Source organism: Lissotriton vulgaris, chromosome 11 (assembly GCF_964263255.1).
Source record: "Lissotriton vulgaris chromosome 11, aLisVul1.2, whole genome shotgun sequence".
Taxonomy (NCBI): domain Eukaryota; kingdom Metazoa; phylum Chordata; class Amphibia; order Caudata; family Salamandridae; genus Lissotriton; species Lissotriton vulgaris.
Genome location: NC_141699.1, coordinates 489,875,975 through 490,020,153, shown reverse-complemented (window position 1 = coordinate 490,020,153; position 144,179 = coordinate 489,875,975).

Sequence of the window (144,179 nt, the reverse complement as noted above, 5' to 3'; positions counted from 1 at the left end):
TAAGTCTAGCTCTGTTAATCCTAAAACCTTTATTTCTTCACTTGGGTCCAAACCAACATTTGAGGCGTCTGCTCACCCATAAAGATGATCTCAGGCGAGAGGCGAATGACTTATCTCGTACTCTCCTCCTTATCTTATCAAATACTCTCTTCCTCTCCCATGAGCCATCTTAACCACCACCACTCCAGCATCATACTCAAACATGGGCTGACAATGAAGGTACTAGAACCGACTCACGAGGCTGGACATACCCTCGACTGCATTGGTTCCAATATGGACACAATGACGGTCGAACCCCCCGTACGGCAATCCTGGACAGATCATTATTTCATTGAATTCAACCTCAAGATTGAGGGAAATGAGATAAAGACAAAGGAGACATTAAATAAGGGCACACCCTCACCTTGCTGGGGAAAAATCATAGAGCATCCTGATCTTGGTCAATGGGTAAAGGAGAGCAAACCCATTCTCACAGGGAACACAACGATAGACTACCAGAGATTTGAGAGTTGGATGACTACGATTGGAAATCAGATTAAAAACCCAGGCAGAAGTTCTGCTCAAGTAAAAGGAGGACATCTGCACCTTGGTTCTTAGATGAACAAAAAGAAATGCTGGGTAAAATCAGAATTCTAGAGCGAAGATGGCGACGTAATTATGGGATTGAAGAAAAGGAGACATACAAGAGAGCAAAGAGGCTTTATCACGCCTCTATAAAAGGCGCAAAAGCCAAGTACTTTACTTCACTGATTGAAGCCTCTAGTAATAAACAGTAAGAAATATTTAAAATTGTTATCAGCTTTAGAAAGCCCAAAGCGTCATCACAAGAGATCCCTCCCTCCCAGACTCTCTGTGATGAGAAAGCTAACTATTTCGCACAGAAAATAGATACCCTTACGATAGATTTCCCTTAGTCAGAGAAAGAGGAGTTAGAGGATAAAACTCGCATAGATATAGGCAAATCATGCTGGGATACCTTCAATCAAATCAGTCAGGAAGACACATATCAGGGGATATCTGAGATTAAGTCAGGATCTCCCTTCGATCCCTGTCCCTCTATGTTGCTTAAAGCAATTTTAGAAGAAGTTAATCCAGGAATTAACTCTATTATAAACTCATCCCTCCAATCAGGTGAGATTCCCCCCCATTAGAAAGTGGCAGCAGTCATACCACTGCAGAAGAAGGTTTTGCAGGATCCCGCAACCCTTTCTAACCTGGGCCCCATTTCACTCCTCCCAGCTGTTTGTAAATTAACGGAATCCTATGTCAATAAGCAACTTATGGCTTTTTTGGAGGAAAATGAAATTCTCCACCCATGTCAAGCAGGTTTTAGAGCTTATCACTCAACTGAATCTGCCCTGTTGTCCTCAACTAAAACCATTCGAGCTGCATTGGATCAGGGCAAGATCGCAGTCCTGATCCTATTAGATCTCTCTGCAGCATTCGACACGGTGTCCCACGCTATCCTTTTACATCGCCTAGCAAATGCGGGCATAGCGGGAACCGTTCTCGAATGGTTCAAAAATTATTTGGCACACAGACGCCAGATTGTTATGCTGGGAAATTTCCGCTCTGAGGAGAAAGTGTTGAAAACAAGGGTTCCGCAGGGCTCGAGTTTGAGCCCCACATTGTTCAACCTGTATATGGTTCCCCTGATTAAACTGATTTCCTCTTTTGGTATCAGTACGATTGCGTATGCCGATGATACCCAGTTGGTATTGGTTTTCGATAAGAACCAAACCAATGCGGAAATGACCCTGAGGGACTGCCTATCGGCAACTTTTACGTGGATGACGAACAATCACCTTAAGTGTAACTCTGCGAAAACAGAAATCTTGCCCTGAACTGCTTCTCTCCTCATGATTGGTGGCCTCAGGAGACAGAGGCTCCACAAAAGACTATCAATGCAGCACGAAACCTGAGCATCAAATTTGATTACACCCTGTCCTTTACTCAACAAGCAAAAGAAGTAGTAGGTGCTTGTTTTAACATCATTAGGGGTCTCAGAAATGTTTTCGACTTGCTCCCCCTGAGTGCCCGGCGGACGGTTGCAGTGGCGTTGATAACATCTAGACTAGATTACTGTAATAGTCTGTATGCAGGGTTTGCCCTGCACAGACTTCAGATGGTCCAACATGCAGCCGCCAGACTGGTCCTCAGACGGCACAGAAAATCTTCGGCCTCTGCTGCATTAGATGCCCTTCACTGGCTCCCAGAACAAAGGTGTATCCTGTTCAAGGTCCTTATTATTACCTACAGAGCCTTTCATCATCAGGGCCCATTGTACCTGCATAGGCTCTTTGCACAATACCATCCGACGCGGGAACTTAGATCTTCTACAGCGAATCTCCTCTCTGTTCCTAGATTTAGGCTGACAACCAAAGTGAAGGACTGGGTTTTTCTAAGACCCAGCGGTGCCAGGGGACAACACCTGAAACCTTCGTGGGTAACCTGTTCCGGCGTACAAATGACAGAGACACGGGACACTTCCTTCGGCAACAAAGATTCGAGGTTTATTTACTGCAGGGAACACAGAAGTCACAAGAAGTACAGCGTGTGTAGGTTCGAGGAGACTGCTTCGAATTGCTACTGTAGGTCGCTCCTTTTATACACATTTCTCTCATACGTTAACATGGTACACAAAGGTTTACAACTTGGTTCCCAACATTATCCCCGAGAGGGGTCGCTTTGATGTATTCAGGGTCCGGAACATAAGTACGGAGACATTTGGTAGTTCCCAACTAGAAAAAACCATCTTCCCACCATTAGTACATTCCAATCAGCAATAAACAGATCGAAGAAGGAACAAGGACAGGTGCAGAGGAAGACAGGACAGTGGGGAGATCGAAAGGGTGTAAAAGGGATGGTCTCGGGAAACACGAGCTACAGGCATCAAAGGGACGCGCCTAATGAGATGCACGGCTAAGACAATAGACCGGCACGGCAAGGTGAGCCTCGAGCGGGGCCATCTGCCTTGCGGTATCATCCCCCTCATCATAAAGACACTTTCAAAGGAACATGTGTCTTCCGCAAGAGTCTTGGGAATCCCAGGGTTGCGAAGCGAACAGCGTCCGTTCGCTGGCTACTTGAGGGCAAGAGACAAAATGGATGCCGTATCTAAGATGGAACCCGTGGGCTCGGATGAAGAAACCCACGAAACAAACGAATGGTTTAGGTTAGCACAGCGGAACTGCGCACACCTACTAAACTCGTCATTTGCGGTTCATAGATACCAGACTCGACCATATTCGTGCGAGTCGAAAACACCATTTACAATTGTCACGGAACCTCAGACGCTCCTTTTGCCCTCATGTAGGCAAGCACTAGTCGGAATCATATTCGATATTCATCAGACCGTCTAGATGTCGCTGCAACATAATTCTATCCAACTGAGCAGCTTTGGTAACAGGTGGCTGTCTTATACACGTCATAGCACAAAGGCCACATAAGGCAGGACCACACTGCACACAAAGGCAACACGTGAACAGAAACGCTGCAACAACTCCGATGATCATCAGAATCTTCCAACCCCAAGTCGACATCAGGCCCCAAAACCATCCAAGTAGCGTCCAATCCCCTACGTCCACGTGTATGGACTCAGAGATCTTATGCAACTTTGAGATGGCTTGATAGACAGTCGGAGCGTTATCTGGAATGAAAATACAGCAGCTCGAATGGATCACCTTACATACTCCACCTCGATCTGCTAAAACAACGTCTAAAACCATACGGTTTTGTAACGTCATGAGCCTATCCGCCTGAAGTTCTGTGGTGATATTACCAAGGGCACTGGCAGTGATATTAGCTGTCGATTCCACCACTCGAGTCAACTGTCTCAGGTTCCTACTATTAACCATAGGTCCCCAAAACGGAAAGAAACCCTTGAAAAAGTCTCCTGCCTCTTGACCGGCAGTGTCTTCTTCGCTAATCACGCCTCTCACAACTCTAGTCTTGTGATAATCTGCATCAACAGTGAACGTCGGAGGCAAAAGATTTGCGATATAACATGAGCCCACAAAGTCAGAAGGCAACCATGTATATGCACGATCATGGCAGACAAAGTATGTACCCTTGGCAGCCAGAAACACAGGGGAAGAGAGCATCGGCAGAATATAAAACTCGGAGCAAGCACTCTCTCCAAGACGAGCTCTCGTTCTTCGGCCACGACCAATTAAGCAAAAATTACCAAGGTGGGGTACGACCCATATCGGGGGCGAGCTTCTAAGCTGTTTTTCACTCACGAGCGCACTATACTCAACCTTACTCAGGACCCTATAGGCTTGTACCTCTTCCTCTGGGATGAACGACGGGTCATAGATATCCCTATCTAAATCCTCTATCGCTATAGCCAAAGGCTTGTGGTACGAGCCAGGACCGGAATAGGAAGAACGTGGCTCTCGATTGGGGTAGGAATCTAGTGGACTTCGAAACATTGTTTGAAATGCTCGAGCTGAACCCTGGGAACTATAAGGAAGGACCAGATACGGAATTCCCTTATCCGTTGTATGTGGCATTAACCCACACACCCAACAATTAGTAGTGTTAACCACTAACTGGTGCTGATGAAGGAGCTGAATAAAGGAATTATTTCGGAATTCTGCACGTCTAGCCTGTTCGTGTTCGGGTAAGATATGGAAGGAATGAGGGGATATAGTGGAGGTAGGTTTAGGTTCAGAAGTAGGAGTAGGTATGGCAGAAGGTAAGAAGTACGACATCATGTAATACACCCCTCCCGCCAATAACAAGGAAACAATTAGAAACAGGAGGAACACCTGAAACAGAAAGCATTTGGTACGGGTAATTTGTTGCAGTTTGAATCTTTGCGCCTGAGCTTTTTCCAAATCCACAATTTTTGAGAACGCCATCCCCTAAAACCGTCCGCAACGTTTCTTGACGCACTTTGTTCTGTGTAGCAGTAGTCAATCCCTAGGAGTTCCTAGGAACCGACGGCCTTTGACCTAGTGTCAAGACCTACTAACCAGAAGGAAGTACACGCGCGGCCCTACGGTTCACCTAGATGTAAGGTATTTTATATACAAGTATGTACAAAAAGTCTCTCAGCTGTGGAAGCAAAAACATATGTGGAAAAAACTCAATATTTACACAAATCACAATAGCACGTGTGTTTAGACTGATCGTGGCAAAGGGGTAACGTAGGTATCAAAAGGATAGAAACGAAACTTTTATTAGTCTTTAGGATTGGATCGCAAAAAGTATCGCCTCTTTCCAGGACGTGTCTGTTCATCAAACAAGGGATCCGATGAGGGAACAGAGTTCTGTCGATCAGTCGATTGTTCCGATCTTGAGTCGTGCGATGATGAACGTTCAACAATGTCTTTCTGCTGCACTGGGGATTCTCCAACAGGCTGTGCGTCGCTAAAAGGTACAAAGGTCTGCAGTCCTTCGGTTTCAGATGAAGCAATGCCCTTCCTCACCCACGAGTCCGCCGGTAAAGGTATAGGTACCTTTTTGGTGTGGGTGGCATGCACCCAGTTCTTGCGTCCCTCCAAGCGGACAGCAGTTCTCGTGGCAAGGAGGACCTGGAAAGGTCCAGTGAACCGAGGTTCCAGATTCTTCTTGCGAGCGAAGTTTCTGGTAACCACCCAGTCTCCCGGTTGGAGCTGGTGGCCTGGGCCCTCCGTCTGCGTCGGCAATGCTTGAAAGACCTGTTGATGAATTAACCTCAGTTTAGCAGTCAGATCATGCAGATAATCAATCAACATTGGATACTCAAGATTGGAAAACACACTTGGTCTAGGGACCCCCCAAACATTCGCAGGACGACCGAACACTATTTCATAGGGACTAAGCCCTACTCGGGAGTGTACAGTCGCCCTTGTTGACAACAAAGCTAGAGGCAAAGCGTCAGGCCAAGAAAGACCAGTCGTGGCCTGAATCTTCGCTAGTTTGAGTTTAAGGGTGCCATTATACCCTTCAACCAAACCTGCTGACTGGGGATGATTGGCACTATGGAACTTCTGAGTAATTCCAAGGCCCTTACACACACTCTTCATTACACTTCCTACAAACTCACTTCCATTATCTGACCATACAATTTGCGGCATTCCATACCGAGGAAAGTATTCCTTCAGTAGGATTTTCGCAGTGGACATAGCAGTGTTGTCTTTAAGAGGGTAGGCTTCAATCCATCGGGAGAATGCGCAAACCACAACTAAAACGTACTTCAAGTTATTGCATCGCTCCATATGGATGAAGTCTAGCTGGATCACTTCAAAGGGACATGAAGGGGGTGCAAAATGACCAGCAGGTGTAGGGGTTCCCTTACCAGGATTGTACATCATACATATCATGCAATTCTTCACCAATCTTTCAGCACATTTCGTGATACCATCATTCTTCCACACAGGGGACAACAACTTACAAATACCTTTCGCACTAATATCTGCTAACCCATGTGCCATTGTCACAACAGCTAGCACATATGCGTCTGACAACATCCACTTCTTGTGCTTCGACAAATCAATCCAACAACCATTCGCATCCAACTTTCCTGTACTTTCTTTCCACTTCGCCTTTTCAGTCTCGGTGGCCTCATTCTGTATCGCTTTCACACTCTCGATGGTATCCTCGCACATACTCGTTTCTGTAGGCCACCTAACCGAACTCGTCACATACATTCTAGTGCTAAGGTTCCGGGCAGTCTCCTTAGCAGTCTCATCCGCAAACGCATTACCACGACCTACGTCATCCGTCACCTTACGATGCGCACTACATTTAACAATCGCTACCTGCTTAGGCAATGTAAGTGCATCCAAAAGATCATTCACAAGTTGTCCATGCTGAATCTTCGTACCATGCGACGTCATAAAACCTCTCTCTCGCCACAATTGTCCAAAGCTATGCGCAACGCCAAATGCGTATTGACTATCAGTAAACACATTCACCCGTTTCCCTTTCGACAACACACACGCTCTAGTCAGAGCTATCAACTCCGCAGCCTGAGCAGAATTCTGATTCAATCTCGCAACTTCCACAACAGTGTTCAAAGTTACCACAGCATACGCAGTCGTGACATCACCATTCGGCAATTTAAAACATGAACCATCCACATACAAAGTCCCATCGGGATCATCAAAAGGAGTGTTTTTAAGGTCCACGCGACCTTTTGTTTCTTCCTCAGTCCTTAAATAACAGTCATGAGCTGTTACTTCGTCTAACTCTGTACTAATTGGCAATAAAGTCGCCGGGTTTAGGACATTACAACGTTTTATCTGAATGTGACTTGCCAAGAGCGTCAACTCGTACCCAGACAACCTTGCACTCGTCAAGTGCTGAGTTTTCGTACGATTTAAGAGAGTGTCAACTGCATGTGGAACCATCACCGTAAGCATATTATCCATGACCAATCCTGCTGATTGTCGGATGGACACCGCAGCTGCCGCTGTTGCTCTCAAACAACTCGGCAATGCTCTAGCTACCGGGTCCAAGGTCGAGGAAAAATATGCACATGGACGTTGCTTGCCACCAAAAGGTTGCGTCAAAACACTCAATGCACAACCTTCTCTCTCGTGCACGTATAATGTGAACGGTTTACTGTAGTCAGGGGTACCTAACACAGGGGCCGAACACAACGCGTCACGTAATTCAGAAAAACTTTTCTGACATTTTTCCGTCCATGGTAAAGGAGTTGGAACGTCCTTACACGTAAGAGCCACCAATGGTTTCGCTAACAGTGAAAAATTCGGGATCCACCGTCTGCAGTATGACGTGATGCCCAAAAAGGCACGCACATCTCTCTGAGTTGTTGGCACAGTCATCCGGGCAATCGCAGCAATTCTCTCTGGGGTCAACCTTCTTCCCTCCTTTGACAATAAGTGACCTAGATAGGTTACTTCTTGACAACAATATTTAAGCTTAGAAGGAGACACCTTGTGATGTAAGTCACAGAGATGTTGCAATAACGATACCGTAGCAATTTTACAAATGTCCTGAGTGTCTGCAGCGACCAATAAGTCGTCAACATATTGGATCAAGGCTGCACCAGCCGGTAACATGAACGCATCTAGCTGGCCCTTCAAGGCTTGACTGTATATCGATGGACTTTCACAGTAGCCCTGAGAGGCACGCTTGAACCGGAAGCTGCGTCCACCGAGAGAGAAACCGAAAAGGTCTCTGCTTTCCTCAGCAATCGGAATGCTGAAGAACGCATTCTTCAGATCGATCACCGAAAACCAAGATGCCGATGCTGGAATTAGAGTCAGTAGCAACGTGATATCGGGCACAACGGGGAACTGAGGAATCACAATTTTATTTACCTCCCGTAAATCGATAACAAAACGATAGACAGGTGGTTTCGAAGGATCAGTACGTTTCAGAATAGGCAACACAGGACTGTTGCACACGTTTCCCCGAGTCTCCTCAATAACATCTTTCTCGATCAAATCATAGAAGATCGCCAATAATGCTCGTTCACCATCAAGAGAGATACGATACTGAGGAATACGTGGCAAGCGCACATTAGATTTCAAATGGACAACATAAGGGGAGATGTCAAGCAGGCCCACGTCATTGGGACCTGTTGCCCACAAAGATGCAGGAAGAGAACTCAATTCCGGTGGAAGCTTATCGAGAGACAAGTACATTGGAGAGATAACTCTCTCACCCAAAGTAAGCTTCACTCCCGCAGGAGAACAATACAAAGTCGCATATAAACGCTTTAGCAAATCCAGGCCCAAAAGATTTTCACCACAACCAGTGGTTAGAATCAACGGAGCTTCAAGCTCACGTGGCCCAATTGTAAGAGGCAAAGGGCGTGAAACTGGATTGCTAACAGGGGCGCCAGAGAATCCAACGGAAACATTTGTTAAGCCAGACAAAGGTGCGCCAGGGAGTTTCGAATGCATTATGGAACTTTTCGCTGCACCAGTGTCCAACAGAAAAGGCTCAACGACGCCCGAAGTGGCAACTGCGACGTAAGGCCCTCTCTGATCAACCGGAACTGATACCACTCCCTCTCCTTGTCTAAGGCTGTCCTAGTAATTACCGTCGTCAGTTCCCTGATCGACGTAATAATCATCCACATTGTACTGAGCAGATCGCCCTTGCGACGATCCACGCTGATCAAAACAATTATTGGAGTCAGAAGTGTTAGTGGAACGATCGTTCTGAGCACCGCGACCCCTACCACGTGATGTCTGTTGAGAACCACCACGACCTCCTCTAGATGTGTTACCACCATAACGCTCATTCAAAACGGGACAGTTGAATTTTATATGACCCTCCTGTCTACAGTAGGCACACTGATTGTACCCTAACGACGATCTTTGTGAGGAGGAATCATTTCGTGGTTGTGACCTATTTGATTGAGACTGCGATCTATTACGTTGCTGTGAATCATTCTGATTCGAACGCGGAGGATACGCCTGTTGCAACAACACTTTAGTTTTGAGTTCTTTCGTCTTTTTGTCAGCACGATCGTTCTCCTCTTTCTCCCTATTCTCATAATATTGAGCCGTAGCCAATATCTGAGCAGAAGTAGAAACGGCCCACGCACTTTCGGAATTTTTTAATTTGTTGCTCAAGTCAGGCAATAAATTGGAAACAAATTTGTCCACAAACAACCTCTGACCACCTTCGGTACCCATATCTTGACCACTGTGGTTGATGAAAGCCTCCTCAAATCTCGTAAAGAAATCAGAGACGCTCTCATCCTTCTTTTGCTTGCAAGCGGACAGTTTGTCCCAATTTACCCTCATAGCTGGCATAAGCGTTTTCATTAGGGTAATGATTCTCTGAGGAAGAGCAGCAATAATCTGTTCAGGTTTAGCCCCACCAATTTGTCGTGCATCTGCCGCAATGAGAGCAGCCCAATCACCACCTAATTCGTTTACATGATTTTCCTGACGAATCTTTGTCCATACCGGTTGCGGCACGCCATTGCCAAACAGCATATCGATATCGGCAAGATTCATTATCGTAGCGTCTACAAGCTGCGATAATTCTTTGTAGTACCCTGCAGGATTTTTGCGAGGGTCAGGCAAAGATTGTTTCACCTGTAAAACTTCAGATCGTTTCCATGGAAGATGGATCCACACTCGCTGAAAATGTGCCAAGACCGGGGGCTGAGCCTGAGGATTAGCTGGCATCCATACTGGAGGAACTTCACGCATGGGAAACTGACCAGGTACATCTAACGGTCCCTCAATGTCTTCGACAAACAATGCTCGAGGCATCATAGAAGGACGAAGGGACAGTAATTGCTCGACTGCACGTCAAACATTGGTACCTATGATCATTCCGCTTGAGAACTGAAGCTGTAGATTAGTCAAGGCAGTCATCACATCATCGGATGCGTCAGCCGATATGAGGTCACGCAAAGCTTTGCACATTTCTTCAAAAACAAATCTTTGTGTCGGTATATTGAATTGCTCAAACGTTTTCAATACCGCACATGGAGCATTCCTAGCAGGACATCTCACCCAACCCATAGCCATATAACACAATGAGTCACGCTCCCTACCACCAGGAAGCTGACTACGTCTTTGAGGACCGTCCGAACCAGCGGACTCAAGAATAGGTCCAAGAGAAGTAAAGAAGTTAGCAGCTACAGAAGGAGTACGACGCCGAACAGACGGAGACAAAGAATAGCCCAGAGGGGTAACAAGAGAAGTACCAGGAACAGAAGGAACGGCAGGAGAAACCAGAACAGTAAAGGCAGCGGGAGCAGGATTATGAGGAAGTACAAGTGGAGGAGCAGTAGGGACAGGAGCAGGTAGAGGAGCAGGAACAGCGGGAAGTGCAGGGACAGGAGCTGGTTGAGGAACAGGTACAGGAGGAACCACAGGAACTGCGGTATCCTGTGCGTACGGAGGTGGTGATTTCATAAGATAAGACATTAAGGGGTCCTCGATACCTTCCTCCTTTTTGTCCGTATCCGCCGGTAAAGCAGGATAGCACTTATCGACAGACATACGTTGTAATCTATCAAAGACTTCCTTTTCCTTTTCCTCCTTATCTCGCTGAAACTGCTCTGCTTTCTTTACAATGGTAGCAACACCATCTCTCTGACTACGTTTTAACAGTCTGATTTCTCTCTGTTTGGCTTCTTTACGCCACAACCGAAAGGCATCAAACATGGCCGGCCTTGATTTTTTTCTTTAACAATTTAGTCTCGAGATTATCTAAGATCGGGGTCTCGAAACTACCATGAGGTGGCCAACTAAGGACACCATCTTTTTTGGTATAACGGATCCAATATTCATTAAAAGTAATCGGACCTAGTCCGTGCTTGCTGTAGAGCTCGTATGTTGGAGTTCCAACCGGAGGTATCGGGCATGAGTCCTCCAGTCGGGAATCCGTACCACAACGACGAAAACAACTGAACAAAGTACTACGGCTAGGCATCTCGCACACTAGCTGAGTTTCACAAACTTCAAGGGTTACGGGATTTACCAAGTCCCAGCAATGAACAAAACCCTCAGTTTTTGGCGTCTGCAGGCGTCAAATATTACAACAAAGAACCGAGTACTAAGAACCACAAATGCAATGGAACCATGCAACCACTAAGCAACCACAACTAAGGACTCTGGGAGCGACCCACAAATACTTAACTCAAAGATCGATGGCGTCACCAGGAAGGCCCGTCAATCGTCTCGCTGTACCAAGGTCTACGCCAGGCGCCAAAACAGGTCTACAGTCAGGGCAGCAGTCCGTCGCAGCCGTCAGGAGGCGGGAATCTTCGCGGGAAAAGTCGTCGGGCCACTTATTTCGACAACAGGATCGATGAAGCGGGGTGCACCTTCCCTTGGAGATTTCACACGAAGTTCCTCACGATCGTTGGGCTTGGACCGGTACCACTGATGCAGCCCCACGTTGGGCGCCAACTGAAGGACTGGGTTTTTCTAAGACCCAGCGGTGCCAGGGGACAACACCTGAAACCTTCGTGGGTAACCTGTTCCGGCGTACAAATGACAGAGACACGGGACACTTCCTTCGGCGTCAAAGATCCGAGGTTTAGTTACTGCATGGAACACAGAAGTCACAAGAAGTACAGCGTGTGTAGGTTCGAGGAGACTGCTTCGAATTGCTACTGTAGGTCGCTCCTTTTATACACATTTCTCTCATACGTTAACATGGTACACAAAGGTTTACAACTTGGTTCCCAACATTATCCCCGAGAGGGGTCGCTTTGATGTATTCAGGGTCCGGAACATAAGTACGGAGACATTTGGTAGTTCCCAACTAGAAAAACCCATCTTCCCACCATTAGTACATTTCAATCAGCAATAAACAGATCGAAGAAGGAACAAGGACAGGTGCAGAGGAAGACAGGACAGTGGGGAGATCGAAAGGGTGTAAAAGGGATGGTCTCGGGAAACACGAGCTACAGGCATCAAAGGGACGCGCCTAATGAGATGCACGGCTAAGACAATAGACCGGCACGGCAAGGTGAGCCTCGAGCGGGGCCATCTGCCTTGCGGTATCATCCCCCTCATCATAAAGACACTTTCAAAGGAACATGTGTCTTCTGCAAGAGTCTTGGGAATCCCAGGGTTGCGAAGCGAACAGCGTCCGTTCGCTGGCTACTTGAGGGCAAGAGACAAAATGGATGCCGTATCTAAGATGGAACCCGTGGGCTCGGATGAAGAAACCCACGAAACAAACAAACGGTTTAGGTTAGCACAGCGAAACTGCGCACACCTACTAAACTCGTCATTTGCGGTTCATAGATACCAGACTCGACCATATTCGTGCGAGTCGAAAACACCATTTACAATTGTCACGGAACCTCAAAAGGAGGAAAATCTCTAGCAGTTATCGGCTCTAAGGCATGGAACAAATTACCTCACTGCCTTCGGGAAGCTACCCCAGAGCATAGGTTCAGGAAAATACTGAAAACATGGATTTACACACTGTCAGACACAGGCTGTAAAGCCTTATTATGATCCCTCTTTTACTACATGGGCTGTCCAGCTGTGGCTATCTGCTGGTATTTAGGAGTTTCAGCCCCAAGATGCTCCCTGGAGTGGTAGTGCGCTATAAAAATGCCATATCACATCACATCACACATCACACATCACATCACATCGCTGCTAGTTCACAAAGCATACTGGACATCAAGATTGAGCCAGTAGGACACAGTAGTTTCATAACTAAATACCTGCCTAACCTATCAAAAATGATTAAAAATTCCCTCAAACACAAACTACTTAAATTATATCCAGTAACCCTTATCTCAGATCCATACTTCTGCTTGAAAAATGAACGAAAATACGCAATACGATCTTCTACACTAAAAGAAGAGCGCAGTGGAGGAAAGCACTCTACTCACTACTCTGGATCACTTCCTCTGAGAAATACCCACATGGCCTAAGACTCTCGATACCCCTTCACCCACATACAGAGCGACTGCTACCATCCTCATATATAACAACAGGGCTATCCTCATCCAAGCCACAGACTATAACCTAGGGATTTTTTATAACATTTTCACCTTTATCAAGAATTCCATTACTAATAATGTCCACGACAAATCAGCTAGGTGTTCTATCCTGGCCCCGCGCCAGGATACTCACCAGTAACAGAGCGCGTTACAAAACGGTTTATACATACATACATACATACATACATCTCTTTATCCATTCCACAGGATCCACAAGCAGTCTCCTTATATAGCCCCAACCACTTAAGCAATGCACCCTTTCCCCTCGATTACTCATCCATCATTAGTAGCACACATATTTCCATCACGTCACCACTTCCAGGAGGTTCTGATTCTCCCACTATGACCAGACAATCCAGACAGCACTATCACCTCTCCTCAAAAGCAGGGGGCACAGACATACAGAGCAATGTATCTTTCTCAGCCACTTTGATCCTACCCATATCCTTTGAAAGTACAAGCTTACATGCAACTAACTAGCCTATGACACTTCTTCAGGATCACTCATAGACTGCCTTGAAGCCTGAACCCTCTATCCCGAACAACATCAGTACTCCTCGGCTCCTATTACCTCAACAGATTCAGATATTGACTGCTCAGCCACTCAAACTTAACAACCCCTCCAACTCATCCTTTACCCTCTGGTCCTATCAGGCCAGCAATTCTCTAACACCAACACTGTATCCCTAGATCCATTCCAAGGCTACTTATCACCACCCCTGTCCCACATGCAGAATTGAGAAGATCACTCGGGACCTTCAAAAACGTAAGGTTGACTTACAAAAGCTCATAAACATCACCACAGAGTTGGCTAACGACTTGTCATCTAACAGGTCAACAGGGATTATCAGACTTACTCAATCACTAGCTCCTAAATACCACTCTAAGCTGTCTTCCCTTCCTGCAGCTAAGAGGAGCGACCGTAACTAGACATCTCCCTTCTAGAGTTGGAGAACCCCACCCTATCCGAACGCCGCCTCTATACCCCTTAGATTTAAGAATTATCTAACGGACACTGACATTCACTCTCTCCTCCTACCATACAATTCCACACACACAGGCAAGCCAGAGAAGCAGGGCCTTATACAAACTATTCTGCAGAGCCCTCATAGAGTACCCATACATAACTCTAATGCTATAAGTACATCCAACCTTAAGCAAGTTTACATTACACAGACTATTTCCACTATGTCCAAAGCACACGTTAAAATGCATTCTGCTCAACTGTAGATCAGCTGTGAAACATGTACGGACATCGCTGATCTCATCCTAGTTCAAGAAAGTAACCTCCTAATCCTTACAGAAACTTGCCTAAATTATTTCTAAAGTCCTGGCCTGGACATCCTAGTCCCTCCTAGCCACAACATTATTAAACTAGGAAGAGATAAGAGATCTGGTGGAGGCATCGCCTGTATATACCACAATAGTCTTATAGCTAAACAGTCACCCACTGCAGTTCTCCCCTCCTGTGAATATCTTTGCATAGACATCACCAGAATAAGCAGACCATCAACATTTACAGGGCGGCTTTCACCCTGTGCAATGGAAAAAAGGATGAAGTCAGGCTTCACATTAGCAAGCTGCAATTCAGCATCCGCCAGGCAGGCAGTAGACAGGGTGTCTTCTGGTCATCCAACAATGATCTACGGAGCATTAGATGGAACGGAGGAGTACCGCAAATAAGAGGAATGGCTGGATGCATGCAACTTCCCAAATTCAACAGGACAAGTACAACAACATACAGTAACAGTATCCATTCATTTCTACTTATCTTTTAAGTAATGTTATTGCTGTGAACTTCTATGAGTGTGACTCTGCATTTCTTTGCTCTCTGCTTCTAAATTTGCTATGTTTTTGCTATGATTAACAGTAATTTAATGTTCTAAGTGTTTCTTCTCTCTGAGGGCAGAGAGGCAAGTGAAATTACGTAATGACTGCAGCCCTGTACTGTCAACTTGTTTCTTCGTAGGTAGTTACTAGTAAGTTGCAGTAAGTAGTAGTGCTACTTTGCAGTAACCTAACCATCCATTTAGTAAACAACTTCTGGCATGCAGTAGTGCACTTCCTTTATGTCCCTTTAAAGATTAAAGGCTGGGACTCAGCTGTAGTCTTCTTCTGTTCTTCTGGGTCGTAAAATCATTGGTCAGACACACTAGATAGTCGGTCAGGGGATTGGGGGTTTAACTTCTGTTCGGACTGAGCTATGTCGAAAGTCGAATTGCACCTATCATCAACAATGTCCTATTTCTCTTGTCCATACTTCTTTGTGTGCAGAATAGTCCCTGAAACACTAGCTTATGGGATGTGCTCCCCTCAAATCAAAAAGGCAACTGCTACCTTTTACTTGGTGTAAACAATGACATTTTGTTGTTGGAAATTGTCAAAGCACTTACATTAAGAAGACTGCAATAGACAGCAAGGGCAATCCAGAGGACTGCACTCAGTGCCTAGAGCTATTGCTGGATCGGAGTTTTGTTTCACACCGTTTGCCGACTGGGAAAGCTTAGCTACCTACACAGACCGACTCATAATCGTAAATAGTAGTAGCACAGAGAATGATGGTAGAGGCAGGATAAGAATGTGGAAAGTAGTCTACATTAGAAGAAGATCAAAGACTATTTTGTAAAACATAGAATTATTAGGAAACAGTTTGTAATGAATAGGAGCTGTAAAAGTTAGGGAAGTATAAGTATTAATATAACAACAGAACAACTTACTGGGGCCAGCAGAAGAGCCTGCAAGGGACTGATCCTGCCCACCTTCGTCCATCGGAGTCTCAGTCGCCGCCGGCGCCTTGCCCCTGGGAGTTGCTGGTGAACATGAAATAAAGAAACACAACATGGATGATTGTTTTTTTGTAAATATTTGATTTCTTTGAACACAATCTAACATTATGTTGGGGAAACAAATTAACAACAATTGCATCTGATCTGGTCAACTAGGAGGATAGTAGTACAGTATTGCAGGATTCGCAGACCCTCTAGTAGGACAGTTATGTAATTCACTAACTACACCAACAACAAAAAGGTTCTACTACGACTGCCATCAGTCAGCAGCACGAGACCTCGCCTGACAGACACAGTCCGTCATCATGATTGGAGACCACTAACAAATGTCCTATAAAAAGTAATAAATAATATACTCGACCTATCAATCCACCAATATCTCTTCAAAGTGGCAGCAGCAGGAGTACAAAGAAGGAGTAGACGAGTCTACTGTCTCTAGCATTACGCAGTAATGCTCTCAAATGAGTAAAAATTTGCAAACAAGTAAGCATAGTAGCGACGCCAATAACCAGGCGAGCACCTGCAATGACAGAAGCTATTTAAAGATTAATTTATCTGCAAAGTAATCGAATCAGCAGCATTCGTACTCTTCAGGAAAAAAACTGATTAGCAATATAACAGAGCAGAAGAAAAAAAAGTAGTTATTAAATAGCTACTTACCAAGGCCAGGGATCTCCAATCCTAGCAGGTCGAGCATGTCATGCTCCCAGTCCAGGATGTCAGTCCACCGGTGCGTCGCTTGCTGGTAGGTGCGCCGGACCCCAGACTCCTTACGGATGCGCCGGCATACCTTCTCCCACTGCTGGCGACGCTCCAGGAGGCCATAACCGGAAGCAATCCGCCCACCTGCTGCCACGGTCTTGGGGAGGTGGACTTGAACAAAAACCATCAAGGTGGCCACCTCCACCGCAGAGAAGATCTCCCTGACCTGGACTTCCTCCCCCCTGAAACGCCCGCAAGGGAGCCGGGTACGGGGTGCTGGGCCCTTCCCCTTGCCCTTGTCAGCTCCCTTAGCCATGATCCTGGGCACAAGAAGAAGGAAAGAAGAATAGGTGTGAAAAAAATAAGAGAGAGCGAAAGAAATAAAGTAGGTAATAAAGTAACAAAAAGTTAAAAAAAACACAAAATATAGATGTAGGAAATTGTAGAGATAGATAATAAGCAAAAAAAAGCAAACAAAAGTTCAGAAAAACATAGGATTACAAAAATGTAAGATGGATAGAAAGGTAGCATGCCCAAAAAACATAGCAATGAATGAAAAACAAGATGGTCGCGCCCACAGAGGACCGCGTGGGTAGGTTTGCGCGATATTATCCCTGCGAGCACGCAAAAACACAGGCGAACTCGTAATAGCGCGCCGCACACAATGCGAGATTGCCAATAGCGCCCAGAACCGGAAATACGCAACGCGCACAAGATGGTGGCAGTGATGAACCAGAGGGTGGCAGGGATGAACCAGAGGGTGGCACTGGTGAACCAGAGGGTGCTGTGATGAACCAGAGGGTGGCAGTGATGAACCAGAGGTGGGCAGTGATGATCCAGAGGGTGGCAGCAGCAAACCAGAGGGTGGCAGTGATGAACCAGAGAGTGGCAGTGATGATCCTGAGGGTGGCAGTGGCAAACCAGAGGGTGGCAGTAATGAACCAGAGGGTGGCAGTGATGAACCAGAGGGTGGCAGTGATGAACCAAAGGGTGGCAGTGGTGAACCAGAGGGTGGCAGTGATGAACCAGAGGGTGGCACTGGTGAACCAGAGGGTGCTTTGATGAACCAGGGGGTGGCAGTGAATAACCAGAGGGGGACAGTGATGATCCAGAGGGTGGCAGTGGCAAACCAGAGGGTGGCAGTGATGAACCAGAGGGTGGCAGTGGTGATCCTGAGGGTGGCAGTGGCGAACCAGAGGGTGGCAGTAATGAACCAGAGGGTGGCAGTGATGAACCAGAGGGTGGCGGTGGTGAACCAGAGGGTGGCAGTGATGAACCAGAGGGTGGCACTGGTGAACCAGAGGGTGCTGTGATGAACTAGAGGGTGGCAGTGATGAACCAGAGGGGGACAGTGATGATCCAGAGGGTGGCAGTGGCAAACCAGAGGGTGGCAGTGATGAACCAGAGGGTGTCAGTGATGATCCTGAGGGTGGCAATGGTGAACCAGAGGGTGGCAGTAATGAACCAGAGGGTGGCAGTGATGAACCAGAGGGTGGCAGTGATGAACCAGAGGGTGGCAGTTGTGAACCAGAGGGTGGCAGTGATGAACCAGAGGGTGGCACTGGTGAACCAGAGGGTGCTGTGATGAACCAGAGGGTGGCACTGATGAACCAGAAGGGGACAGTGATGATCCAGAGGGTGGGAGTGGCAAACCAGAGGGTGGCAGTGATGAACCAGAGGGTGGCAGTGATGATCCTGAGGGTGGCAGTGGCGAACCAGAGGGTGGCAGTAATGAACCAGAGGGTGGCAGTGATGAACCAGAGGGTGGCAGTGATGAACCAGAGGGTGGCAGTGGTGAACCAGAGGGTGGCAGTGATGAACCAGAGGGTGGCACTGGTGAACCAGAGGGTGCTGTGATGAACCAGAGGGGGACAGTGATGATCCAGAGGGTGGCAGTGGCAAACCAGAGGGTGGCAGTGATGAACCAGAGGGTGGCAGTGATGATCCAGAGTGTGGCAGTGTGAACCAGAGGGTGGAAGTAATGAACCAGAGGGTGGCAGTGATGAACCAGAGGGTGGCAGTGGTGAACCAGAGGGTGATGAACCAGAGGATAGCAGTGATGAACAAAAGGGTGGCAGTCTTGAACCAGAGGGTGGCAGTGAAGAACCAGAGGCCGTGGCAGTGATGAACCAGAGGGTGGCAGTGGTGAACCAGAGGGTGGCAGTGATGATCCAGAGGGTGGCAGTGGCAAACCAGAGGGTGGCATTGATGAACCAGAGGGTGGCAGTGATGATCCAGAGGTTGTCAGTGGCGAACCAAAGGGTGGCAGTAATGAACCAGAAGGTGGCAGTGATGAACCAGAGGGTGGCAGTGGTGAACCAGAGGGTGATGAACCAGAGGATATCAGTGAAGAACCAGAGGGGGCAGTCTTGAATCAGAGGGTGGCAGTGGTGAACCAGAGGGTGCTGTGATGAACCAGAGGGTGGCAGTGGTGAACCAGAGGGTGGTAGTGGTGAACCAGAGTATTGTGTTTTTATCTAGGAACCTGAATCGATATTCCTATTTTATGCCTTTATCCGGTCATAATCAATAATGTCCCTATAATGGTGTAGTGTAGTTCCTAGTTTCCCACTAGGCCCTGCGCATTGGAATAACATAAACAGTAGTATCGACGTGGAACTGCGGATATTCCAGGCCTCCACTGACTATGCTAAACTTAATTGGGTTGTGTTACCAACTAGCTCAGAGGTCACTGGAAACTTTCTTCTCTGCATAGGAAGTGATCAGCTTCCTTGGCACAGACAAGAAGGGATTCAGTTTTCCAACAACCGTGCAACATGACAACTTTGCTCCTCAGATCAAGAGTCGATCTCTAGGGTCGTGTGAAACAATAGACATAGATTTCACTCAGTCAGTCTAGTGCAGTTTACTTTCACAATATGTAGAGAATAGAGAGACGGGCGTGTATCAATAAAGGTTAACATTTATTGAACAGTCTTTCTTCTCGTACAAGAGAAATGTATTGCCACAATTGCAATAACTGTTATTATAAAAAGTACGTACAGTAAGATAAGAATTGCGAAATAGAACTGTAAAAGCATTGATATGGTTTCTTAGCCATACAATGGTTTAAAAGTAATAAAACATATATACAGTCATATATACATTAGGCTAACATACTCAACTGGTGCTTCTAACTAAGCCTACCCCGGTGTGCCTGACCTAAGCCTAACACGTGAGAAGGGGGAGTAAGTAAGTAGCTTAAGTTAAGTTGGTTTTGCCAAGGTTTGTTTCAAGAATTCTCTTCTAAGGGTTTAGTCAACACCATACCTCTGAATAGAATGATGGAGGATTGGTATCTCCTTCAGGGGTCTCTCTCGATATCCCAGTCACCCGCGAGGGTAAACCGGAAGCGCCGGGACTGGATTTCTCTGCACGAGAAATGCAGCGGCTTCTCTCAGCGCGTCGGGAGGAAGGAGGGGTGACAGCGTCCGCGGGCAGCTGGGCTGGATGTCTTCGCAGAGGACGGCTGCACGGCTCCTCAAGCGTACTGAACCACAATTCGCGCTGTAGCGGCGATAATGGTAATCAGCAGCTTCACCACCACAGGATAGCAGGCTGCAGCGACAGAGTGCTAGTTTTTACCAACACTGGTCATGCAGGCAGCTGGCATCAGCAACAGGCAACGCTCATTGCTTAAGGCAACGTTGGTAATATTTATACCTGACAGGTGCCGGGTTTGACGCAAGTTTGCTGGACATAAGACGTCAATTAAAGATGTCACTAGGAAGTGATAGTTATCAGTTGCTCATTAGAGTTCCATTACTAATCAAAACATAGCAAGCGGGGATTTCCAGGTTTGCTAAGTTTTTATCTTGTTGAAGAACTCGGAGTGTTATCTAGGAATATCAGATAGTGACTGCTGCTCTGTCATTGCACTAATTGGTCGCAAAGGAAGTAGCAGAGAGTCATGCTGGAATGTGGCTCTGTGGCTCTGCTCGTGTGAGGCCAGAGATGACTTTTCAGAAAATCGCACTTGAACGGTTATGCCAATATAGGGAATAAAGGGCTTTATAGCCGAATAGGGGCATAAGGTCACAGTATCGATCAGGAACCTAGATAAGCACATGACACCCACTCCACGAATTCATGTCCATCAAAATTACTAAAACTAAGCAATTAGATGCATGTGTAACATTGTGTAACATAGCCCACCCCAAAATACATAAATGCATTCGAAATAGGCGTACTTGTAATACATGGAATTTAGGTACTGTACGTAGTTTTAAAGCATAGTAATCATTCAAAAGGTATTGCATATAAAATCAATGAACGATTATGCAAAAAGAATTACACATGAAGTATCTCTGACAGAAGAAATGCGAGATAAATCATCACATAAAAATGCAATGTAATAACATGTGTGCTAGAGGCTGGTGTAATGTTGTTATGTCTCTAGAAGTGTTTAGAAATAGAAGTGTGAAGCTTCTGTTCTCTAAGAATAGTTTTTACGTTAAGCAAAGAATTGTTCGTGCCAAAAAGAAAAAAGGTCAATATTTTAAAAATTGTCCAATTCAAAGAAAAAAATCAGTTTACCAAAGCTCCTGGCAGTTTTTTGTTGATCAAAACTGAAGGCCGAATCCAGAGTTCATGGGAACGCTGTGTGTCGGAAAGCTTTTCAAAAGTTATTGTTTCTCTATGGGTGAGAACATCGTATCAGACAGGCTCGCAAAGAATTGGTCTACAAAATCAGGTGATAGTTCAACCAAATTAGATAGCGCTGTAACTTGGCAGGTGTGAGAATGATTGCTGTCATCGAAGTCGGGACCAGCAATGCTCACAGCTCGCTGTACCTGGGTGATGTTGCTTTTGTCACTCGCTCCACTGTTACCACTTGGCTGTAGTACAGGAGTCTCCACGAATGCCGTCATCAGGATTGGTAGCCGCTGGGGACAACACAATGCGTGAGCCGTTATTGGACTTAGCAAAGTATCGACGTCCATTGGTACTGCTGATGGAAGTGAAAGACAGATGTCCAACACGCATTCATCGCCGCAAAGCATACACCGTAGCACAGGTAAAATGCAATTTTGCCATATCGGTCTGAATGAAAGGAACCAGGTCATGTTTAGATCTCTCAGCCTGGCCAATCCAAGGACGTTAGTTATCCTGTCCCTGTAGCGCATTGCTAGGATTGTCTCTTCCATTCCCATGGGAGCTATGTCTGAGCCGAGGCTTGCCATAACGAAGCAGGAGGGTCAAAAATAGAATCCCTGCGATGAGTCCCAAAAATAGTGGAATACCACCAAAGATGGAGTGAACAAAATTAGGAAAGATTCCCAAAATTGCCTGGAAGGGTGTTAGCAGTCCCGTAAAGACTGTCTTAAATATGCCTGGGATGCTTGTAGCACTAGACATGTTAAGGAGTTGGTCGAGCATTTGTACGAAATGCACGGGGCAATTTGTTGATAAATGGTCATGGACCTCAGTAGCCGTCCTTGCGACTAGAAGATCATACGTCTCTTTAGATGACGTTATAGGCACTGTTGTCTGTAAAAGTACAGATTTCATTTTGCTTAATGTATCAATTCGTATAGAATAGAGATTCAGACGAGGCCAGATGGGAGTCACTATGTCTGGAGGCCCGCTCGGGAACAATGCTTGCATACAGCATTTGACCATGGACGTTACTTCTACTAGATAACTTAGTCCGGGCGCGAGGCCACAGCACCTGTGATCCGTTCTTAGAATGTAACTCCCGTTTGCGAGTTGCATAAAGAAGGGCTCTATCTGAGTTGCAGGTGTGACTAGCTGGTGGCATGAAAGGTTGTTTGAATTTCCATCACATGCTCCGTGTAAATTAATACCCTGACACAAAAGTATACCGCTTAGTGAATGTTTACAGTTCTCACCACTAAGAAATACATTTTTGTCGCTGTCACTATAGCAAGAATGAGTGTATGGTAATTTCCATTCGGATTTTACATATCCCTTACCCAATTGTTCATATTGGCCAGCAGGTATGTACTCAAGGCATTTATGAAATCGGAAAGTTGTTATCGGAATTGTGATAATCCCGTGTATTATCCATTCAATGACAGGACTCTCTGACATTGTCAATGGTAATCTCTCGAGTTTCTCGATGCTCAAGATTGTATAGTCTGCTCCTTTCTGTGCCAAACTGATCTGTTTATCAGTAAGGTTAAAAATGGAAAACAATGACGTTGTGTTAATTAAACGCCAAGGCACATAGCCTGAACGAAGATTTTGCAACGTCCAGCCTAGTTCTATAATAGAGCGTAATTGAGACTGGCCATGTTGTAACATTAGCAAATCTCTGTCTATCACATCAAAGGCAGATGATACAATATTGTCCAAAGAATATATTCTGGAAGACAGAGTCGTTAACCCATTGTCTACCACAGAAAGTGATTTCTCCAAATTAATACGATCAATTTCTCGTATCTTTTCAGCAGTTTCAATTTGCTTTACTTTCCAAGCCTCGTTGTATGAAGCATAGATGCTGGTCGCTATGAAACGCTTTTGACGCTGTTTGCGTGGTCCACGAATGAAATCGCGCAAATCAGCACCATCTTTTAATAAAGACAAGTGTTGCTTAATTTCAGCCAGTGTGGATGTAGTTAGCCATTCTAGGCAGAGTTTCCCTACACTGTATGTTGTTATAATCCCTGGATGTTGTCTCTGGGAGTATCTAGGGTCTAATCTGGTCATTTTTAAACCCTGTGTTTTATTCAGGAATCTATCTTGACAGCTATTTGTGTCAGTAGGCCAGATTAACCATTTTTTCCAATCAGGATGTGTTCTGTTGAAATGTAACATTTTTGTCACGTCTAATTCAATATCTGTGGTTGTATTCTCAGCTATTGGCTTTGGTATAGACGGTGTTTTCATCTCTTTGATCTTAGCTAGGCCAAGACAAGATGTTTGGTGTACAGTGTCATTTAAAAATAACATTTGTTCTGGTATCATGCAGGTTCTAAATAGTGCTTCAATGCCTTGCACCTGCCAATCTTTTGTACCCCAAATCGTTTTCGTTTCAATATTATTTTTCCAATAATCAAAACCAAATGTCATCATTTTATCATAAAATGCTTCTGAATATATCAATTTAGAATTTGTCAGCATTGTTTTCATTCCTGTTTTATCTAACAGTTTGTAATAAAACGTTTCTGCATCACTGGTGTTAAACCCTGAAAAATATTTGAATTTCTCAAAAAATGCTTTAGAACTGCTTTTAGGTGGTGTAGAACAATGTTCCCATTGATTATACATAAAAACATTTCTAGGCTGTGCAGATTTATGCAAGTAATGATCCCCATAGTGGGTGTAACAGAATAACTGCTTATAACTAGATGAACCTTGTAAATAATCATGATCTGTGAATCTAGCTGACATTACTAAATCAGACATCATGTCATTAATACTGTTAAAGTCCCAATCATCAGAGAATGTACTAGGTGTAACAAAGTCACTTAAGGAAACCTTTAGTTGATGAGGATACTTCAGGATTTCGACCGGACCATAGATCTCATAGTCTGTTTTTTCCCATACTACCCCACCAGGTATTGGAATTGCTGTGACATTTACTGTTGACAGTTCTCTTTTCTTCACGTGGGATGATCTGTGTGGTTTCAGGACTAGGTTGATGTTCTGACTTGCTGTGTCCATTGTAATATACTTTCCTTCAATGAATTTTCCCAAACACAGTACCATGATGAGCCAAAGCAGGAGGAAAAATACACCTAGACCGAACCAGAACTCTAGCCAAGGGGAAACAAGGTAGATTTTCTTCAGTTGATGAAAGAGTTCTGTTGCTTTTTCTTTAAAAGACTTTTTTGTTTCTGGCATCACTTCGGGGTCGTTTAAATCTTCAGAGAAGTTGTCGAAGTTGATGAAATAACCAGAGGCAGTTCTGTCAATTCTTTCAATCTGTCTTTCGGTAGCACTTTCTGATGCCACATCATTGTAGACTGGTGTTGTTTCTTGACGAACTGTTTCAATTTGTGTTTCAAGAGGCATGAGTTCCATGGCTGTATTGCATAGTCCTTCATTGTGCACTGCAGGCTGATCGAATGTGATGAGTCTTTCAGTTTGAACCTCTTGGATTGTTGCAAGTTTGGGTATTCTGTTGTTTCTTGGGAGTCCACTGGGCCTACTGTTGATTATAGGCCACATGCTTGTGGTTTTACCAGATCGATAGACACGACTCTGTTCTCCTTTTTACCAGCAAGGGGCGGTAGCACAACTGATCTTGTTCCGGTGACTGCTAAGACAGGTACTGCTTTTCTGTAAGAAGGCCCAAATTCCTTCTTCACCGCGATCTTTTCTCTGACTAGATCCCCAATCTTTGGAATCCAGACAGGCCTTGCTGGGGCTGTTGCGGGTGGTGCCTCGTCAGTGGTATTTGGCTGTTGCTTTAACTTTATGTTGCTTAATGATTTTCTTGTTTCATTCAGTTCCTGTAAAACAGCCAAACGGTCTTTTACTTCAAACTGCTTTGTTTCTTTTTGTACCACTGACATCTGACTATCGAGGTCCTGAACGTTCATTCTTATTCCGAACAATAGTTCGTATGGGCTGAAACCTTTTAGAGAATTTCTTGGCATGTTGTTAAGACTAGTCTGGACACTTATTAAATGTTTGACCCACCCAGCGCCTGAACCTAATACCTTCGCTGTTATAGATTGCTTTATGTCCCGGTTTTTTCTTTCTATCACACTATTCCCTTCCGGGGTATGACTGACAAGAATACCACAACCCAATTCCCATGCTATCCATGGCCTCCTTATAGGCTCGAGAGCTGAAAGCAGGACCCTGGTCAGAATGGAACGTGGTAATTGCGTATGTGCCGATATGGACTCGCTAATCTTTTATAACTGTTCTAGCGTCAGCCGAGCGCTGGTGGCCTCATTATTTAAGTATATTTCGTCTTAAACGTTGTACACTGGGACGCGCTTCTCTTCTTTGATTGCGCAGATAGACCGCCTTATGCTGTCTAGAAGGGATCCTGAAACTACCCTGGCCTGTTCATTACTGCGATCTCTGTTGCAGTCTTCACAATTTTGAGCAAAACATTGAATATCTATACTCATTCCTGGCCACCAGTACTCTGATTGCAATTCTTTCAGAGAGGCTTTGATTGTTTGGTGTTTCAGACCCAACCCCATGTGTGCTTCCAGTAATAGGAAGCCTCTCCTGCTCCTGTTTGGAATTACTCTATCCCCCACTCCAGGGATTCGAGCAAAAGGAACGGAGTTTGCATCGATTATGTATGCATAATTGAGTGGATAGTTTACGGGTAGCGCTGCACAGTCGCCTTTTACGGTCGTTCTTACTGCCAGCATGGTTTCCCCGTCTATATACTTATCTGTACGCTTTTTTGTGGCTACGGAAGCCGGGTTAGTTGCTTCCGCGGTGGCTGTATTAGCCAATGAATTCCCTGCAACGTGAACGCCATCACGTCGAAGACTCTGTGCGTGAATCACGTGAGTCTTTTGTAGTTCTTTGTGTAAAAGAGCTACCTCGTTCCAGAGCTTTTTATGCTTTATTGTGGCACCTGTGTCATCTTTGTAGTCGTTTTCGATCCAACTCTGCAGTTTGTTATTGTAAGAATTGACGCAAAAATGAGAATCGCACACTATAAGTGTGGGGAATTCGCGTTCTGCATTTTCGAGCGCCATCTTTAAAGATCTGATCTCAGTTCTTTGAACAGAACAGTACTTTACTGATTCAGTTTTCGTTACTTTCGGTCTGAATTTACCGCACAGCCAACGACCTTTAATAATCGCACATGCTGCATTGTAGGATTTACTCTCTACATTAAAATGCTGTACAAAGCTATCTGTATAGATTATACAGGCGTATTGTGGGAGAGGCAGAATTTCGATTGGCAGAGGATATTCTTCTTCATATTCTAAATCATTCAGTTCTGTGTATTGCGGGTTGAAATAGTATTTCACATCTTCCGCTCCTAGAGAATCTATGCACTGTATCCATTTCGGATCCAGTGACACTGTAGGCAGGTTTACTGGGCTGAATAGCGCCTCGAAGGCGGATTCCGCTGTGAGGATATTAATCCGTTTGCCGTGTGCTAGTTCTCTTTCATTTGCTAATGCGATTTGCACTGCGTTCACAGTTTTTTCTGTGCGACTGAATGTTTTTTCTGCTTGTGTGTACAAGTGAGATTTAATTGAAATAGGTACCTTTTCTCCCTCATTAGAGGTTAGGTACGTGAATCCGCATCTTCCTGGGATGACTCGGATTACAAGATCACGTGTGTTGTCACGTGTGTCTAATTTTGTTTTTGCTAACATGTCTGTTTGCAGTGATCTCAAAATTTCTGTGTGTTTTTGAGTCCAATTGATCTGTTTTAAATCAGGTTTTATTAGTTCGTAGAGAGGTTTAACCCTCTCTGCGTAATTTAGTATGTAAGTTCTTCCGAAATTCAGAAAACCTAGTATTGATTGTAAATTCTTCAGCGTTTTTGGAGCTTGGAGTACAGCGCACTTCTCTAAGAAGTTGTCCGCTAGGCTTTTCCCTTCACTTGATAATTCGTACCCTAAAAACAGTACTGTCAGATGGGCAATTCGGGACTTTTTAAAGTTGAATTTGTAACCCTCTGCTGCGAACCCAAGTATAATGGTGTTCACTCTTATCAAGTGAGTATCCAAGTCGTCGTCTGTGAGATAAATATCATCTACGTAAGATAATGCTTCATCATCATAGATTTGTAGTAACTCTGTTACCCTAGCTGAGAATAGTCCTGGGCTGTTCTTGAACCCCTGTGGGAGTCGGCAGAATTTTTTCTGCGACCCAAATGCAGAGAAAGCGGTCAAGTATCTGCTTTCTGGTGCAATGTTTTGACAAAAGAAACCATTAGAAATGTCTAATGTCGTTTTGTATTTTTTCCTAACTATATTATTCATTAGGGCTGCACTATGCGAGTTTTGTACTGCAAAAGTTTTGCAACATGTATTAAGGTGTCTGTAGTCCAAAACTAGACAATATGAATTGTCTGGCTTGGAGACAGGAAACAAAGGATTATTCATTTGAGAGGTGCATGTTTCAATCACCCCCTGGTATTCAAGTTGATCTAAGATCTCCCTGACCTGTTTTTTAGCTTCTTGCTTTATGGGATACTGCCGTTGGGCAGTTGGTTCACTTTTTAGTTGGATTTTGTGAGGAGGAGAGTCCTCATCCCATCCTACATGATTTTTATACAATGCAGGTGCCTGGGCTACTGCCCATTTCCTTGCATATGTGTATTTTTTATGAATCGGTATGTGATTCGAGAAGGCAGGCATAATCACCTCTTCGCCACGAGGGCACTCCCTGACAAACTCCGGGGGCCAATCTTTTTCAGCTAACAGAATATCATAGCCTTTTGAGAGCTTATCCCAAAATAGACCCTTAATTTTCCTAGTCTTATCACCCTCCATACGCAATGTTATTTCGTATATTTTATGGGGCTCGCTAAGTCTGGCGTCGGCAGTTTCAACCTGAATGTATTCATTCGTGTCCACTGTCTCCAGATGACTCATCAAGTTTTTGCGCGCTATACTGATCTCTGCTGCACTGTCCAACATTGTCAATGCCCACTCCCCGTTTTTCAACTGTGTCCTCAGTATTCTCGGCATGGTTAATTACTCTAATACTGGCTACCTTCTTTTTCTGAAATTGAGATTTCTTATTTTGAGCAGGTTCCTTGTCTTTGGACTTGGTGTGCTCTCCTGGGTCTGACCGTCCTCTTCTTTCCGAATTCTGTGGAAGAGATCGAGAGGGACGTGTATCAGTACTTTGATATCTATCAGGTTTTTTTATATTATCCCTATTTCTAAGGTTATATCTTTTCTCAGAGGGCTCCCGTTGGGGAGACTGGCGTTCTCGAGTCGGAGTTCTTTCCCTCCGTCGAGGAGACCTTCCTCTGGACTGGAAAACTTTTTCCTTGGGAGTGGATTGTTTATTTCCATCCCAGCTCTTTTTAGGAGTATTTGAATTATTTTTAATAAATAATTTTTCAGGATTTTCGAGCAGTTGGGGCTTAACTGGTTTTCCACCCAAGCTGTCTCTACCTAATTCTTCATAGCATTTTTCTATGATTTTTGCAAGCTCAACAGGATCTTTTATATCTGTTTCCTTCAACTTCTGGCGGATCGCCACAGATGCTGCTTCTCCCTTTACGTTGGCTAATAATATAGCCGTGACCTGCTTGAAGTCTTTCAGTAATTTCATACCTAGATTTGAAGCGGGCTCTGGACCGAATTCATTTTGAATCTGTTTTAGCACGTCTGGTATTACCGCCATAGACGGAACACCGTGTGTTTTTGTGTAAATGGAAGCAAAGACTGTACCCCAAGTGTCGCAGTCCTCCACGTGTGGTGCGATTCCCATAGGAAGGCAGATGGTCAAGATTCTGTGTTTCTCAATAGGGGTAGTATCAGGAAATACTGCCTCTATTTGAGTGATTTTCTGGGCTAACCAGAAAGGAATTTGTTCCCGTTTTACGGGTGTTTTACCAAGACATGACTGTATGTTCTGTGGTGTAATTTTATTAGTGTTCCCCTGATGAGGGGTCAGCTGGTGTGAATTAACAGCTGGCTGGACTGTTGCAGTCCGTATTACATATTGGACTAATTGCCTATGTATTTTTATTGATGTGTTTAGCTGTGCTAACAGCTCTTCCTTAGACATTTTTGCAATGTCAGGATGTGGTGTGTAGCTGGCTAGAACCGGCCACGTGGCTCCTGGTCTACCTAGTGGACCGAGCCTAGTTATGTGATCATTATGTTTTAGGGCGCCATTAAACCAGAGCAGGTGCTCTTGAAATTTAAGTGGGATTTCAATCTCCTCGAAAGGAGCGTACTCTCCCGGAGGTTCCTCTATTTTGTAATAGTGAAACTCTTGTGTTATAGCGTTTACCGCTGGAAAGTTTATCCATGAATAGAATACCTCTGTCTGCCGATACTCGTGAGCCTCTATCACGAAAATTACTGTACCACCTTGAGGTGTCAGTCCGTTTTCTATAAGTTTTAAAGTTATAGATCTTCTTAACTGGACCGGGATGATAATGGCATCCGGGTCTGCTTGTTCGGGACCTTGCTGAGTCGCATCTACTGCGGCCCCAGAGGTGCCGTTTTCTGGCATTGTAAAAATGCGAGGTTTGCAGAGTAGGTCTCCAAGGAGACAAAGATTAGATGCACAATATTTTGGAACACTGTATCCTTCAACGTTGAATAAACCGGAGCTTTACATAGGAATCTCTTCCTACTAAGGTCGGGCGGATTTTAACCTTTCACCCACTCCAGACGTCTATTGGAGTATTTACGGGAGAAAGGGGTGTGAAATATGCACGACTGAGTTACTCTATAAGTCTTACGTTAGTTTATCGCCTTACCAAACGTTAGGGCGCCATGTAGTGTAGTTCCTAGTTTCCCACTAGGCCCTGCGCATTGGAATAACATAAACAGTAGTATCGACGTGGAACTGCGGATATTCCAGGCCTCCACTGACTATGCTAAACTTAATTGGGTTGTGTTACCAACTAGCTCAGAGGTCACTGGAAACTTTCTTCTCTGCATAGGAAGTGATCAGCTTCCTTGGCACAGACAAGAAGGGATTCAGTTTTCCAACAACCGTGCAACATGACAACTTTGCTCCTCAGATCAAGAGTCGATCTCTAGGGTCGTGTGAAACAATAGACATAGATTTCACTCAGTCAGTCTAGTGCAGTTTACTTTCACAATATGTAGAGAATAGAGAGACGGGCGTGTATCAATAAAGGTTAACATTTATTGAACAGTCTTTCTTCTCGTACAAGAGAAATGTATTGCCACAATTGCAATAACTGTTATTATAAAAAGTACGTACAGTAAGATAAGAATTGCGAAATAGAACTGTAAAAGCATTGATATGGTTTCTTAGCCATACAATGGTTTAAAAGTAATAAAACATATATACAGTCATATATACATTAGGCTAACATACTCAACTGGTGCTTCTAACTAAGCCTACCCCGGTGTGCCTGACCTAAGCCTAACACGTGAGAAGGGGGAGTAAGTAAGTAGCTTAAGTTAAGTTGGTTTTGCCAAGGTTTGTTTCAAGAATTCTCTTCTAAGGGTTTAGTCAACACCATACCTCTGAATAGAATGATGGAGGATTGGTATCTCCTTCAGGGGTCTCTCTCGATATCCCAGTCACCCGCGAGGGTAAACCGGAAGCGCCGGGACTGGATTTCTCTGCACGAGAAATGCAGCGGCTTCTCTCAGCGCGTCGGGAGGAAGGAGGGGTGACAGCGTCCGCGGGCAGCTGGGCTGGATGTCTTCGCAGAGGACGGCTGCACGGCTCCTCAAGCGTACTGAACCACAATTCGCGCTGTAGCGGCGATAATGGTAATCAGCAGCTTCACCACCACAGGATAGCAGGCTGCAGCGACAGAGTGCTAGTTTTTACCAACACTGGTCATGCAGGCAGCTGGCATCAGCAACAGGCAACGCTCATTGCTTAAGGCAACGTTGGTAATATTTATACCTGACAGGTGCCGGGTTTGACGCAAGTTTGCTGGACATAAGACGTCAATTAAAGATGTCACTAGGAAGTGATAGTTATCAGTTGCTCATTAGAGTTCCATTACTAATCAAAACATAGCAAGCGGGATTTCCAGGTTTGCTAAGTTTTTATCTTGTTGAAGAACTCGGAGTGTTATCTAGGAATATCAGATAGTGACTGCTGCTCTGTCATTGCACTAATTGGTCGCAAAGGAAGTAGCAGAGAGTCATGCTGGAATGTGGCTCTGTGGCTCTGCTCGTGTGAGGCCAGAGATGACTTTTCAGAAAATCGCACTTGAACGGTTATGCCAATATAGGGAATAAAGGGCTTTATAGCCGAATAGGGGCATAAGGTCACAGTATCGATCAGGAACCTAGATAAGCACATGACAATGGCATAAGAATTATAGACATATCTAGCTGTAGCCCATGCAGTCACATTAAGCAAGGCTACTTCCCCGGACTCCTAGAAAGCACAACAAGTTCTCTAAACACACCAAACCTCCAGCAACCTGGGAAATCCCCATTTGCATTTGTTTTGATTTGTCATAGAACTCCTGCGAGCACTGTAAGAACGGCCAGTTCTTAGTGACATCTTTATTGACGTCTTATGTCCAACCTTACGTCAAACCCGGCACCTTTCAGGTATAAATATACCAATGTTGCCTTAAGTAAACACACGGTGGTGGTTTTGGAGCAGAGCAGTTATCTACTTGCCCGAGAGCCCAGCTGATGCGAGAGCCCACGAACGCTGCCCCTCCTCTTTGACGCGCTGAGAAAGAGGCTGTCTTTTTCTCCAGCCGAGAAAATCCAGCTCCGGCGTTTCCAGCCTACCCTTGCGGGTTGCTGGGATATCGAGTCCTGACAAAGAGATACCAGACCTCCTGCTTTCTAATACCAAGGTACGGAGCTGACTAAACCCTTAAAGAGAATTCTTGAATCAGATTCTTGGCAAAACAAACCTAACTTAAACTGCTACTTACTTACTCCTTCCCACGTATTAGGCTTAGGTCAGGTACACCGGGGTAGGCGTATTTTAGAAGCAACAGTTGAGCACGTTAGTCAATGTATATATGTATGTATAGATTTTATCCATTTTAAGTATCTTATGGCTAAGAAACCATATCAATGCTTTTACAGTATTATTTCATAATACTCCTTTTACTGTACGCACTTTACTTTACATTAAGTATTGCAATTGTGGCAATTCATTTCTCTTGCATGAGAAGGAAGACTGCTCAATAAATTATACCTTTTTATTGAAAACGCCCATCTCTCTCTTCTCTGCACTCTGGTGAAACTAAGTACGCACAATTGACTGAGTGAAATAGCTCTCTATTGTTTTCACACGACTCTAGAGATACACTCTTATTCTGAGGGAGCAAAGTTGTCATGCTATATGGTTGTCAGAAGCTAATCCCTTCTTGTCTATCCAGGAAGGTTAAACTCCTCCTCGTTTATTCGAGAAAGTTTCTAGTGACCTCTGAGCTAGCTGGCAAAACTTAAGTCTAATATAGTCAGTAGAGACCTAGTCGACCTCAGTCCTACGTCTACCCTGCTGAATATATTATTCCAATGCGCAGAGCCTATTGGGAATATAGGAACTACACTACATGGTGCCCAACGTTTGGTAAGGCGATAAAACTAACGCAAGACGTTAGAGTAACTCAGTCGTGCTTTTTCACACAGACCCTTTTTCCCGTAAATACTCCAATAGACGTCTGGAGTGGGTAAAAGGTTAAAATCCGCCGGAACTTAGTAGGAAGAGATTCCTATGTATAGTTTGTGGTTTATTCAACGTTGAAGGATACAGTGTTCCAAAATATTGTGCACCTAATCTTTGTTTCCTTGGAAACCTGCTCTGCAAACTTTCATTAAAACAATGCCAACTAACGGCGAAGGCAACGAAACCGGTGGAGAAACCGGTGGAGCTGCAGTAGATGCAAATCAACGGGATTTCGATACTACAGGGTTTAATGAAAATGAACCGGGTGCAATTATTGTCCCGGCATATATGAGAAGAGCAATAACTATAAAACTTACAGAAAACGGACTGACATCACGAGGTGGTACAGTCATATTCGTGGTAGAGGCCCATGAATATCGGCCGACAGAGGTATTCTACTCATGGATAAACTTTCCAGCAGCAAACGCTGTAACACACGAATTCCACTATTATAAAATAGAGGAACCTCCGGATGAATACACTCCTTTCGAGGATGTTGAAATCCCATTAAATTACCAAGAGCACCTGCTCTGGTTTAAAGGCACCCTAAAACATAATAATCACATCACAAGGCTCGGTCCACTAGGGATCCCAGGAGCAACGTGGCCGGTTCTAGCCAGCTACACACCACATCCGGACATCGAAAAAATGTCAGACCGGGAACTTTTAGCCCAGCTAAAAGTGCTAATTAAAATACATAGACAATTAGTCCAATATGTAATGCGGACTTCAACAGTCCAACCAGCGGTTAACATTCCACAGCTGACCCCTCACCAGGGGAACCCAAACAAAATAACACCACAGAACATACAATCATGTCTCGGTAAAGTACAGATAAAACGGGAACAAATCCCGTTCTGGTTAGCACAAAAAATAACTCAAGTAGAGGCAGTATTCCCTAATACTACCCCAACTGAGAAACACAGAATTCTGACTATCTGTCTTCCAATGGGAATCGCACTACATGTGGAGGACTGTGACACTTGGGGCACAGACTTTGCTTCCATTTACACAAAAACACATGGTGTTCCGTCCATGGCGGTAATACCAGATGTACTAAGACAGATTCAAACTGAATACGGTCCAGAACCTGCTTTAACTCTGGGTATGAAATTACTGAAAGACTTCAAGCAGGTCTCGGCTATATTATTAGCCAACATAAAAGGAGAAGTAGCAACTGAGGCGATCCGCCAGAAATTGAAAGAAACAGATATAACAGACCAACCACTTGAACTTGCCAGAATCATAGAAAAATCCTATGAAGAGCTAGGTAGAGATAGTTTGGGTGGAAAACCGGTAAAACCCCAACTAATTGAAAATCCTGAAAAGATATTTATAAAAATTAATCAAAACACTCCAAAAAAGAGCTCGGATGGAAATAAACAATCCACTCCCAAAGAAAAAAGATTCCAGTCCAGAGGAAGGTCTCCTCGGCGGAGAGAGAGATCTCTAGGCCGAGAAGACAAGTCTCCCCAAAGGGAACCCTCTGAAAAAAGATACAACCTTAGAAATAGGGATAATTTGAAAAAACCTGATAGATATCAAGATATTGATACATGTCCATCTCGATCTTTTCAGACTTCATCGCATAAATCGGAAAGAAGAGGACGGTCAGAACACAGGGAAGAGCACGTCAAGTCCAAAGACAGGGAACCTGCTCAAAGTTAAAAAATTACAATTTCCAAGAAAGAAGGTAGCACGTATTAAAATAATCAAACATGCCGAGGATACTGAGGACACAGCTGAAAAACGGAGAGTGGGCACAGACAATGCTAGACAGCGGAGCAGAAGTGACCATAGCTCACAAGACTCTGATGAATCTTCCTGAGACAGTGGACAAGAATGAGTACATTCAAGTGGAAACTGCAGAAACACAAGTTAGTATGCCCCACAAACTATATGAAATAACAATACGTATAGAGGGAGATAAAACCAGGAAAATAAAAAGTCTGTTTTGGGAAAAACTTTCAAAAGGCTATGACATTCTGTTAGCTGAGAAAGACTGGCCACCAGAGTTTGTCAGGGAGTGCCCTCATGGCGAAGAAATGATTATGCCTGCCTACTCTAATCATATCCCAATTCATAAAAAATACACATATGCAAGAAAATGGGCAGTAGCCCAAGCACCTGCATTATATAAAAATCATGTAGGATGGGATGAGGACTCTCCTCTCAAAAAATCCAGTCAAAATGCCAACCCACTGCACAAAGGCAGTACCCAATAAAGCAAGAAGCTAAAAAGCAAGTCAGGGAGATCTTAGATCAACTTGAATATCAAGGGGTGATTGAAACATGCACCTCTCAAATGAACAATCCTTTGTTTCCTGTCTCCAAGCCAGACGATTCATATTGTCTAGTCTTGGACTACAGACACCTTAACTCATGTTGTAAAACATTTGCAGTACAAAACTCACACAGTGCAGCACTAATGAATAACATTGTGCACAAAAAATACAAAACAACGTTAGACATCTCTAATGGATTCTTTTGTCAAAACATTGCACCTGAAAGCAGGTATTTGACCGCTTTCTCAATAATGGGGTCACAGAAAAATTTCTGTCGACTCCCACAGGGATTCAAGAATAGCTCAGGATTATTCTCAGCTAGGGTAACAGAGTTACTACAAATATATGATGATGAGGCATTATCTTATGTCGATGACATCTATCTCACGGATGATGACCTGGATACTCACTTGAAAAGAGTGAACACCATAATACTTGGGTTCGCAGCAGAGAGTTACAAATTCAACTTTAAAAAGTCACGAATTGCCCATCTAACTGTCCTGTTTTTAGGATACGAATTATCGAGTGAAGGCAAAAGCCTAGCAGACAACTTCTTAGAGAAGTGCGCTGTACTCCAAGCACCAAAAACGCTGAGGAACTTACAATCAATACTAGGTTTCCTGAATTTTGGAAGAACTTACATTCTAAATTATGCGGAGAGGGTTAAACCTATCTATGAATTAATAAAAAATGATTTTAAACCATTCGATTGGACTCAGAAACCCACAGAAATTATGAGATCATTGCAAACAGACATGTTAGCTAAAACAAAATTGGAAACCCGCGACAACACACGCAACCTTGTAATCCGAGTCATCCCAGGAAGATGCAGATGTACGTACCTGACCTCTAATGAGGGAGAAACTGTACCAATAGCTTACTAATCACATTTGCACACACAAGCTGAAAAAACATTCAGTCTTTCAGAAAATACTGTAAATGCGGTTCAGACTGCTGTAGCAAGAGAAAGAGCCCTAGCCCAAGGCAAAAGAATAACTGTTTATACAGCAGAATTAGCCTTTGAGGCGTTATTCAGCCCAGTTAATCTACAAACCGTGGCACTAGATCCAAAATGGATACAGTGGGAAAATTCGCCTGCTGCAGAAGATGTGAAATACTATTTTGACCCGAACATGAAAAAACTGAAAGATTTGAAATTTGAAGAAGAATATCCTCTGCCAATCGAAATTCTGCCTCTCCAAAAGTACTCTTGTATAATCTATATGGACAGATTTGTAAAACATTACGATGTGGATAACAAATCCTATAATGCAGCAAGCGCGATTGTTAAAGGTCGCTAGCTCTGTGGTAAATTCAGACCAAAAATACCAAAAACTGAATCAATAAGAAACTGTTCGGCTCAGCGAGCTGAAATCAGATCTTTAAAGATGGCGCTTGAAAATGCAGATCGTGAATTCCCGACACTAATAGTGTGCGATTCGCATTTCTGCGTAAAATCTTACAATAATGACTTGCAGAATTGGGTTTGAAACGATTACAAAGACGACACAGGTGCCACAATCAAGCATAACACGCTTTGGGAACAGGTAGTTCTTTTGCAGAAAGAACTACGAAAGACTCACGTGATACATGCACTGAGTCATCAACGTGATGGCGTTCACGTTGCTGGGAATTCATTGGCTAATACAGCCACAGCGGAAGCAGCTCAACCGGCTTCCGTAGCCACAAAAAAGCGTTCAGAAAAATACATAGACGGGAAAACCATGCTTGCAGTAAAAATGTCTTCAAAAGGCGACTGTGCAGCACTACCCGTGAACTATCCATTCAATTATACATACATTATTGATGCAAACTCCGTTCCTTTTGCTCGAATCCCTGGAGTGGGGGATAGGGTAATTCCAAACACGAACAGGAGAATCTTCTTAATAGCAGATGCACACATGGGATTGGGTCCAGGGCACCAAGGGATCAAGGATCTCTGAAAGAATTACAATCAGAATACTGGTGGCCGGGGATGAGCGTGACACATCATAAATTTGCAATGAACTGCCAAGACTGCAGCAGAGATCGCAGTGGCGAACCGACCGGAGTATTGCCATGCCCCTTGACGTAGTTAGCGTAAGTCTATCTACACGTAAGATCCAGCATCCTGTTAATTTCTTTTTAAGACTAATATTCACTTAAAAATACAGACCCCATCGCTCGGCTGACGCCAGAACTGTTTTAAAAGATTTGCGAGTCTTTATCGGCATATACGCAATTGGCATGCTACATTCTGACCAGGGTCCTGCTTTTAGCTCTCGAGCTTATAAGGAGGCCATGACCAGCATGGGCATTGCATTGCGGTACTCTTGTCCCTTCCATCCTGAGGGAAATGGGATTGTGGAAAGAAAAAAACGGGACATAAAGCAATCTATAACGGCAAGGGTATTAGGTTCGGGTGATGGGTGGGTCCAACATTTAACAAGTGTCCAACGTAGTCTTAACAATCTGCCAAGAAATTCTCTAAAAGGTTTCAGTCCGTACAAACTATTGTTCGGTACTAGAATGCTTATTCAGGACTTAGATAGTCAGATCTCAGTGGTAGAAAAGAAATGATTTGATATCAAAGATCGTTTGGCTGTTTTACAGGACTTAAATGAAACAAGAAAAGCCCTGAGCAACATAAAGTTAAAGCGACAGCCGACAGCCACTGAAGATACACCACCTGTCCCAGCAAGACCTGTCTGGATTCCAAAGATTGGGGATCTGGTCAGAGAAAAGATCGCGGTGAAGAAGGAATTCGGGCCTTCTTACAGGAAAGCAGTACCTGTCTTAGCTGTCAACGGAACAAGATCAGTTGTACTACCACCCCTTGCTGGTAAAAAGGAGAACCGAGTTGTATCCATCGACCTGGTAAAACCACAATTATGTGGCCAATAATAAGTAGTAGGTACAAAAGGGGGAAGTGATGGACGGAGCCTCTGAATCAATCAAACACTCACACCCAGTCAAAAGATCTGGGTTTAATCCATCACCGTTCTTTAGCCCACTCTGCCACCCCAGTTCAGACATGGTTATATGCAAATCGGTCTGACCCTGTGCCTCATGGGAACAGTCCAGCCCGAACTGCCAAGCCATGTCTTCCTGGACCAGAAACAAGCTTCCGAGGACCGGTTTCTGGCATTCCAGCCGTCTTCAGCCCGGCTTGCTTGAATCCAGTGGCAAAGTGGGCAAGGGACTCACGTCTGAGCATACCCTGCCACACGTATGGTGGCCAAAAGAGGTACAAAAGGGGGTGGTGATGGACGGAGCCTCTGAATCAATCAAACACTCACACCCAGTCAAAATATCTGGGTTTAATCCATCACCGTTCTTTAGCCCACTCTGACACCCCAGTTCAGACATGGCTATATGCAAATCAGTCTGACCCTGTGCCTCATGGGAACAGTCCAGCCCGAACTGCCAAGCCATGTCTTCCTGGACCGGAAACAAGCTTCCGAGGACCGGTTTCTGGCATTCCAGCCGTCTTCAGCCCGGCTTGCTTGAATCCAGTGGCAAAGTGGGCAAGGGACTCACGTCTGAGCATACCCTGCCATACTTATGGTGGCCAAAAGCGGTACAAAAGGGGGTGGTGATGGATGGAGCATCTGAATCAATCAAACACTCACACCCAGTCAAAAGATCTGGGTTTAATCCATCACCGTTCTTTAGCCCACTCTGCCACCCCAGTTCAGACATGGCTATATGCAAATCAGTCTGACCCTGTGCCTCATGGGAACAGTCCAGCCCGAACTGCCAAGCCATGTAGTTCTGTCTTTGGCGGCCTACCATTACTTTTGGGACTCGTAGCAGGTATTCTATTTTTGACCCTTCTGCTCAGATATGGCAAGCCAAGTCGCAGACAAAACTCCAACAACTATGGAAGAAACTATCCTAGCTATACGCTATCAGGACCGCATAACTAAAGTCCTTGGACTAGCCCGGCTAAGAGATCTGAATATGACCTGGTTTCTTTCAGTCAGACCAATCTGGCAAAATTGCATCTTACATGTGCTTCGATGTATGCTATGCGGAGAAGAATGCGTGTTGGACACCTGTCTTACACTACAATCAGCAGTACCAATGGATATCGATACTTTGCTAAGTCCTGTAAAGACTCATGCATCGTGTTGTCCCCAGCGGTTACCAATCCTGATGACGGCATTCGTTGAGACTTCACCACTATGATTAGGTGGGAGTGAAGTACGAGATGAGAGCAACATCACCCAGGTACGACCTTCTGTAAGCATTGCTGATCCGATGATAGCAATCACGCGGAAAACTGCACTGTTTCGGCATTTTCAAACTTAGTCGAACTTTCACCTGAAGCTGTAGACTGCTTTTTTGCACATCTGTCTGAAATGATGTTCTCCCCTGAACAGAGAGAATAACTTTTGAGCGACGAGCACACAGCGTTCCTCTGAACTCTGAATTCGGCCTTCGGCTTTGATAAACAAAAGCAACAAAAAATATCTGGAACTATTTTTTCCCTGAAAAACGAAATTATTTTTTCTTCACTTCCCGATTCCAAAATATTTACCTTTTTCTTGGCACTTGTACTCTGCTTGAAGTAGAACTATTCTTAAAGAACAGAGCTTCTATTTTTAGTAACCCTAGAGCCAATATATTACCTCAGCCTCTAGCACATTTACATAAATTGTATTTATATGTGATGGAATGGTCTCAACTTTTTTTCTGTATTAAGAGCCATTTCATGTGTCAATTCCGGAGATCGTTCAGCCAATATATATATGCATCCTTTTTATCTGAATGATTATACTGCTTGATATGCGTACAGTACCTATAATCTATGTTCATGTATTTCGCATATACCATTTTCAAATGCAATAAATGTATTTTGGGGTGGGTTGGAATACACATGCACCTTTAAATAGTTACTATTGCTTAGTTGTAGTAATGATGGACATTAGATCGTGGAGTGGGTATTGTGCTTTTATCTAGGAACCTGAATCGATATTCCAATTTTAATGCCTTTATCCAGTCATAATCAATAATGTCCCTATAATGGTATAAGAATTATATACATATCTAGTTGTAGCCCATGCAGTCACATTAAGCAAGGCTACTTCCCCGGACTCCTAGAAAGCACAACGAGTTCTCTAAACATACCAAACCTCCAGCAACCTGGAAAATCCCCATTTGCTTTTGTTTTGATTTGTCATAGAACTCCTGCGGGCACTGTAAGAACGGCCAGTTCTTAGTGACATCTTTATTGACGTCTTATGTCCAACCTTACGTCAAACCCGGCACCTTTCAGCAAACACACGGTGGTGGTTTTGGAGCAGAGTTGTTATCTACTTGCCCGAGAGCCCAGCTGATGCGAGAGCCCACGGGCACTGCACCTCCTCTTTGACGCGCTGAGAAAGACGCTGTCTTTTGATCCAGCCGAGAAAATCCAGCTCTGGCGTTTCCAGCCTACCCTTGCTGTCATGATTTGCCTACTTGCGCCTACCTGACTACATATCCCAGAATGCTAAGGAGGGGGCAGAACTGAATCTATATATCCCCGGCGTCCACCAGGGGGCCTTGTAAGTGATTACTCTTTGGAGCCTGGTTGTGTTTGTGTCGAGTTCCATGTTTGGGAACTGCTGTTCAGGATCAAAGAACAGAAGCCTGCGATTTCGTAGGCTTTTTGGATGTACGAAGATTTTGTTTGGTAAAGACATTGGGAAAGGAATTTCTCTTCATCCTTTCTTTCCGCGTGCGGCTGCCGCGAGTAAAGAAAAGCGGGTCTCGGCGGAGAAGCCTAGTTCGGAGACTGTGGACAATGAGAAGGTGTCTCCGTGCCTTGACAACTCACCCTATCGCGTGCGGCTGCCGCGAGGAAGGGTTTCCAGCTTTGGTGCTCTAACCGGAGAATGGTTTGGTTTTGGATTCTATTGGCTAAAGAAAGGAAACCTGCTTCGGGTTTTTTTTTGTACTTTCGTTTCTTCCCGCGTGCAGCTGCAGCGAGGAAGGAAACGGCTTACTCAGTGGAGAACACCTGGTATAAGGGGTGCGAGAAAACGCTCGCAACAAAACACTAAAAGGTGCAGTCCAATTTCTACGATAAGCTGGTAAGCCTCGGAGGAGGTTGAATTCGTTATTTCCTATTTTTGTTAGTGTTCCATATTTAGTTGGGCCCAGCTAGGAATACTATTTCGTGTTCTATTTTTGTCCTTGGATGAACTGGCATCGTTTGGAAAGACTTTACTGAATCCTTCTTCTCCAGTATCGTGAATTGATGTTTTAGCATTGACAAGATATCCCATGCTGGGTTACTGGAGAGAGTTGTTATACTTTCAGGGGAAGTGAGATAAAGGTATGTGTGTTGTATGATTGTCCATTGAGGTATTCTAATGTGTTATTGAACAAACAGTAATCATTGGTTTTCTTGCAGGAAGCACTAATGTATAGAGAAGTATCTTTGACATAGAGAGGCAGAGGCCACCTCCTGATTAATGGGGTATGTATCGGTTCATTCGCGAGAATTGAATGAGAGTAGTCAGAATTGATGTGATAATTCTTTCTTCTTGTTGTTTCAGCTATCCCTTCCGTTGCTGTTCCTTCCCTTACCCTTCCCTAACTTATCCCTCGCTTGATTACGTCTACGCTCTGTGTTTATGTTACAGTCAGAGTGTGGGGAAATCAGGAGGTGGACCCCTTTCAGCATCACCCTGATCCCGAGGAGGAGCAGACTGTGACACTTGCGGGTTGCTGGGATATTGAGTCCTGACAAAGAGATACCAGACCTCCTGCTTTCTAATACCAAGGTACGGAGCTGACTAAACCCTTAAAGAGAATTCTTGATTCAGATTCTTGGCAAAACAAACTTAACTTAAACTGCTACTCACTTACTCCTTCCCACGTATTAGGCTTAGGTAAGGTACACCGGGGTAGGCGTATTTTAGAAGCACCAGTTGAGTACGTTAGTCAATGTATATATGTATGTAAAGATTTTATCCATTTTAAGTATCTTATGGCTAAGAAACCATATCAATGCTTTTACAGTATTATTTCATAATACTCCTTTTACTGTACGCACTTTACTTTACATTAAGTATTGCAATTGTGACAATTCATTTCTCTTGCATGAGAAGGAAGACTGCTCAATAAATTATACCTTTTTATTGAAAACGCCTGTCTCTCTCTTCTCTGCACTCTGGTGAAACTAAGTACTAACAATTGACTGAGTGAAATAGCTGTCTATTGTTTTCACACGACTCTAGAGATACACTCTTTTTCTGAGGGAGCAAAGTTGTCATGTTATATGGTTGTCAGAAGCTAATCCCTTCTTGTCTATCCAGGGAGGTTAAACTCCTCCTCGTTTATTCGAGAAAGTTTCTAGTGACCTCTGAGCTAGCTGGCAAACCTTAAGTCTAATATAGTCAGTAGAGACCTAGTCGACCTCAGTCCTGCGTCTACCCTGCTGAATATATTATTCCAAAGCGCAGAGCCTATTGGGAATATAGGAACTACACCACAAGAGGGTGATAGTGGTGAATCATAGAGTGGAAGTGGTGAACCAGAGGGTGCTGTGATGAACCAGAGGGTGGCAGTGGTGAACCAGAGGGTGATAGTGATGAACCAGAGGGTGGCAGTGGTGAACCAGAGGATGGCAGTGATGAACCAGAGGGTGGCCGCGATGAACCACAGGGTCGCAAACAGGCTGGACACGTAGAAACAACATGGTCGCGACCGTTGCGACCACACAAGTAAGTTTGCGTTCCCAAACTTGTAAAAAACCCATTCGAACTGGCAAAAACCCTTGCGAACACGCATGAAACATAAATTCGCAAATTCGCATGAATTCGTGGATTTTGCGAATTGCGAATTTGCTTTCGCACTAATTCGCTGAACCCGAATTTGCAAATTTTGCCCATACTTAGTAAATACCACTTTTAGAAAGTTTGCATTTTCTTGACCTAACCATATGTAACTGGACACGTTGAGTCCCTCCCGCCAAGCCTGATGATCCCAAACGCAGCACACCATGCCCCCACCTGGTGTCCCCCAAAATAAACTGAGACTTTACATCCCTTTTAGTTAGAGATTTTAACATCTCAGGGTGTATTTATTCATCAAAATTAAACAAGCAATCAGTAATCAGAAAACCACAGCAATGTTTCAAACATTTTTACATGAGTTTACAATCAGTCAGGTATTGATCAAAGTCAGCTATACATTGAGTCAAGTAGCCTATCTACCACCTCAGTAATTAGTTTTCAGTGACCTCATGGTTGACATGTCCCCAGGTCACCCCTGCTCTTTCAAGGACCTACTCTTTATGTGTAACTTCCCTGAGCCTCTCTGAAAAAGCGGGTCCTCCTGTGACCTAACTAGTGGACCCTTATGCAAAATGTGAAATACCTGCTTGCACCAGAAGACTTACGCCTCAGGTGCCCCAGCACCTTCTCTAGAGCTAGCCCATGCAACCGGGTCATGTCTTGATCCCCTGTCAAGGGCTGAAGTCTCCAACCCCAAAAGAGACAGTGTACCAAAAGTGCAACTGCATATGTGTTGAGCTGGGCTGGGTCCATGGATTCAGAAATCCCAACTCCACCACTGGCAGATTCACTACTGAATGCTGCAAGCACAACCATTTGAGGTCCCACAAAGTTATCATGAATGCATTACTTAGGGACTTGGAAGGATGACCTGAAAACTCTTGCCAACCATAAACTCACCTTGCAACCGGCCAGCATGGTTCACCCAATATCTGGATCCCAAGAGAAAATGGCAAATGGATGCAAACAGGTTACCCATGAACATGGCATTGTCCTCCGGAGATAGATACACCCCATCTAGCAGAAAAAAAAACTCTCCCTCGATGCAGCCATGTGGGATACAGTCCAACCTGGGACATCTCAGCAGCTTAGAAATCCATCTATTCAGGTGCTTGGCAGACTCATTCAGCTCTGGCACAGAATGCCCTCTACGCCAGGACTGCCTGGAAACTATGTGAGAAATCACGATAAAGGCCTCTGGACGACTCTTGGTGAGCCATATACCACCACAAAAATGGCCTCAAACAAGTCTCTATGCTCCAACTGCACCGAATCATTGCCTCCTAGATATAGTATTACCAGAACCGGAGCTGGAAGCCCCCTTAGAACTAGCTTTTCCACCCCGACCTTAGGCTCCTCATCATAAGCTCACATTGACTGAACTACCTTTTGTTGATGCTGGCTGCCTTAGATTGTGCGGAAAAATCTCCAGCCCAGTATGCCACCAAAGCCCTCCAGAAGAAAGTGTGGCCTAAAACCCACACCTCTATTGTGGGTATAGCATCTGCATGCACAGAGAGAGGAAGAGAAGCAACATTAGACATCATAAAAATGCAATTGAATATATCATCTATAGCACTCAGAATTCCACCTCCCAATCCTCTGCAACTGCTGCCTGTCTAGACCTGCCCCCACCACTGAGGTTGCCACCCCTATGCGGAACGAGTGTGAGTTGAAAAGTGAAGGGCCTCTTCTGGCTGCATCCTAAGGTGAACTTCAACACCAGAGAGAACTGATATCTGGAAACAGGGGACCCATCAGTGTGGAGGAATAGGGGTGAGGCTGAACCTCATGGTAGCCTAGATACCCCTGGGTAATTGTTGTGCTTTATAAATGTTATTTTCATTTCATAGATGCTCTAAAAGAGATTGAACTGGCCAACAGCGGACCATGGGGCCCTACGCAGGACTATATGCTCCCACCTAACCAGATGACCAGTTTTGGAAAACTCCAAAGTTACTGCCACAGATCCACAAGGTCAACTCAACTGCCCCGGTTGAATTCCCCCATGGATGTTCTTCTTGGACTGAGTCAATAGTTCCCCTACCTTGAAAGCCCTGTAAAAGGTCAGGTAAAAGGCTGCCTTAAACAGGTACACCTCAAACTGCGAATGGCTGACCTTGGACTACTTTGAAACTAATGCTCCCAGTCTCTGAGCATCAATTGGCCTTCTAGCATCCTCATGTGCCCCTTCCAACCTCTTCCAGCCATCAGGGATTTTTTAATGGAAGTTGAGGAGAACCAGTCCCTGTGCCCCCCAAATTTGCAAATAGCCCTTTTTGCAGGGTTATCCCCAAACTTTTTGATTCTTCCTCCTATCTTTTCCCGACCTGTTTGTGTTGGTTTTAGGACTCAGGGCACTTTACCACTGCTAATCAGTGCTAAAGTGCATATGCTGTCTGTGTAAATTGTGTTATAGATTGGTGTTTCCATGATTGGTTATTTGATTTACTTGTTAGTTCCTAGTAAAGTTTACTAAGTGTGCCAGGGCCTGTTAATTATGCCTGGGTGGTAAATTCTGCTCCGCTCGTGCAATTTGCGAAATTTAGGCAATTTCGTGTTCCACGGAAAATGCGGAATTATTTTCTTGTTCGCTCTTTAAAAATGAGTTCTAGCACGCGGGAAAGCGACTTACAGGGATCCCAGCATTTGCTGATGAGTTTTCCTTTCTGTTTCCGTGCAACACGAAAGTTTGGTAGCCGGCTGCGTGCTCCCGCAAGAGTTTGTGATCTCAAACACGTCATTCGCCCTGCCATCGGGCACCACAAGAGAGATTGTGATCGCGAGCACGTCATTCGGACGCGCCATCAGACATCCAGCGTTATGTTGGTGAAGCTCGCGATCCCCAACATGCAACATTTTCAATTTGGAGAAGAATAATATCTCGAGCAGCATAAACCTTCTAAAAAATGATGATTTGGATGCAAAAAAACTCCCCAGATTTACATTTGGATGTCCTTTTTTGTGCAAGGAGTCCTTTTCTTTTTAAATCCTTTTTTGGGGAGAGGGAGTAAGTGCCACAGAGTCTCCAACTTCCTGTTCCTGTCCAGCAGGCTCCTCATAGTGCTTTGTCCATCTCCTGTTCATTTTTCATTTGGATTTTGAGCGGGAAGGACCACTCTTTGTGTCTGCTGTATCATTATCATTGGATTTGAGGACTTTTGGATTAGAGATTTTACAAGTAACCAACAGCCTGATTCATGTAGGCAATAGCGCTCGCAAAAGGGCCAGATTCTGAGAATCTGGCCCTTTGCGAGTGCGATTTTTGCATTTGGTATTCACAATCCCAAATGCAAAAATCGCTATTAAAGAAATCGCATATTTGCGAGGAATGGCATTTAAGGAATCTCTAATAGAGATTCCTCAAATGCTATTCATGACACATCAAGAAATTGCGATTTTGGACTTTTGGGGCCGCTATTTACCGAGAGGTCAGACCTGTCGGTAAATAGCAGAAACTCAGAAAAATGCTTTTAAAAGCATTTTTCTGAGTTGCATGTTGCACACACACATGTCCTTTGGACATGTGTGTGCGCAACACCTGTTGAAATGTGCATTTTAGGGGTGCTACAGGGCGTCCTTTGGACACCCCTGGCACCCTTAAAATCGCTATCTTATTTGCGAGTAGCAAATTGCTACTCGCAAATAAGGGATACTCCCCATTCATTCCTATGGGCCTCTTGGCCCATAGGAATGAATGGGGAGTTTTTGCGAGTAGCAATTTGCTACTCGCATATAAAGAACATGTAGGAATCGCTATTTTATTAGCAATTCCTACATGAATACCGTTTTGCGTGTCCTCAATAGCGAGTCGCTATGATTCGCTATTAGGGCCACGCAAAACGGCCCGTACATGAATCAGGCTGTTGGTGTTGTTTGTTTGATTGTGGCATTGCAGTTGCTGCAACTGCAATTTTGGTACTTTTCATCATTTAAAAAAAAAAATTGTTGTGGGTCGCCAGTAGGCCCAGAGCTAGTCATGGGTGGGTGTATGATGAAAGAACGGTTCCTTTGCAGTGTGTTGAATTTATTGCAAACATCATTTAGGGCATGGATGGCATTGGATTGAATTGCAAAATGTGTATTTTTGGGTGTATTTCAGTTTTTGGGTGTGTGTTAAATAAATGCCTTTGTTGTGTGTGGTATGTTGTGTACCTTGCAGACCTTGTTTAACCCTGTGGATTTTCGTTTTTGCATTTTATTGCATTACATGCAAAGCAGTGTGGTTTAGCATGCATCCTTTGCCTGGCTATTGTAGGCCTGTTTTCAGTACATTAATTTCCAGGCCTCCTGCTTGTTGCTTGTGATTTGTGAGTGTCCATGTGGCTGATGGCCATTTCTGGTGGGAGTTATAAGTGTGCTGCTTCTGCCATATAGGACTGCATATTTTTCCTCTTGGCTTACTGCTTCCATCCATCCCCTTTGCCAGCTGCAGCTCCCTGAATAATGTGATGACCAAATAAATTAATGCCAAACAGGATCCACTTCCATTACATTTGTATTTTTGTTGTTGTTCCTCTTCTTCCCTATCCTTCCTGAGAGTGTACACAGCATACCATTAAAGCCCTTGTTGACAAAGTCTCACAAATCGCTACACTAAGTTCTACATTTTATTTGTTTGCATGTACTTGTAGTAATTGAACCACAACAACAAATGCAACATTTCACTAATGTTCTTCTCCTGGCTTCTTTGCTTTTAGGTGCACAAAAAGACAGAGGAGAAGGTGTCATCATCACCCGTTGTACCACACAGAAGTGACCACAGACATCTCTGCAACTTGTGCAGCTGCGTCCTGCTGACATCTGAAGAAGATGGCCCCAAAGAAAGGTCTCAGGTCCTCCAGTACCAAGAAAGTTGCTAGTGAGAAGAAGGAACAGAAGAAGGAAGTGGCACTTTCCAAGACTGGTGTGCCGCCCTCGTTGTTTTTTTGTGAAAAGAAAGAATGCCTGTAGCAGCGGTGTCCGGTGGGGACCAAGTTGGGAGCAGCACCTCCACATCAGCGGACCCACCCCACCAACCTAGGCCCAAGCCCATGAGCATGGCAGAGGTAGCCAGCCTACTAATGAGCAGTGATGTTGAAATGTCATTATCGCAAAGAGCCGCAACAACAGCCGCAACAACAGCCACAACAACAGCCGCAACAACAGCTGCAATAGCAGCCGCAACAACAGCCCACAATAGTAGTTGTTCCTCTGAAGTAGGGGCAGTCAGGAAATTGAGCTTTTTGCAGACAAAGAGTAGCACACCACTGTTTCAGAAGATCCATTGTCTTCCAGACTCACAGCAAGGAAAATGAGGGTTAGTCCATCCACTTCTTCTTCAAGTCCCGCTTCTGATGATCGAGATGCCACTGGGAAGCCACCAGCTCAGCCTGAGAGTGATGCACGCCACAAGACAAGGCTAGTGAAAAGGAAGGTTCCAGAAAACCTTAGAGTTATGGAGATAGATGTAGAAGAGAGGAGTGATGATGATGAGCCAGTCATGAACATCACTCCCGGCCCAGAGAAGATGGAGACCAACATTATTAGACTATCCAAAATCGCTGCGAGGGATGTAGCACAGATACCACCAACACAGGTAACACCAACATGACCTCCATCTTCCATATTTGCATTTGCAAAGGCCCGGAAGGGACCTACATCCAGCTCAACTACCACCTCAGTAGGTAGTGGTACTGTAACTTCACAGAGTCAAATTCCAGGCACACCCTCCAGTTCATCTGGTATTGAAAGTGGGACCTCCAGCAGCACCAGAAACTTCTGCTCCCCAGTTTGGGACTTCTTTTCAGTTAGCAGTAAGAAGGAGAACATTGCTATATGCTCAATTTGTAGACAAGCTGTTAGGCGGGGTAAGCTTGGTACAAACTATGGCACCGGAGGCCAAACAAGTCATCAAAAAAACACCACATCATCCAGTGAGAGCTCACCTGCTTCGCTTACAAAAAAGAAAACTGCACCCATTGCTGTTGGTGCGGGTGAAGAAGTAGAAGAAGATATGATCTCGGTAGAAGGTCAACTAGGGGGAGACATTTCTAGCCCTGTCCCCAGCAGTGTAGTGGTCCGCCCACATCCTCAGCAACATCTCAGTGGCACCGTAGTAAGAGTCAGGCTGAGACACCAAGGCAACTGAGTACTGCAATTAAAAGCAGTGCGTCATTGAGCCTAACTGGTTTCAAGAAGACAGCTGCACCACAAAGCAAAATAATCCAGCCTACCATTGACAGCATGCTTAGGTCGGAGGGGCAGTACCAACGCAACCACCCAAACTCAGAGTTGTACAATGCGAAACTGGCTAAAATGTTAGCGCTGGACCTTCTCCCTTTTTCATTTGTGGAAGGGGTGGGTTTCCTTGAATTTGTGTCAGCCATCTGCCCTAAATGGAAGGTGCTCAGCCGGTCCTATTTTGCCAGAGTTGCTGTTCCAGCACTACATCATGTTGCCCTGGAATTGGTTGGGCAAGCTTTGCAACAGAGTGCTGTTCACAATATCCACCTGACAACAGACATGTGGACCAGTTGCCAAGCTACTGATTACATGTGCATTACTGCACACTGGGTCTCTTTTGCAGGGATTAGAGAAAAGCTATCTGAAGTAGGTGCTGTTGACAGAGCTGAGATTTTTAATGCTACTCGGAAACACGGAACTGTAGCCATGTTCGCCATGGAGAAATCTCATACTGCTGCAAACATTTTGGAAGAGTTTAACAGCAAGGTCTTTGAATGGCTGCGCCCAAGAGGGCTTAACATTGGTTTTGTTGCCACGTATAAAGGCAGTAATGTACTTAAGGCCATGGAGGTTGGTGACTATTTCAGGGTCCCGTGTTTGGCGCACTTCATTAACATTATAGTTCAAGACTTTCTGAAAAAAGAAGTCATAGTCAGCAACTTACTGACCACCTGCTGCAGGATATGCACTCATTTCAGCCATTCTTTTAAAGCCCGGAAGTAGCTGAGGATCATTCAACGTGACTATAGAATGCCAGTCAAAGCACTCATCCAGGAGGTGGCAACACGTTCAATCAATCAATCAATCATATCATTTGTAAAGCGCACTACTCACCCGTGAGGGTCTCAAGGCGCTGGGGAGGGGAATGCTGCTACTGCTTGAAAAGACAGGTCTTGAGGAGTATTCTGAAGGTCAGCAGGTCTTGGGTCTGCGGTAGGTGGATGGGGAGGGTGTTCCAGTTCTTGGCGGCAAGGTGGGAGAACGATCTGCCACCGGAAGTTGGTCTTCGGAAGCGGGGGACTGGGGCGTGGTCGGCGGAGCGGAGCTGGCGGGTGGGGGTGTAGAAGCTTAGTCGTCTATTGAGGTACATTGGTCCGGTGTTGTGAAGTGCCTTGTGTGCATGGGTGAGGAGCTTGAAGGTTATCCTCTAGTTGATCGGGAGCCAGTGCAGGTCTCTTAGGTGGGGTGTGATGTGGCTGCGGCAAGGAATGTCGAGGATCAGGCGTGCAGAGGCGTTCTGGATGCATTGGAGCCGTCTCAGGAGTTTGGCAGAGGCTCCTGCGTAGAGGGCGTTTCCATAGTCCAACCTGCTGCTGACGAGGGCCTGGGTGACCGTTCTTCTCGTTTCAGTGGGGATCCACTTGTAGATCCTGCGGAGCATGCGGAAGGTGTAGAAGCAAGAGGAGGAGACGACTTTGACCTGTTTAGTCATGGAGAGGGTGGAGTCGAGGATGACCCCTAGGTTGCGTGCATGGTCGGTGGGTGTTGCTATGATTACTGGGGGTAATCCCCATTACTCTTAGTCCTACTCGTCCTCAACCCAGTCATCACACATGAAATATTCCACACGACAGGAAACAAAACAGGAAACGCTTTTAGACTCCACCCACCCTCCTGTCAGGTGCTATAACACACCTCACCACCAGAAGCACATCCTGATGTACCAAGCACCAAAGGCCTGGAAGGGAGGGCGGGCGGGATGTATGACTGGGTCGAGGACGAGTAGGACTAAGAGTAATGGGGATTACTCCCAGTAATCATAGCATTACCTCTACGTCCCTCGTCCTCGACCCAGTCATCACACATGAGGCATACCAAAGCAAGCCCCCACAAAGGCCTTTGGCACACCACAAACAGAAACAGACCAGACACCAAGGAGTGCAGCAAGACGCCCTGGTCCCCGCCCTACAATTATCCTCAAGGGGAACTCCATGGAAAGCAGCCCAAGAAGCAGACACACCCCTGGTAGATCTCGCCTGAACCCCCGACGGGCAAGGCAAACCAGAGCCCTGGTATGCCAAAGAGATCACAGCCTTGATCGAGCGACCCAAAGTAAGACAAGAGGCAGCTTTACCCCTACCAGCCAAACCAAAGGTCACGAAGAGGGAGTCAGAAGACCGAAACCCAGCAGAACGTGCAAAATAAACAGACAACGCACGCCTCACATCCAAAGAATGGAGCAAGACGTCAGAAGGCGAGGAAGTAGAAGGACAGAGAGAAGGAAGAATCAACTCCTGGGAGGAATGGAAACGGGAACGAACTTTAGGCAAAAACCCGGGGTCCAAAGGAAGGACCACCGCGTCGTCCAGAAACCTCAAAAAGGGGGGAGAATAACCTAATGCCGTAAGCTCGCCCAACCTCCGAGCAGAAGTAACAGCCACCAAAAAGGCCACCTTGAAAGACAGGAATTTCAATTCCACCGACTCCAAAGGCTCAAAGGGAGTGGACTGCAAGGCACCCAAAACCAAAGAAAGATCCCAAGGAGGAACCGGAGAGCGGACAGAAGGAGCAGAAAGAGAGAAACTCCAAAACATACGGGAAACCAACAACCCGTCAGAAGGAAGAAGAGAAGCCAGATCCCGAAAGGCCCGGATAGCAGCCCACTGACCCTTTAAAGTGGACAGTGCATAACGCTTCTGAAAGCCATCCAAAAAAAATTGGAGAACAGAAGAAACATCACAGGAGGCAGGGGATAGGCCCAGGGCAGCACACCAAGAAGAAAAGGAAGCCCAGTGCTTGGAATAGGAGGACAGAGTGGACTTCCGACGAGAAGCCTGCATCACAGTGATGAGTTGGTCGGGGAAAACCCGGACTCCAAGAGACAGACATTTAACCTCCAGACCGCCAATGTGAGAGGAACCAACAGGGAGGGAGACGGGGAACCCAGAGGAGACGGGTAGCGGAGCAGGATCCATGGAGGGCCCACTGCCAGACTCAGCAGCAGAGGAAACCAGGAGCGGCAAAGCCAATACGGAAGAACAGCCACCACCTGAGCCCCCACCCGCTGAACCTTCAGCAAGAAAGCAGGGATCAGAGGAAAGGGGGGAAATGCATAGAAGAACCAAGGAGGCCAAAGGACAGACAAGGCATCCACTCCCCGACTCCGGTGTCCTGGAGCAGAAGAGGGGAAGCAGGGCATCGGCCCGGGAGGCAAACAGGTCCAGCACTGGAGCCCCAAACCTCCGGCAGAGCAACCGGAAAATCCGAGGGGCGAGACACAGGGAGAGAGAGGACGGGAACCTCCGACTCAAGGAATCTACAACCACGTTGTTCACACCCCGAATGTGCAGAGCAGAGAGGGCCACCAGATGACACTCGGCCCAACTCGCAATTGCACCCGCTACCAAGTTCAGGGAAAGGCAATGGGTACTGCCCTGGTGGTTGATGTAGGCCACAGTCACAGTGTGTCCGACCTCACCAACACATTGCACCCCAGAAGACGATCCTTGAAAAGGCGAAGAGCCTTCTCCAACGCAGACAGCTCCCTCCAATTCGAAGAACGGCGCGACTCCGAAGGAAGCCAACGCGCCTGCACCGCCCAAGGGCCCAAAGTCGCACCCCATCCGGAAGTGCTGGCATCCGTTGTCAACACCAAGGGGGGCGGAGGATGGAACCACATGCCCTTCGACAGATTCGAAGAATCCAGGCACCACTAGTGAGCAGACACCAACTCCGGAGACACAGGCACAGGTATTGAGAAGTCCTGGACAGGAAAGGGCACCCAACGCTGAACATGCCGCAACAGAGGCCGAAGATGAACCCTGGCCCAGGGCACCGTGAACACAGTGGCAGACATGTGGTCCTGAACCACCAATGTAGAAAAAGGAAGGGAGGCCTCCTTTTGTATGTAATATGGGACAAGGAGAACTAGGTCTGAAGAACAAGGAAAGTCCCTGAACCATTCAACCTACAAGAAACCTGAGTGCAGTTCACGTATGACTCAAAATGCCAGATCCAACCTTCAATTAAGTACCCTAATTAATACAAACAGATTTATACATAGTTTTGTCTACATAAATGAGGACCTTGAAAAGTGTGTTTGTTGTAAAAAGATATACAATTTATTACAATTCCAAAAAAGGTTAAAAACATTTGTTATGCACAAACAATAATAAAAACATTTAAAAATATCGCAATTTTGTTAAAAACAGTAAATACAAGGGGTCACAGTTTGTTGTTGTTGTCGACGCTGCGTTTCGGTGAATCAATGATAACACCTTCTTCAGGACAAACAATTCTATAAAAGAACATTACAGTTAGTTGACATCCCTTTGTGCATGTAAAACAGCATTTTGTCTTTTTTTCTAGCACAATATTTATAACCTTATTTTTCGAGTATCTTAACTAAACACACTGAATGTTACGAAATCGTTGTACATGATTTGGTTCTATGGGGTACATCTCTGGTGACAGTTTGAACCATACGAATACATAACTAGGACCTGTAGGTTGTTGACTTAAAGTCATTGTTAGGTAGCTTCAAGGAGAAAGCACTTTTGTGAAGCATACCTGTGTGTGACTTCTGGAAATTCCTCTTTGCTTCAATTTAGAGGGATTTCTCGTGCGAAAATATGGTATATGTAGCTTCTGGTTTCTTAAATTCCAGTCAGCAATACCTTTCAACAAGGAAACAACGAAACAACGAATATTAACATAGTTTGCTTGACCGGTATTTTTTTCTTTTACCGTAGACTTTCTATTTTGGGCACCGTTTTTTACCTGCTTCTTATGAAAGCTTTATGTTGTAGAGGATACCGGAGGGGGGCCACCGTGTTGTAAGTGGAGACCACTGTTAAAATCAAAGCGGATAAGGTCGATTTTACTTTTTGATAATTGTCATATAGAGTAGGCAGAGTATTCCCTGATTTGGATACATTACTCACCTATTCTAGGGATTGTTTACAATCCTTCCTTTTCAAATTTAAAACACGCCACTGGATGCCTTCAATTACGTCCACAGCGTAGAATAGTGTCATTCACGGTTGTTCTTAAATCCAACCTGTGTAGGGGATGTAATATATATTTAAATGGATACTAGTGTGAAGTTTCACAAAGTACTACAAAATAGTTTACTTAATTTTTACTCAATTATTTGGGGGCTGGTGATTATTTAGAAGGGTATACTAATATACTGGGGTTGAGGACAGTTAGATAAAAGAGAGGCTGGTTGTCGTTAAATTAACCGGGAGTTAGATAAATTTTCATAGGGTAGTTAGGCCGCAGTTCTTAGAACAGACGTCGGCTATCCAGCGGTACGCTAGATTTGCGAGGTTTTACCCTCGCGCTTACCTTATGACTTGTAACCGGCCTCCCTGCTCTCCTCTCGTTCCTATCCGCATCTGCTAGTCTGCACGATCAGCCAAGAATGAACATCGGTATTCATCGGCTGCTAAAAAGACAAGTTTTCCCGGGAAAATTGTTAATTGGATGACGTTGAGACGCTACGTCTACAACCTAGCGTGATTATTTTGGGCAAAGAACTACAAATGTAGTTCCGTCACTTTCTGCCACGTCATATTGGAGAGCGCGTCACTTTTTGTTTCTAGGGGCGTATTTGTTTATAGTGATCGCAGACATGACGGAAATTATAGAGTAATATAGGGGAAACTCGCTGGGTTCACTCCTGAACCACCAGCCACTGCAGGAGAGGAGCCGAATCTCGGGAAAACAACTTCCTCAGCAAAGACTGAAGACGCAGAATCCTGGACTCCGGGAGAAAGACCTTGCCCCGAACAGAGTCGAACACTGCCCCAATGAAGGTCCTCCGAGTGGCAGGGTCCAGGTGACTCTTTGGCAGATTGACAAGGAAACCATGACCTCCGAGCATACGCATGGTCAAGGAAAGGTGGCGAGACATGACCTCCGGAGAAGGAGCCTGCAGCAGCCAATCGTCCAGGTATGGAAACACGGACATCCGATGGAGATGAGCCACCAAGGGAGCCGCCACCTTGGTGAACACCATGGGGGCGGACCGAGACCAAAGGGAAGGATGCAGAACTGCCGGTGATCACCCTCCAGGCAGAAGCGCAGGAACTGCTGATCCCTCAACGCCATCGGAACATGGAGGTAGGCATCCTGGAGAACGAGCGAAGTGAACACCCAACCCTCCTGGATCAGGGGAATCACCTTCTGCAAAGTCTCCATCTTGAATGGGATCTTCTGCACAAATAAGTTCAGGGCCCGAAGATTGATGACAACACGGAAACCCCTGTGACCTCCGGGACCACAAAGACGATGGAATAAGTCCCCAGCCCACGTTCCAGGGGGGGAACCGGGACAATCGCCAGCTTGTCGAACAGTACTTGAACACCCTCCAGCAACGCCAGACGGCGAGACGGGTCCGAAGGCAATGGGGTCACCACAACACCCCAGGGAGGCGGAGGAGACAGGAACTCTATCCGGTAACCCCTGGAAAGAACATCCAGTACCCACTGGTCGGAGGTCGTCAGTAGCCAAGCATGGAGGAACAGCCACAGTCTCTCACCAACCGCGGGCTGACCACCAACGATACCGGGCACCGGAATGGCGTAGTCAGGAACGAGGAGCGCCAGACCCACCATCCAGCGGGGGCTTCTTCTTGAACCTCCTTGGAAAGGATCTACGAGCACCCCGGTGGCCCTTAAACGAGGACTGCTGAAATCTGGAAGGCTGGCGAAAGGACCTGGCATTCGAGAAGGAGGACCCCTTATGAGAAGGAGTATGACGGAGCGACAACAAATGCTTCCTTTCCTTGAAGACCTTATGGAGCTTGTCCTCCAGGGGGTCCCCAAAAAGATGAGTACCAGAAAACGGCAATTTCAAGGCCATAGAGCGTTGTGCAGCATCCGTCTTCCAACCCCGGAGCAGCAAGTTCCGACGGGCAGCAACAGAGGAACCACAAGACATAGCAGAAGTCCTGACGGAGTCAAAGGCTATGTCCGAAAGGAACTCCGCCTGATGTTCCATAGAGTCCAGCAACTCCGGACAACTGCCCCCCTCCTGCATTGCAGAAAACAAAGTCTTGAACTCAGCCAGCAAAGACTGTGCAACATATGCACCATACACTCCCGACCGAAGGGCCAGGTGAGAGCCAGCATAGGACTTATTCAGAGCAGAGTCCATCTTTTTATCTACGCCATCCTTCAGGATATTATCATCCGCCATGGAATGCCGACCCACCAGAAAAGCAACAATCGAGTCCACCTGCACCGAATTGGGCAGGGCAACTCCATATCCTGCAAAGGATAGAGTTTAGACATAAATCTGGGCATCGCAATATGGTCCAGGTCCTTCCATTCCTTAAGGAGGACATCCATGACAAAGGGGTGGACAGGCATGGAAGAAGCCACAGGCTTCCGAAACTGCGGCAGAACAGCATCCTGGGAGGTGCCGGGCACAGAGTCCTCAGGGAAACCCATATTCTCCCGAACATGAGAAAGAAGATCAGGCATCAGCTCCTTGGAAATGTACTTTCCCTTGAGATCCACAGCGCCCAAGGTAGACTCATCCGACGAAGCAGAGGAAGAAATATCCGAATATAGGGCAGCAGCAGCCTCAGAGCGACTCCCAGCACCCTTCCTGGAAGCCTTGAGATCAGACAGCGTCTCCAGAATCAGGTGCTTCAGACGCTTAGTGTCATCCCCACGGGCACCCTCAGCAGCTGGAGCAGAATCCCCACTGTCCGAGGAGGAAGAGGAAGACCGAACAGGAGAGACATGCTTTCTCTTCCTGTGGTGTTTCCCCATAGTAAAGCAGCACCCTCAAGTCACAGCAACCAGCAAACAGAGCAGACTCGGGACGCACAGCAGCACCAAAAGACGGACACAGGAAAGAAAAGAACTCCTGACTCCCGCCAAATAAAGGAGGAAACACTCACTGTTGGACAGGCCACATGACGGGCCGCTCTCCCCCGGCTCGACCAGGCCCGAGCCCAGTCACGCAAGCACCACACACCACCATTGCACGCCCTACGTCCCCTCAGGGACCCCTGCCCTCGAACATGATAACCTCGTGGGTCCGATCCACTGCCGGCCCATGCACCCAGCCCGGGCCGCCATCTTGGACACCTCGCCACGAGGCCGCCTGGCCCCCGATCGACCTCAACCCTGGGCCTAGCCCAGCCTCAGACAATCCGGCACCACCCTCCACCCAGGAGGTGAGCGGGCTACTTGGCAAGTCAATGGGAGAAAGAGGTGCCGATGGCTCTCCCCCCGCCCAGTGCCGCTCGCCCATCGCCTCCCCGGGCGCTGGCTCCACCCCCCTGCTGGGTGTCTGGACTCCCTCATCCCGGACCTCCCGACCTCCAAGTGCGAGGGTCCGGACATCAAAGCACGCCAGCCCTATAACTGGGGCAGCTCCAGAGCAGGAAGTCAGTTGTATCTTGGAGTCGAGAGACGTAAGAGGAACTCATCCTGGACGGACTACTGGCGCTGCCGTAGCTCTGTCCTGTGCACCATCGTCCTGCCTGTTGGCGCTGCCACAGCCGTCGTAACCTTCATTCTTCACCGTCGTCCGGATCTGCTGGCGAGGCCGCGGACCGTTGTAACCATCATCTTCATCGGGACCTGCTTGGCTTCTCCACGGCCCGTCGACCATCCTTCATCCATCTCGGGACCTGCTTGGCTCCTCCACGGCCCGATCAGCAACCACGCCGAGCTCGAGGATTGAGAGCTATTTAACTCATTGGTAACTAAGACTGTCCCGCTACCCTTTTTCCTCAACCAGAGATCAGAACCGAGGGGACCCCTGAGTCCAGACCTCCTTGTATCATATCGACGTAACCTAAGAATTGCATATAAAGTCTCGTTAACCTTCAATCTTGTGTGGTGTCCGTCTGTGGGGGGGAAGTTACTTATCTGTACAGTCGTTGGAGACGGCTCTCCCTGGAGACCTCTCCCCGTAATCTCGGCCGACCCTCCCGGTCCGTCTAACATTGGTGGCCAGCGGCGCGATCCGAATCACCGCATAACGTACAGAGAGTAGCTCACCCCACAACGAACAACAATGTCGACTAAAGAGAGCGGATCAACTGAGAAGTTCCAAATGGAAAAACTAGAGGAATACAGCCATCGTGAACTAAAGCAGTTCTGCATCGAACTAGGTATCGCTACCACCGGACTAAGTACCAAGGACGATTTTAAGCATGCCCTAGAATCTTGGGCAGAGACCGGGGATGTCGAAGCCCCTGAGCAAAGCACCGCGAAAAATACCAACACGGCCCCTGAGGGGCAAAGAACCAGTCTCTCGCAAGACGAGATCCAAGAAAGAGAAAAAGCCCGACTACACGAACTCGAAATGGCCCGACTCAAGATGGACATAGAACTCAAATTGGCCGAGCAAAAAATAAACTTAGAGCACCTTCGCCTCCGAGAAGAAAGAGAGGAGAAACAGAGGCAAAGGGAGCTCGAGGAAAAAAGACTAACGTACGAGCACGAACGGAACCTAGCCGAGATCAACCTGCGCAAACAAAATAAAGAGTTAGGGGTGCCCGACAGACCGTCCACCCCAGGGACCGCGGAGAAAAAAGTGCACATCCCCAAGGATGTGGTCCGAGAATATTTTCGAGAAGACGACATCCAGCAATGGTTTAAGGCCTATGAAATCGCGATGACTGCGCACCGGATCGATAGAGCCGACTGGGGAGCCGGCCTATGGGGCAAATTCCTCAATGAGGGCCGCGATACTCTGTTACAGCTCCCAGACCACCAGATGACCTCCTACGACCATATGAAAGCGGCCCTCCTCACCCGCTATGGCCTCACGCCCGAGATGTACCGTCAGAGGTTCCGAGACTGCACACGCATTCCAGGTACAACTTGGGTGGACTATGTAACGTACTTTAGCCGAGCCTTCGAAGGCTGGATCAGAGGGAACAACGTCACGACCTACGAGCAGCTGTTCAATCTGATGGTATGGGAGCATCTGTCCAACAATTGCTTCATTGAACTACGCCAACACCTCCTCGACAGCAAGTTAACCGATCCCCGGCAGCTCGCAGCCGAAGCTGACCGGTGGGAGATCACCAGAGTGGGCCGGAATGGGTCCTACGAGCAGAACAGGAACAACAATGGTCACTACCGACCCAGAGGAGGAGGAGGGGGCCAAGGACGAGGAAGAGACAATACTCCGGCCGCCCCCGCTACCAGCACCACCCCCCCGGCCAACCGGGGCAGCACCCCGGCGCGACCGGGATACAGAGCCAATGTTACATGTCACCGATGCCAACGAGTCGGCCACTATGCAAACGACCCAAGCTGCCCGCAGTATCAGAGTCCAAGACCCCGCCAGGTGGCCGCCGCGGCACTAGGGGAAGAACAGATCTCCGAGGAACAAGAAACAGGCGAGCAAGAGTATCAAGAGTGGGAGCCAGCCGCCATGACTCTCGCGTGCTTAGGGGGAAGAGACATGGTCCCGCGGGTCCCCCTACCCGCTAACACCCAGAAGTACAGCCAATGGGTGAGCATCAATGGACAACGGGCCGAAGCCCTTCGAGACACCGGGGCCAGTGTGACAGCCGTCCGCTGTCATCTGGTGACCCCAGAACAATATCTACCGAACGTTCTCTGCCCTGTGCGATCAGCCGACAACTCGGAAAGTCTGTGTCGGATGGCCTGCGTCCCCTTTGAGTGGGGAGGGGTCTCCGGCATGTTGAAGGTAACGGTCCGAGACGACGCCCCCGTGGAATGCCTCCTCGGAAATGACCTGGAAAGCTCCCCGTGGGCAGCCGTGGAGCGAAAAGAACACTTGGGGATGTTGGGCGTCCCAGACTGGGCGTGCGTCACCACCCGGTCCATGGCCGCCCGTGCCAACCATCACCCGGAAGAACCAGAATGGCCGGCGCCACCGCCTCCGGTCGCCCCCGCCGAGACCCCCGACCATGGCATCCCCCTCGAACTTGCTCAACCTTCCGACCTCGCTAATCTTGATCAGTGGGCTCAAGAAGGGGGACCCACACAAGAACAATTTCGTCAGGAACAGAAGACCTGTCCCTCCCTTGAGGGACTCCGACAACAAGCGCTCGCCCAAAGCGCCGGGGATACCTCCGGAACTCATTGGGTCTACTGGGACAATGATCTATTGTACAGCGAGCAACGAATCGCCGAGCTGGGGGCCAACCGAGTACTAGTGGTGCCCCTCCGCTTTAGAGACTTCCTGCTAAACCTGGCCCACGATGTCCCCCTGGCAGGGCACCTGGGACAGGATAAAACCTACAGCCGCCTAGTGACCCACTTCTTCTGGCCCAAAATGAGAAACGATGTGCACCAGCATTGCCGATCTTGCCCCACGTGCCAAGCCAGTGGGAAGAGCGGCCGCAAATTAAAGGCTCCCCTGCAACCCTTTCCAGTAGTCACGACCCCATTTGAGAGGGTCGGGATAGACATTGTGGGACCCCTGGACCCGCGTACAAGACAAGGCCATCGCTTCATCCTGGTACTAGTGGACCACGCCACCCGCTACCCTGAGGCTATTCCTCTCCGGACCGTGACAGCCCCAGTGGTCGGCCGGGCCCTGATGGGGATCTTCTCCCGTGTGGGGTTCCCCCGAGAAGTCGTCAGTGACAGAGGCACGAACTTTATTTCTAAATATATGAAGTCCCTCTGGCAACAGTGTGGGGTCACCTACCGCTTCACGACCCCCTATCACCCCCAAGGAAACGGACTTGTTGAGCGGTTCAATCGCACGCTAAAAGGGATGATCGGGGGATTGGAAGAGCCCCTCCGTCGCCAGTGGGACGTGCTGCTGCCGTGCCTCCTCTTCGCCTACCGGGAGGTCCCACAGAAGTCCCTAGGCTTCAGCCCCTTCGAGCTGCTCTATGGGCACCCAGTACGGGGGCCACTCAGCCTGATCAAAGAAGGCTGGGAGATGCCTCCGGCCAAGAGTCCTCCAGATGTCTTCCGGTACCTCCTCACCCTCCGCAACCAGTCCCGGCGGTTCAGAGACCTAGCAAAAGCCAACCTAGAGGCCAGTCAAGAGGACATGAAGAAATGGTATGACCAGAACGCCTCATCCATTGAATTCGAGCCGGGGCAACAGGTCTGGGTAATGTCCCCCACAGAACCGTGCGCTCTCCAAGACAAATGGACGGGACCCTTCAAGGTAATCGAGCGCAAGGGTCCTGCCACCTATCTGATCGATATGGAGTCCGCCCGGAATCCGCTCCGAGTCCTCCACACCAACAGACTGAAACCCCACTTTGCACGAACAGAACTCAGCCTCTTGATGGCCACAGACAATGGGGTTGAAGACGACTCCGAGCCTCTCCCTGACCTCTTGCGGACCCAGGAGCAAGACGGCTCCGTGGATGGGGTCCGACTCTCGGAGACCCTCACCAGAGAACAACGGCAAGAGTGCCAAGCCCTCCTATCACGGTTCGCCAGTCTGTTCTCCCTCACCCCGGGTGTCACTTCCTGGTGTGTGCACGATGTGGACACCGGAGACAGCCCTCCTATCCGCCACCGGGCCTACCGCGTACCTGATCGGGTACGGGCCTGCATCCAGGCGGAAGTAGCTAAGATGCTCACGCTCGGGGTCATCGAGCCCTCAGACAGTCCATGGGCCAGCCCGGTCGTACTGGTCCCCAAAGCAGCCGCCCCCGGGACCACACCAGAACTCCGGTTCTGTGTCGACTACCGGGGCCTGAATGAAGTCACCAGAACGGACGCACACCCCATCCCCCGGGCAGATGAACTGGTCGACCGAATGGGCGCTGCCCGCTACCTCAGCATCTTCGACCTGACGGCAGGTTATTGGCAGATCGGCCTCACACCCCGAGCACAAGAACGCTCTGCCTTCTCCACCCCCGATGGCCACTATCACTTTACGGTCATGCCCTTCGGCATGAAGAATGCCCCAGCGACGTTCCAACGGCTCGTCAATCAGGTCCTGGCGGGGCTCGAAGAGTTCAGCGCCGCCTACCTGGACGACATCGCTGTGTACAGCCACCATTGGACCGAGCACCTCCACCACCTCCAAGCAGTGCTGCAAGCCCTTCAGCGAGCTGGCCTCACGATCAAGGCCAGCAAATGCCAAATTGGACAAGGGTCGGTGACCTACCTCGGACACCAGGTGGGAAGCGGCCTAGTGGCCCCCCTACAGCTGAAAATTGCCGCCATCCAGAACTGGCAACCCCCTATCACTCAAACTGAGGTGCGAGCCTTCCTGGGCCTCACGGGCTACTACCGAAGGTTCGTGAAAGACTATGGTACCATCGTGGGGCCTCTCACCGAACTCACGTCAAAAAATCAGCCCAAGAAGGTGAACTGGACCCCAGAGTGTCAAGCGGCATTCGAACAGTTAAAGGCCGCCATGTGTTCCGCTCCTGTGCTCCAGGCCCCAGACTACAGCCGGGAGTTCGTCGTCCAGACGGACGCCTCCGACCAGGGCATTGGGGCGGTCCTGTCCCAAGTGAACACCGAAGGCCTCGATCAACCGGTGGCCTTCATCAGCCGGAGACTCCTACCCCGGGAACAACGCTGGAGCACCATAGAGAGGGAAGCCTTCGCTGTGGTATGGGCCCTCAAGAAGCTCCGGCCCTACCTTTTTGGCACCCACTTTCGGGTGCAGACTGACCACCGACCCCTGCAGTGGTTGATGCATATGCGGGGGGAAAACCCAAAATTGCTACGCTGGTCCATCTCCTTACAAGGTATGGACTTCACAGTCGAACACCGGCCTGGGTCCGACCACGCCAACGCCGATGGCCTGTCCCGGTTTTTCCGCCTCGACGAAGAGAGTCCCCAAGAGGATGGGTAACTCTCCCCGCCTTCAGCTGGGGGGGACGCATGTTGGACAGGCCACATGACGGGCCGCTCTCCCCCGGCTCGACCAGGCCCGAGCCCAGTCACGCAAGCACCACACACCACCATTGCACGCCCTACGTCCCCTCAGGGACCCCTGCCCTCGAACATGATAACCTCGTGGGTCCGATCCACTGCCGGCCCATGCACCCAGCCCGGGCCGCCATCTTGGACACCTCGCCACGAGGCCGCCTGGCCCCCGATCGACCTCAACCCTGGGCCTAGCCCAGCCTCAGACAATCCGGCACCACCCTCCACCCAGGAGGTGAGCGGGCTACTTGGCAAGTCAATGGGAGAAAGAGGTGCCGATGGCTCTCCCCCCGCCCAGTGCCGCTCGCCCATCGCCTCCCCGGGCGCTGGCTCCACCCCCCTGCTGGGTGTCTGGACTCCCTCATCCCGGACCTCCCGACCTCCAAGTGCGAGGGTCCGGACATCAAAGCACGCCAGCCCTATAACTGGGGCAGCTCCAGAGCAGGAAGTCAGTTGTATCTTGGAGTCGAGAGACGTAAGAGGAACTCATCCTGGACGGACTACTGGCGCTGCCGTAGCTCTGTCCTGTGCACCATCGTCCTGCCTGTTGGCGCTGCCACAGCCGTCGTAACCTTCATTCTTCACCGTCGTCCGGATCTGCTGGCGAGGCCGCGGACCGTTGTAACCATCATCTTCATCGGGACCTGCTTGGCTTCTCCACGGCCCGTCGACCATCCTTCATCCATCTCGGGACCTGCTTGGCTCCTCCACGGCCCGATCAGCAACCACGCCGAGCTCGAGGATTGAGAGCTATTTAACTCATTGGTAACTAAGACTGTCCCGCTACCCTTTTTCCTCAACCAGAGATCAGAACCGAGGGGACCCCTGAGTCCAGACCTCCTTGTATCATATCGACGTAACCTAAGAATTGCATATAAAGTCTCGTTAACCTTCAATCTTGTGTGGTGTCCGTCTGTGGGGGGGAAGTTACTTATCTGTACAGTCGTTGGAGACGGCTCTCCCTGGAGACCTCTCCCCGTAATCTCGGCCGACCCTCCCGGTCCGTCTAACACTCACCCAACAGCTTATTCCCCGTGAAAACTGATGAGGAAGAAGGAGGGGTCGAAGACGAGCCTCCAAGCAGCCGCCGCCGAAGGAAACATCCTGAAGGCACTGAGTCCGAAGGAAAAATGATGACGTCACCGTCCTAAACATCTCGACCAATCAGAAAAGGAAAACAGGCATCCCGGAGCCCACCCAGGCGCCTGCACAGGCAAAAATGAGGAGCAGAGGCCGAAAACGGCCTCCCAGCCGTCGGCCTGACACACCAGCCCCCGCATCGCAAAGGAGAAACGGCCCCCGCACTCCAGAGGCAACCCGAACAGCAGGAAGGGCGTCTCAGAATTCCAGGAGGCGAGCGCGCCCAGCACACCAGCGCAGACAAGGCCAGGACGCGAGGAGCAGCGGCGTGCCAGGTCCAAGCAGCGACCGGTCCAAAGTAGACGAAAGAAGCGAATCCAGTGAGAGCGTCCAGCAGAGACAGCCCCGGGGCGCTCCACACGTGCCCAAACCAGCACACAGGAGGCCAGGAATCCAGGAAGCCTCCAAAGACAGGAAGAAATCCATGGGGACCCGAGAAGCCCCGTAACCCAGGGCCCCCGCAACCAGGAAAGCACAGGAAGCCCAGCAGCCCGACTTTCAAAATCCCACGGAGGTCCACGAGCACCCCCAAGGCCCAGCAAATGAGGAAACCACAGGACAGGCGAAGCAGGTAAGTGCCCGACACTCACCCAAGCGTCACCCATCAGAATTCCATCCGACAGGAAACGAAACAGGATGTGCTTCTGGTGGTGAGGTGTGTTATAGCACCTGACAGGAGGGTGGGTGGAGTCTAAAAGCGTTTCCTGTTTTGTTTCCTGTCGTGTGAAATACCTCATGTGTGATGACTGGGTCCAGGACGAGGGACGTAGAGGTAATGGAGCGGTTCTCAGTGTGGTCGTACACCAGGAGTTATCCCAGGCCAAAGGGGTGGATCCGAGGATGAGGACCTCCGTCTTGTCCGAGTTCAGCTTCAGTCGGCTGTTCCTCATCCATTCAGCGACCGCCTTCATTCCTTCGTGAAGGTTGGCTTTGGCGGTGTGGGGGTCCTTGGTGAGGGAGAGGATCAGCTGGGTGTCATTGGCATAGGAGATGAGGTTGAGGTCGTGCTGACGGGCGACGTAGGCGAGCGGTGCCATGTAGATGTTAAACAAAGTTGGGCTGAGGGATGAGCCCTGGGGTACGCCGCAGATGATCTCGGTGGCTTCGGAGCAGAAAGGGGGAAGGCGGGCGCTCTGTGTTCTGCCAGAGAGGAAGGAGGTGGTCCAGTCCAGGGCCTTCTCTTGGATCCCAGGGTTCTGGTGGCAAGTTCATAGTGTGTGGTGGCAGACTGTGTCGAAGCCGGCTGACAGGTCCAGGAGGATGAGGGCTGCCGTTTTGCCATTGTCCAGCAGGGACTTGATGTCATCGGTAGTGGTGATGAGGGCAGTCTTGGTGCTGTGGTTGCTGCGGAACCCGGACTGGGAAGGGTCCAGGATGTTGTTCTACTCGAGGTAGCGGTTCAGTTGTTTGTTGACGGTCTTCTCGATGACCTTTACCGGGAACAAGAGCAGGGAAATGGGCCGGAAGTTCTTGAGGTCCGCAATGGGTTTCTTGAGTAAGGCGTTGATCTCGGCATGCTTCCAGCTCTCTGGGAAGGTTGCTGTCTCGAAGGAGGTGTTGATGACTTTCCGGAGATGGAGTGCGATGGATGTACTGGCTTTGTGGAAGATGTGGTGTGAGCATGGGTCTGATGGAGATCCAGAGTGGATGGTGTTCATGATCTTGATGGTGTCATCATCATTGATTGTGGTCCAGGAGAGTAGGCAGTTGGTGCGGATGGTGGTCGTGGGGGAGGAGGTCTCAGTGGTTGTCAGGGCGGTCGTGGCATTGAAGCTGTTGTGGATGTTTGCGATCTTGCGGTGGAAGAAGGTGGCCAGCGAGTCCCACAGGTCTTGTGAGGGTGGGATATCGTTGGTGTTGGAGCTGGGGTTGGAGAGTTCCTTCACGAGGTTGAAGAGCTCTTTGCTGTTGTGCGCGTTGTTGTCTAGGTGGTTTTTGAAGGAAGTCCTTTTGGCGGATCTAATGAGGTGATGGTGTCTGTGGGTGGCGTTCTTGTGGGCTGCGTGGCTTTTTGGTGTTCGTTCACCGAGCCAGATCTTCTCCAGCTTTCGGCAGGTTTGCTTGGAGGCCCGGAGGTCTTCAGTGAACCAGCTGGCTTTCTTGTTGGTGTGACTGTTGGAGGGTTTCCTGATCGGGGCAGGGTGTTGGCGCCGTCGTTAATCCACTGTCTGAGGTTGTGGGCGGCGGAGTCGGGGTCGGTGTGGTCGGCGGGTGGGCTCTGGGCGAGGGTGATGGTTAGCTGATCTTCGGTGACAATGCTCCAGCAGCGGCAAGGCATCTATTGGGTGCGATGGTGCGTGGAGGGTTTCTTGAAGGTGAAGTGGATGCAGCTATGGTCGGTCCAGTGGAGTTTGGTGGTGTGGTTGAAGGAGACGTGGGGGCTTGCGGAGAGGATGGGGTCAAGTGTGTGACCAGCAGAGTGGGTGGGTGTTGTGACGAGTTGTCTGAGTCCGAGATTGTCAACAGGGGGTGGTGATGGACAGAGCATCTGAACGAATCAAACACTCACACCCAGTCAACAGATCTGGGTTTAATCCATCACCCTTCTTTAGCCCACTCTGCCACCCCAGACATGCCTTGGCAGTTCGGGCTGGACTGTTCCCATGAGGCACAGGGTCAAGCTGATTTGCATATGGCCATGTCTGAACTGGGGTGGTGTGGAGTGCAAAAGAACGATGGATTTAGGCCCAGATCTCTGTACTGGGGTGAATGTATGTCATTGTTCTGCATTCCGTCCATCAATTGTTGTTTTTGCATTTGTCACCCCGAGTGGGACGGGTATGCTTAGACGTGAGTCCCGTGCTCTCAACAAAACTGGAGTCAAGCTATCCTGGCTGAAGACGGCTGATAGCCAGAAACCGGTACTAGGATGCTTGATTCCGGTCCAGGAAAGACATGGCTTGGCAGTTCGGGCTGGACTGTTTCCATGAGGCACAGGGTCAAGGCTGATTTGCATATAGCCATGTCTGAACTGGGGTGGTGTGGAGTGCAAAAAAACGATGGATTTAAGCCCAGATCTCTGTACTGGGGTGAATGTATGACATTGTTCTGCATTCTGTCCCTCAATTGTTATTTCTGCATTTGTCACCCTGAGTATGATGGGTATGCTCAGACGTGAGTCCCGTGCTCTCCACACCACTGGAGTCAAGCTATCCTGGCTTAAGATGGCTGATAGCCAGAAACCGGTTCTAGGATGCTTGATTTCCATCCAGGGAAGACATGGCTTGGCAGTTCGGGCTGGAGTGTTCCCATGAGGCACAGGGTCACTGCTGATTTGCATATGGCCATGTCTGAACTGGGGTGGTGTGGAGTGCAAAAAAACAATGGATTTAGGCCCAGATCTCTGTACTGGGGTGAATGTATGACATTGTTCTGCATTCTGTCCATCAATTGTTGTTTTTGCATTTGTCACCCCGAGTGGGACGGGTATGCTCAGATGTGAGTCCCGTGCTCTCCACACCACTGGAGTCAAGCTATCCTGGCTGAAGTCAGCTGATAGCCAGAAACCGGTACTAGGATGCTTGATTACGGTCCAGGGAAGACATGGCTTGGCAGTTCGGGCTGGACTGTTCCCATTAGGCACAGGGTCAAGGCTGATTTGCATATGGCCATGCCTGAACTGGGGTGGTGTGGAGTGCAAAAAAACGATGGATTTAGGCCCAGATCTCTGTACTGGGGTGCATGTATGACATTGTTCTGCATTCTGTCCATCAATTGTTGTTTTTACATTTGTCAACCCGAGTGGGACAGGTATGCTCAGACGTGAGTCCCATGCTCTCCACACCACTGGAGTCAAGCTATCCTGGCTGAAGACGGCTGATAGCCAGAAACTGGTACTAGGATGCTTGATGCCGGTCCAGGGAAGACATGGCTTGGCAGTTCGGGATGGACTGTTCCTATGAGGCACAGGGTCAAGGCTGATTTGGTTTTGTCCATGTCTGAACTGGGGTGGTGTGGAGTTCAAAAAACGATGGATTTAGGCCCAGATCTCTGTACTGGGGTAAATGTATGACATTGTTCTGCATTCTGTCCATCAATTGTTGCTTTTGCATGAGTCCGAGGTTGGCTAGATTGTTGATCAGGGTGGTGGAGTTGGTGTCGTTGTTGTTCTCAAGGTGGAAGTTCAGGTCCCCGAGGAGGATGTAGTCTTTGGAGGCAAGGGAGTGTGTGCTGACGAAGTCGGCGATGGAGTCGCTGAACTATGGTCGGGGTCTGGGGGGTCTGTAGATGAGGGTTCCTCTGAGGGTGGTGTTGGGGTCGGTGTGGATCTGGAAGTGTAGGTGTTCGGCGGTGCTGAGGGTGTCGTCGGTGTTGGTGAAGACTCTGAGAGTGTTCCTGTGGATGATGGCGATTCCTCCTCCTGCTCCGTTGGTGCAGTCCCTGCGGGTGATTTTGTAGCTTTCCGGGACGGCTATGGCTATGTCGGGTGCTGAGGTGGGGTACAGCCAGGTCTCTATCAGGAAGGGGATGTCTGGGGCGGTTGAGTCGAATAGGTCCCAGAGTTCAACGGCGTGTTTGCGGGCGGAGCGGGTGTTCAGAAGGATGCATCTGAGGTGGTTGGGTTTTTTCCTGGTCGGCAGCATGGTGGGGCGGATGCATGTGAAGCTGCAGTTCCGGCAGGTGAAAGCTCCATGGGTGCGCTTCAGGGCGGCCAGGAAGCAGGTGTGTGATCGTCCGGTGTTGAGTGCGTGGAGGGTTCTGGCATCGTAGCGGTGTCGGGCATTGTGGCATTCGCGGGGTCCAGGGGCCCTGGCGCTGGGTGTGGTACAGGCGTGGACGGGTGCAGATGGGCATGCCTTTGGCGCGCCTTCGGCACGCCAGTGGTGCGGCCACTGTGTGGCCTCCATATGAGGAGATGTGGGAGGGAGGAGCAGCTGGGAGGCGGGGGCAGGGCGCCGAATGGGATTGCAGGGGGGCAGGCCGCAAGGACGCAGCGGCGGGAAAAACGGGCAGGCCACAGGAGAACTGGGCACAGGAAGGAAAAACAAGTTTAGGCAAGAAAGCAAGCACAGACACAGGGGAATAAAAACAAGTCTGGGCAAGAAAGCAAGTATAGGCACAGGGGAAAAAAAAACAATTCTGGGCAAGAAAGCAAGTACAGGCACAGGGGTATAAAAACAAGTCTAGGCAAGAAAGCAAGTACAAGCACAGGGGATTAAAAACAAGTCTGGGCAAGAAAGAAAGTTAGGCACAGAGGAAAAATACAAGGTTAGGCAAAAACAATGCAGGCAGAGCCGTGCAGCAGCGTGGGGAGCCACCTGCCTGCAAGCAGGGTCAGAGAAACTCAATGTATTACATGCTTGACCATCTGTTTGAGCAGTACAGACCAATCAATAAATATGTCATGCGAAAGGCAGATGCAACTGTGAAAGGCATGACCCTTCAGATGAACGAATGGTGCCTAGTTAAATGCCTGATAGAGATGCTTCTTCCTTTCGAGGTCTTCACACGTGAAGTCAGCAAGGAGGACTGTACTATGGGCCAAGCTATCCCATTGTTGCACATGCTAGAGCAACAGCTGAAGGAGGTGTCTGAAGCATACATAAGTGTGGAGGAAAAAAAGAAGCATATGAGTTGGAGGAGAGCTTATCCTGTTGCTTAACCGAAAATGTAAGGGTGCAAACTAAGATTTTGTCACAAGAACATTACATTTGTGCCACAATTCTGGATCCACAGTACAAATCGGCACTGAACAGTAAGACATTACTTCCTTTTTCAGAAGTGGATGTTGCCCGGTACAAAACTTGGATAGCTGAGGCAGCCACTAAATTGAAAAATGAACGGCTGGTAATTAAAGGCCTACTACTCAAACCCACAAGAAGCACTGCAGCAGGGCATCTGGCGTCAAGTTCAACTTCAGAGCCTGAGGGCAGTGCGTTTGGCTCACAGCTGTCACCAACACTATCGACAACAGCAGTGGATCATCAGCCCCAGTAAAAATGGCACAAGATTGGTATTTAAAGCAAGGACTTGCTAGGTCCAGTGCTGATGCAATGACAAAAGAGGCCGAACAAAGTGTAGCACCCCTGAACATTGAGCGGATGGTCCAGGCCAATCTGGGTGACAGAACAGAGGTCTATATTGATCAAAACCCATTGCGGTATTGGTTTGGCACAAGGGGCAATAGCCATTGCTCAGCAGGCTGGCGATAAACTATCTGGCTTGCCCTGTCGCAAGTATCTCTTCTGAACATTTTTTCAGTGCAGCTGGTTCCATTGTAACAGTGAAAAGGACCAGTCTCTCACCCAAAAATGTGGAGAGGTTAACCATGATCAAAATGAATCAGCACTTTATACCACCGAATTACACAATACATGAATCAACGCAGGAAGAAGAGGACAGCGGGTCAGGTGACGGAAGTAGCGTGTTAGATGATGATTACCTACTTCTGGTTGAAACCCCAGAGTTTACTTCCCTGACAACTAGGCTTGCACTTCTTACTGTCTTCCTCCCTTATTTCCTTTTATTTGTGTGTCTGTCTTCCTGTCTGCATTTCAGTCCACTCCTCTGAGTCCTGCCCCTCCATCCTCTTGATTCGCCCTAAATCCATTGCTCTCAAGCCTGATGATGATTGGATGTGGCATAATAGAAGAAAAAAGAAAATCTTGTCTCGTTGAGTCCCTCCAAAAGAAGTGGAACATGATGATGACTACTATAGCTATCCTCCTTTCCGAGCAGAGAGAGACTGCCCATTAACTGAAGATGAGAAGGAACAGGTAATTAATTATGCCATGTATTGGATGCTGACTGAGTCATTTGTGTTGTTGTTGTTTGTTGTGCATGAAGTTAATTCATTGTATACTATTATCTAATCTAAACACTAAAGGTAACTAAAGGCAATGTTTGTTTCCCTTCTTGTTTTTTAATAACAAATTTGTACTTCTACTGCAGGCTGATCCATTGCATTTTGAGTATGGAAAGGGAACTCAATCTGTACACTGCACACTGAGTTGGACAACACCATGATGATGACCACAGTGACATAATATCTTTGCAGTCACTCAGTTGGATCGGAGATGATTGATGGAATAAGGCAGGGTGTTTCATGAGTGGCATAAAAGTTAAATAAGCCAACAACAACCACTTCAGACCTGCATGTCTGTGTAGTGGTGGAGTCGAGTGTGCTGGTATGACTGACAGTGGTGCATTGATTTAGTCACTTAATTTGTAAAATGTTATGTTGCACTATATGTGCTTTGTCTGCCTTTGTGAAAAAATGTACGCTAAATGGAGGATGGGTCACGAGTGCCGTGGGCCTGCTCTGTCCTGTTGTTGTTGGAGATTAATACTGCAAACAGACTAGAGTAGACATGATGTATCCATGCTGCCTCTGAAAGTGTTCTTGGTGCACTTCACCATAATTTATGCATTTTTTTCTACTTGATTTTTTATTATCCCTTTTGTTTTTTCATCTACAATTACAGGCCGGCCCTTACCCTGTGCAATATTGGGAAAACAACTCAATCTTACCTTACCAATGAAACTACATCTGCCAAGCAGGCAGTGGCGTTACCCAAGATTGATGGCCAAAGCTTCCATGGAAGGGAGGACCAAGAGGAATGCAGAGATGCAACTCCCTATTTTTACAAGGATAACATACAGTAACACTATCAACTTTCCTCATCTTTTAAATCATTTGATTCATTGTTTGTCGTCAATCATTACTACTGTGTGTTGTTGTTATTATTATGTTTGCTCTCTGCTCATAATTCATCCCTACCGCTATTTTTGAAGTTTCTTTGCTATCTTTAAAAGTAAGACCGAGCTGGTACACAGAACAGAAACTGTATGAAATTTGGGTCTCTCTGAGGACAGACAGGCAAGGCAAATTGCTTAACATACTGCTGCCCTATACTGTCTAATTGTCTAGCAGTAGTTAGTAAGTACTATTTATCATTAACCTTCAAGTTATCAACATCATGCATGCATTTCCTTTTTCTCTCTTAACAGATTTATGGATATGGTTGTCTGCCAAGATTGTGTTTTGTTGTTTGTCCATGCATACTGTTTTTCTTTTTCAAACCTTTCCCCAAACCCCCCTTCCCAACCATTCATCATGCCCTAACCCTCTTCTCCCGGGCTGTGTGACTTATTGAGGTGTGACTAAATTAAATGTAAACCAATAATTGAGCACATGCATGCTGGGGCGGATGTTCCAAAAGCAACACTAATTTAATTTCAAGGCAGGGCGAGGATCATCTTCTGCTTGTCCACCCATGAGCAGTGTATTTGCGAGGTATTTTTTTAACCAAAGTAACCTAATCCATCAGCATTCATTGCCGGCATCAATTGGATTTGTTGTCATCCTCTTACACAGCACTAACGGTTATGCTTCTGTCAAGTGAACTGTAGGCCTAGTGGAGTGACTAGACACAACTACAGTTTGTGTACTAGGCTATCCCCGCCACCATTAGGTTTTATTTTATTTTGGCATATTATTGTCTGGAAGTAAGTTCTGTACTATACTTTGTTCTACTACTCCTCCCACAGTCTCTCTCAGGCGACTTACTGTCTCATTTTCTTTTTTTGTAAATGCTACTGCCAGTGCCTTCTACTACTACCACCACAACCATGGCATGTTGGGACACCAAACCATCATCACCATGCAGCCATTGCTGTGCCTAACTTAAACATCAAGCACAGGTATGAGAAGAAGTTTGGGGGAGGCATAATAAATAATGGAAAATGTGTTTCATTAATTCAATTTCACACACCCCTTGAGTCCAGTTGCAGAATGCATAGACTAGGAGGAGAGACTGACAGTACTAGTAGGGCAAGTCACTCAGGGAGGGGTACTACATCTATCTGTTTGTGTCTTACAAATTCATCCAATTATTTAAACCAAACAGTGGTTGTGGCCCTGCAGCAGAAAGGAAACAGTGTGGCGTAAAACAGTAACCCCACCCACAAAACATTAACAACATCGTATGTAAAGTATAAATATATAATTTAATCCCTTAACAAAAAGAAACTATGTAAAAAATCCCACAACAACACCTGACTCACCCCTCTTCCTAACCCCAACCAATGTTCAAAACGAAAAAGTCCAACAAATTGAATGTCCAATTGTTCATGTCCATAAATAAAGTGAAAACACCAGTGCCCAATTCCCACCCACCAGAAGAAGCAATAAAAAAGGGGCAATCAAACAGGGTCTCAGTGGTTCTTCGGTGGGCTCGCCTCTCCAGGACACTAATACGCCCCTCTAGGCAGGCCACAGGGCGCTTCAATGCGTGGCAATTGTATCCACGTGGGGCAGCAGTGCTAGCAAACGAAGTGCAGCGGTGGGCGGCTGCCAGACAGCGACACCATAACACTGGCAGGGGATGGCTGGGGCCCGGGGCATTGGAGAAGACTGCAGCTGCTGCCACCTAATTCTCCTCCGCCAGAACCACCAGCCGCCGGTATTCAGTCTGTATGGCCTCCAGCTTCCGGCGGCGAGCCATGTCTGCCAACTCCTTTCTGTCTGGTTTCTAGGCCTGGGTGGTAAATTCCATCCCGCTCGCAGAATCTGCGGAATTTGGGTAATTTCACGTTCCGCTGAGAACGCAAATTGACCAAAATTCTGCGTTCCGCGACTTCGCGAAATTTGCGATTACGCAAATTCCGCCCACCCCTACTGGTTTCCCTTTGGAAGGAATAGCTATGTCAAGAAGAAGAAAAGACTATTGTAACAATATACTCTTAGCAAAATAGTAAGACAAATTAATTCTACACATAGTTGCACAGTAGCACTAGCAAGCACAGTACATAACATTTGTGGTATGTATTTATCCTCTCACTTCCTCAGCTTCTAATATTTGTGGGAGTTTGAGGCATTCAACCACCCATGCATCTGATTCTTATTAGCCACCTATGCATGCATCTCACGTATCCTTCTCTGCCAGTCATAAATATTAAATCTCGCCCGTCCTACCTCCTTCCACCCTTCTTTCCCTTTTTGTTCAACCGATCCATCAAGGTAATCTGATCTGACTTTTAGTCTCCTCCATAAAACTTTCACAGCTGAGTTAAAGTCAGAGAGAAGAGCCATTGGTTACTCAACACGTCCACTGCTAATGCTATTGCTAATGCTAAGTAAAGGGTGTCTTCTTCAACCGTTCGAAACAACTTCTTACTTACTAAGTCTCAACAGCACAGTGTACACCCTTGCAGCAAGTGTAATGTCAATATGTAAGGATTAGGAATATAACTTATCACCGCCCGCCACTGCTGTTGGCTCACCCCCTGCAGCTCTTCCTGCAACTGCTGCATCTCCTCCTGCACCCTCAGCCGCGTTGCCATCGCCGCCGGCCCCGGCACTGGTGGTCGGTAGTACGCCTAGAAAAAACATTACACATTTTTTAGATGCCATATACACCTCCCCCTATTTATTCTTTTCTCACTAGCAAGATTGAAAAAAAGTTAATACGTACCTATACAACATACATCACTAGTATAAATCAGGTAGTAGAATAGACACTAGTAGTTTTATATGGTCCCTGGGGTCATTCTAGTCTTCGCTAAGTTAGCCTGAGCCATGCAACCATTTTAGCTTTGTGTTTTTTATTTTTGAGCACGTTACCTCACAGCTTCTTGTGTTAGATGCCTTTGAGCTCACATGAGCTCATACTGCTACTGTCTGAGTGGTGCGTACAAGGTTGAAAAACAAGTCACTTTCTGATGGAGTTCTGGTGTTAGTCCGTATTGCTTATCCATAAAAAGGCTACACTTTTTGGCACGGCTGAGAAATGCTTGCAATATACTAACACGTATAATTTTTCTCATAACAGATGGAAGATTCCTTTCTACGAACCAGAGCTTTTTAGAGCTTATGATGTAACCAGTACTAGGTTTTTCTAAGGTGAGGGGTTCCCAGAATTCGCTCAGAGATCTTCATTTATAATTTTATATAAACTATATTCCTACAAGGGGAGGGTGGTTATTCCACCACTGTTCAGTTATCATGATTTCGCCTTTCGTCTTCTATGGACTTGTAGTTGTAAGTGTAACCAAGTGTAGCAATGTTTATTGTTTTAATCTTATGCATTTTGCTTTGGTGCTGGTTTGTATACTGCCTTATAGAACAACGTACAGAGCTTGTCAGTTGAAAATAAACCTTTTGAACTTCCATAGACTCTGTGGTATTTGGTGTGGACTTACACAAGTGAGTGAGCGAAAGGGTGTGCATTGCTTCTGCGATTGAGAGGTGGGGAGTGTTATGTTCTGGGTTGTCTACTCATTGAGTATATTGGGGGGTTTGGGGAGCTAATTAGACACTATAGCTAGTCAGTCAGGGGATTATGGAGGGTTCTGACTGAGGTGTGAGGAAGGTCCAACCTCACATTACCAACGTCCTATTTTCTTGTGCAAAGTTCTGTTTGTGCAGAATTCCTACAACAATAGTAGTACGTCCTATCCTATCAAAAATAGTAAAATCTGGTTGGGCATTTTGTTGGTGGGAATTGTCGAAAAGCCTCAAGATTAAGAAGACTAGAAGTAGTAGAAGAGGACAACCCAAAGGATTGGACTCAGTGGCTAGAGCTATTGGGGAATCTGAGTTTTATTTAAAACTTTTTTAAATAAAGGGTGGCCAACTGGGCAAGCTTAGCTACAGACGGACTAATAGTAGTAGTACAGAGAGTCATAGCAAAGGCAGTTAGAGGCAAGGATAACAAGAATTTAGAAACAGATAGTCTAGATCGAAGAAGAATTAGTAAAAAATAGAATTAGGAAACCGAAATAATAGTTCAGAAAAAAATAAGGTGCAGCAAAAGTTAGAGAAATATAATTATTAATGTTGACCACTGGAGAACTTACTGGGGCCAGCAGCAGAGCCCACAGTAGAGGAGTGGTCCTGTGACTGCCCCTGGGAGTTATGTTGTTGTCCCGCCGACTCTGACCTCGTCTTCTTGCCCTTAGGTGCTGCTCATGTAAGATTTTTTTTAAAAAGAGACAAACATTAATGATTGGTGTGAAACAAATGAAATATTTAAAAACATGCTCCCAAAAACATTTTTGGGAGCAACAATTGCAATACAATTGACCTATCTAATCTGATCGACTAGTAGTATTGCGAGAGTCACGGACCGTGTACTTAGCCTAAGTACCACCTGATTTAGCCCACCTATTCCAGACGGGCCAATTGTCTGCATTTCCATTTATTTCAGTCCTCAAAAATGCATAGATGGAGGACACATGCATACATTTTTGCATACACCAAATTGTTGACTGGTTGCTTGCTGATGTTCTGCTACTGATGATAAGCCTATTAACACTCATTAAAAAACTACAAAAAGGTTCTACTAAGGACTGAAGTAGGCAGCACTCAGCAGCACGTGACGAGACAGAGGATGCGTCACGTACACCACTTAAAAATTACCAACTAATACTAATAAGTAACTAAACCTATCAATCCACCACTATCTCTTCTTAGTGGCAGGAGGACAAAGGAAGGACTAGAGTCTCTCTAGTATTACCTAACTTAAGTTCTCTAAAGTAAACTCTTACATAATCAGGCCAAGCAAGAGCAAAGTTGCAATCAAGTCAGATCAGTAGCGCCGAGCAACTGTGTCATAACAATCACAGAAGATTTTTAAACATAATTTACCTGCAATGTAAGCAGCAGCATTCTTGCTGTTCAGAAAAAATATATATTTGCAATATATAACACAGAGTAGAAGAACACAAAGTAGTAATATTAAATAGCTACTCACCAAGCCCCGTGACCTCCACTCCTAGCTGTTCCAGCAGGTCCTGCTCCCGGTCCAGGATATCGGACCACCGGTGCGTCAGCTGGTTATTGGTGCGCCGGACACCAGAGCAGTAAAACACTGCCCGGCGTACCTTTCCCAACTGCTGCCGATGCTGCCGGAGCTCGTACCCGGAACCAGGCCTGCCGCCTGCTGCCAGGGTTAAGGGGAGGTGGTGCTGGACAAAAAAAAACAAGTGCAGCCACCTCCGCCGCACAAAATAAGGCCCGCGACTGCACCCCCATGTGGGCGGGTCGCAGCTGCAGCTGCGACCAGCCTTCCCCCTGGCCTTGGTACTGGGACTCAATGGGGTTGGGGGGTGGAAAAGAAAAGGGAGGCATTAGAAAAGTAAGTAAAAGAAATGAAAAAACCAAGGTATAGAAAAAGAGTGAAAAAGTACTAGAAAAAGTCACAAAAATCAAAAAAGGAAAATAGAGAGATAGATAATAAATAAAAAAATATAAAAGTGTACAGAAACAAAGGATTGCAAAGATAGAGGAAGGATAGAAAGGCAGGCCCAGAACCATAGCAATAGAGTGAAAAACAAAATGGCCATGCCTATTGCGACCGCATGGGCAAGTTCGAGCGATATTTCCCCCCACGAGAATGCAAAAAGCCTCAGAAACACGTAATGCCGTTCCCGAAAAGCGACTCGGAACAGGAAATAAGCATCGTGAGCGGGCGGAACAAGAGGAAAACAAGTTGGCTGCGCCCATTAGCGACCGCATGGTCGAGTTAGTGATATATTTCCCCGCAAGCAGGCAAAAACACATCGCAAACGGGCAGGTCTATGAGAAATTTCTGCGTGCTCGCTGAGATTTTTTACAATTTCGCAGAGATTTGTGTAACGTGACTTCGCAAATTCCTCCCACCCCTAATGTTAATCAAATGCTACTAGTGGGCTGGACTGTTCCCAATGGGTGTAGGCAAAAAGAGAAATTCCTTTCTGTGTAGTACAACTTAAAGCATTAGTGTAATTTGTAAACAGTGACACCTATTTCAATCAATTATATCCCCAACTCATTGTATATTGCATGCAAATCAGATCATAACATTAGATGTATCCAGATAATTTTTTTATTAAAAAAGTTTCATCAATGAACTTAATATCAACACTTCATCACACATAAAAATAAAAATAAATGTTGTTCTTGTAGAACAACGATATACATATATTCATAAATCACTATACATAATTCTTGATACATAAATAAACAGTCATCAGTTAAAAAACAGTTTTGTCGACGCGTTTCGGTGCTTCGATGTTTGGAACACCTTCCTCAGGACTAAATTAAAAACATCTTCTTTATTTATTGCAATTTTATTTTGCTGTACCAGTTTTGTTCCGGGAGTTGAGGTGACAAGAGATAATCCCTGCAACTCAGCTATATCGTCAGCGGATTTTATATTTTGTATAAGGCCGTGTGAGTCGATAGATAGACTTCAAGAAACTTTGTGTTTGTAGTTCCTGTTTTTTGTTAGGTCAATCCCAATCTTTTGTTCTTTGGGGATTTACACAATGGTCTTCCCTCTTTATTAATTTGAGGTGATCTTTAACGTCTCTCAAGACGTCCAACAAACTGCCTGCCCGGTCTCCCTGGTATCCAGTGTCAGACAAAACTGTTTTTTAATAAAAAAATTAACTGGATACATCTAATGTTATGATCTGATTTGCATGCAATATACAATGAGTTGGGGATATAACTGATTGAAATAGGTGTCACTGTTTACAAATTACACTAATGCTTTAAGTTGTACTACACAGAAAGGAATTTCTTTTTTTGGTTACAACATTTCCCGGTCCTTTCTGGGCTAAGTAGGGAAAACTCTCTCTTTTTTCTGCCCAATGGGTGCAGGGTCAAGACTGATTTGCATATTGCTGGGTCCAAACTGGAATGGCATGGTGAGCAAAAAATGATGGATTTAGGCCCAGATATCTGTACTGGGGTGAATGTATGGCATTGTTCTGCATTCTGTCTGTCAATTGTTAATTTTGCACTAGTGGGCCTGCAGCACTGATTGTGCCACCCACGTGAGTAGCCTTAAAAAGGTAACTAAGACCTGCCATTGTAGAGTCTGCGCGCAGTCCGTAACTGCCATGTCGACTTGGCCAGTGCACACACTTGCCAGTTCCTAACCTTCCCTTTTCTTACATGTCATGCACCCCTAAGGTAGGCCCAAGTTTCCCATGTGGGCAAGGTACAGTGTATGTGAAAGGTAGGACATTGCCTGGTGTGTGTGGCATGTCCTGCTAGTGAATTACAGCCAATTTTGTTTTTCACTATTGCAAGGCTACCTGTTTCCCATAGGACAGAATTGGAAGTTTGTTTATAACATCTTATTGACAAAACTGGCCCAGGGAATTAGGTAGGAAAATAAAGTTTAGTATGCCTGAACTCAGAATCTAAAGATGCATCTTTTAGTGAAGGTGATTTTTACATTCTGTGTTTGAAAATACCACTTTTAGAAAGTAGGCATTTTCTTGCTCAGTCATCCTGTGTGCCTCTGCTGGAATGTGGATTGCCTATCTGGGTTTTGGATGACAGAAGGCTGGGGAGCTGGAGTGGCTCTAGATAGTCTAGGTAGGTCAGGAAAGGGCTGAATAGACCTGGGTTGTTATGGGGGAAGGACTTGGTCTGCCTCTGACAATGCCGTCTCTACCGCATGCCAGGAAATCACACCAGAGAAGGCAGAACTGGTTCTGGCTGGGCACAGACAATCTCTGCCTAATAGATCAAAGGATTTTGGGATATAAATATTGGGGCCCTGAACTTTAGAACTCTTGTGGATCAAGAAGACTGCCAAGAAGAAGAGCTGGAGAAGGTGTGAGGAGGAACTACCACTTTGCTGAGTGCTTTGCTGTGTTGACCTGCAGTGACTGCTTCTGTCTTGGGCAGTGAAAGGATTGGACTGAACTTTCTGCAATCTGCTTTTTGAGTTTCTCCAAGGGCTTTAAGTAGAGCTTGCCCCCTGTTTAAGAAGTCTCAGGAACAACAAAGACTTCAAGCTCTTCTGCCCGCAGCACTGGGGACTTTGTGTTTTATGCTGCAACAGAGGAAAAGCAACTTGACGATGTCTACTACACTGCTGCCGACTACGTGTCCTGACGGAACCGCAGAGGGCACCGCCAAAATGCCACACCGCGACCCTGGTCTCACCGATGCCGCCACGGAGCTTTTGCTCACACTGAGACCTGTGGGTACCGCACTCTGCACCGCCTCGCTTCTCGATGACGGCTTGGTATCCCCAAACCCACTGCTCCAAGCTGAAATCGATGCCACTGCTTGCATCGTGGTTCGAGGGCACTGCTCGTAAAGTTACATGACGCACCGCCCTCATCCTGCACCGTCACCATCTACCCACCAGCGATTCAGCAACGATGGTGCTGCTGCTTGCACCACGACCTGCCAGCACCATGACAAGCACCGCCTTCATCTTGCACTGCAACCCTGGTCTCACCGCTGATGCCATCTGATGCCGCCACTGAGCCGCTGCTCGTACCGTGACCTGAAGGCACCGCACGCCGCACCACTGCACTTCACACCGCAGCACACAACACCAGCTCTCCTGACTCCATCAGAGAGGAAATCGAGCTACAAAGCATGTGACTTTAAGGGCCCCCAACGACCCCTACACTGACCTCGGAAACCAATGCCTGCGGACGCCGTGTTTTCGGAAGCTCAATGAGAAGTCATTAACGCTCTGCATTTTTAAAGGTAAATTGTAAATTGATTGTAAATTGATACTTGTATAGCGCACTACTCACCCGCAAGGTTTTCAAGGCGCTTGTACGAATACCGCTGTGGAACCCTTCCTGGCTTTCCCTGTGAGGCGTCCACTCATGGGCACCCCCAGGGCGAAGGCCAGGCATCCTTAGCATTGTGGGGGCCGTTGTGGAGATTAAGCAAGCTATTGCCCAGAGTTGCAGAGTGGGACTCTATGATTAGAATAGGAACCGAGGCGAGAATTATCAGGTCCATGGAATTTTGAGCCCAAGACCCGCCGAGGTACTGTTTGCTGGTCTTCCCAACACCGTAGCTGGCCCACAACGACGCTGTCAACCAGAACTGTTTGAATTTGATTGCTCACGACGCCGTGATAGCCCCGGACGGAGCTATTGGTATCAAGGAACTATTTTTAAAGCATATTTTAGTAACTGTCGAATTTAAGTATTGTATAGTGGATTTTTATCGTTTTTGTTCTTGTCTTAAGTGTATAAAAGTATTGGATATTTTTCTAAACTGGCGTGGTGTCCTTTTGTAGTGCTTACACTGTATTTCTATTGGTTATGTGCAAATGCTTTACACACTGCCTCTAAGATAAGCCTGACTGCTCGTGCCAAGCTACCAAGGGGGTGAGCAGGGGTTATTTTTGAAGTGTAACTCCTGTATCCTGACTAGAGTGGTGGTTTCTGTCTGGCTTTGGCACATGCCCTAGCCTGCCAAAAATCACCTTTCTAACAGCCACCTTGTGCCTTTTTGCGTAGCCCACTGACCTCCATTCTTCCATTAGTTTAGCCATGAACACCACTCAAGCAGATTTTTCAAAGATGTCACTGCCTTCCTGTCTCAGAAAATTCATATATCTCTAAAATGTCCCCTCATAGGCTCTCCTTGACTTTGGATCTTATCTGGCTGCCACGAGGTCTGGGAGGATGGGACACCAAGCCCCACAGGTGCTCCAGGAATGGTGTAGGGTGTGCTGATAATTCCAGATTATAGCACCTGAACTCCTGCAGCTTTAGGTCAGACAAAGCATCAGCAGCATTACTGAGTGATCCAAAGACATGCTTTGCCCTAAACATAATGCTATTTAGCAGACTCAACAGAATGAGTTCCTTAAGCAATCTTAAGACCATGTAGCAGCTCACTTTCTGTTGGTTGATCATCTCTACCACTGCCATGCTGTCTGACCAAAACACTACAAAAGGATTGCTGAGCTGAGTAGACCAGCCCATCAATGCCACCACAAATGGGAATAGTTCCAAAAATGCCATGTCCCTCTTTAACCCGTCTGGGCGCCCCTCACCCACCCATGACTGTATACACCGCTGGTCACCAGGTATGGCACCAAAACCAATGCTCCCCACCGCATATGTAAAAAGACCCAAGTTATGGCTAATCTGTAGGGGGCATACGCATGTCACAATCCTCTCTAAGTGTTGCAGGAATTAATCCAAATTCTCAAGTCCTGTCTGATCTCTTGCGACAGGCGCGTATGGCGGTGCTTCTGTTTCAAACCAATCATAGCCTTTGTAATTGATCTATATAAGGTCCTTCCCATAGGATTAATGCACAAAGGAGAGTTCAACCATCCAACCAATATCTGGAGCTGATAAAGGTAACCTTCTTGGCTGCCAAACAGTCCCTCAGCGGCTTTCTGATCAGGGCTACCATATCCCCAGGAAGCCTGCATGCGCCTGCTACCATATCCAGTTTGATACCCAAATAGGTCCTTACCTTGGAAGGGCAGCTAGTCGAGTTCTAGGTCAGAGGAACCCCAAACCACCCCATCAAGTAAAAAAAACAAAAAAACACCAAAACACCCCACAAAATGTGAAGAGTTGGTGGAGCCCAAAAACAAAAATCATCTAGGTAGTGCAAAAACCACTGGGCGCTAATCGCCTTATTACAATCCCACTCCAGAAAGGACAAGCCCACGGGCATACAGCTGTCAAAATAGAAAGAGCCATTAGACGGAAACTCTTTCAAGTGGAAATTCTCAGGGTGTACTGGCAGCAAGCAGAAGGCAGTTCAATGTCTGCTTTTGCCAGCAGGGCACCCTTACCCAACCGTTGTATCTTAGTGACGGCTTCGTCATAGGAGGAGTAGCTTACTGAGAAGATTTCTGGATAAATAGCCTCATTCACTGAACTCCCTTATGGGGCACTGAGATTATAAATCAAGCATAACTGGCCTGGTTCCTTTTTGGGCACTATTCCCAAAGGAGAACAGACAAAATTCCCAAAAGGAGGTGAGTCAAAGTGGCCAGCCACTCTGGCCAAGGCACACTCCTTGGCATTCTTTTGACCGGTCACAGCCCTATTCGCATGTAAGGACTGCTGATTTTTGCAAAAGGGAACCGTCTCCACCCCGTCAACAGCAATCTCGAAGCCATATGTGAAGCCATCCTAGAGCGACAATGCTGCCCTCAGGTTGCTGTAACTGTTAAGCCATGCGATCAAGCCCTGAATATCCACAGGGGAGTGAGCCTCCTGGAAAGGGGGGGGATCCCTACTTCTGCTGGCTTTTATGTTTCACTTTTCTGAAGCACTTGAATTTGGGATGTGATGGCATCCCACAAAAGGAACAATTGCGTTTGAACTCACGGGTCTCCGGTGGTCTTGTGCATGTTTTCCTATTAAAAGCCCAGCATGCCGCCTTCTTTTCACCTGATCTCTGGCCTGCCCCTGCCCAAAAGGCATGAGCATCATATAGCGCAACCAAGAATTAACATCCATCTGATACCAAAACAGAGTTTAGAAGTTGCCTTCTTTTTTCTAAAAGCCCTGTCATAAACTTTCCATGAGGTCCCCTCAAACTTATACCATGTGCACAGACAATTTTGTTTTGATAACAAGAGAGCTGAAGCCCTAACTCAGGGAACTTCTCCACCATGACAGAATTTAAAAAAAAGTTAACCCTTCACCCAATTTAACAGTGTTTACTCAACCTTCTACTTCCACGGGTCATGATACTCATCTTTTCTTTGCAACATTTAGCTTACTCCCTCGCAGGATTTTCATCAATCAGATTGAATATCTCAATGAACACCCCATTCCCATACTAGGTACACTTGATGAGGCTGCAGTTGTGGCAACATTACCTGCGATGGCTGGGTCCTTCACCCTGACCAGCTGTACCACTACTGAGGGCATAACCCCACTGCAGATCCTTGGCCGCTCTCAACCGTTGAACACCCACCTTTTCCTAACTGATTTCACTGGTGAACCAGATGCTGCTGCCCCAAATCCCCAGATACCAACCCGGCAACCAGATTCCATGCTCTCTCTAAATTGTCCCCTCTGGAGCCCCTCCTGTGCCCAAGTTAGCACCACACTAGAGCAAGGCTGGCCACCAGATCTGGATGAGTGGCCCCTCAAGCAGATGCTTGCCTACACCAGTGTGGGGGCCTGGGACACTAGTTATGCTGGGCCAGACATACTAGCCACCCCCCTCCACCGCTCCACAGTTGTCCCCACTTTCAACAATGTTGGTGCCGAGGCGTGCGGCGGGGCAAAACAAGATGGCCACCACGTGACGAGCTCCGCTAGGCGGTGACGTGGCAAAACAAGTTGACCGCCACGTGAAGAGTGCCGACTTTATCATCAAGGGCTTCAATTTCAGCAGCATTTTCTGGCTCCAGGGGCAGTTTTGGACGTCGGAAGCACTACAGCACATAATGGCAAGTTTTCAGATCAAAATTCGGTCTTTTGCGAGTGCTTTCTATTGATTTCCTTTCTGCCTCAGACAGCGGCTGCCATTTTGTATACTCCTCCACGCAGTTTCTCCTTTCCCCATCCTCCTACGATGCTACATACTTCTTCTGGATGGTTTTTCTTCTTTTTTTGAATGAAACTTTCTCCTGCTGCCTACGGACTGCTAAGCTGGTGCTTCTTTTATCAACTTTTCCTCATCTTTTGGCTCCATGAAGTATTTCTTGCCCAAATGTCCTTGGTTTATCGCATCCAGGTGTGGAGATATATGGGTGCTTTCCTTATCTAATGCTCTCTGCAGCACAGCATCTACGTGACTATTATTGCTGCTTGCCCTTTTCATTATTGCTGTGTTTTTTTTCTTTGATATTTATTGGATTATACGCTACTTGCTTCACGTGCCTTGCTTCCTATGCATTTAACTTGCGGAGCCATGTTGGTGATTCAGCTTTCTTCATCTTCATAGTGGGCCTCTCCTCATCTTCACCACAGAACATTTTGCTACTGTTTTCCTGTGCTTTCTTCGCCATTTATCTTGGCTGGTGTTTTCAAGATGGAAACCTCACACTCATCTAAACCTCACAGCAATTCTGCTAGTAGCTCTAAGACTCTGCTGCTTCTGCAGGTAAACGTCTCAAAAAAGACCCACCTTCTCCGTCCAAATCACCTCTGCCCATCACTCTGGAGGATATAATGGAAGAGTTGCGTCTTATCCGTCCCTTCATGGCAGATCCCGCCAATACTCTTCAAAAATTGGATGAGAAATGGTCTAATCTTGATACCAGACTCTCAGATGTCGAACAAAAAAGTAGCGATGCTCAAGATGTTGTTGCTCGAGATGATACACTTACCAAAGAAGTTAGTCACCTTCAAAAAGTCGCGGAGGATTAGGAAAATCACACTGGACGCAACAACCTCCGGATTTATGGTATTTCAGAAGGTTCTGAGGGGTCGGATATGATCCATTTTCTGAAAACTCAAGTTCTCCAAATTGTGAACGTTCCTAAATCATTGGATGTCAATATACAACGGGCTCATCGCTTAGGACCGAAGTCGACATCTACTACGTCTAAACCTAGAGGTATCATTGCTTATTTCCTCTTATACTCTGACCTTATGTCAATTCTTCATGCTGCTAAACAGCATAAGCAGATGCTTTGGTCTGGACATAAACATCCTGATTCATCATACTCCCGTTTTGCGGGCCCCTAATAGCGATTCATAGCGAATCGCTATTAAGGACTCGCAAAACGGGATTCATGTAGGAATATGCAAAAAAAATGTGATTCCTACTAATTCCTTATTTGCGATTAGCAAATTGCTAATCGCAAATAAGATAGCGATTGAAAGGGTGCCAGGGGTGTCCAAAGGACACCCTGTAGCACCCCTGAAATGCTAATATGAACAGGGGTTGTGCACACACATGTCCAAAGGACATGTGTGTGTGCAACATGCAACTCAGAAAAATGCTTTTAAAAGCATTTTTCTGAGTTATCGCTATTTACCACGAGGTTTGACCTCGCGGTAAATAGCGGCCCGAAATTGGGATTTCGCAATTTTTAAATGGATGATGAATTGCATTTAAGGAATCTCAAATAGAGATTCCTTAAATGTAATCCATCGCAAATTTGCGAAAACGCAATTACCGATTTTTGCATTTGGGATGATGAATCCCAAATGCAAAAATCTCACTCGCAAAGGGCCAGATTCTCAGAATCTGGCCCTTTGCGAGCCGAATTCAGCTTCATGAATTAGGCTGAAAGTCTTTTTCACTCAAGACGTCTCCAAGCCTACCGCTTCTCGTCGAAAGGAATTTTTGGACCTTAGACCAGCGTTGAGGGCCATGAACGCACGCTACGGCTTAATCCATCCTTGCTTCTTCAAAGTAACTTATAAAGTCAGAAGTTTCAGCTTCGATGATCCTGCTAACCTACGGAAGTTCATCCACACTTACAAGGGAGAACTTATGGAACTGAGTAAACCCTGATTATTTTGTTAAGGTTCTGTAGTTCTGTCCTATTTTATTGTGACTCTTATATGTAGTATGTTGGCGTTTTGCCCTAGATTGCTCATTCTTCTTTATGTTTTTCAGGCCCCCCTTGTGTGCAGTGTTATTGGTGGTCCCTTCCTGTCTTCCCCTGATGTCCGTATTGTACAGTCCTTCCCGTTGCTGAATTTTTCCCTCATGTTCTGGTAAGTTTTCTTCCCTTGTTTAATATAGTCGCCCTTTTTTTTCTTCCTATTATCCTTTTTATTTATTTTCATGTTATTTAGTGACTTGTTTTGAATGTATTCTCTTCCTCGTGCGGTTGACTTGTTCTTCGCTGTCCCCCCTCCACACTAATGGTTTTTCTCCACTTACCCTCTATGGCTAAAGCTATTTGGCTCTTCGCCATTTCCCTTTCACTGTCTTCTCTGGGGGGAGTTTGCCCCTTCCACTCTTTTCTGCTCTCTCTCTTTTTTCTTCACTTTTCTTCTCTTCTCCTTCTTTATTATACCCTCTTTTCCTCCTTCTTTAGTGAGTATTTCTTTTCCTCCCTTTACTTTACTTACTTCATTATATTCCTGTGGTAACTTTGCTTCCTTCTTTCGCTTCTTTTTCCTTGGCGACAATTTATATATTTTCCTCTCCTCTTACACCATCTTCATTCTACTTCACCCCTATGGTTATTTTACCTCCTTCTACTTTTCTATTTTCGGCAACAGTTTTTTCTCTTTACCTTCTCCTATTCTCTTCCTTTTTTTTGGTATTCTGCATTGTCAAGTTCTACTGCTTCTTTGCTTTCTTGTGAAATCCACTTTGATGATGGTCACAATTGTCTTTTTTCTCTATCCCTTCAACACTATTTTTTCCTTTCTTAATTGTTCTACGCTTTTTCTCACTTCTACCTTTTATTCTTAATATGAGTGGCCTTCGTATTATTTCATGGAATGTTAAGGGTCTTCGAAACCCTATTAAAAAACAACGTGTTTTGTCTCGCTTGAAATGTCAAATAGCTTTTTTGCAAGAATCACATCTTTCCCTACAGGATATACCTTCGCTATGTAAACAATGGGTCGGCCAAGCCTACTGTTCTTCGGCTGTTAATACCAAGAATGGTGTTGTTATCTTATTTCATAAATCGTTGTCAGTTCAAATACAGAAGGAAATTTCTGACTCTAATGGTAGATGGTTGCTTCTAGATTGTATTGTAAATAATGTTCATTTTTCCTTTTGTAATATTTATGGCCCTAATGGTGTTGATTTATCTTTTTGGAACGACTTTCCTTCACTTCTTTCCTCTCAAGTGAGTGAGAATCTGATTGTGGGTGGTGACTGTACACAACTAATGGACCCTTTTTTGGACCGCAAGTCACAAGCGCAATATGTACCCAATAAAATGCAAAAATCATTTCACAAATCCATTTCCTCTATAGGCCTAAATGATTCATGGATATCACGATTCCCTAGAATTTTATTTTTTCTCTCCAGTACATGCATCACACTCCCGAATTGATTATATCTTCCTCTCACACCATGCCTTTCAATTTATGACCAATTCTGAAATCGGTTCTATTTTCATTTCAGATCATGCCCCCGTTATCCTTGATATGGACTATCCTTCTCCCATCCCTGCTTCTCGTCGCTGGCGCTTTAATAACTCACTGTTGCTTGATCCCCATTTTATTGATCATTTTACACTTTTTATGGATGGATTTTTTCGTAATATTCTAAATACTGCTTCAGATTTTCATTTCCTTTAGGACGCCTTTAAAGGCGCTGCTCGAGGTTGTGTTATTGATTTTGTTTCCCGTAAAAAGAAGAAGGCACTTAACCAAGCATCCCAAATTCTTAAGCGCATCAAGGACCTTGAGCACCTCTATTTTACCACTAATTCCCCTCACTGTTTATCCTCTCTTATCAAAGCTAAAATGCAGTTTAACAAACATTCTTGGGATTCTGCCTCTAATCACCTTCTTAAATTTAATGCTAAAATGTACGGTGGACGCAATAAAGCAGGTAAATCATTGGCGAATTACCTTAAAATTAAAAAAACTGAAATCCAAAATTATAGTTATTAAAGACTCTCAGGGACTTTCTCAGTCTTCAGGTGCCAAGATTCTTGAGTGTTTTGTTCAATACTATTCTTCCCTTTACACACCGGAATCCACTCCTTCTTCTGAACAAATAGACTCTTTCTTTCACTCTATTCCTAAATCCCCTACCAACCGTGTAGATCTCTCCTCCCTTGATGTTCCTATCTCAAAGAAAGAGATTATTGCCGCTCTTTCTCTTCTTCCCAAGGATAAAACTCCCTGCCCGGATGGTTTTACGGTGCAATTTTTTCTTCAATTTAAAACAGTTTTAATACCACATTTACTCTCTTTAATTAATCATTTCCTTGTTACAGGTGCATCTAAAGGTTCCTTTACGCAGGCAATTCTTTGTCTACTTCCTAAAAAAGATAAAGATCCTTCCCTTTGCAAAAATTACAGGCCCATTTCTCTTATAAACACAGATTGTAAAATTTATGCAAAAATGTTGGTCCTCCGAATCAATGCAGTTTTTCCCAATTTAGTAAATATTTATCAATCTGGTTTTGTTAAAGGCAGGTCTATCACTGACAATTCAAGAACCCTTCTTAATATTATTCATTTGGCTGCTAAGATGGATTCCCCCATCGTAGCAATCACGTTGGATGCTAAAAAAGCTTTTGACAGAGTTAATTGGGATTTTATGTTTGGTGCACTTCGATGGCACCGTTTCAGTCCCCCTTTTTTTAAGTACATTCAATTGCTATATTCTGATCCTAAAACCTCCATTTGGATTAATGTTGTTCAATCACATTATTTTTTTCTCCGTAGAGGTACCAGGCAAGGTTGCCCTCTGTCCCCTCTCCTCTTTGTTCTTGCTTTAGAACGCTTTTTGGTAAAAATAAGAAACTCCTCCTCTTATTCTGGGTTTTGTCTATAAGGACATTCAAATCAAATTTACTGCTTATGCAGATGATATTTTACTTTATATCGCCAATCCCACTGCTTAAATACCTGCACTTTTCTCCTTAATCCATGATTATTCTCTGGTATTTGGTTATAAACTGAATATTGATAGATCCGAAGTCCTCCTCCTTAATAAGTTTTGCCTCTCCCATATGTTTGCGGGATCTGGATTCGAGTGGAACCCTGGATTCATCAAATGTTTGGGTATTCTTTATGCCAAAACCATCAAAATTAATCATTCGGATATTCTCAAGAAACTATCTTCACTCATAGAACGCTGGTCCCCCCTTTTCCTCTCTTGGTGGGGCCGATTGTCGACTATTAAAATGATGCTACTTCCCATAGTTAATTTTTATCTTTCTATGCTTTCTATCTCCCTACCCCATTATTTCTTCAAATCTATTAATCGCCTCTTGACGATTTTGTTATGGAATAATCGCAAAGCAAGGGTCTCCCTTCTTCATCTCCAACAACCCAAGAATTCAGGTGGTGTTAACTTTCCTAATATCTCACGCTTTCACTCAGCTTTCACACTTAAACAGATCTGGCCTTTCCTTACAGATTCTTCTTCTCCTCCACTAACGGCCTGGAGCTCTATAGAACTAGCGCAACTTGCTCCCTTTTCTTTCCTTACAGCTACCCGCTTCTCTCAACCTCCTCCAAGATTTGTTTCTCCTGTTTTTAAACATTCTAAGGCAGTAACACTCTCACTTTTTCGCTCTTTTCTCTCTCCTTCTAATCTTTATATGCTTACTCCGATTTGGTATAACAAATTCCTCAAGATCAACAATAGAGCGCTTTTCTGGAAAGAATGGATCGATAAAGGAATTCTTCCATATGACCACTTGCTCAGAGATAACTCTTTAAGAACTTTCCAGGATCTACGCGATTCTTTTAGTCTCTCTAACACACATTCCGCACATTTCCTATTAATTACACATACTTTATCTTCTACTATCCTTCACAACATTCCCTCTTCCTCTGTAACTCCTTCCCTTTCTTCCCCGCCAGTCTTTACAACTCCATTTAGAGCTTCGGCTATTTATAGGATACTTTCACATTCCCCTATTGAGAGGCCCAAATCTAAAGTAGAACTTCAGTGGGAATCGGATCTATCCCAAGATTTCTCACTACAAATCTGGGACTCTATTTGGTCTAAAATACATACAGTTTCCCGTTCGGCTAGTATCACACAGACTTTTTATTTCTTTTTTTTTACACCTTCTGACCTGCACAAATTTAAATTACTGGATTCCAAAAAGTGTTGGTTCTGCTCAAGTGACAATAGTGACCTTTTACATATGTTTTTTCACTGTCCAAGGGTCAATGCTCTTTGGTCTCGTATTTGGTCCACACTCAACAATATACTTTCCACTGATATTCCCTTTGAGATTTTATATGTCTTTTTGGGCGGTCTCCCGCCTATTTGGAATTTTCAATGTAATGTTCGTAAATTTATTGACCTTTTCATTGCTGTTTTGTTCCAGACAATTACTACCAATTGGAAAGACACCTCAAAACGTGTTTATAATGCTTGGTGGAATTTATTGTGTCATCACCATAGACTTGATTGTGCCTATGCTACAACTGTACCTTTATTATTCAAAAGAGATTTGTTATGTTTACCTTTAACTGATTATCTCTCCAGACTCACTCCTTAAACGATTTTATGGTTTTTCACTTTTTCTTATTGTTATTTGATATTTACAGGTATTGATTGTATCTTCTGAGTTGCCTTTTTCTTTCTCTCCCCCTCTCCCTCTCCCTCTTCTTTCTTTTCCTTTTCCCCTTCTGCAAAAATATCCACAAAAGCTTTGTTTATAGGTATATTTTTACCCCTTTTTTTGGGGGTGGTTATCTTAATTCTTTCTGTACATTAGATGCTTCATGCTATTTTTGATTGCCTAAACTCTATAATGATGTTTTAATTTGTTTACCTTTACTAAATAAAGCTTTTTTAAAAAACAAAAAACAATGTTGGTGCCACCCACCACCCCACTCATCTGAGCCTGTGATGGCATGGCATCATCTACCGGAACTTCCAGCAGCAGGTGCAGCTGAAAGGGTCACCAGACCCCCCTACCTTTTCCTTGCTCTCTTAGGTATGGCAGGAAAGGTTGCCTGTGTGGAAACCCCTGGCCTCCTGGGCCTTTCTATAGGCACCACTGTGGGTGGTGCAGCCAGCGCTAACATCCCATTCCCCCCCTAACAGTGCAGGGCGCAGTAGCACAAACATCTCATTTAAGGCATGCAATCTACGCATCACCAGCTCCATATCCCTATCCCTCTTAGTGCTTGAAGCCTGTTTGAGTGCTTTAGGAGGCATGCTAAGCACTGGGAAGCTACAACTGGCAAGGCAAGAAGCTAATAAACATTCAAAACAGCAAAGATGACCCCACTAAGCAGATGCAATGTATATTAGCCCCTCAGCTGCTCCTTTCCTCTTTGTCCTGGTGTCCTGTGCTAGTGGTGAAGAGGGGTGGGTGCAAACACCTGCGAATTGCAAAAGGGTTTTGGACAAGCAACATTTTAGGTGATATTTACCTGGCCTCCACATAGCACCAGCCAAAACGCTCAACACCACCAGGGCAAATTCTTGCCCAAAGGAGGTGAAGGAGTGATTAAATTGGGACCACATGAGAGACCAGTGCTAAAATCTCTGTGCAAACTGACCACTCTTTCAGGGAAGTACAAACATAAAGGAGACTTCCAATAAAGGGCTCCTAATGGTGATGCAGGCAAATTGCACTAAATCCAGCAAGAAATAAAACAAATGAGGCCAAGCTGCGCGCTACGCTACAGCGTGCACCCCAGCTAGCCAGCAACAACTTCTGCCAGTGTCCTGGGTTGCATGACTGTGATTGACTCTACTGTTGGGATTTGCACATTCCCCCCAGGAAGTGACATAAAGGGGACTAGGATGGTTGGGGTCAGGGCTGGGCCTTGCCCCACTTACACCTCAAAGGAACCTTATAGTAGTATTTTGAAGCCTTGACAAGGAAGTGAAAAACTCTTCAGAACCAGATGTTAGGTAGTATTGGGAACCCCCCTCCCCAGTTCAAAGGCTTGCACCATGTATAAATGTCAGACCTTCAATGCCACTCATCAGTACACTCCAGGACCAGTGGATATTGCAGAGAAGGACTGCCTTTGCCCCCATGAGGACTGCTCTTCTGCTACCAGACGACTGCCCTGCTGCTTTAGGACTGCCTTGCACTCTGAGAAGGAAGACTGGACCTGCTCCCTTCATCCTGGCTAAACTGAGTGGAGTGTCACCAAGAGTCTGTGGGGTGAACTCTGGTCTGAGCTAAAGGGACACAAGATGCTCCAGAGACATCCCTGAAACTGCCCAGCTGACCTGCTGCACTAGACATGCCTGGACCTTCAATTGGACCTGTCGGAGCGCTGCCTCTTCTGGAATGAGTTCCTGATCCTCGAGAGGTGCCTTCCCAGGTCCTGAACCCTTGGCTGGCATCAATTGATGTCCTCCTGTGAAGAAAAGTGAGGTTTTGGGCTCTTTGCCACTGCAAAGGGCCCACTTGTGCTGAGACTCTGCTGCCCACATCGACTGCCAATGCGGAGCTAAGGTGAGCCTGACTACAGCAGCTGCCAACGACAACTGGCAATGCAAGGTCTGTACTTCACGTACAGTAGCAACAGCCCACGGTTATGACCAATTAATAGCTACAGCTACAACCACCTGTGATTGCTGTATGGAACTTCGAGCTACAATGATGACAGCCTGCAACACCTGACCTGCTCTTAGAACTACAGCGATGACATCCACAATGTTCTCCTTGCTCCTCATGGCCTCCTCCATCTCTAACAGAACCGTTTGCCTCTGACTTTGAGAAGGTAGCTTTTTCACCAGGACTAACCTGGTCAATGTATCTGTCCCGTGATCCATTGCAGTAGGCCTGGGACTTTTTCCTGGCCTAGCACAACCAGATGACCGCAAATGGCGTTTTTAGGCACTATATCTACTTGTAACTTCAGTTCTACCGATTTCATTTTTATCATTCTGGTATCATTTTATTTATTAAAATGTGCTCTATTTGACTACATTGGTCTGGGATTTTTCCTGTGTTGTGTTTTAACTTTAATTCTGGGTGTGTGCTGCACATATAGTTTACACATTGCTTCTAAGTTAGGCCTGGCAGCTTTCTGCAAAGTTACCAGAGGGTTAGCCATAGTTTAATTTAGTGACTTCTGTGGTTCACGCTGACAACAATTGTGGTGGTGGCCTGAGTGGGGCTTCCAATCCTTCAACCAATAACCCAATTTCTTAGAACGACCTCTCGGAGTCAGTTTGTTTCTTGATCCCAGCAACAGACTTGAGCAGAAGATGTGTAATAGCCATCAAGAGTGAGGTAGGTGCAGTGGGGCCCAAGAGTGTGAGGTTCCCACTTCACCTCAATTGTGATTCTTTTCATATCCAGCCAGAGAGCAAGCTAACTATTTTCTTTCCGATCGCCAGGACACACGACACCCTTGCTACGCCATTGAACTGCCCTCAAAGGTATTATATATTTTAGTGCCGAAAACAAAAACACAGTGTTGCAATATTAAGAGGGTTTACTTTATGGCAAAGCATTATAGCGATCTATCTCTTGAATATTGGTTCTTGTGAATGTGTTTCCAAAGCTTGATAATTTACACAGAATTAAGAACATACTTTTGAAACTTGTTTATTCTGACATAGTATTTCGGTTGCGATATTGTTTGTTCTTCAGAAAGTTTCTTTTGGCTAGTTTTTTCTATTAGGCGCAGTATTTCCAGTCCACAATAGAACTGCTTTTGACATGGTGCAGTGTTTTCAGCTGGGAAATATTTTTCCATGCCACTGTGTTTTCTACAGCCATTAATTCTGCTGTGAAAATAAATCATGCCTTAGCAAACAAAGTTTGTGCTACACATCCAGTGTCAGATTATATAACTTTCCAGGTAGTACTGTGTGTGGGTCTGTGCAAATAGGCTTAGATACAGTAAAATTTATATTACTCATTTGTAAGAGGGTGCTGATATTTTATCTACAGCACAAAAAAGTGCAACAATATCAGTTGCTGCAACACTCCACTGATTATTGCAAACAGAAAAGCAGCAAAATAATTCCTCAATTTGTAAATAAGCAAAGAGTTGCACGTTTGTACAAATTAAGAGAGACCATATAGCAGCACATCGGTAGTTTATGTAAACAAATCTCCAACATTGTCATGAGGGCGCCAATCTAGTTTGAGGAGAAAAATAACAACATTTCTGATTTCACAGACAAGCATTGGGACTTGCTTGCACTCCTGCTACATAAATGTGATTGATGGCCATAGGAATATTGATTTGTATCAACAGTAACAAATATTAAGAGTACATGGATTGAGGAATGCTCCTCATTCTCCGTGTGGCAGGATCAAACCTTTCTAATTACGGTAAAGGATGTAACAGACAGTATGTAATGCCCATCTATGATAAGCTGAGTGACACTGCCCCATTCCCATCTATGGCTATATTTACAGTAAATAGTGAGGTTCAAATTTCAGGGGACCAAAGAATCCAAATGAAGGTCTCTCTCATGCTCTTAGGACTAAAGGGGACCGAGTGATGAGCATTGCCGGTCCACTCCAACGTAGAAAATGAGGGAACTGCATAGTGCATCGTGTCCTTGAAGGCCGTGGGACAGGTGAGGGACCCCTCCCCAGATCCAGTGAGGGGAGGATCCAAAGACAAAAGAATCCAAACTATTCTCACATGAAATGATCAGATTCCTTTTCTCATCCACAAGAACTCATACAAGATTTTGAGAGCCAAAGTCTCAGGTATTTATTTTAAAAAACACATTAGAAATCACTAATCATTACTGCAACCAATTCACAGCCTATTAGTACATGGCCCCTTCCTACTTAATCCACATGCCCCCTGTCTCTTTCCCACAGTACAAAGCATCATTCCAAGGGGAGACCTGAGCCCCTAGTTAGACCATGCCAGAGCCAACCATAATTAGGAATCCCCTTTGCAACCTTTGGGAGTAGAGCCTGGACATCCAGGCCATCAATTGGTCTCCTGGTGCAGGTCCCATCATTCCCACATTCACAGAGCAGTGTGATGAAGTACCCTTAAAGGGCCTGAGGACAGACGCTGAATCACTCACCCTAAACCCCTCCTTGACCACCACAGCACCTCTGTCCTTGCTAGGGGTAGAAATGAAGCTGAATGTAGAGTCTGACTTTTCCTATCTGATGGCAAGATGACTCCCTGTTTTGTGCCCAAGCATGAGTGTACTCAGCAAAATCCTACAATATATATAAAGCATACAATAAGCATTGGACAAAAACAAAAACAGCTCGTAGGCACTGTGATATTATTTGCTAAAAAGATTGACTCTGCTAACACTAGCCATAAGGGACAGGTGGGCGGGAACAATTGTGAGGTGTGGTCCACAACAATGAGGGTGAGATATCACTGGTCCAGATGCAGCTGTGAGAGTACCAGGAGGGAAAAAAAGGACAATGGCTTAAAAGAGACAGCTTACACATTGATTACCTGGTGGGGGTGCTTGAGAGGCGGGAACTGAGATGGCCACCTAAGTGGTGAGCTCCTCCATTCATTTCTGTAATAGTTGCAATTCTGCCATTCTTAATTCTACCCGGTGCTGCAACTAACTGGCCTGATACATCTCTTTGCCTAGAAATTCCGCCACACCCTCTTTAATCAGCTGGGGATGGGACAATTGCTTGGAAACGATTCGATGGAGAGTGTGCCGCACTGCCTGGGGGCTACTTGGCAGTGCGTCCCTCCAGCCCTTTGTTATCTATTGTTCCTGGTTAGACCGAAAACCGACTCGACCATTTGGTGGTGAGTGCACCTCCATGCTCCTTTGTCTCTGTAGCTGCGGGCTACTCAGGGAATACTGCTCTGCTGCGGCATCCATACTGACTGTTACTGCAGCAGGCTTTCCTCTCCGGTGCCCAAGAGGTTTTGTGGGATTCTGCAGCCTACTCATTATAACCTCCTCTAATGAAGGCTGTTTTCACACCCCATCAAGGCCTTTCACTGCCATCGGGCAGGGAAACGCACACAGACAGGGGTCTCCTTGAGGGGCCCATCCTGTACCCACTACCTCATAATTTTCTCTATTCGCCTTGTTGCAGACTGGTGGGGAGGGAGTTCAGTTTTCACTGGCTCCTGTTGAATTGTCCTGTGCTTCTTCCCTGTTCCCTACATAGTTTAGACTTGCAGGCCCTGAGGGGCTTCTGGTGCAGCTCGGCAACCTCCCACTCGGTCATATCCCTCTTTAGGGGCCATGATCATAGCCATTTGAGGCATTTTACCACTGTCAGGTGGGCAAATGGTCAAATCACAAGGGCTGGGTATTTTTTCCTATTGAAAAACGAAGAAGTGACCAAGAATACTCATAAGAGATTGGTTGGATGAGGAGTAGAGTGGAGGATATCTTCCAAATTTAGAATTAATGCCCTCACAAACCAGAAAGGGTGTCATACTTTATTATTGGACTTGTTGCTTCTCGTGGGGCAGGCGCCACGATGCCCCATGGGCCCCACAAGAGGGCTTTTTAGCGGAGATCCTTTTAAGTACAAGCTGTGAGGGTGCGTGCATGTGTGTGGAGCCATGTGATCTGAGTGTGAGTTAAAATTACCTGAAGGGTATCCTAAAGTAAGTTTATTAGGGAATCCCTTAGGTAGGTTAAAAGGGTCACTAAAAAGTAAGCAGTCAGTGCCAGTTAAGGAAGCACAACTGCCTCATGAGTGAAGCTTCAACCATATTTGGTTGAGGCTAGGCCAGGTCGACATGTTTCATGCCCTGGTGGTCCGAATGGATCCCTGGCATTTCTTCAGGACCAGTGAATGTGGTGAGGACCCTAGTGTGGGCCCTATAGGAACTGTGTGGGGAGTAAGCTGGTTCTAGTGGAATAGCAACAGGTCCGAAGGTACCTATAAAAATGCTTTCTCTAATTCTAATATAGTCCAACCTGGAGAGAAAAAGAAGTAAATATAGGAGTGCAAAAAGAACAAAAATAAGTACATTATGCGGAGTAGTGTGCTCATAATGAGTCACCTCCATATTCTTTGCATCATCATGTACCAGATGCATTACATAAATGAGCACTATACGTTGTACACATAGTGTGCAGCGATTATTGCATATGTGTATGTGACTTAAAAAATACTGTAATTGGCATGTTCCACTAGACAATATATATATGTCAAAAACATATATGACCAATGTCCTCATTTTGTTCTTTTTGCACTCCTATTTTTCTTTCTCCTTCTCTCCAGGTTGGAGTATATAAGTACCTCTACTTTCTCCCACTATGGACATGCTACTATTTTTTGTCCATGTAAGGGCATAACATTGTACTTTCGAATGTACCCTAATTACCCACTCTAGTTGCTTTGGGTGATCGCCAGTCACCTTAGTATTCAACAGAACAACCAGCTGTGGTGTGGGACCACTAGTTATAATGATTCTCGATAGAATGACCAAACACCCCCCACCATCCACAATCTGGATTCTTTACCCATGTTAATATTGACACTATGAGAGTAACTCACTGTTTCACCACTCTATTACGATCCTTTGGTGAAAATCCTGATTAGATCTAGGAGTTACCACATATTAGTCCTCTTACAAGATGGCCACCACAGAGTGCCCCCTCTTATATTAAGGAGATGATGTCCTTTCACAGTTCATGGGAGGGCATAACATCTTACTCTCCTTTGTACCCAAATTACCCACTCTAGTAAGTTCAGGTTATCTCCAGTCACCATAGTATTTAACAGAACAGAATGACCAGCTAGTATGGGTGACCACTAGTTACCATTACACTCGATAGAACGACCAAACACCCCATCTCACTACAATCTGGATTTGTCACCCAATGTTAACACTAGAAATCTCCCCACTATTGCACCACTCCCATACAATCATTTGGTTATAATCCTGATAAATCTAGGAGTTTACCACATAGTAGTCCTGTTACAAGATGGCCACCACAGAGTGTCACCACGACCACTGCAGATGGAATAACATCAGTCTCCACACAGGAGGGATCATTTCCAGGGTAAAGGGCCATGCCCACTGAGACCACTTTGCCACCACAAAGATGCTTTACATAACATGCACCTCCATGGAGCCCTCAGCTCCAGGACGGCAGGGTGACGGGTAGGTCGGACATGTATCCACGTGCTCCGGACTGTGAGTATAATTATTGTAGTCCAATACCAGCAACAAGTGTGTGGCGCACCTGTGGAATCACTAACAGTGGATTATTTTGATTTAATATTTTAGGTACACCGCAGTGCACAAGAGCCACTGTCTAAACTGAAGGTGCAAGTAGGCTGTCACATGGGGGTAAGATATGAGGGTTACTTTACCTGCTCAATTATCTCCATGGAGGTGTTTTATTTGTCAAGAGACTTTTGGTTTATGTGTAGTGTTCTGTCAAATCCAGTATACCAAGACCTGGTTATATACTTTTTTTGTCATAAATTGTCTAGTGGAACATGTCAATTACAGTACGTTTTAAGTCACATTTGCAATATTCGCTACACAGCATGTTTACATGGTATAGTGCTCATTTATGTAATACACCTGGTACACGATGATGCCAAGAATATGGAGGTGACTCATTATGAGCACCGTACTCAGGACAATGTCCTAATTTTTGTTCTTTTTGCACTCCTATTTTTCTTTCTCTTTCTCCCCAGGTTGGACTTTATTAGAATTAAGGGAAAGCATTTTTCTATGTACCTTTGGGCCTATTGCTATTCCACTAGAACCATGTATCTCCCCACACAGTTCCTCCAGGGCCCACACTAGGGTCCTTTCAACATTCACTGGTCCCAAAGAAACGCCAGGGATCCATTCGGACCACCAGGTTGTGAAAATGTCGACCTGGCCTAGCCTCAACCAAGTCTGGTTAATGCTTAACTCATGAGACAGTGTGCTTCCTTAACTGGCACTGACTGCATAGTTTTTAGTGACCTTTTTAACCTACCTAAGGGATCTCCTAATAAACGTACTTTAGGATACCCTTCAGGTAATTTTAACTCACACTCACATCACATGGCTCCAAACACCAGCATGCACACACCATCATGGCTTGTTCTTAAAAAGATCTCTGCTAAAGAGCCCTCTCTGGGGGCACATAGGGGACTGCAGTGCCTGTCCCACGAGGAGCAAAAAGCCAGATGATGAAGCATGACACCCTTTTGGGCGTGTGAGAGCATTACTTCCAAATTTGGAAGATCCTCTCCACACAACTCCTCGCCCATTCAATCTCTATAGAGAATCCTTAGTCTCTTCTTCTTTTTTCAATAGGAACAAGTACCCAACCGTTGTGATTAGACTTACTGATCCCTTTAGGAGCAGGGGTACGGGACAATCATTGCATTCCTAGTACCTCTCTTTTGTTGTGATACAGGTGGGTAATTGAACACATTACAAGGCACCCCTAGAATGGTTGCCACCTTGTACTCACCACTGCGGCTCCATGCTGGCCTCGTCTGCTGCAGGTTATGGGAGAGTAAAAAATGGCCTAATTTAATTCCAATCAGCTTTAGAGGAAGGTCTGAAAGTCAAGCCCCTTGCAAGAGATTTTTTAAGGTACTAACCACAATATGGACATTTATGACTCATGTCACACAGGTTAGATAATAGGACACCTAAGAATTACTCTCAACCCTCTCTTGCAATCACACAAACATAAATTTGTCAGATGATCACAAGGCTCACCTCTTCTTTTTGAGCAACTCCCACTTGGAATGGTCATAACACACAAAAATACTAAAGGTGTCCAATGCCTTCAGATTTATTTTTCATCATCTTGGATGAACTACCAGAGAGAACTGCCAACAGTTACCTGAAATCAAGATATTGGCAAAGACTGATTGAAGTACAACAAATATGTAACATATCATTCAATAAAACGAATATTTTCCAAACTCTAAAAAAACTTTTCCAAAACATTTTTGTTCCCAAAATGTAACATGTTAGATATTTCTACATATAATTTAAACATTTTTATGAAACTTTCCAACTTTTTTACCAAGCAATAATTGCAATATATTGTAGCATAGGTATTTAAATGTTTTGGACTTTTCATCTCCTTTTTGATCATTGTTCTAAACAAGAAAATAAAGGTAAAATTATATTTTGCAACAAAATATAAATAATAACAAGCTATCTCCCTTCAACCTTTGTGCACAGCCCAACAAAACAGCACTTTTGAAATGTTATAGGAAGTTTCATTATGTCAGCAGTTACATATATTATCATTGAATGAGGTGTTCTCACTAAGAAATTTTAAGATATGTATGTGATGGCAAACTGCTTGTCACCTCTCACAAAGATGTCACTTACAATGTGCAAAGAAGGTAGATATCCAAGTGATCTATATAATCATTACTTGAAACAAAATTGCTTCAGGTGTCACTAGCATTAGATAATGTAATCCTCAAATTGACAAAGATGTGGAAATCTAGAAGAGGATTAGTGGGCCAATAATTTCTGGAATTGTAAAATCTGTGATAAATAGTGCTAAGTCACAATAACATGATAGTACTAGGTGATCTCAATATGCACTTTGATAACAGCCTCAATTCTGAGGCACAATCTTCAAGTAGGGAGCTTGAAACAGTCAACTTAGTCCAAAAAGTTACAGCTCCTACAGATCAATCGGGCCATACCTGAGACCCGCTATTCTCTAACATTTCCTCTATTAAGTTCGACACGCAGATAATAGTTCCCTGGTCAGACCACTATCTGGTAGCTTTCAATATGCCATTACGAGAACCCACACCTGCCAACAAGTCCAATTATGGGATTACTACTACAAAAAAGGGGGCAAAGATTACTTCTGAGATCTTTTCTAATACACTCTTGGAAATTGATCTTAAGCTAGGGGAGGATATCAACACTGCTAAGCTGAAACTAGAAACATGGGTAAAAGGAGCACTGGATTAGATAGCCCCCATGACTACTAAGAACCAACATAGGTCCCGGATTCTGTCCCTTGGTTTAATGATGCCTTAATTACAGCCAAAAAAAACAGCAAATGCTTAGAGCGTATCTGGAGGAAGGACTACTGTATAACCAGCAGAGCTAGGTATAAAAACGACAAGCTCATTAGGAACACACAATGTGATTTTTACACTACAAAAATAGAGTATGATAATAATATGTCCAAATAATTGTTCTCTATCCTCAACTCACTGTCCTCTCTAGAATGCATTGCTGCCACAGTACCATCATCCTTAGACAGCGGTTATAAGATAACTTCCTTCTTTGCTTCTAAAATAGCTACAATATATGACACCTTTCCTTTAGAAGATCATAACTGTTTAAATTTAGACACCCTCTTTCATGATTCACCTAGTGAGAATGGTTTCAATGAATTTAGAACCCCCTCTCTGGAAAACATAAAAGGATTGTCTATGAGCATTAAAGCAGGATCCCCACATAAATTCTGGTGCAAGGGATAGAGGTTACTCTTCCTCACTTACAACAGCTGATCTCTCTGTCTTTTCGATCAGTTTAAATCCCGCAAAAATGGAAGCTCACAATAGTGCTCCCCCTACAGAAAAAAAACCTTCTGTCCATCCCCTGCAATTAGAAAAATTTGCCCCCATCTCATTATTGCCATTTTTTCCAAAAATTACGGAGAAAACTGTGAATAACCATCTTACAAAATATATCAACTCTAATGATTTACTCCATCCAACTCAATTGGGTTTCAGGGCCTCTTACTTTATAAAGTCAGCCCTCCTTCTCACCACCGAAACTCTGAGATGGTGCGCAATTGTAGGGCAAACAGTTGCTTTGATGCTACTTCACCTAAGCGCAGCTTTCGACACTGTATCTTGCAACCTACTCCTTCAGAGGCTAAGGCGATGTGGATTAGTGGCACAGAACTACGCTAGATGACCTCCTTCCATTAAATTCAGAGTTTTTAAGTTGCCCAATATCCGCACATGTCAGACATTATCTCTCCTATGCAAGTGGTTTCACAGGGCTCAATACTGAGACCAACCCTATTCAACCTATAGATTTGCCCCCTAGTGAAAATTGTGGAAAAACAAAATGTAAAAATTGTGTCATATGCAGGCGATACGCAGCTTATAGTCACCTTATCAAAGGATGCGGACACGGCACAATTTTCCCTATGCCTAGAAGAACTAGCCTCCTGGATGACCAATTGCTGCCTTAAACTGAATGGCAACAAAAACTGAGTTAATGATAGTTGGGAAAACACCTTCCATTTGGTCATCAGCTAGGTGGCCTGAGATCTTGGGCCAAACCCCAGTCCTGAAAGTTAAAGCCAAAAACATGTGTGTATGGTTTGATCCCAAACTCTGGTTTGAGCGTTTGGGAGTCAAATAAGTGATTCAGGACCCTTAAGGTCCTGAGGAAACTCCTGGACCTACTACCAATAATGGCCAGGAAAACTGTTGTACATGCTCTAGTAACATCGCAAATAGACTATTGCAACATCCTCTACCTTGGAGCCACCAAAGGGAGTCTGACTAAATTCCAACGTATTCAAAATGTAACTGCCCACTTGGTCCTAAATCTTCCCAGAGGAACATCCACCTCAAAAGTTCTGACTACTCTATACTGACTTCCAGTGGAGAAGAGGATTATTTGTAAGGCCATGTGTTACTGCCACAGAATTGTGATGGGTAAAGGCCCCAGCTACTTACTATCCATGGTAACACCATACACACCTTCACGGAACCTAAGATACGCAGGGGCTAACATTGTAATGGTTCCACAAGTGCACAGGGCCAGGATGGGAGCCCGGCCCTTAAGCTATCTAGTGGCCTAAACTTGGAATTCTCTGCCGTCAAGTCTGAGAGCTGATGCTATGGAAAGGACTTTCTGCAAGGGACTCAAAACCTGGCTTTTCAGTACTCCAGTAGGTACTGCTTAGTTCTGCTATCTCTGACTGTCTTGGTCATTCATGATTCTGGGTTTTCTTTTCTCCTTTCCCTCTCTCCCTGCTCCCCCTGGGGTTAGAATCTCAGCGCGGGACAAACTGGTGAGTGTAACTATGCACTTTATAAATTGTATAAATAAATAAATAAAATATCAGTAGTTCAAACCTGCAGATGTTTATCAGGGGAAAATGCCCGGTAAAAAGCAGAACATATAAATGTGGTGCAGTAAACATCAAAATCTGCATGCAATTCCATCAAAAATCTTGATTAGTGATAATTATCACACCTGAAAAATATCAAACACCCCACTGTCCATTTGTATTGTGTGTAATAATTATATCATCAGGTATTGGTCAAATGGTAATGAGGGCCTAAGGATGGCGTCAAAAAAAATTACTCAGCGATCTCTGCATGAGGGAGACAGTGCAGGAAAAAATCCCAGCTCAGCGGAAACCATTTATCACTACAGAAGCAACATTTCTGGAGATCTTTGTAGAAAGAATCGGGTCAACTCATAATAACAGTCCAGGTTGAGGAACAAAGGATAGTCTGACCAAAGGCTGTGCCCAATATCAAACCACCTTGTGAAAAGAAAAACAAATAGGTACCATCCAGGATCCCATGGAAATGAACTTTGAAAGAGTAACAGTCCACAACCAAACCTACTAGACTTGGGGAAACTGAAAGCAGGAACCAATTAGACAGAATAAAAATGATAGAAATAAAAAATTGTGGTCAAGATGAATCTGAGATCTAGCAATGTGGCATGCTGTGGCAGGAACTTATAATCCCACATTCACAGCTTGCACCAGGTAAAAGGATGGTTTGATATAATATGTTCAAGAAGACACAAATGAGTTTTATTCACATGGAAAATTAACCATTAATGGAGTAGAGGTGGGTGAGCTGACAAATTAATAGGGATAGCCAAGTCAAGGGTCTAGCTCAGACCTTAGAGCCTGTTGATCAGACCAGCCCTCATAGGCCCCGATTACGAGTCAGGTGGTCCACAGAGTGCCAGACTCACAGGGTGTCACGTTTTCGGCGATTTAGCCGTAAAACTACATCACCCGGATGCCTGCTGTGTAGTCTGTCTTCTGTCTCCTTACATCAGCCTCTTCCTGTTTTCTATATCTCTCTCTCTTCAGAAGCTCTCGGTGCTTGTCATCTGTGTGCCTGCCTTTTCCCGTACTTGTTTGAACCTGAAATGCCCGCCTGTTCAGACCGAGTGGATTACTCTTTGGGACTTCGCTGTTGTGGAGCCGCGCTGGAAGCTTCCGCTAACGCGGCTCGTCTGTGTCCTCTGACCCTGGGAGCCGCGCTGAGAAGCCGCGAGGAGAAGACACTCTCAGCTGCTGCAGACAGAGCGTGTTAGTGAACTGGAGAGAGCCGCGCTGAGAAGCCGCGAGGAGAAAGAGACGCCCGCAGCTACCGCTGTAACACTGTACTCTTTGTTCTAGGGAGCCGAGAGAGAGAGACGCACTCGGTTTATGCTTTGTGTGATGTACTGTTAACTAGGGATTACCTCTCCCCAAGGTATTACGGATGTAATTGGGTCTGTTAGTGCTACTAACAGAAGAGCAAATTAGCTTCCTATATAAATAAACGGAAAAAAGACAACTGCTCTCCGGAACTGTTGTTCTCTGAACTCTTATGTTTCTTTTACCTTTGCTTCATTTTTTCCTTTTTGTGCTCTTTTCTTCTTGGATGATTGTGGCAGCTTAGATCAGTGAGTAACCTACTCTCCTTTATACATATAGTCTATGCTATTAGACATAAGGGGGGATTGTATTTACAAGTGTTTCTTGTGTCTCTATGCAGGAAACAGAATGCAGACCTAACGAGGAATACCTAACCTGTCTTCGCCTGCAGTAGATGGTTTCTGGCTGCCAGTCCGTTATGTTTTATTTCTCCACTTTTCCCCTTCCCTGGGTGATGTCCTCATAGGGGAGTATTATGTACATGACTCACTAGGGGGGCCGCTCCTAGGGAGGAGAGAGACTAGCTACTACATCGCTCCTGCTGTACCTGATTCATATGGTTAGTTAATCTGCCGAGTTTGTGACACAGGATGTGACAGTGGTGTTCTCCCAACCGCCCTATTATTCATTGGGTGGTGAGACCACCGCAGTTGCACTGCTGCTAACAGGGAACAGCAATTCTCTGGTGGTGTTGTGGTGGTCAGGAGGCAGTAATATGCTTGGCAGGGCCACCGCTATCCCGCCAAGCATATTACAAGTTTCATCTCCGCCACAGTGATGGAGACGAAACAAATCTCATGCCCTGTGGATGCACAAAAGGGGGCACAACATATGCCACCCCTGTGGTTACGTACATCAGTTCCTGCAGGAACTGTTTTTGGCATTCCCATTGCGGTGCCCATTTTCAGGGCACCGCCATGGAAATGTCAAAAACAACGTTTGCCAAACAGGAGGACACTCCTAATCTGGCGGGCGGTCCGGCCATGTCTTTGACCGTACGGCAGTGGGGTGGACCCGGCACCGCACCGCCAAAGTCGAAACTAGGCCCAAAATGTTTGCTATGTATATTATACATAACACATTAAGTAAAGTATTATAAAATCGCCTCAAAATTTAAAAAAGCATATTTCTTTAGCATTTGGAAGCTTTCACATGCATTCCTCATGTTAAATCATGGCACTGAGAAGTGATTATTAAAAGTGATAGGTTTTAAACCTGAATCATTCATGAACTAAGAGGCAAGACAGTTGTCATGTAAATCCTGTACGTGGCCCAGATATTTTTAGAGCAATATTATAGTATAATAAAGCAAATGCAATAGGTTTCTGTACAACTGGTATTCTAAAGTCATATATTTAAAAGTGTTTTCATTCGCAATAATGAGAAAAAAGAGTTTTGGTGAAATGAAATATATGCCTAAGAATCCACAGTTTAAGCAGGGAAGCTGCGGTTTACCCAAGTTTTTTGGCTTCACCTCGCACAAAATAGCTAATAAATAGTACCTATTGGCATTTAGTAATGTTTCGGTTTTGTTTTAACCCCTTATAAACTCGACCCGAAGGTATTGGAGTGCTTTGCATGAGCACAAGTTACATTACACAAAGTCACATTCATTTTTTATTGGCACAGGGAGATTTAAGTGATTTGCCCAGAATCACAGGATGTTAATCCAACGCCAAGACTCAAACCTCATTCCCCAGTTCCACAGGCAGCAGATCTGGCCATAACCCCACAGATGGGAGACCGCTCTGAGGCCTGTGGTCATTGAGAAAACCAACAAACCCCCCTAGCTTATGTTACAGGCCACTGTCTATAGAGAAAGGTAATGAACTGACCTTAGACAATCAAAATTTAGCATTTGAGTTTCCAGGCCATATTTATTATCACCATAATAAAGTGCCTAAGTATGATGTCGGTCGCAAAGGCTCCAAATGGCATTCGGTTTGACCGAACATGTGTCAGAAGCCATGTTTCCGACCGACACGGAAACATTTATAACTGCCCGGTTAGGATACAAGATAGTCAGTCGGTCAATCGGAATCGGTTCCAACCAGCATTCGGAGAGTCTGAGTCAGTCGCAGCCAAATCGTATAGCTCTATCGGCTGTGTTTCCGACTTACCAACTATGATGTGGGATTCTGACAGCCATTCAGACTCGGTCTGTCCAACACGGATCGGCTGTCGAAAACCGACTTTGGGGGCCCCTAGCAGGCCCCCCTTCAACCGAAGGCCACTGGTTGGGGACTGTGGGGATACCCATTGAACCCCTCTTTCCAACCATGCCCAGTGTGGCAGGCACCATGGGGTGCCTGCCACAGGGTGCAAGGTTTTCGGGCCAACACCTTTTTTCAATGGGAGCCTGTATTGTTGGTCGGAACTTAGGCTCACTTTGAAGTCAATGGGAGTCGGACCGAATGGTGGTCGGAACCATCGTAGTCGATCGGTCAGACTCCCCAAACCCGAGTCGGTTGGAAACGACTCCGACAAGGAGTCGGTCTGAATTCTTTCCAACCGACATCGTAATGAGGCCCATAGCATTGAAAACATTTGATTCCATCACACAATGTACATACTTTTACATAAACATGGAAAAGAGTTGGAGAAAAACTTTTATACATTGGAATCACCTGACAACATTGATGAAGTCATGTTTTGCCACCCTACTGGCCCTTAGAACACTGGCAAAATGACTTGGGAGTCCACGTGCTAGGCAACGGGTCCCCATGTATAATCTTTACTAGGCGAACTCCCTTACTCGCTCACAAGGAGAGGAGTCAAATGCCAGCAAGTTCGCTGAGCCCCGTAAACATCCATGCAAGAGCTACCCAAAAAGAGATCTCCCCGGCATCCTATGGAAAATGGGAATAGGGTAACCTGGCCAGGTCTTGGTCCCCTGGTGCAAGCTCCAATTCCCCGCAATCCCCAGGGCTGGGCCATTGAGTACCCGGGCAGCTAATGACCATCACTGGAGCACATATCCCTGGCCCTGCCTTACAGACCATAGTACTTCTGCCCGACCTGATCAAAGGTTTAAAGCCAAATTTATCCAGAGTTCGCCTGCCTTTATGTTCCAGATGCTAAGGTGTCGCCCAGCTTTGTGGCCAAACCTGCCTTTATCTCTACCACAGACCTGGTTGGCTAACTGACCAGTCAGGGCTCCCCCACATGTCTGACCCCATATGAACAAGAGAAATGTTGAACTACAAAGGCAAACAAGGATTTAACAAACATTTCATTACCCTGAGTGTATAAAATGTACACCATCTTTGTGAAAGAAGGCGTCGCCTCTAAGGCAACCATGAGAGATTGTCTTAAGAATGGCACTGTGAAGGAGACGATTCCCTCAACTTACTGACTCATTCAGTCTTTTGTGAGAAGCCCCTCACGCAAAATACACTATGGTTCAATGACAAAATATCACCTCTGGAAATATTGTGATACAAAAATATTGTGAGATAAATATCGATGTCAAAATATCGCCAACCTATACTTTTAATGGTAAGTACAAAAATATCGGGGGAACATTGTTGGTACTACTATTGTTGAATAAAATATCGTTTTTTAAATAGCTATAAATTTAAATAGTAAATATTAAATAATAACATTACTATAATAAAAATAAAATATATTTAATAATCATATAAACAAATCCAACATTACATTTATTTAAAATCAGTTAAACACGCACATATATATTAATAGATATATGTATATATATATGAACACAACAAAGTATTGCTGGAACTCATCAAATGGTGTCTCAACAACAACTATTTCCTGTTTGATAAAGATATATACATACAGATGAGAGGAGTGGCGATGGGGGCCTGCTTCTCCCCCAGCTACGCATGTTTACATGTGGGCTGGTGGGAGGAGCAGGTCCTCAAAAACGCCTTTCAGGCTGATTATCAGTCACACTTAAGATCATACCTCCGGTACATAGATGATGTGTTCATACTCTGGCAGGGAAGTGAAGAAGAAGCTATTCAGTTTATAAATAAGATTAATAATAACATCTACAATCTACAATTCACTTCTCACATTCACAAAAAGGAAATTGAATTCCTTGATGTTAAGGTCTTTGTCAACAATGAAAAATTTGAAAGTACCCTTCACAGAAAAGTTACTTCTGGTAATATTACCTTACATGCAACAAGTGCTCATCCGAAACACCTCATTGCTAGCATTCCGTATGCAGCAATGAGGATGAGTTCATTAGATGCCAGGAAGAGCTGGTTGCCAAACTCAAAGCTAGGGGGTACTCTCAAAAAATCTTACAGGAAGCGATTGAGAAGGCTAAAACTAAATCTAGAATGAGCCTATTCGCTCCTGAGAAAGATAGCTCTTCTACATCTCATACTGCTGTTACCTCTACCAGGATTGATACTCCTAAATTAATTACTACCTATAATAGAGAAGAACGGCAGATTAGAGCTATACTGAACAAACACTGGCCAGTAGTGCTAACAGATAACATTCTTCAAAATAGAATTGCAATTAAACCTGTGGTTACATTTAGAAGAAGTAGCACCATGGGCACAGTGTTGGATCGAGTATCACCTGAGATCAAAAAAGTAACTACATGGTTGGCACCTAAGAAGGGCTTCATTAAATGCACGTCTTGTCGTGCTTGCAAGTCTGGCAGCAACATGTCAACATACTCTACACCTTTCAGTTCTACTCCTACTATGATAATGGGAAACTACAACTGCAAAACCGAATATGCAGTATATGTCCTGACGTGCACCTGTGGGCTTAGCTACGTGGGTAGCACGAAGCTACAGGTGCACGTCAGGATTTTGCAGCATATAAGGGCCATTCTCCACAGTGAAGCAACATATCCTGTTGCGAGACACTTTAAGAGAGTACATGCAAACAACATCAATTGCTTGTCTTACTTTGTAATAGACGCTGTGGCTAAGAAGAGAAGAGGGGGCAATAGAGAGCGCCAACTCCGTCAGCTCGAAACAAAATACATCATCGAGCTAGATTGTAAATGGCCCAACGGGTTGAATACCACTGAGGATATGCGCAGCTTCCTATAGTAACATAACTTAGCTGTAACATTGTGGTTCCCCTTTTTTATGAGTGGAGTCGTAAGTAAATAATTCAATGAAATGCGTCCTTGTGTAAATATATCAACTTTTGATTTGATAGATCATTTTGATCACATTTTGTCTTTCTCTCGTATTGGTTTCTCGAATTGTATTTATTTTTTACATAATCAAATGTTTTTAGGATAAGATGGCTGCTGCTAACCCTGTATGAATTTTAGAAATTAGATTCATTCATTTCTTGTGAACAGATGGTTTGACCTGAAATTAGCATTTGATTTGTTGAGAAATCTATACTATCTACACTAGCACTTTATATTTATATATGCACTTTTGCACAAAGCTCCTCCCATTAATGTTTACATGTGTACATAGAAAATTGGTCTAGAATAGAGACAAAATTGAGGACATGTTGTTATGTAAACTTGACTCAGGGTTCTTATGAGTTGAACTGACAATAATCGGATTTACCCGGTAATATTACAGCACTGTTGCAGTCACAACGTAGGCAGTCTTGGAATGAGAATTTTAAAATGATCTGTATTTATTATTTTACGAATACTTTGACACTCAGCACTTTACATGTTTTTAGATGGTTTTTTAAAACATGTGTATATAAATTCAATGTGTCATATTATATTACTCTGCCTCAAGTAGTTTATAACTACCAAACGATTTTTGCAGCAACTATAGTCTGTTGTCAATGCCTATAATCATGTGACCTGTGATGTCAGCAATTGGGAGTGGTATCACTTACTTTAAACAGTAGATGGTGTATTTTCACTTTTGACACGTGAACAAGGGCTTACGGGCTTGAAACGCATTGTGTTTGGGTCACTTGCAAAATAAACATCTTGCCCACTTGAAAACCTCGGAGGTCTGTGTCTCTTTCCTCGCCTGTCTGCTGTGGCGGAGATCAGGAAGTAGTTTGAGTTTCAAAGGATATATATATATATATATATATATATATATATATATATATATATATATATATATATATATATATATATATATATATATATATATATAGAGAGAGAGAGAGAGAGAGAGAGAGAGAGAGAGAGAGAGAGAGAGAGAGAGAGTTATATATGAATATTTGAATATATACAGTTATAAAACTATTATTGAAGTAATACTTTTAACTATTATAATGTAATAACTTTTTATATAATGTAAAAATATAAAAGAGATATAAATATATGAAAACCAATGACATAAAATATTTACAAAACAATCCATTTTAATTACAAATAAACAAGCAAACAAACAAATTCAATTTATTAAAAATATTTTGCACAATAAAAACATTAATATTTAAAAATATTATCATTGTAATTAAACAAAAACATAATAATATAAATTGAAAAAATGTATAATAAGCTATACAATTTTACATTTAACACACACCATTCCCACTACAATTTATACAGAAGTACACAAATTATAAGACTAAGGAGGAATAAAATGTACTTGTCCCACTTCACACAATGCAACAGTAGGAGAACTATTACATTACACAGGGGTAAAATTAACTATTCTCCCTCCAGTCAGTGCAATAGTAAGGAAAGTGTTGCATTGTGGAGGGGCAAAATGTACTATTCCCACTCGAGTCAGTACAACAGTAGGGAAGTGTTGGATTGGGGAGGGGTAAAATGTACTATTCCCACTCCAGTCAGTACAACAGTAGGGAAAGTGTTGGATTGCGGAGGGGTAAAATTTACTATCAACACTCCAGTCAGTTCAACAGTAGGGAAAGTGTTGGATGGCAGCAGGGTTAGATGTACTATTCCCACTGCAACCAGTGCAACAATATGGAAAGTGTTGGATTGCGGAGGTGTAAAATATACTATTCCCACTCTACTGAGTGCAACATTAGGAAAAGTGTTTCATTGAGAAAGGGGTCAAATTTACAATTCCCACTCCAATAACTGCAACCGTAGTGAAAGAGTTGGATTGCAGAGAGGTAAAATGTAATATTCCTTCTCCAGTCAATGCACCATTAGAAACAAATTAAATAACTGCAACATAATAAATTAATTTCAGCAACATAATAAGCTATTAAAAATATAAATATGTAATAAAAAAGTTTAATTATATTTTTTATCAAAATTAAATACAATAAATATGTTTTACAATGTTAAATACATAATATAAATTACTATACATTGTCATTTAAATGCAAAATCATATTCTCAACATATTAAAAACTAATAAACAATAATATTTACATTAAAAAAATACTACACATTTAACACACACAATAGTAAATAACACAATTTTTTTTAAAATACCTATTTTAAAATTTGTTATTTCTGAATTAATTTTCAACCCTACACTTCAACTAAGTGCACAACGCATATCTAAAAATCTTTATTCAAATAATATTATTTACGTGTTACATAATTTAATAATAATTAGAATATTCCCAAAAAAATGTATTCCTAAATAATTATAGTTAATTACCACCCCACAATTTTCTCCATAAAAATTAAACAACCCACACCAATTATATATTTTAGAAAATTATTATTTCAATCATTATTATAATTATTCTCATTTGAACAATAATTATTAAAAATTAACTGATAATTAATTAATAATATTTAAATAGCTTCCCACAATCTACGCCTACACATTCAACAACTCACACTTTATTTATAATTGTAGAATATTTTATTTACATATTCAACATTATTGATCATTTCTATAAATATTATAAATTAACTTTATTGATTAATTTGTATAATTAATTTCCTACATACCTTTTACATATAAAACAACACACCCAAGATAATAAAACATGTAATATATTTCACAATCTACACCATTAATTATCTTTTAAATAATATAATTTAAAATGTAATTATTAACAAAAATACAATTATTAAATAAATCTAATTTAATTACTTCCCACCCTATATCCATACAAAACACACTACTAACGCCTAAAATGTAATTTGAAAGAAAATTTGTTATACAATTAACATAATATTATATTAAACAACAATTATTAAATAAAAATTAATAATTATTCAATTATAATTAATTTATGTGCCACCCTATACCCCCACAAAACACACCTAAAACTTAATTAAAATAAACAAATAATTATACAATTAACATATTTAATTATCAATTAAATAATTTAATTGTAATAATTTTTAATTATTAATTGTTTATACTTAATTTACCTCCCAACGTACACCCCTAGAAAACACATTACCCACACCTGAAACTTAAAAAAAGAAAAATAATGCAATTAACATAATTAATAGTCAATTACATAAGTAATATTAATTAAACATAATAATGAATTAATTATTATTAATGGACTTCCCATCCTATACCCCTACAAAACACACAACCCACACCTAAAAGTTAATTGAAAAAAATCTAATTATACAATTAACAGAACTAATAATCAATTCACAATTTTTTTTTAATTAAAATAAAATACTAATGGATTATAATTAAATTACTTCCCTATAACCCCTACAACACGCTACGGTACTAAAAATGAAATAAAATATATAAAATTATATTTCCAAAATACTGAGGGTTCGATTCCAATCTCGCTAAGAAAGCCCTCCTTATGACTCGGGCCCGAAGGGCTTTCCGAGCGAACCGTGATCAGGGAGTCCGAATGAGCGAGTGCGATGCTGCTGTATGCTTATGGACTAGGTTCACTTGGACTCCCATTGAACTCTATGGGAGCCCGTGTACAGATGCGTACACAGGCTCCAATAGCAGAAAAGGGGTGGGTGGGGAAAAGCATACACCCTGTGGTGGGCACCCCATGGTGCCCTGCCACTCTGTGCATGCCTGGATCGGGGGGTCCCATGGGCACACCCTGTGACAGATTCGGAGGGCCCCCCGAAGTAAGCTTCTAACAGCCATTTTATCTTGCTGAGGCCGAGACAAAGTGGCTGCCGAATCGTGCATCACACTCGCTCGGTCGGAATTCGGCTCCATAGCGTGGCACTGTTCGGCTACGAACGAGTCGTACGGACAAGTTTGGGTCCCGGAAAATGTTCGGTGGTCGCATACACAATCTTCGCATCATACTTGGTTGTTCAGAACTGTGTACGATTCGGTCCTAAACAAGGGCTAGTAATCTGATCCGGGTAAGCCAAATTCGATTTGGAGGCCTTCCGAATGACATCGGAATCGGGCCCTTAAAATTAAATATCAATATGAAAAAAAATTACAATATTTATACAAACACTTTAAAACATATACAATTCAAATACATACTAAAATACATTTAAATAAGCAAAAAACTATATTATTAACAAATATATTTTAGTAAACTATATTAATGACTTCGATATTTTTAACATTGGTATTACTTACCTAAAATCAATATTTTTGATGAAACTCTTTTTTTCCGCAAAGTTTTATATAGGTACCCCCATGTGCATCCCCACCCGCCCTTTACCCTGGGGGCCCGCAAAGGCCCCCAAGAAGCAAAGGTCCACATGCTTTTCTACGGTGGAAAAAACTCAGCGGAAAAGCATGTCTACACATGCTTCCTAATTTGGCTGACGGTGTCTTGCAGACACCGCCACCAAATAGCCCGCCAAAACCCGCAGATCAGCGGCGGACGGACCTGCCGTCCGCCGCTGGTCTCACCGCATACCCACTGCCATCCTAATCTGGCGGTGGGTGGTTCATGTGGCTGCGGCGGTGAATCTGCATCCTCCGGGCCGGCAGTGGCTTCCGCCGGCCCGGAGGATGCGGATTCACCTCCATCCTAATGAGGCCCTAAGTGATTTGGCCAGAATCACAGGATGTTCAGCGTCATTGCCGAGACTCGAAACCCGTTCCCCAGATTCGAGGTCGACCGCCCTAGCTGTTAGGCCAACTCTTCTCCTCATTCTTGCACACAATATTTCTCTATCACGTTATTTAAGACTCAAAATTTTTGTAGGACAATATTTATTTCAATATTTTCTCTGACTACCTTATCATATGGAATAATATGAGACTTAGCAATGACTGCCCCAAGGAACCATCTCGCCAGCCATGAATTCTCCTGCACCAACTTCTCAAAAAGTCCTCTTCTCCCTAGGAAGGCCAGATCATTACAACCTATGTGGAGAATAATAAGTGCAGGTGGCTGCAGTTTCCTGCCCTCAGCCTCCTCCACCAGCAGGCGATCCGAAGACCCCCTCTGTCGAGCCACAGAAAACAGAGTCCTGCATCAGCTGTTTGTCTTCAAAATCAACTCCGCTCAAAGACCGTTCCAGTGTGTCACACAAAAGAATAGCCAAGAATCTACACACTGGCTGTAGCAATGTGACCTAACATACAGAAACAGTGGGAAGGAAAAAAGACACCCATCACCTCCAACGAAACAGGGCATTCTTTATACCATATCCAGGCACATGTAGAATTTATAGAAATTAGACTTACACCATCTAATTCTCTTGACTGGCTCTGTGTTGCGACCTGAAGAACCGGGTTTTAGAACCCAGCGGCGCCAGGGGAAACGCCCGATGTCTTCGGATTCACCTGTCTTGGCAAACAGAGACACAGGATACTTCTTGGTGAAGTCAAAGATCAAATTTATTAGCTGCAACCAGGAACAGAGGTCTACAAAGCACAACACGGGTGGTTCGCTGGAGACTGCACAAATTCATAGAGCGAGACATCGTCTTTTATGCTAAAAATCACATTCCTGGCTAGCATCAATTACATACAAACTGGCCAATCACATAATGACATTTCAAACATATCGCATGACGGCAAGCCCACTTTCAGTTGTCCAGTCCGCCAGAAATGACAAGGCAAAACCCAACATTCCTGCTCAGACAGGCCGGACGAAAACCCATAATAAAAGGACCATAAAAGAAGGAACAGAAACAGATGAGAAGCAAGATAGAAGGGTGTGTGCATGTACCATAAACTCAACAATGTCCTGCTCTTTGATCTCTATCTTGACCAGCTGTCGAACAAGGAACTGGCCTAACAAGTTTAGCCTCGGGCAATGGAGTCAGCTTGCTCAGGTCACACAGAAATCAGCTAAAGGTGTACGTGTCCCAAGGACTCGTTCGGCCGTAGTCATCAGCCTATGTTAGGGCAACCACAAAATGGCTGCTGCATACAAAATGGAACCCAAAGGTTCAGAATGTAATCCCTAAATACATAGTGAATCCATCACTCGAACATGACGAAAACACTCATACATGCCGCACTCATCATTTGCGGTCCGCTGATACCAAAATCGTCACGATACGACAACCTTTATGAAACGGGCTCAGAATCCACGGAACCTCAGACCGGCCTCCACTCCTGATGTTGCCACTCATATCCTGAATAAATGTGAGCTGTACTTTGTGGTATCTAAGCAGGCCTCACACAACAATGCCTGCATCATGTAGTTAAGATGATATTTTGTGAGTGGTATTCCTGAGACATGGACCAACAAAGAGGTGGAAGTTGTCGAAGGCTGAATGTGTAAAAAGTGGACACAGTGCTCACCGGGCATCTAAGGACACCTTCTGAATGTCCCAAAATCACTTGCTCTCCAGCTAATTACTGCAGCATCTGCTCTTGGAATGTGAATGGCCTAAGCGTAAAATTAGAAGATCCAGACTTCTTGGAATTCATTACTCAATATGACCTACTCATCCTCCAAGAGACATGGCAGACAAATCCAACATCAATTGTGGATATAAAGAGTATCTCAATCCAGCTAAGAGGGATTCCAAATATGGCAGAGCATAAGGAGGTCTCTCCATTTTTGTTTCGACCGACCTTTCTTGGGAAGTCTCAGTAGTAGATCTCGACTCGACCTGGATGTCATGTGTCAAATTAGTGGCTGCATCCTCTTTTAGCTTTATAATATTGAATATTTACATCCATCCCTCATTCAAACAAAAGATGTCAAGGATTGAGAAACTAACAGAAACAATAGGCACACTTAAAATTGTGCATCCACATGTTAACATCATTTTGTCCGGAGACTTCAACATGAACCTTTTAAATGTCAGGAAAGGAAAATCAACAGGCTACATACAACGAAGCAAACGAAGCAACACACACGGTGACAGATGTGCACTCCTGCTGAAAAAACTTTCATTGTGCGAGCTCAACGAACGAGTTCCGTTAGGAGGCTCCCCAGCATACACCAGGGTTACTCAAAAATCAGGCTCTATCCTTGACTACACATTTATAGATCAGGACATTCTTCCATATATTGCAAACTATTTAATAAAAGAGAGAGCTGAAAGTGATCACTACCCCCAAACTTTCACCTTGCTTATAAGCATGCCAAACCCCAAAACAGACAATGCAATGTCTTTACCAATGCAATGTTACAATCTAAAATGACTTACTTGGAACATGATGTCATAGATGACATCATGGCTACATGCATTACTCTTCTTGAGAATTTCAAAACTGAACCATTGTGTCCAAAGGCTTGGGCATCCTTCACTTACGACCTAAACAATGAATTCTCAGGAAAAGGTAATGGACGCAAAGGAGGAAGACCAGTTGGGGCAGCTTGGTTCACGAATAGCCTAAGGAAACAAAAAAGACAACTAAACAAATATTTAAGACAACTCCGACTCCGAGGCCCAGATCCCTATCGTGACATCTTTGCCCTAATTTCAAAAACAATAAAAGAGCTAAAAAGAGACATCAAGGTGGCCAAGAATGATTATAGTGAAAATCTCTGGGCGAAACTTTTCTACGCCAGTAAGCAGAGAGACTCTAAGCTGTTCTGGGAAGTTATCAACCAGTTATCAAATGGCAAGAACCGGCACTTCAACTCAGACATAACGGAATATACCTGGAGAGACCATATTGATCAGACATATAACGCCACTCCACTCTTAGGTGCTATAAAGCAGGAAGTTCCCACACCAGATATGACGTACAAAACGCAAAAGTCAGAATCTTCAGAACCTCCGCTACAGATTACACAAGACCAGGTTCTTAAAATTATAAAAAATTTAAGATCTGAGGGAGCACCAGGTCCTAATGGCTTGCCAAATGCACTCTTCTAGCACGACCCTTCATTTTGGACTGGCATTCTAACTCCATTGTTTACGAACACGTTAACAACTGGCTCGATCCCTGACTCCTGGCGAGGAAGCATTTTAAATCCTATATCCAAAACGGGTTCACACGCAGACCCTGCGAACTATTGATTGATTGCACTGATCGATGTGGAGGCCAAGATATATGCTGCAAATCTTTTGGCAGATCTAGAGGATTGGGTCAAACGCATAAACCCTGATACCGAACACCCAAACTGGATTCCGGGCCGGAATGGGCACCCTTACCAATATTTCAGCTGTGACACTACTAGCCAATCAAGCCTACGCAAAATCTCAAACCTTGTACGCATGCTTTATCGTCCTTAAAGCAGCGTTCGACAAGGTTCCAAGAAAGAAGCTGTGGGCCAAAATGCAAACCTGGGGGGCACCACCTAAACTTTTGGAGGCAATAATCAATCTTTACTCAAACACGTGGGTGCAGATAAGGAAAGGAGATGGCCGCACCATAACAAACAAGATCCCAACATCAAATGGTCTAAAACAGGGGTGTGTGTTGGCCCCCTGTTTATTCAACATTTACACAGCCGATCTTGAGAAGTACCTCCAACAAGTGCAAATTGACCCACCAAAATTAGGCAAAACACCGATCAGGAGCCTTCAATACGCAGATGATATTGTGCTCCTAGCACAAACACCAATAGGCCTGCAGCGTTCAATGACACAACTAGGATCTTATATCACTTCTGCTCAATTAACAATAAACCTTAAGAAAACCAAGGTATTATGCTTTAGTAGTCATCACAAAATAGGGTCAAAGGGGAAATTCACCTGGAAACTGGAGGAAAAAACAATATCCCAGGTGGACTCATACAAATACCTAGGGTTCCAACTTGACCACACACTTAAATATAAGCAACACTTGGACCAAGGGAATACTAAAGCAAAACAACTCCTGTATGGTTTCAAAATTTTACAGAAGAAACTAAAAGGTTGTCCAACAGGCAAGTTGCTTAAGATAATCGCAGCAAAATTTTTACCCTCAATATCATATGGGTCGGAAATCATGAATACCAAAGATGCAGCCGCCTTAAACCTAGCCCAATCGAGTTTTTTCAAGCGCCTGTTTTTAATTCCTCAGCACATTTCTCAGGCACAAGTTCGACTGGAATACGGGCTGAAAAATCTGAAACCTGCCAGACAAGGGGCGATGGTAAAATATTACTGGCGGATGAGGCAAGCGGAAGATGACACTTTAGCCCACTGCTGTTGGGAAGAAATCGAAAATCAGGCGAGGCAAAAAAACTCCACTGTTGCAGTCCTAAAAGAATCACTCGTTCATTTACATCTTGAAGAGGCATGGCATACAACAACATCATATTCTGGGTTAAAAAATATGGTAAACAGCGCAATAAAGCGACCTTCGCTACTAATTGATAAAGCTGCCTTTGCTAAGAAAAACCATGCATGGGCAGTGATTCAATCATATAAGTTTCTGAAACCCCAACCATACTTGTCAGAACACTTCTCGCATCACAAAAAGCACTATTTGACGCTGTTGCGGTTGGGTTCGTTTCCCACAAAGGATTTAACCCCGAAATGGAAGTCAACATGGCCTACTAAAGAATGTCGCCTGTGTGAACAAGGAGAAGAGTCGTTATTACAGCTTTTATGCATCTGCCCCGTGCTATTGGAACCTCGAAAAATAGTTCTTCAGGAGATTTTTAGGAAGCACCAATTGAGATCGTGCAAAGCTGCAGTGATACAATGCCTTGGTGGACTGTCAATTCAGCTGTCATGTCAAACCGTCACCTTTTGGAAAATAGCCAAAGAACTGGACAAAAAAGACAATAGTCCACACGGCAAAGGTATATGACTGACTGGTCACTCCCTTTCCGCACAGACATCAAATATCGCTCTTTTCATATCGAACTGCAATGAACTTCTTACAATGTTATCGTTTTAACTGTTGTTGCGACCAAAGCTTACAAAAGGATAATGGTTTTTACTTGTCTACATTTTCATAGATTTTAACTTCAGTTAATTATTATGTAATATGTGTTTTTCTCATGCTTTTATGATTTTTAACGAAATCAAATAAAAGTAATACTTACTTACTACTTGCTCACCCTTGCCAAACTGAGCAGTTTTAGAATGTGGCAGTGTGAAATGTACATCCCCTGTGAGCCAGGAGATGTGCCTGAATGAAAGTCATTTGTGGATATCATTCCTAGACCAGGCAAAGAGCTCAGAAACACTGAATGCCACATAAAAGGCAAAGGAAAAGACTGCTGAGAAAAGTCCTGTTTCATAGGCTGAGTTGCAAACTGCCTGAAGGACTCCAGCATTTTTTCCAATTTGTCAATGTCTATAGGACGTCTGTTGTCCACTGGGGCTCCTTCTAACTTTTCCTAACCCTTCAGAGTCTTCTTAATCAAGAAAGAGTGTGAATGGTCTACTGCCTATGTGAGCTTAGCGAAGAAGGCTATAGCTGATATATGTCACATGGAAAACACCGCAGACCTGCCCTCGGCCCGCATGTACTCAATAAAGCCCAACCAGTTGCCAAAGGAAAACTGCGCCTGTGTGTCATGCTGTGCATGTAAGAAAGGTCTGGAAAGCCCTCTAGCATGACTTGCTTGTTTTGGGGACAAGACTGACAGTGATTAGCTGCGGCAGAGCTGGGCACCAAGAGTCCATAGAGATGCTGGAAAAGAAGTGGGCTCCGCTTCTGCCTCTGGATGGAAGCGCTAATAGTCCTGCCACTTAAGACGAGACACGGGATCAGCTGCATCATTCAAGATACCGGGTACAGGCTTAGCTCTGAACAAAATGTGATTCTTTAAACAAATAAGAATAAATTCCTAGAGTAAACCAAGGACTTTTGTTTTACATTTTGCATCCTGGAAGTTAGTAGATTCCACAACAGACATAATATCAGACCAAAATTCTACTGATTAGTTGCAGAACTGATCCATTCATATATACAAGGCTACCACTATGGGAAACAGCTCCAAGAAGGACACATTTTTTACTAAGCCAGAATCATACCAATGTTGAGGCCAGGTCTGCACACACCATTTAGAGCCCAATATGGCACTGAAACCCACACTACCTGCTGCATCAGTAAAGAGCCCGAATTTCTTGGCTGGATTGCAAAGATGCCGGCCATTCCCTTGACCCATGTAACGTGTCCAGGAATGTGAACAAAGTACTCAAGTCCTGCTTCTGGGCTGCAAAAAGGTGGCTTTTATGGCATTTGTCCTTTAATCCTGACATGCCCTGTGCAATAGAGCCGGTGAAAGGGCGGCAGATGGGAATGATGCGTAATGCGAAATTGAGCTGACCAACCAGTACTTGTAATTGCTGTAGAGCTACTTTCCTCCACCTGCAGGTTGGACTCTAGTGATGATCTAAATGTCTGAACTTTCTCAGGTGGTAACCTGTATTTCACATTTACTGAGGCAATCTTGATACCTAGGAATACTGGCTGGGCAAGCTGTTTACATAGGTAGGCAAAGAATTGGCGCAATTATCAGGCCCCCTGGAACCCAAAAATAGAAAATCATCTAAATGATGAATGACTCCTTCTAAACCCGAGACCTGCATGAACACCAACTCCAAAAAGATGCTGAGGCGCTCGAAGTAGGCGCAGGAGATTGAACATCACTGTAGGAAGGTGGCTACCTGACTATGGTTACCCCAGATTTTTTGCCTTGTGTTTAGCTGGTTTTCGACTTAGTTGGCCTGGCCGCCTGCTAATCAGGGCCCCAGGCTCTCTGCTCACTCTTTAAAATGGATTCCATGCACCCTAGGTGCATAACCCAATTGGTACAGGACACATTGTCAGCCCCTATATAGTGCACTATAGGTGCCATGGGCATAGGTGCATCCAAGGCCTACCAGGGGCTGCAGCATAGCTTTTGCCACCCCTGGCTGGTTCTTAAATTGACACAACTAGCTGATCACTCAGCTGGGGCAAGTTGGTGTAATCACCTCTTGCTTAGATATAGTATACTTATATTAAACCTATATCTGGACACATATAAACCTGTGAGTCACTCCTATGGCAGGCCTTAACAATCCTGGAGGCAGAGTGCGTGGTTTAATGTGAGATGGTGCTCTAGCATGAGCTGAACCTGTCTGCAGCTGTCGGGACCAATTCCCTAAGCTGTTCCGGGATAATGCCATACCATATACTCTTAAGTGCATTATAATCCTTGCGTTTATATTGTAACTTTGGTTTGGCTTTATCAAAACATGTCGTGTAAGGTGTCATATGAATTGGAATACTATCCCCTCGACAGTCCTGTTGACGGGGATAGCATTCCACCCCTCTAGAGGGAGAAGACATGCTACTTTGCTAAAACGCGGTTGATTTTAAAAAGAGCCTCAGATCCACAAAATGGATGCCTCTGCCACAGACACAAGTCTGACCTCCTGCTGCTGACCGAAACTCAGCAGAGGAGGCCTGGACAAAGGCTTTCCTGTCACAGGGAGGTGTCACACCACCCCAGAGAGGAGATAGTGGATTGTAGCAGGGAGGTTTGAAAGAAACCAGACACTGCCTGGGGAGCACAAGGCTTCCCCTTGCATAATCCGGTCAAACCGGTTCTGGGGCACACCAGCCCCAGCTCCAGTGTGACCTGGACAAAGGGAAAGGGGTGTAACCACCCCCTTCCTGGGTCTCACCCATAGGAGGGGACCTAGCAGGATGTCCAGCCCCCAAGATTGGTATAAGAATGGGAGCAGTGCCAAAACACTCAGATCATCCTGAAATCAACTTTAAACTAAGAAGATGACTGGACTTCGACTTTCTGATGAACAGAAGACTGAAGAGCATCTCCCTTGTGGCCTAGGAGGGGCCACCCTGTGAACAAAGGCACCATCCAGCAACTTGACATCTGCTTTGCCGCCGCCTCCCGCCAGAACCCGAGTGCAGAGCCTGACAAGACCCAAATTCCCAGACTTCTCACAGCTTGATCCACAGTCCCTGCAAAGAAGGGATCCGTGGAGGCACCGAGAGACGTGGGACCGGACATCTTGGAAGACCCCCGAGACGCTGACTGCGCAGCACCCGAGGCACCCTTGACTCTGTGCTTTGGGGTTTGAGAAGCCTCATAACCGAGCAACAATTGCACCATAGATCAGCCCTCCAGCATCTCCACGATCTGCATGGGGCCCTTTTGCTTTGTGCCACTTGACGCGCCATCCCAGCCACTTGCCACGTGGTCAGCGGCCATCTTGGTGACGAAACCTACAATTTACACTGCGGGTCTGTTTGTTCCAGACTTGCCCTCGCTCCTGTAGAAAGGAGCACCCGCTCTGATCTTGCTGGTCCGAGTAATACGTCTTTTTTACTTTCTGCATGGCTTGCATTAGCCAAGGCCTGTTTGCTTCAATCAAGTCGCCGACACTGCCATCAGCTAGAGCCTTTGTGGAACAGCTTGTGATCGACTCCTGGACGTCCTTGACCTCTTCGTCTCCACGTGGCTGCAGAGAGAAGCAACCCCTGATCACCTTTTTGCACCCGACTTTGCCTGGTTCCAACCTGGTTCCACGGTGGTCACTGGTCAGTGACTTTGAACATTGTCCCCTCTGCTTTCAGGTCTTCACCACTTCAGATCCACCCTTGGATCCACGGGACACTTCTCCTTCACATCGCCTGCAGCGGATCACTGACAGAATATCGACATCAGAAATATCGACCTACAAGAATATCGAGTCAACAATATCGAGGGCAAAAATATCGACATCCTATCTACAACATGGTAAGTACAAAAATATCGAAAAAAAAATATAGATGTAAAAAATATCGATGTTAAAAATATCGAATTTTTTTATATATATATAAATGTAAAAGTAAGTATATAACACTAATAAATAAAATATACATATTTAAAAGTATCTAATGATGTTTAAAATTAATAAATAATACATATATATTAATAATACATTAAATAAATATATACAGTAAATATATAATATATATGTACTGAACAATAAGTATTAATAATTAATTTACTAATTTATAAATTAATGAAATATATTCTAATTTACTAATACATTTACAAACATAAAACAATAAAATGTAAGTAATATAAAAAATAAAATAAACATTTGATATTTTAACAATTAATGATATAAAACGTTGGATACCGTAAGGGTAATAATTACTATTCCTACTCCAGAGAGTGGAACAGTAGGGAAAGCGTTTGATAGCGTAGGGATAAAATTACTATTCCCACTCCAGAGAGTGCAACAGTAGGGAAAACTGACCCTGAACCCAAAAAACACCCCTTTACCCAAGAACTGAAAACTGACCCTGAACCCTAAAAATACCCCGTTACCCAAAAACTAAAAACTGACCCTGAACCCTAAAAATACCCCTTTACCCAAGAACTGAAAACTGACCCTGAACCCTAAAAATACCCCTTTACCCAAAAACTGAAAACTGACCCTGAACCCTAAAAATACCCCTTTACCCAAGAACTGAAAACTGACCCTGAACCCAAAAAATACCCCTTTACCCAAAAACTGAAAACTGACCCTAAACCCTAAAAATACCCCTTTACCCAAAAACTGAAAACTGACCCTGAACCCTAAAAATACCCCTTTACCCAAGAACTGAAAACTGACCCTGAACCCTAAAAATACCCCTTTACCCAAAAACTGAAAACTGACCCTGAACCGTAAAAATACCCCTTTACCCAAGAACTGAAAACTGACCCTGAACCCTAAAAATACCCCTTTACCCAAAAACTGAAAACTGACCCTAAACCCTAAAAATACCCCTTTACCCAAGAACTGAAAACTGACCCTGAACCCTAAAAAAAACCCTTTACCCAAAACCCCAAAACTGACCCTGAACACTAAAAATACCCCTTTACCCAAAAACCCAAAACTGACCCTGAACCCTAAAAATACTTCTTAACCCAAAGTTAATTAATATTATTTAATTAGCAATTAATAATTAATTAACAATAACAAGAAAGTAAATATATTAGCACATTAGCTGTAATTAATATAATTTAATAATTAATATCATTTTTCCCCAATTAATTAATTAACAGTAACTAAAAATTATATATATAAATAAATTACTCTAATTAATGTAATTAACTAATTAATATTATTTAATTACCAATTAATTACTAATTTAAAATATGTACAAAATTATATTAATTAATGAACTAATTAATATTAATTATTTGCCAATTAATTAGTTATAAATATTTAAAAACATATATTAATTAATTAATTATTATTAAATTACTCCCCACCCTATTCCCCTATAAACCCACATCCCGCTACAGAAAATATATATCAATTAATCAATTAATTTTTTCCCAATTAATCAATATTAATTAGCAAATAATTATAATTAATTAATTAATCCTACTAATTATTAATCAACTTACCATAATTAAATTACTTCCCACCCTATTCCCCTATAAACCCACAACCCGCTCCGGTACTAAAACATAAAATTTCCTTATACATTTATATAGTATTATAGAAAATTTATACACATATAATAGTAATTATTTTAAATACTTAAATTAAACATATAACACATACATAATAAAAAACTATAAAATAATACAAATATCGATATTAGTGTCATCGAAATTAGTAACATCGATATATATGCTATCGATATTACTAACTTCGATATTACTTACATCGATATTAAGTATTTCGATATTACTTACCTTGGGTCGATATTCTGTCCTTCGATATTCTTGCCTTCGATATTATGCTCCTTCGATATTTCAGACTCGATATAATGGTAGGTCGATATTTCCAACTCGATATTTTGACTGTGTACCGCCTGCAGCATCTCCAGCTCCAAGCACCAAGAGCCTGCGTGTCAAAACCCGACGCCACTTCGACCCTATGCACCCGCTTCCTGTGGGTGAGGTAACATTGCAACGCCGGTGTTCCTACACTGGTACACACCTCTAGGGTCTGTGTCTTAAGTTTTGTTCCTCTAGGTTCAGCGGAAGTATCTTTAAACTAACTTTGTGTAACTTTTACGCACCATTGACATTGCATTGGTGCAAGCCGTACTTTAAGTGCTGCACCCGAATCACGCGGGCTTTTCCCGACTTCAGCATTGCTTGTCCCGACTGCTCCCAGCGATTCCCTAGGCCCTAGGCCTAACCACTGTTCGATTGGTATCTCTTATACCACTTTTTTAATATATGGTTTGAGTGGCTACCCGCCCTCATCCATAATTGTGCAACTTTGTATGTTATACTGTGCTTTTGATTTAACGCTTGTGCCCCTTTGCTCATAAAGAGTACTGGGGATTAATTTAGAAATCAACACATATATTTTTATAATATATACTTGTGTGGTGTCCTTTCATTTGATATTACAGGATTGTATTTGGTAAAACAGCTCGCTTAACACAACCTCTTAAGTTAAGCCTTTAGGCTGCTTAGTCCATGCTACCCCTAGGATAGCTTGTCTAACAAGGTTGACTTACAACCAGACACCATAAGGGATTGTTTGGAATGATACAAGGTGGTTCCAGAATTGGAAACATCATATATCAGGCCAACTTCTCACAATCACTCTAAATGAAAACCCAGCAAGTGGAAATCCTCTGGATATACTAAGAAAAGTCGGGAGGATGATTTAATATCTGCTTCTGCTATAAGGGCATCTGGGCGAAAGTGTCTTCATTTTTTTAGGGCACCATCCAGTGAAGAACATCTTACCAAGCACAGCAATGGGTCAATCGCATCATTTACTGACGTACCTTTGAGAGCTGATAGATTATGAATGAGTCTAAAGTTTCCTGGCTCTATTTTGGGAATGAGCCCCAGAGGGGGAGCATATAAAATCTTTTAAGGGAGGATCCTGAAATGGGCCTGTTACTCTCCCCAAGCCCACTTCTTTCACCATCTTTCTCCGTGAGAATACCCTGCCCAGATAGAGAGATTGTTGATTCCTTGAGAAACTGGGACCCTGCTATGACGCCGTAGCAGAAACCACAAAGACATCATGTATTATAAAGTCTCTTTAAAATTAAAAGAAACGTATTTGCTTAACATATGGAAGCTTTCACATTCATTCGTCACATTATAGCACTGCGAATTATTAAAAATGATAATTTTCAAAACTGAACAGTTTGTGAACTAAGAGTCAAGGCATCTGTCATGTAAACCCCGTACAAAGGCCAGATTATTATAGAGCAACATTATAGTCTATTAAATAAAACACAATAGGTTTCTGTACACCTGTTATTCTGAACTCACATATTTTAAACTACTTTTATTTGCGATAATGCAAAAAAAGAATTTTTTTGAGTAAATAAAAAATATCCCTAAAAATGCTCAGTTTCGGCGACTGCCGTGGTTTATCCAGGTTTTTCTGGTTTCACCTTGTACAAAACAGTCACTAAATGGTACCTATTTGTCTTTACCTCTGTTAAGGCTTTGTTTTGACCTCTTTGTCAATTTTTCGGCAGTTTTTTATATAGCCGAACTTGACCAGTAGGTGTTGGAGTGCTTTACATTGACAGAAATTACATTACACACAGTACATTCTTTTTTATAGGCATGGGGAGGTTTAAACGATTTGCCCAGAATCACAGGATGTTGAGCAAAACCTTGAGACTAAAACCTGGTTCCCAGTTCCACTGTCGGTAGCTCAGGCCATAAAGTCACATACTGGGTAGAGGGGAAGGGGCACCATGAAAGCTCAGCTCGTTATGGGTTAAATGTTCCAAAAGGGCCTTTACCTAAGCCAAAGCCAGGCTTCAGGCTCGAGCTTTCAGTGGCTCGCTTACTTCTATAATGTAGTAACTCTCGGTTGACAACAGCAAAATCGGAAATCTAAGAGTAGAATTTTTTTGGAATGCCGCAAAAGAAAAAGATCAAAGAACACAGACATTATTGGAGCATTCTTAAGGAAGAGCTTACTCATGTTAGAGTGGATCGCTGACATAATATCGACAAGCAAATCTGCTGTGAAACGATAAAGAAATGTTGCAAAAATATCCGGAGGCTAAGGCAAATAAGAAATAAAGCAGAAGACTAAGATAGCTTTATTAAAAAAGAACGTCGTGAATCACCCGAAAGTCCTTCCTCACTTTTTGGCAAAATAATGAATAAATGGATCTTGCTCACCTGCTCTCTCAAGGGGACGTATGATTAAGACTGGAAAGGTCGAAACCGGTAACGCTGTGCCTACTGAAATAAATATGTGTCCCTACAAATCCGACTGGAGGGCTTGATTTCTGCGCCGATGGTGGCTGGAAAATTGTTTCATGTGAAGGCGGTGACGTCGTCAACAAGCCCCGACCTGACAGGCTGGGTTTCCCTTCGTCGAACTCTGGTGAAAGTTATGGTTGCATTTAACAGGGAATACCCGCCGGGTGCACACGTCAAGCGAGAGGATGGATTGGACCTTGAATTACCACTGAGGTATGCGGGAGGCGCTGCCACTGACCCTGAGGAGGTATACGGGCCTAGAACACTTTGTCGTTCATTTGTGCAGCCAAGGTTTGCAGGACATGTGGTTCTGCACGATCGGACAGCGGGGGACTAAGAATCAGCAGGACGCCCACTGTTTAGTTTAACCCCTTAAGTGCTGCCTCGGTGCATTGGCCGACGGCAGCACTACCTCCCCAGTGCTGCGCACGACCATTGAACGTCCATTCAGCACTAGTTCTAATGGACAGCGCAGCACTGGGGAGGAATGTGTAATAGCAGCTATGAGGTTAACTGTGGGCACTTGGGAGAGTGATGTGCGCAAGCAAAACAAAGGATTCAAAAAGCCAAGTTATCAACTGTGAAAGGTAAAGATATGGAAAGCAGTGACTTCTCGGGTGGATGGATGAACAAACATGAGGAATGATGGGACTTGAAGTACGGTAATTATTGACTACTAAGCCTAAGGAGAGACATTCAAACACAGTCTAATTACAAGCAAATCTGCTGTGAAACGATAAAGAAATGTTGCAAAAATATCCGGAGGCTAAGGCAAATAAGAAATAAAGCGGAAGACTAAGATAGCTTTATTAAAAAAGAACGTTGTGAATCACCCGAAAGTCCTTCCTCACTTTTTGGCAAAATAATGAATAAATGGATCTTGCTCACCTGCTCTCAAGGGGGCGTATGATTAAGACTGGAAAGGTCGAAACTGGTAACGCTGTGCCTGCTGAAATAAATATGTGTCTCTACAAATCCGACTGGAGTGCTTGATTTCTGCGCCGATGGTGGCTGGAAAATTGTTTCATATATATATATATATATATATATATATACATATTATTAACAAAACATATACAATATTTTTACTGTAGGATAGCGAGAAGGTTAAATTTAATAAAACCACTCCAGTGAGTGCACAGTAGGGAAAACATTGGATAGAGTAGAGGTAAAAATTACTATCCCAACTCCAAAGAGTGCAACAGTAGGGAAAACGTTGGATAGCGTAGGGGTAAAAATTACTATTCCCATTCCAGTGAGTGCAACAGCAGGGAAAGCGTTGGATAGCGTAGAGGTAAAAATTACCATTCCAACTCCAGAGAGTGCAACAGTAGGGAGAGCGTTGGATAGTGGGAGGGTAAAAATTACTATTCCCTTTCCAGAGAGCGCAACAGTAGGGAAAGCGTTGGATAGCGTAGGGGTAAATATTACTATTTCCACTCCAGAGAGTGCAACAGTAGAGAAAGCGTTGGATAGTAGGAGGGTAAAAATAACTATTCCCACTCCAAAGAGCGCAACAGTAAGGAAATCATTGGATAGTGTAGGGGTAAAAATTACTATTCCCACTCCAGAGAGCGCAACAGTATGGAAAGCGTTGGATAGTGTAGGGGTAAAAATTACTATGTTGTGTTTTATCTAGGACCCTGATCAATATTGTGACCTTATGCCCCTATACGGCTATAATCAATTCATATCCCTATAATGGCATAAACGATCAGAGCCATATTTCAGTAACTCGTCTCTGCAGCTCATTAAAGTACATGACACAGCAGAAGCCACTATCTTAGATTCCTAGATAACACACAGAGTTCTTTCTACAGATAAAACCCCCAGCAACCTGGGAAAGCCCCGCTTGCTTTGTTTTGATTAGTAATAGAACTCTAACGAGCACTGTAAGAACGACCAGTTCTTAGTGACATCTTTATTGACGTCTTATGTCCAAAAACTTACGTCAAACAAGGCACCTTTCAGGTATAAATAATACCAACATTGCCTTAAGCAAACACGATGGTGGTGGTGAATACAGGAGCAGAACAGCTGTCCCCTGCAGAGCCCAGCAGATGCGAGAAGCCCACGGACGCTGCCCCTCCTCCTCCTTGACGCGCTGAGAAAGACGCTGTCTTTTCTCCTGCCGAGAAAATCCAGCTCCGGCGTTTCCAGCCTACCCTTGCGGGTAACTGGAATATCGAGTCCTGAGAGGAAATACCACACCTCCAACATTCTATTCCAGAGGTACGGTGTTGACTAAACCCTTAGAGAGAATTCTTGAAGCAAACCCTTGGCAAAACCAACTTAACTTAAACTGCTACTTACTTATTCCCTCCCAGGTATTAGGCTTAGGTCAGGTACACAGGGGTAGGCGTAGTTAGAAGCACCAGTTGAGGACGTTAGCCAAATTTATATATGAATGTATATATTTTATTCATTTTAACTATCGTATGGCTAAGAACCCATATAGCTGTCTATTGTTTCACACGACTCTAGAGATTGACTCTTATTCTGAGGAGCAAAGTTGTCAAGTTAATGTTGTTGTTGGAAAACTGAATCCCTTCCTGTCTGAGCCAGGGAAGCTGATCACTTCCTATTCAGTCAAGAAAGTTTCCAGTGACCTCTGCGCTCGCTGGTACAAACCCAATTAAGTCTGACATAGTCAGTAGAGACCTAGAAGACCGCACTTCTACGTCTACACTGGTTTTTATGTAATTCCAATGCGCAGGGCCTATAGGGGAAATAGGAACTACACTACAACTATTCCCACTCCAGCGAGTGCAAAGGTAGGGAAAGCGTTGGATAGTGGGAGGGTAAAATTACTATTCCCACTCCAGAGAGTACAACAGTAGGGAAACCGTTGGATAGCGTAGGGGTAAAAATTACTATTCCCACTCCAGTGAGTGCAACAGTAGGGAAAAGGTTGGATAGCGTAGGGGTAAAAATTACTATTCCCACTCCAGAGAGTGCACCAGTAGGGAAAACATTGGATAGCGTAGGGGTAAAAATTACTATTCCCTCTCCAGTAAGTGCAACAGTAGGGAAAACTTTGGATAGCGTAGGGGTAAAAATTACTATTCCAACTCCAGAGAGCACAACAGTAGGGAAACCGTTGGATAGCGTAGGGGTAAAAATTACTATTCCCACTCCAGTGAGTGCAACAGTAGGAAAAGCGTTGGATAGCGTAGGGGTAAAAATTACTATTCCCACTCCAGTCAGTGCAACAGTAGGGAAAACGTTGGATAGCGTGGGGGTAAAAATTACTATTCCCACTCCAGAGAGTGCAACAATAGGGAAAACATTGGATAGCGTAGGGGTAAAAATTACTATTCCCACTCCAGTAAGTGCAACAGTAGGGAAAACGTTGGATAGCGTAGGGGTAAAAATTACTATTCCAACTCCGGAGAGTGCAACAGTAGGGAAAGCGTTGGATAGTGGGAGGGTAAAAATGACTATTCCCACTCCAGAGAGTGCAACAGTAGGGAAAGCGTTGGATAGTGGGAGGGTAAAAATTACTATTCCCACTCCAGAGAGTGCAACAGTAGGGAAAACAGTGGATAGCATAGAAATTAAAATTACTATTCCCACTACAGTGAGTGCAACAGTGTTGAAAGCGTTGGATAGCGTAGGGGTAAAAATTACTATTACCACTCCAGAGAGTGCAACAGTAGAGAAAGCGCTGGATAGCGTATGAGTAAAAATGAATATTCCCACTCCAGAGTGTGGAAAAGTATGGTAAGCGTTGGATAGTGTAGGGGAAAAAATTGCTATTCCGACTCCAGTGAGTGCAACAGTAGGGAAAGTAAATACTTCATATATATTTGAAAATAAATTAAATATTAATACCAATTACAAATTAATTAAAATTAATTCCCAATGTAAGATATTAAAATAATTAATCAATTTAAAATAATAAAATTAATTTAATTACTGTAAAATAATTACCTATTAATACAAAATATTTACAAATAACAATACATTAATAAAACATTTAAAATAATTAACAATTAATTCAAAATAAATACCAATTGATATATTAATAAATGTAATTCATTATAATTAAATGACTTCCCACCCAATTCCCCTATAAACCCACAACCCACTTCAAAAATTAAATACATAAAATTAACATAATTATCAATTAATGAATTAATAGAAATTAATTACCAAATAAAATTAAAATAATTACCAATTACAAATTAAATTACAAATAAATCTAAATAAATACCAATACATTTTTTTAAATTTAATTATTTATAATTAAATTACTTCCCACCCTATTCCCCTATAAACCCACAACCCACTCCAGAAAATAAATGAATAAAATTAACATACTTATTAATTAATAAAAATGAATTACCAATTATATTTAAATTAATTGCCAATTAAAAAATAATAAACAATTAATTGTAAATAAATACAAATAAATTATTATATTTATTTAATTATAATTAAATTACTTCCCACCCTATTCCCCTATAAACCTATAAATCATTTGCTCTCATTCTCCCCTGAGGCGGAAAGCCGGGGGCACCTTGCTTTACTCTTTGCGCTGGCAACACGCGCTACTGAATAATATTAGCGCTTTTTTTACATTATTGTAAATATTTTAACTAGTCCGTTTTTATTGCCCAGCCCTCACCTCGGTTCGAGATCAGCGTCTCGCCGAGGCTGCAGACAGGCTTGACAGCTTCACAGCGCTTGCTCACACGCGCTGACACATCACCCCACCCACCTCAGCAGACATCTTGAGTGAGGGAAGGGTGGCGGTGCAGTGATTCGAAACCTCCCGCCCTCCCAGACTACTTAAGGGTCAGGAGACTTTCCCCGCAGGTAAATCATTTGCTCTCATTCTCCCCTGAGGCGGAAAGCCGGGGGCACCTTGCTTTACTCTTTGCGCTGGCAACACGTGCTACTGAATAATATTAGCGCTTTTTTTACATTATTGTAAATATTTTAACTAGTCCGTTTTATATTGCCCAGCCCTCACCTCAGTTCGAGATCAGCGTCGCGCCGAGGCTGCAGACAGGCTTGACAGCTTCACAGTGCTTGCTCACACGCGCTGACACATCACCCCACCCACCTCAGCAGACATCTTGAGTGAGGGAAGGGTGGCGGTGCAGTGATTCGAAACCTCCCGCCCTCCCAGACTACTTAAGGGTCAGGAGACTTTCCCCGCAGGTAAATCATTTGCTCTCATTCTCCCCTGAGGCGGAAAGCCGGGGGCACCTTGCTTTACTCTTTGCGCTGGCAACACGCGCTACTGAATAATATTAGCGCTTTTTTTACATTATTGTAAATATTTTAACTAGTCCGTTTTTATTGCCCAGCCCTCACCTCGGTTCGAGATCAGCGTCGCGCCGAGGCTGCAGACAGGCTTGACAGCTTCACAGCGCTTGCTCACACGCGCTGACACATCACCCCACCCACCTCAGCAGACATCTTGAGTGAGGGAAGGGTGGCGGTGCAGTGATTCGAAACCTCCCACCCTCCCAGACTACTTAAGGGTCAGGAGACTTTCCCCGCAGGTAAATCATTTGCTCTCATTCTCCCCTGAGGCGGAAAGCCGGGGGCACCTTGCTTTACTCTTTGCGCTGGCAACACGCGCTACTGAATAATATTAGCGCTTTTTTTACATTATTGTAAATATTTTAACTAGTCCGTTTTTATTGCCCAGCCCTCACCTCGGTTCGAGATCAGCGTCGCGCCGAGGCTGCAGACAGGCTTGACAGCTTCACAGCGCTTGCTCACACGCGCTGACACATCACCCCACCCACCTCAGCAGACATCTTGAGTGAGGGAAGGGTGGCGGTGCAGTGATTCGAAACCTCACGCCCTCCCTCTTGCCCCATGCATAAAAGCAGCACACCTTCCCGACCGCGCAGCGGGCGGGCGCAGCGGGCGCGCCGGCGGCGCGCCGGAGGCGCGCCAGAGGCAAGCCCGTCTGCGCCCGTCCGCGCCAGGACCGGGCCAAGGGCCACAACCCCTGCCCAAAATTTGTCTGGAACCATCAAGACATTTTCCAGCCAAAGCCTACTCGCGCTTCGACCACCCATCAAGGCCAATTGCTTAGACATTAATCCTTCGGAGATCCACAAGGATTCCGCCACCTCCTGTCCCTGCTGTTTTGATACCATTCCTCTCATATCCTCCAACAGCAAAGGCACTACATCAAAACAGGAGTTGGGAGCTGCAATCTTAATAGCCCTCATAAATACGCGCTCACTCGGTAAGCATAGGCAGGAAATCCACGATCTTATAACTGATTTTAAATTAGATATACTGTTTATTACCGAAACCTGGACGGATGACACGTCACAGCCAGACCTAGTCATAGCAGTCCCAGAGGGATATAAAGCCTACTGTCAGGACAGGCCCAAACAAAGAGGGGGTGGGCTGGCTATTATTGCCAGAGATTTGTATCCCGTCAGAACAACCTCCATTCCATCAACCTCCTGTGAGGCTATGCAATTTGCCATTAACGTTTCCCCTTTGTTCAATTTTAAGGGTATACTAATATATCGCCCTCCAGGATCCAAGACGGCCTTCCTATCCAGTATTAACACCATGATGGAATCCGTAGCAACGGAAAGCACCTTTACGGTTCTAGGCGACCTAAACATTCATCTAGATCAAGGTCACCTTACCGACTCCGCTGCCCTCATCTCTGATTTAGATACCCTAGGGCTAAGACAGTTTGTAACGTCCTCCACACATCAAGCGGGCCATATCCTGGACCCTATCTTTTCTAATTTAGAAGGCCTACAAATTACCAACATCCTCCCTATGACGTGGACTGACCATTCTGCAATTTTCGCAAACATACCCATTACTAATCTGGGCTGCATCAATCCATGTCCCACGCCCAAACAGTCTTTTAAAGACTGGAAAAACATAAATCATGATGAGCTGCAACTTATACTGGAACAAACCCGTCCCACGTTTGCCTCGGATCCTAACTTAGCCCTCCAGCAACTCTACGACTGGTTGGCCCAGGCTACGAATCAAACTGCCCCCTCCAAAGAACACTCCAAAAATAGATCTAAACCTACTGCCCCCTGGTATAATGAACAACTAAGGGCACAAAAACAGATTAATCGTAGCAAGGAAAGAATTTGGAGAAAAGACTACGACACATCCAGTAGACTAGTCTACAAGGAAGCCCTGGCACTTTATAAAGTCATGATAGCGAAAGCCAAAAAACAATATTATAGTGACCAAATTGAGAAAGCTAAGAACTCCAGTAAACAACTTTTCCAAATCACCAAAGCACTATCAGGGAATTCCCCCGACCTCACCCCCCCTCCGTCGCAACTTATGTGTGACTCTCTTGCTTCCTTTTTCTTCACTAAAGTAGATGATATTTACCAGGCTTTCTCCACCAAATCACCTCAAATTGTAACTACACCTACTACTTCCTCTGCTAATATGTTCCTCACTTTTCAACCAGTCACCCCTGACCAAATAAAAAATATATTATCCACCATCAAATCAGGATCATCCTTGGACCCCTGCCCTCTCTCTGTACTTCGACCGGTCATGGATGCTATCATACCGGCAATCACGCAGGTCTGCAATTCGATTCTTTTGTCAGGCAATTACCCGGATCCCCTCAAAAACACCTTACTAAAACCCTTGTTAAAAAAACCCTCCCTAGACAAAAGTGAGCTAAAAAACTATCGCCCCATCGCTAGCCTCCCTTTCATGGCGAAGGTGACTGAAAAAATCATGAACATCCAGATTTCTGAATTTATCGAAAAACACCAGCTCCTTGACAGCACGCAGTTTGGGTTCAGGAAACACCATGGCACAGAAACAGCCCTGATCAAAGCCGCCGACGATATCAGGGTTATCAGGGACCAGGGTGGCACTGCCATATTGGTTCTGCTAGATTTATCGGCGGCCTTCGACACGGTCGACCATAACACCTTGGTCGACCGTGTCCAGGGATGTGGCATCGGCCACACTGCCAAAGACCTAATTGCGTCCTTCCTTGCCAAAAGAACGCAAGCTGTCATTCTAGGTCCCTTTCAATCGGCCCAACTCTCCGCTCCCTGTGGAGTTCCCCAAGGCTCATCCCTGAGTCCGACACTTTTTAACATCTATGTGTCGGACCTGGCCAATACCATCAAGGCACATGGGATGAGCCTAACTTCCTATGCCGACGACACCCAACTAGTGTTGGCAATCAAAGGGAACGGAGAACAAATAGCCGAAAAATTTAAGAAGGGGCTCCTAGACATAGGAGAATGGATGGCTACCAACTGCCTAAAGTTAAATTCAGAAAAGACCGAGGTACTCATTTTTGGACCCCTGTTACCACCCTGGCCAACAAGTTGGTGGCCTGAAACCTTCGGTACCCCTCCCACACCCGCCACCAAGGTTAGGAACCTCGGAGTCATCTTCGATGACGGTCTTATCTTCCTGGACCATGCTAATAAAACAGTGTCTACGGCACACCTGAAATTAAAAATGATCAGGAAGATACGTCCTTTTCTCCCTGATTCTGCCATTAAGACACTAGTCACTGCCCTCGTCCTCTCATCCTTGGACTATTGCAATGGGCTATTTCTTAATGCTCAAACCAGAGTAATCACAAAACTACAAACAATACAAAACGCAGCCGCACGCCTGCTCTCAGGCAAAACAAAGTACGAATCCATCTCCAAAAATATAACAGATTTTCACTGGCTCACTGTACAAAAAAGAATTCACTTTAAATCCCTCTGCATTGTGTTTAAAGCTGTCAACAATCAAGGACCACACTTTCTCAAGGATCAACTGCAACTCCACAAACCCACCAGAGCTTTACGATCAGCCACTCTTCATCAACTGGTTGTACCTCGCACCAAAACCGTTACCTGGGGAGACCGTAGGTTTCTGGTGGCGGCCCCCAGACTCTGGAACACCTTGCCTCTCAACATCAGGCAAAGCACCACCCTCCTTCAGTTCCGTAAACTCCTGAAAACCTGGTTGTTTATTCAATAACTATATCACCTTGCCAGTCTGCTTCTTCAACCGGTCCAAAGCATCATGCTCCGTATGTAAACAAATGATTTATTAGCGCCAAGACGCCCAAGGGTATATGCTGCGCTTTATAAATATTAAAAAATAAATAAATAAATAAATAAATAAAAAATAAACCCACAACCCACTCCAGAAAATAAATAAATAAAATTCACATAATTATCAATTAATCAATTAATAAAATTAATTAACAATTATATTTTAATTAATTTCCAATCAATAATTAATTAACAATTAATTGTACATAAATACCAATAAATCAAAATATTTATTTAATTATAATTAAATTACTTCCCACCCTATTCCCCTATAAACCCACAACCCGCTCCAGAAAATAAATAAATACAATTCACATATTTATCAATTATTCAAATAATAAAAATTAATTACCAATTATATTTTAATTAATTTCCAATCAATAATTAATTAACAATTAATTGTACATAAATACCAATAATTTAAAATATTTATTTAATTATAATTAAATTACTTCCCACCCAATCCCCCTATAAACTCACAACCCACTCCAGAAAATAAATAAATACAATTCACATAATTATCAATTAATCAATTAATAAAATTAATTACCAATTATATTTTAATTAATTGCCAATTAATAATTAATTAACAAATAATTGTACATAAATACCAATAAATTAAAATATTTAAATAATTATAATTAAATTACTTCCCACCCTATTCCCCTATAAACCCACAACCTGCTCCAGTAAATAAATAAATAAAATTCACATAATTATCAATTAATCAATTCATAAAATTAATGATCAATTATATTTAAATTAATTGCCAATTAATAATTAATTAACAATTAATTGTACATAAATACCAATAAATTAAAATATTTAATTAATTATAATTAAATTACTTCCCACCTTATTCCCCTATAAACCCACAACCCGCTCCAAAATTATATTAGGCAAAAATTAAATACCATAAATTGGCTTAGTTACTTACCTAAAATTCGATATTTTTGTTGTCTATATTCTATCCATCTATATTTTTATTGTCCATATTCTGTCCCTCGATATTTTTGTTGTCTATATTCTGTCCCTCGATATTTCTGTTGTCTATATTCTGTCCATTAGATTTTCTTTCCATTCTATATTTTTGATTCGATATTATTGTCCTACTATTCGATATTTTTGTAGTCCATATTCTGTCTTATCTATATTCTGTCTACTCGATATTTTAAACTCGATATTTAACTACCTTGATATTTTTGTTGTCCATATTATGTCTGTATACAGTTAGAGTACAGGAGTCAAACCTGAATAAGTGGACACCTATTTAAGGGCCCGGTGTTTTAGGTTGGTTGCATACCGATGGTTTTGTCAACCGGCCTGTTGTTTGTGCTACAACTCACATATTAATTAGTCACAATGTAGATCCACCATTCTCAGATAATCACAACAAACACTGTCTGATCAATATGTCTTCAGCAGAATTGCTTTGCAACTCCTTATGAATGGCTACAAATGCAGGTATTGAAGCATGCATGGGTCCTCTGGGCCACTGTCTTCTCCCCCAGATGGCGCAGATGGCTTTCACAAATTGTAAGCTCTCTGTCACTGATAGCTTCCACTTTATGAGTGGCTACCTTCCCATTTTTGCCAATATCTCATCAATGGATTAGTTATTATCTATTTATGTTTATTTATTAAGGGTTGTATACAGTGTATTCTATACCACTAGGGTGTCAGAGCATTTTACAAAGTTAGATAGGTTTTCATTTGCAATGGGTGGTTGAAATTAGCATATGAGACCAAATGCCAAAGAAATGAAGGCAGAATGTACAAACAAAATGGAAAGAACCAGAACGTGATCAAGCATATCCACAACGTTCATATTAATGAGTGCCATCTAAATGGTCAAAACATCCGAGCAAGCAGAAGGTGAGCAGGACTTTGGTGTTTCACAAAGGGCAGTACTGTTGAAAATTGAAGTCTTTCAACTATTTGTAAAAGTATCATGTACTGGGTTTGACCAGATCTCATTTGGGATGTAATTCCAGATCTTCCAGTGCTCCCAGTGAAGGATTGGAAGAACGTTTGTTGTTTTCTGGGGGATTTCCCAGGAGTAAGGAAGTCCATGCTTCTGGGTGATCGGTTGGCTCCAGATCGTCTTAGGGCCTTATTACGACTTTGGTGGTCCTCCTGTAGGACCACAACCACCGAGCTCACAGGAGGACCACCAAGGCCATGGTGCACCTGCCCGCTGGATTCCGAGATGAATCCAGGGCAGGTGGGTGGTGTGGAGGCAATCACACGGCGGTGGTATGTTAGGCTCATAGGAGAGTCTAACATGCAGAATCCCACCATGCAATTGTAGGGGGCACAACATGTGCCACCCCACACGAACCTCCATGAAAAGGGCGGTGAAGAGACAAGTCATAATATGCTTAGTGGTGCTGGCATCAGCATATTACTTCCCCTGTCCACAACGCCACACCTCCATTGCAGTGGGATCCTGGATTCTGGCAAAGGCAGCAGTCCTGTAGCAATCAAACAGCCACACTCAGATACTGCGGGCAGACCCGCAGTGGTGGTGGTGGTCAGAATGCCACTGTGAGTACGGGGGTCCTGAGGACCACCGTACTCGTAATAAGGCCCTTAGTGTTTTTCACCATGTACTTGCATGTGCCTGTGTGAAGGGCTGCGTGTAAAATACGGCTTTGCTTGAAGATGCTTCTTCCTTTAATGGATAACCATTGTAGAGTGATATGTATTGAGGTAATGTGTCAAACTGATTTATTCCTGAGACTAGTAGCTCTGCAGCATGACAGGCCGCTTTCATTGGAGCAATGTGAGTCTTCTAAACCTAAGGAAAAGGGAAATTCATACTCGATTTTGGAGCAAACTAGAACTTGGACTATCAATATGAAGTCAGATTCCACAATGAAGGTCTTCATCCCTCTTACAAGTCTAAGCTGATTTTGGGTGCTTCTTGCCGGAGCCAAAATATGAGCTTTCATGTTAAGTATTTTATCCAGGTTAATGCCTTGAAATGTTTGGTAGTCAATAAGCATTGTTTGTAGTCTAGAATATTGGGTATGTTGAGCCAGGATTGAACTGGAAGGGATCCTTGAGCAGGTCATATAAGAAGACATTACATTTTGAGGGAGTTCAGTTTGAGACAACAATTTATATAAGAATAATGTTAGGGTATGCTTTATATCAATCATGACACAGTTGACCTGCCAAAATTTACCAGTAGAAAATAGCAGCGGCTGTGGTGTTTACTACACAATTTTTTATTCCAAGTCTGAGGATAAAAGAACTGGTGCCCAAAAATGTATTCTGCTGCCCCCTACTGCAACACCGGATTAAAATAAGAACTGGCTGCCAATGTCAAAATATCAAAATCAGCGCTGGGACATACCTGCACAAAATAAGAGAAGTGTGAAGTAGCATTGTAGATAGCATTAAAACGTTCTGTAGGACTATCTGAGGGTGCCTTTTAACAGAAATGTGTATGGCACAATACAAAGGAAGAATTGCTAGGCTAAAAATGTTAGGAGCTGTAAAATCTTTTCACCATCCAGAGAAAAGTTTCAGGATGGGTAGGTATATCACAGGTGTCCATACTCCAATTGAGCAACTCAACATGAGTCATTGTAATCCTTAATGCTTGCAAACGTTTTCCCAGGCAGATGTTTTTTTTAACTCTGATAGCTTTTTAAAGTTTAGGCTAATTGAAATGTTTAAACAAATGGAGAAAGAATATCACTAAAAGACATTTAGTGGTTCTATCATACCCTGCAGCACTGTTAGCAGGAAATTAATTTGCAAATAAGGTTTTTGCCTAAAAATTATTTTGAAAAACATTATTCACATGAAATTTTACTGACAGATGAAGCTTTTTTTATGGTGACAGGCTTTATTAACTTCTGAATTGCGAAGTTTAACATCGAAAAAGATGGCAGGCAAAATTAAATGTCACACTCTGTTAGAACCCAGGTATGGTCCTCCTAGTCTACAAAATTCAACAGAACGCCCTAGCAGTCATTATTCCTCAGGATGACAGCACAGTGTCATGCCGACGCCCCGCCCACAACCGTGCTCGGAGTCCTACCCGTGGCCTTGCACTCACGCCCTGTTTACCGACACACGCCGACAGGTAAATGCGGTGCTTAGGGCACTCAAAAGGGGGTGGTCTTCGACCGGAACACGCTTTGCGTTCTGTCACGGACCCCAGATTGGGCTACCTCGTTTTCCCAGTAATTTACTCAGCACTTCCCTGAACTTCTGATAATGCGTCGGAGAGCAGGAACGTCCTTAGCATTTCCTCATGACGACTTCCCGTGTTCTTCTCTTTCAGGTCTCAGCTCTTCTGGTATTGATGTTCCCTCGCAGGCTGCCCAGTTTCTCTTCATTTTCCTCTGGTCAGCTTTCTCCTTATGCTGTCTTTCATGTTTCTGCGAGGGAGGAACAGAGAGTTATTTTAAAGAATCCTAGTTGCCAGCCTACTGTAGGATTATATATACATAAGCATTCTGAAATATACTTATCTGATTTGCTATTTCTTAAGTAGTGTAGACCTCTGACCTCGGTCCAACTCCCACACTCTCCCCTGCAGATCCGCTTTGCTCTGCTCTGCTACCGACACTGGAAGCCCCACCCGTGCAGGGTTCGAAACTAATCTGCACTTCGTGCCCTCCAGGCTGAATCTGGTATTGGTCAGCCCACCTTGTGTGACCTTATTCGCAGCCCTGCGTTTTTTTGGGGTTGTTGCTGTACCTTCGTCACTGTAGCACTGTTGCTGTTGTTCATCCATTACTGTTTCTGTGACCTTATTGTAGCACTGTGGTATTTTGTCTGTTTACTGTACCTTTGCCACTGTAGCACTGTTGTTTTGTTCTCCCATTACTATTAGTAGTATCCCCCTCTTGTGATTTCATCCTTGCGTTCTTCCTACCGTTTCTGTTGCCGCCTTTGTCCTGTGACACCTCCCCCTGACAGCCCCCTCCTGCCTCCCACCTGCACATCCCTCTCCCCTCCCCTACTAGATGCCGGCTGCTGGCGTGCCGAAGGCCAACCCGTCTGCAGCCGTCCCCGACCCGACCGCAGCCAGCACCAGGAACCCTGGATCTCCAGGAGCCCGCCAATACAACTCCGCCACCCTCCACGTACTCAATCCCGGAAGGCACGCCGGCTGCGAAAGATCCACTCCTAACACCACCCACGGACAGTTCTTTTGCATACACTGTCGGCAATCTTCACCATCAACAGCATCCCCACGACCACCGAAGGCTCGATGGATGCCCGCACCACCAAAGCCCTGACATGCATCCTCCTCAAAGTGCAACCCCTACACAGACATGCCATAGAGATCTGGTACCTGCTGAACACCCTCTCGTCCGACGTTGCCTTCTTAACGGAAACCTGGACCAACGCCACCTTTAGCCCCGACATAGCCACCGCCATCTCGACGGGTACAAGATCCAGAGAAAGGATGGCCCCACCACCCAGGGGGAGGACTTGCCATCCACACAAAACCCCCCTCCGGCTCTCCACATTCTGCATGAGCGACCCCCACTCCAACACCTCCACCTCCACTTCCAGATCCAGACCAGCTCCAAGACAACGCTGTGTGGCATCCTTGCCTATAGACCCCCTGGACCCCGCACTCAGTCCGCAACCTCCATTGCCAACCTCATAGCACCCCACACCATCACCTCAACGAACTACATTCTACTCGGAGACCTGAACTTCCACCTCGACAACCACAGCGACCCCGACTCCACCACCCTCCTCGACAACCTCTCCAACCTCGGACTGAAGCAGCTCGTCACCACCACCACCCACAGAGCAGGACACACCCTCGACCCCATATTCGCAGGAGGGACTAACACCCACTTAAGCCACACCACGCAGACCCTCTGGACTGACTACCACTATGTACACTTCAACTTCAACACCACCACTGCACCCAAACCGCACCTCGCCCGCCCCGAAGGAACTGGAGCAAGATCACAGAGGAACACCTCAACACCACCCTCCTCCTAGACCCCCCTTGCGCCACAGCCGACGCCAATGCTGCAGCCAAAGAACTCCACCGCTGGATCTTCAGCAGCACCAATAAGCTTGCGCCACTCTTCCACCCCACCAAACAACGCCACTTGAAGGCCGCCTGGTTTACCACCGAATTCCAAGCAGCCAGGCTCACCTGCAGATGCCTTGAGAAAACATGGCGAAACCGGAAAACCACAGAAGACATGAACAACCACAGGATCGCCCTGAAGGACTACCACCAGCGCATAAGAGACACTAAATGGTCCTTCATCAAGAACAAAATCCACTGCAATACTACAAACGCAAAAGAACTGTTCAACGACATCCAGCAGTTCACCAAACCCCCAGCGAAGTCACGTCTTCCCAGGAACTCGGCAACAAGCTCAGCTCTTACTTCCATTTGAAACTCAAGACCCTCTACGACAACTTCAGCGAACAGATGCCTGACACCACCCCCCTCCGCCTCACCGACAACGAGCCGACCATCACAACCTGGAACCCTGCCACTGCTGAACACACAACCGCGAGCATGAAGAACACTCACTCTGGAGCCCCCATGGACCCCTGCCCACCGCACATCTCCCACAGAGCCGCCGCCGCCATCACCCCTGAACTAGGACAGACCATCAACACCTCCTTTAAATACGGTATTTTCCAAGACGACTGGAACTGGCCAAAGGTCAAACCCCTCCTCAAGAAACCCACGGCCGACCCGTTGGACCTTATAAACTACCGTCCCATCTCTCTCCTCCTCTTTGCTGCCAAAGTCACTGAGAGACTAGTAAACTCTCAGCTGACCACCTTTTTTTTTTTTCTTATTTTTTATTGAAGACTTAGATAATCAAGCAAAATCAAACACTAACATATCATATGCTAGGCAAAATATACAGATAACAAAATGAAATCAGAAGACACATAACAGGCCA